Consider the following 144,179-nt stretch of genomic DNA (forward strand, 5'->3'; position numbering starts at 1 on the left):
GTGTAATTTCCACTCATTTTAACTTGATTACCTCTGCAAAGACCCTACTCCAAACACTGTCACATCCTGAGGTACTGGAAGTTAAGACTTCAACGTACAAATTTTGAGGGGACACATTTCATCCCATAATATACAGTAAGAGTTGCTATGGAGATCTATTTTCCTGAAAAGCCCAGGGTGAGAATTCTCAGGTCAGGTCGGAACTCTTCACCCCACCTGTAAGGTCGGATCTTAACAAACGGCGCCGCGAAACAGGAAAGTTTGAAGTGAGCTTTATTAGGGAGCGCTCCCGGGCGAGGTTCACTGGTCCGAGATAAAGGGGCCAGAGAAGTCGCACCCGGGTGAGGGTTGGGCAAGATTTTATAGGGGAAGAAGGGAAAGGGGTGTGGTGAATCTGGGAGGGCGCAGGGTATTCCTTATTTGGTGGTCGTTTCGGGTATCCTGGGGGACCGTTAGTCCCGCCCCTCGAAAGGCGGGAAGGCTGGGCTGGGTTCAAAGTCCCCAGGTCAGTTCCTGGAACTGGGTGGTCCGGAATGTCTCCAGGGCAGTTTATGGACCTGGGTGGTCCGGAGAATTTCTGTCTGATGCAATCTGTGAATCTGATTGTGTTCCCCTGCCTCGGGCCAGTTGGCCTTACACCACCCACACCCATCCCCCTCCCAAACTCTTTATTTTAAATGGATTTGGAAATAACCCTAAATCCCACTCTGGCTAAGCTGGAGTAATGGGGTTGTAACAGATTTGTTAAGTAAAAACGTAGAGAAAATCCCCTGACAGGGGTTGTAGGGAGCAGGAATCTGGAATGGACAAAAGAAACTCCTGTTTGGTCGTTTTGAACATTTATTAAGCCCTGACTGTGTGCAGGGCATGGGCTCTCTATTCTGCATGGTGCTGTGGGGCGTGCTGTATGAATAACCAATGGGTCCTAAGAGTGCATGTTGCTGAATGCAAGTTCATGTGCTGGATGCGGAGTGAGGCCAAATAAACCGAAACATCTGAGTCTGGAGCAGAGAAAGGTTTACTGCAGGGCCAGGCAAGGAGAACGGGTGGCTTGTGTCAAAAACCCTGAACTCCCTGATGGTACTGGGGGGAGAAGTTTTTATAGGCAAAATTTGGGGTGAGGGCTGCAGGGTGTGTGACTTTGCTCTGACTGGTTGGTGGGGGGGGAAGAGGGTGGTGTTTCAGGAATCCTGTGCTCAGCCTGGAAATTACCATCCTCCACCTGGGTGGAGGGCCTAGTTCCTGCCGAAGAGATCAGAGATATTGTTATGTATATTCCTTGAGGAGGCACCAGGACCCTGCCCCATCGATGCACTATTGTTTCTTGATTGTTCCTCCTTCGTTTCTGCATTCCTTCCCCTCTCTGATTAGCAACTGTTTGAATCTGCTCTTTGGAACTCTGGAAGGTGTAGGAGGGTGAATGAAGCCTATTTACTACTAACAGGAAATGGGGGACAAAGAAAGGATTTGTACCTTGAGGGCTTCACAGGGTTTCATGCACAGATGGTAAAAATGAATCTGGTTGGAGAAATTTGAGTGAGCTTTGAAGGGACAGAGGGTCAGGGTGAGAGGCAGTGATATAAACACCCTTGGAAACTTTGAAAGCACTGAATCTTTGGGGATTACAATGATAAACATAGGTCATGTAACTGCACAAAGAAACGGTGTGGGTAAGGATAAGAAAGAGCGGATCTGCTTGAAATCTTGGGGGACACTTGGGGCCCTGCAGGATTGTGAGCCACAGTGAGGCTTAGAAGCCACTTGCTAACCCTGAGCTACAACAGGGGAAGCTTGGAAGAGACAGATGCCTTTAAACCAAATCAAAGGGATTGTCTTGATGCTGGTTGATGGGAGGAGTCTTGGTGCAGAGATTCACGGGAGGTGCTTTGGGTTCTACAGACCTGGGTCAAGTTTACATTCACCATTTACTGGTCATGTTAAGTTGGGCAAAGTGCTTAAATTGTCTAGGCCTCAGTGTCCTCATCTGTAAAGTGGAGACATTCACACTGCTGCTAACGTTCTTTTAAGGATGAGTGGAAAATGGTCAGCGACACCAGCTGCACACAGGCTCAATAACCGTGCACTGACAAAAAAGGGATTATAGGTATTTACTGATTTTGGACTCGATTGATATCCTGTAGTTCCCCCGCCCTGTGGCAGAATAATCTGTGCTCTTTAAAACAGACGAATATGTGACCTTGTCAAACTGCTGTGGACACTGTGAAGCGGAGGAGGTGTCAGAAGAGAGAGAAGGAGAAGGTTTAGGATCTGGTAGGGGGTCCTTTACTCCAGGAACCCCGCCAGCACACTCCACCCACTGGGAAGAGAGGGAAGTAACAGCAGAGGAAATAACATTAAAGCCGGAAGAGGTAGGAAGTATGTGAAGAACGTCCTATTTGGCATCATCCTTCACTGACCTCTGAAGGTCTGACCTCTGGGGGGTGTCAAGGGTGCCACTTCTCCTGACCACTAGGGGGTGCTCTGACTTGGTCCTCTGGATCCAGAAGCACAGAAACAGATGTTTGGTTCCTTTGAGTTTGAATGATTAGGGCAGGAGGTGGCTGAGAACAGAGACAGTGGGAAGAAGAGGGTGGGTGAAGCCAGGTCTGGACCTGGAGCAGGTATGGGGTGCCAGGTCAACTTGGGCAAGATGAAGGCTACGGACGGAGTACAGAAGAATGGATCCTGGAGAGTCTGGAGCCAGCTTCGGGGACCCATAGGACAAGGCCTTGGATCCAGACCTGGGTCTCGACAAATGGTGATAGAACATCCTCATTCTTTTTCCCTTTTTTCTCAAAGCTGCACTTTTGCCCTAACTGGCCGCCGGAGCAGCAGGTGTAGTGGCCAAGCGAGGGGAGGAGCCCAATGGATGCCAGGAACCTGACAGCTGATGGAAAGGAAAGGCAGGGGAGGCAGCAGGAATGGCACGGGTGATAGAAGGTGGACGTGCTGTGGAGGGAGAGAGGATAGGACAGAAGATGGAGGTGACACACAAGGGTGTAAGAAAGGAGCTACGCTTTCCAATCCTCTCCTGGCTGATCAGCTGTGGCCACTCCAACCCATTAGTCAGTGAGAACAGTGTCTCATATTGATTGTACAAGGAAGAGAATTCAGTTTATAATGATTTCCTTCCGCCAAGCTTATAGCAAAGACACTAGCAACTTACTGGTGGGAGCGAGGGTCTCACTCAACCCCAAACCGTACAAATGTGATGAGAAAGCAGCAGATACCTGCTGCTGAGGAGGGTGTCCGGAGGACCGTGGCATCACACTGTAAGCTGACACTCAGCCAGGACGCACCAAAATGGCCACCTTGTTTATGGTCATCATCCAAATTGATTGGCAGATGCCTGTGCCTATAGCTGTGGACTGTCATCCCTGCTTGTGGCCACATAATTCTAACCAACAGTTTTGGAATGTGTATTGTACATATTAAAGATGAGGTTAAGAAAAAAGATGGCTTTGTTCAACCCATCGCCACTTTTAGAAAAGCAATCTGGGTATGGTTCTTATGAAATCCTTTGGAGTTTCCAGAATACTTCAGTTATTTTGTTCCAGATGAGGCTGCATTGTCCATAGATAGTACCTGGCTCTAAATAGGTAAGAGATTAGACACTGTTTCAAACATAGTAGCTCTCTCACTTAGAGAACACCTTACTGGAATAATTAGTCTGTTGAGATTGGTTTACGTAGGGCCCCCAAATAAAAACCAGTCTTGAAATGTGTACTATCTTTAGCAATTGCTAACAGTAAACTATCTTAGACTATATGTACTTGAAGACCGTTTTTTACACTTTTAAAAAGACTATGTGTACTTTAAGGTGGCAAAAAAATCACATAAGGGAAAAAGTAAATTTGCAAATTGAGAAAGAAAAATTCACTCTTTCTCCTGGTTGTTTCTACTCTACTTTCACATATAATACTTCACTTCTGACACTTCCGGTCACCAAATGTGTGGGTTTTTTCCCCAAGGTAAGTAATTCTCTGTGACACCATAAGGCAGCTGGGCGGCTTTATGATTTAACTCAGATCTGACACTGGAGAACTGGAGTTACCTGGAGATAACGTCAGATCCCAAAGGTGAGGGATTCAGTCCTAGAAGACTGCACACCCCCCAACTTCAGACGCCAATCAGAAGTCCAGATTGTCCCTTGTGCTTCTGACCAGTCAGCTCTAAATCAGAGATTCCCGCCGTAGGTTTGATTAATTTGCTAGAGCAGCTCACAGAACTCAGGGACACCGTTTACTTACTGTTTACCAGTTTATTATAAAAGGGTACAATAAAGGATACAGCTGAACATCCAGATGGAAGACGTGCATAGGGCGAGGTATGTGGGAAGGGGCGAGGAGCGTCCATGCCCTCTGCAGGCCACCCCTCTCCAGCACCCCAACGTGCTCACCAACTGGAAGCTCTCTGAACCCTGTACTTTTGGGATTTTTATGGAGGATTCATCACAGAGACATGATCGATCCGTAATTGCACTTCTAGCCTCTCTCCCCTCTTTGGGGGAATATGGAGTGGGGCTGAAAATTCCAAGCTTCTGATCTTGGTCTTTCTGGTGACCAGCTCCCATCCAGGAGCCCACCCAGGGTGACCTCATTAGAACAAAAGACATTTCTATCACCTTGATGTCAGGAACCAGCATCAAAGACCAAATATTAGAATAAAAGATGCTTCTGGTGTACTTATCACTGAGAAAATGACAAGGGTTTTAGGAGCTCTGGGCCAGGAACTGGGGGCGTGGACCAATATATATTTTTTCCTATTATTTCATACAAATCTATTTGGTTTAAACACCTATTAGGAAGGATGATCATGTGTTTGGTTAAATCTGCCTCTGGGTTATTCACAGCACATGAAAGCTGTCTAAATGCAGCTCCTACTTCAATGTTTTTAAACAGCTTTATTTAGGTATAATTTATGTACCATAAAATCCACTTGTTTTAAGTGTACAACTATCACCATAGTTCAGTTTCAAGATGCAATTTTAATATGTAAAACTCTAACATGTTAAACAGAAAACTCATGCTCATTATTGGGCTGGATTAAGATCTTTAGGGTCTTAAGCACCCGGCAGGGTTTGTGTGTTTCCCTATCCTCATTCTCCTCTGACTCTGCCTCTCTCCTGTATTTCCTCCTTCTCTCCCTCCCTCTTAGCATCTTAGGTGCTCAGGGAACAAGTTGAAATATAATCTCTGCCCTCGAAGATCAAGAACACAGTCACCAAAAGTGATAACAAAAGATTATCACATTGTTTTGTGGAAGTGACATCCCGATAGAAGGGCAGTCCTGGGAATCATGGGGTCACATTTATCTCAGCCCCACCCCGTGTTCTAGGAGATTTAAGGGTTCAGCTCGATAAACATTTATGGGATACCTATGCTTGATGCTGTGGGTACAAAGATGAATAAGAACTCATCCCTGCCTGGATTTAAGCAGCTTTCATTCAACCTCAAGTGACTATGCATCAATAAATGTTACTGGTCTGACTAACCTTGTAACCCAGTCCCAGTACCTTGACTCAGCCCAGGGGAGTGGAGTGGGGATATTAGAGCCCTCCCCCTCACACACATCCTGTCTGATGGCAGGAAGTCTCTCCCTCTTCAGCTCTCCCCTCAAAAGGCACCTTCTCAGGGGGCCCTCCCTGGCCACCAAACTAAAATTTCAGCTTCCATCCAATACAAAGTCTTCACAACACCCCTCCCTGCTTGATTTTCCCCTCTTTCCTTCCCTTTCCCTCCCCAGCACACAGTTTCTTTCTCTTATTTATTATCTTGTGTATTCCCGGCTTCCTCCATTAGGATGTAAAGTTCTGTGAGGGTAGGGATGTGGGTCTGTTTCCTTCTCTGTCCTAACTCTAGGGCCACGGTCCAGGTACAGAGTCCACACTCAAGGAATATTGGTTGAAGGAACTAAGGACTATCTGATCCTATCTTACTCCCCAGTGCCGGGGGCCCCATCCTGATAAGCCTGGTTCTTCAAGACCTGGGGTGCTGCCTTGATCTCGTATCCCTCCCTCCCACACATGGGCACAGTGCCTCAGTCTGGAGCGTGATGCCTTCCTGAAGCTTTGACCATGCTGCCTGCCAGCGTGCGCTTCTCAACACTGCCTGCTCCTAACTGCCTTGATCCTGGAAGTGTCTCACTGAAGAGTCCTTTTCGACATGTAGTTGCCTGTGCCTCTCCTGACTCAAACCGTGGCTGCCTGCCCCGGCGCTGGCCCACAGTTCATCTTAAGAGCTGCGTATCCCGGTCTGCCCCACTAAATTAACCTTCTCTGTGTGACAGCTTTACAAGACTGGACAGAAGGCAGAACACCCGTGATGTGGTTGTGAATTAAAATACCAGTCAGGGGGAATGAATGACTAAGGGTGTTAGAGTTTACCCAACACCATGCTGAATGCTTGAATCCTCCCAAAGAATTGTTTGGAAAGCAGCTGAAAAAGATTTTAAACATTTTGTAATAATTAGCGATCCCTGAAAGTAGCTTCCTCAACGTAGTCTTTAAAGTCACTCTTGTATAATAATATTTCTAGGCTAAACTTTTCTAGTAAAATCTTGGTGTGTTGTAACTCATCATCCTATTCAAAGCTCCTGGTCAACATCAGAGTTTTTAATACTCTTATTAGCTTCTCATTAAAACAACAACAACAACAAGGAAAATTTTTTTTGGTTCCTGAAGTTGAGCCTGAAAATAAGACTCCTGAAGTTTTCTACTCCAAGAATATATGTCTGCTTTTAAAGCAGACATATCGCTTTCCTTCCTGCCAGGTGTACAATAGAGGATATAACTTCAGGGAGCAAAAGGACATGGGTCAGCCAGGTGAACATTTTATTTGGGATCCTAGAAAAGCCTGATACCCATCAAGCTTTATGTTTCTTGGTGACTGATTTCTGTATGTGCTGAGTGACCGCACATTTGGAAACACTATTAACAGGTTTTTATCTGAGGGACAAGAAGGGTCCCTTGAGTACACTTTGAATTTTAGTAGGTCACATAGCGTGGTTCAGGGGCTTCCATCTCGTAATCTTGGCAGAAGCATTTACATGAGCTATTGGGAGAGGTTAGAATGGGAGTTCTTTTCTTGTGGACAAGACTGTAGGGACATAAAGACAGCTCCATTCTGGCAGCCCAGAAAGGCTGCCCGCTCTGCTGGATGACTAGGGACCACTCAGTTGAACCCTGGTGCTGGAGATCCAGGAAAGTTGGCAGGCTTCACTTGAGTCATAGAACAGACTTTTGGGTTTCCGTTCTGCAAAGAAATCCTTTAAAAAGGCAACAGAGAGCATGGACACCATCCTCTACCAGCGACCTCCCTCCTCCATTCTGCTATTCTGCAGTTAACACAAGAGCCACGCCTAGATTTTCTCGGAGGAACTAGACATTCTAAGCAAGTCCCTAAGGTAGGAGTTCGGTTTCAGGGTGGAGAATAGGGTGGGCCCCGAGGTCCCGGGGATTCGCACTGACATGTAACCCTCAGGACTGGCCCCTCCCTGTTCCTGCTCCCTGCACCCCATCCTAGGGAACCAGGTGGTGGAGTGTCATTCAGGCTTCTTTGGACGCATCCTCCCCTCCACCAAAGCAGGACCCCGCCCTGCCTGGACCACATGAACTCTTAGGGGCAGCCAGAAAGTACCAGCGGTGACGCGGACCCAGGGCAGTTTCTGGAAACGTGACGATCTCGACTCCCCCCTCGCTCGGTCCCCAGGTCCCAAGCTGCAGACTGGTCCCCGCCGGCCTCTGCCCCTACCTCAGACCCGCCCTCCTGCCGGCCGAGCTCGGCCTCCTTTCACACCTGATTCCAGCTCGGGTCCCACTCGCGCGCCGTGGAGGGGACAACGTCGAGGTCCCGGCCGAGGTCGGGCACTTGGAGGCAAGGCCGAGGGAGCGCGCGGGGGAGGGTGGGCGGCTCCTCAGCCCGTGAGTGGTTTGCGATTTGGGACTGACAGACTGAAGTCCTGGACCAGCGGGGAGGTGGGAGGGAAGGGGCGTGGGAGGTGGAGCCGCCGGGGAGGGGCGGTGCCGCAGGGAGCGGAGCCCGGCCTCTCGCCCCCACCCCTTTTGGTGCCCGAGTCTGGGCGGTGACACAAAAAGCTCCCGCTCCTAGCCGAGCGCCTGGCGGCGGTGTTCGACTGCGAGCGCGGAGGGCGGCCGGGCAGGTGGGGCGCCTCCTGAGGGTCCGAGCAGGGAGCTGGGGCTGCAGGCGCCGCCGCCGCCGCGCTCCCCGCGCCCGCCCCGCAGCCCTCGGCGCGCGTCTGGCCGAGCGGGTGACGGGCGCGCCGGGACCCCCGGGCGGCGATGCTGCTGCTGCCGCTGCCGCCGCCGCCGTCGCCGCTTCTGTAGGGAGCGCCGGAGCCCGCTGCGGAGAGAGGTCGGTGAGTTTCGGTTTCTCGGCTCTGTTCCACCTGGGTCGCAGGCGGCGAGAGGAGCGCGAAGGGATGTCTGCGCCCCCGCGGCGGCCGCGCCCGGAACTAGGGAAGCTGGAAAGGGGAGGTGCCGCCTGGCGGGTAGAGGGGGCACCTTTTGGACTGTGGAGAGCGGGGTGGCGGGGCCGCAGGGGTCGCGGGGAATGGGGCCCGGGGCGCGGCGAGGCAGCCCGGGAGCGCGCGGGAGGGGGCCCCTGGAGTTGCGTCTCTCCCGAACGCCGGCAGAGCTGCGCCCGCGGCTGGGTCTCGGGAGCGGCGCTATCGGCGGCTCCGCCGAGTCCTCGGATGCCCTCTGGAGCTCCTGTCCGAGGGAGCCGGTCTCGTGCCCGCGCCGCGCGCGCCCCCCCGGGATGGGCCCCTGGCAGGGCCTCTGTCGAGCGCTTCCGCCCCCCCGGAAGTTGTCTCTGCGGTCCCCGGGCCCCTCCGGGGAGGAGAGGGCTTAGTGGAGGGATAGATGTTGGGGGTCTTTTGTGCGCACCCACGCGTCCGGGGCGCTCGCTCCTGGGAGGGCAGCGGCAGCACAAAGCAGGCTGGACTCGTGGGACGCTGCTCCGGAGGCGGCGGTCCCCAATCCCGCCTAGGCTGGGGGCGGCGCCGCAAGGTTTTGGAGAGAGTAGAGAAATCGGCAAAACAGAGTGACCGGGACTTGATGAGGTGGCGGACAGGGGCGACGGAAAGAAGGATGCTCGCGAACGCAGCGCTGGTGTGTCTCTTTGGGCGCGTGACTGGGCGCCCCGCGTTCCCACATAACCGGGTTTACCTAGTATATTTTGCTTGTGTTCCACGGTGCTATGCTATGCCTTCTCGTTTTTCTTTCTTTCTGAGGGATTACCGTTGCCAGTGGAGGCTCTACAACCAGAGGATAACTTAGGGGCGTGGGAGACTGCAGAGGAGTCCGGGGAGGTCGTTGTTTGTCCCGCGGAGACGATTAGGAAGCGTTACGCCCCTCGGCGGCCCGCCAGCCCGCCACACCTCCGCCGCCTTCCTCCACCTCCCCCCAGTGCACCCACGCCACCACCGCTGCTCTGCCCGGGAGGTCGTTTGGGTTTCTCTGCTGCGCCTATCTAACCCTTACTGCATGTATTTCACTGCAGGCTGAACAAAGCTCAGGCTCAGTTGTGCTTCCTGCTTGTCAGCCTCTTGCCTCCCAAACGCGTACCATTTCCACTTGATGTCATCACGCAGAAGGGGGTGAAAGGGACTCGGTGACAGATTCAGGTAACCACCGCTAATCTGGGTAGCCTCCTGGGTGTCTCTGGGTCATTCAGGTCAACGGGCGTTTGCAGGGGGGCTATTTGGGTGGTTTCTGCCTCACACCATCCATTCCTATCTGTGCGGAGCAGAAGGGGCTGCTGAAACTCCTGATTCAAAGAAAGAAATTGCAAAAGACTTGAAACCTTCCTTTTGAAGAAGTCATTGAGGGCAGGCTGCATTTGGGGTTGTATAAATTCCACCTGGTTCCCTTTGAGGGGAATTTGATATAATCCACACATAGGCAGTTGTATCTGAATGTGGGGTTTGGATTTGTGTCTGCTTTCTTATCTGTAGTAATACATTTCGGCTTCAGTCTGTAGGTGGGATATCATTTGTTGAAAAGGTATTGGTCAAATGTCCTAATTGTTCACCTTCTTATGAAACACTGTCTCCCCCCCCCCCCCCGCTTTATTGTAATAGTGTTCGAAATATCAAGAAGGACGTGCAGAAGTAAGTTACTGGGAGGTGGGAGGGAGGACAGTTGGGGGAGCAGAAAATGGAGCTTCAGTTAAGCTTCCATTCATATAGCCATGAACCATTAGGCCCTCAGTCTGCATTTTATCTTTAGGTGTTGGTTCTTTTCCAAAAACTCTGGCCTATTATTCTTTTCATTCCAAGGATAGTTCTGTTTTGATGGCAACCTAACCAGGTCTGGGGTTATCTTGATAAAGCTCAGTGAAAGCCTACCCTTCAGATGGATCAGGACACCTGGTGTTGGTGTTGTCTCCTAGAGCGCAGAGTCATGGTGTCCTACACGAGAAGCAGGGAAGAAGGATGTGTATGGACATAGACTCAAGTTTTATTTTGCAGGAAGAAGGGACGGCTGAGGACCAGAGGCCAGTGTGCTGTCTCTTGCACTATAGCAACAGCATGGTATCCGGAGCAGATTCTACCTTCATTTTTTCCCCCAAATCCCTTAAAAAATAAAATTTTAAAACTTGAAAGATTTGTCATTCCCCTCTAGGGTAGTTTTGTTTGGAAACGTGACTTTTAACAAAACATCAGTGATGCTGGCATTTATTCTTCGACTCAGAGCATTCATGTATCACCAGGAAAAGTAGATGAGTTATCAACCTGTCCCAGCTGAAACAAAGACCAGTGCTTTGGAAAGATCAACCTTGTAGTGGGGCTAAGGTAGAGGTATTTTGACAAGTGGTTTTTATGTCAGCAGTAATGCAGGGTGTGTGCTGTGTTCCTGCAAGAGGGGAAGCTACGTGATGGGATAATAGGGAGTGTAATAATGCAATAGAAACAAAGGGTGTGTGTGTGTGTGTTTTAAATAGAAAAAATAAATACCTCACCCACAAAATTCCACATGGGAAAACAGCTGCCTGAACATGTAAATGCATGTCCAAGAACAAAGATAGCCGTAGCGCAGGGTTAGCTTTCAATGTGGTTTTCAATTGTGTCTAGTAATAAATCCTAATCAAGTGTTGTACTGATGTTTAATTTGTTCTTTTAGGTGGATGCTCCCCACTCCCAGATGTCGGCAGTAGTGTGTTTTAGTTTTAGGTTGGAGGAGCCCTAGAGGTGATGAGACCGACTTTTTCCGCCAGAGCTGAGTCCTTTCTACAGTGTTCATTTAATTCGTTTGGCAGATGTTTATGGAGCACCGGATAGGCACTGGGCTCTCTGATAGCTGCCAGGGGGCAGGCTGGGGCGGAGTGTGGAGACACAAAGGCGAACCGCCTTCCAGAGCTTCTGGGGGGATGGAGAAATGAAGACCTGACTAATTAGGTGCAGTGGGCGCTAGAGAGAGGGGAGCAAAGAGGGGGTACTGGACTTCTGAGGAGGCAGCCTATGATCATCCCGCCTCCACTTGAACGCCTCTTTCATTAGGGTGCTCACTGCTTCGCCAATGTCTGCACCTGTTGTCAGAAGGCGACCTTCTCTTCGTAGTCTTTAAACTCCGCAGCTGAATTCCACATGAATGGGTAGATTTCACCATTGTCGAGAGGTTATTCTGTTTTCATTCCTTATTCTCTCAGAGTTGTTTAGATCTGTCTATCCTGTTGGCACCCTCTACATTTCAAGGCATTATTCAGGCCCTGCTGCACTTGAATTTTGAAATAAATTCTTCTTTTCTGAATTAGAAAACAGATGGGAGGGGGACGTTTGCAGATCTCTCTCTTTTTTAAGCAATGATGTATCAGCAAGATAGGTTAGGTTATTCTGCCATAACAAATAACCTCCGGGTCTCAGTGGCCCGGTTTCTTTCTTTCCCACACTGTGTGTCCAACACAGTCAGCAAGTGGGCCCTGCTCATCGTAGTCATGCAACGACCCAAATTGGTGGGGGTGTGATCTTGACGTGTGATCAAGGTCACAAGATCACTGCAGATCAAGGTCACAAGATCACTGCAGCATGGGAGAGGAAGCTCCAGAGGATCTTGCTCCAAAATGACATGATCTGACCCTGAAGTGACTTATGTTGCTTCACCAGACTAGTCCTATGACCCCGTTTAACGACAATCTGATATTGTACTGAAAAAGGGAAAACCGGATATAGGTGAGTAGCACCAATGACCTTCCACAAGTGATGTGGCCTAGTGTGTTCCTATGGGGTCTAGCTTAGCACATTGTTATACGAGTATGGATTGAATGAACAAATGATACGTCGCTTAAAGAATCTGGTCGTACTCCAACCTGTTCTTTACTAGTATGTTCCTATTATATTTGCTAATATGACCTCACACCGGTCATCAAATAAAAAATGATAATTATTTTCTCTTTTTGCCTGTTTTGAGTAGTTCTTTGTTCTGACGTGATAGGCCAGGAATGTTTCCAAGGCTGGTTCTAGGAGGTTCTGTGCTTAGCATTATATAATAGAGAGGGGTTGCTTACACACTTCCTCTCCCTCGCTGTCTGCCTCTTGTCTAAGACTTCCTGAGTTTGTTTGAGCAGCCAAGGGTAGAAAAAGCAACGGTGGGCCTAGCGTCACCCAGGATGTGGCCTCCCTCGGCCAATACGGCAGATAAGACCTAGAGGGGGCAGGGGATGTGTGGGGTAGTCTGGATCTTCCTCTTATTGCTTTGATATTAGACAAAGGAATTTTGGACAAGATGTATTTTCTGGTCATAGGGCTAATAGAACACCTGAGAGTTCTGGGGCATTCAGACTTTCATCAGCAACCATGGTGGCTATGAGGGTGGTAAGTTTTAAAGCCTCCCTTTCTGCACCCTCCCTAAAAATAGTTGGGTTCTGTGGCATAGTCATTGTGAGGGGCTGTGGATTAAGCGGCTGGTGGCTTGTTGAGAGATTTTGCTCTGCAGAGTGCTGGTCACGCAAATAATCTTTGTTGTGATAAATGCGTGCATGAATTAGAACGTCTAGGATTTGATATATACCTTTAGCATAAGTATGGAATTGAACAAGAGTATGGCTTCTGGGTCAGTAATCACCTTGTTGAAGCCGTTTTTACAGACAGCTCTCCGTAGGCAGGTGATATGGTAAGCTGACTGCTAGCTCCTGAGTCAGTGACCAGAGGACCTCAGTGTTGGCCTAAGAGTCCAGAGGCTGCCTCCTAGTCCAGCTTTCCTTGCGTGACAAAGTATTGCACCCGTAGGAGTTCTGAGGTGGAGATGAGCAGCTGAGAAACCGGCAGAGAGATCAGATGCAGCTCATCCAAGACCTCCAGGTACTAATTCAGGGCCAGGCGCAGACTGAGAGAGGGAGAAAATGAAGCCCGGAGGGACTGGTCTTGAAATATCTTTGGGAAGCTCCAAAATACATGCCTAGATTTTGTTGGGCCTCTGAGTTCCTACCGTTTTACTTTCATAGTGAAGTTGGCCATCTAGGTAGAAGACCCCTGTGGAGGGAACGTGGTTCCTGGCACTGCCAGTCGCAATGACGTGGTTGCAATGTCGTGGAAGCCGGAAGCAAGGAACGTGTTGGTTTTCCTGATCCTTTCCTCAGGGCTTTGGGAGCTACACTGTATGTTCCAGGATAAAACAAGTACTTGTTTTATGGTTAAGGATTTTCTATTTCCAGTTGACTTTCTGTCATTGTGAGAGTTCAGGAGGGAGGCCTCAAGTCGTGTATATGTGATTTGCATTTCCTTTGGGTAGCTCTTGAGGCCTGGGATTTCCTGTCGGAGACCTGATGTGGCTGCGCAGGCCTTGGAGCACATTCCTTGTGGAGTTGTGTGTGTGTGTGTGTGTTGGGCGGGGAGGGGGCGGGTGGGTGTGGTACCTGTGAGCTGCTGGGAGTCAAGGGGCTGAGTAGGAAAGGATGCCTTATTCACCACTTGATTTATTAATTCCTGCATGGATGAAACTCATTGCAACATCCTGCATGGTAAAGATTATTATTGTACATCACATAGGCTTCCTGGGGGAGCAGACTTCCCCAGGGAAGGGATTGATCAAATGCAGATGTGCTGCTGGTGGAGAAGAAGTCGTGAGGAAATGGAGTCTCCCAACGCAGTATTCTGTGCTTGTGTTTTCTCTTTCTGCTCCCCCATCCCCATCTTACTCCTACCTGTCAAGGAAGTGTAACTTTTCTGCCTCACTTTCCATTAATAAGTCCAGATAATCACATGTAATGTGCTCCTCACTGAGGTTCTACAAGAACTGATGAGATTTTGGTAAAAGCTTTGAGAGATACTGTGGAAATAGATACTGTGGAAATAGGGGCCATTATTATTCACGTTGGTGTTCTGCTTATTAACAGATTAACTGATCATCTTTATTTTTTAAATTTTTTATTTCTTTTAACATCTTTATTGGAGTATAATTGCTTTACAATGGTGCGTTAGTTTCCGCTGTATAACAAAGTGAATCAGCTATATGTATACATATATCCCCATGTCCCCTCCCTCCCACCCTCCCTATCCCACCCCTCTAGGTGGTCACAAAGCACCGAGCTGATCTCCCTGTGCTATGCGGCTGCTTCCCACTAGCTATCTATTTTACATTTGGTAGTGTATATATGTCCATGCCACTCTCTCACTTCATCCCAGCTCACCCTTCCCCCTCCCCGTGTCCTCAAGTCCATCCTCTACGTCTGCGTCTTTATTCCTGTCCTGCCCCTAGGTTCTTCAGAACCATTTTTTTTTAAGATTCCATATATATGTGTTAGTATGCGGTATTTGTTTTTCTCTTTCTGACTTACTTCACTCTGTATGATAGACTCTAGGTCCATCCACCTCACTACAAATAACTCAGTTTCGTTCCTTTTCATGGCTGAATAATACTCCATTGTATATATGTGCCACGTCTTCTTTATCCGTTCATCTGTCGATGGACGCTTCGGTGGTTTCCGTGTCCTGGCTATTGTAAGTAGTGAACTGACCATCTTTAGTGACAGTTCCCACATCTTCCTTGATTTCCATCCCCACTGCCACATCTTAGCTGAGAACCTTATTTCTCTCATTCCTGGCTTTCCCAGCCCCAGCTTCCTGTCCAACTTTGACTTTTGCTCTGCATGACTTTAAAACACAACATTAGCTGGGATGGTTAGCCCACTAGTCCCCCAAAATGCTTTGCATGGCCCTATTTCTTAATCCTGGAATATTCTGTGGCCTACAGTCTCCTGTGCCTCATGATACCCCATCATTACAGGTGTGACTCAGCTCTTAACTCTCCTAAAAAACTTAACTCCATCATTTTAGCTCATAGCAATCCTCGACGCCTCCACAGTTCTCTGTCAAAATTACCTCTCTCATTTCACTCAACATTCATTCTACAAAGGGCACTTATCATAGATTGTCCTGTATTATCACCTAAGATTGAAGTGTCTTTTTCTTTCTGTTTAATTGCAAAGAATAGAAACCCACTAAAGCTGGTTCATGTAACAGGAGGTGTGTTGACAAGATGTCCCAGGGTGTCTTTTGTCATCAAACCACATATCACAAGTCATTGCTCAGCTGGGGGAGAGGGTAAGGCGTACAGTTCTTTCCAAGGGGCCTGCAGGCTGGTAGATGTAGAGATGAAAGCAGCAGGATCTCGGTTCTCTTGCAAGTTCTTTAAAGATGAAGACTGGATAAGGTTTGACCTTATTTTGTATTCCCTACCACGTTTGTACAAATTAAGGGCTCCGTACATACTCGATCATTGATAACACAGAAATGATTTTGACTTACTGTGGTAAGGGAATTATACATGCTTTGGGCCTGTAGAATTGAAGTTAAGAAGAGAGAAAATTATTTTTAAGAGCTTCCCCTACTTGCATTAATAATGAGTAAATGTTGAATCAGATTAGGGTTGCCAGGCTGCAGTGTGCATACCAGTGGTTGGGAGGTGAACATTCTCATAGAGGGTCATCATTCTAACAAAATGAATTGTCACTGGTGGCCTGTTTTTCAACTTGAATTGGGCTGATTCTTCCAAAACAATAACAAAGCAAACAAAAAACCCCTCTTGGGGACATACAGTAAGCAGCATCAGAACTCTACACTCCACTAAGCCAGCCAACAAACTCAGGGAGCAGACGGTGCTGTTTGGGTTTGACATGAGTGGGTGACAGTTTCCCACAAATGGCTACCACCCCTCCTTTCCTAATTAACTTCTGGCCATAAATGCCTTTGGGAGGGACATCTGGTTTACCTCACTTCTTTTGATCTTGGAATAATTCACAGGATAGAAAGTCTTCTTTAGCCCTCGGAATGCTCGATCATTATGGATAGTGTTATTATGAAAGAGGAAAGGTGTTCAGCTGCTTGGAGAAAATGGCCAGGAATATATTAACATTAAAATAATGTTCTCAGTTTGACGGGTAATGAATGGAGCTGAGAGATAGATGTCTCAAAAACAAAGTATTTGGTGTGATGTTCTTTTGCAGTTGTGTCGCTCTGTAGGTTTGCAGATTGCTTCCTTTCAGGTTAAATGAAACTGAAAGTGGTTGGAGAGCAGGAGGGTAGATCTCTACCATGCAGGTAGAGTGCCAGCCATCCTTAACTGGGGTAAGTACCTGTCCATGTATTCCTGCCCCATCACACTAACCCTTCAGAAGCTTCAGGTAGGAGTTCATCTATTCACCTATGGTGGTGGCTAAAATAGCCTTTGAAACACTGAGCATCAATAACTTAAACCTCATATTAGGTATGCAATTGTATTCATTACATTTATTCAAATATTGAGTGCCTTCTGTTTGCCAGGCACAATTCTGCCCAATTCTAACTAAAATCCCTGCCTTGCCTTAGCTTAATGTATGAGCTTAACTCAATTGATTTTGGCTTCTGCCTTTTTTTTTTTTCTTGCAAGGGCAACACTAAAAGTAGAGAAAATAAAAGAAATGTATCTGATACTCTCCTCTCTCAGTTCTTGATGCCTCACTATATATGCTCACCTTACTTGAACCTAATTCAATTGAATGGTTGAAAACATGGAACTTTTGAAGCAAGATGGGTTGGGTTCAAACATGAGCTCTGTCATAATGACCTTGAGTAAATAAGGTCTGACTGAGCCTTGGTTTCTTCCTCTGGAAAATGGAGGTCAATCAACCTCACTGAGTTATTGTGAGTGTGAGATCATTTATATAAGGTGCTTAGTGTGTTGTCCTACACATCACAAGCTCTGCGTAATGGCAACTATTATTAACGTCCATTTTATGTAGTATTTACCATCCACCAGTCTTATGCTGGATTCTGGAAATCTTGGGGTGAATAGTTATGGTCTAAACTGAAGGAGCTCTTAAACTAGCCAAGGAAATACCCACATCCAGATAACTCCAGCCTTCGGCATTTATGTGAAGATTTCTTCTGTATGTCGTGTCATTGGAGTCTTGTCATTGGAAAGTCTTTGTAGAGCTTAAATGGTGTGGCATTTTAAAAGGATAGGCCTTCTCAGGAGGAAGCTGGAGGAAGCTGTGAGGTTCTAGGACAGCCCACGGGCAACCCAGGCCTTCCTTAAAAGGCACCAGGCGCCTTTCTCCTAGGGCCTCATTTCCCTCAGGCAAGTGAAGTAATGTACCTCCCTTTGCTGAGGTCTGGTTTCTTGGGGGTAGGGTGACCCACTGACTCAGCTTGTCCAGGCCTAAGAGGGTACCTGAGTTGAGGGACTTGCCATTTTAAAACCAGAACAGTCCCAGGAAACCTGGGACCGGTTGGTCACCCTACTTAGGGGTCCTGTCCTTGTTCTATGATTGTTGTTCGCATCCTGAAGCAGGCTTTGTAGACATTTCACATCGTTAGAGACACAGCCATCGTAAGACAGGAGGCAGGAGAGAATGGGGCAGGATAAGACTGGAGAAGGCAGTGTGGCTGTCAATCTATATTTGAATCTGCTTTTTGGATGGAATCTTTATTAGTATTAGTATTATTTTAAAGAAGAGAGCTCTTTAATAAAGGCACAAAAACTAGACTGTACAATGCAAAATATAAAGTTAATGGAGTCTTTAAAAAGTTTCCCCTAGACAGTGGTATTTGCTATGCCTGGTAGGGCTGTTGAATGGAACTTGGTACATAGTAGACATTCAGTAAATATTTGTTGAAGGAAGGCTGGAATCAATTTAATCTTCAGAAACAGCTTTGAGAGCTGGGTTCCAGTTCAGGCTGGATTTGAGCCTGGGCCTTTGATACCTAATTTGAAAGTGTGTAAACCCAGATCTGCTCTTGTTGCGAGCAGATTCCTTGTTGTGCTGATATCCGAAGTGTATTTATGTAGGAGCTTAGGCCCTTCTCGACTTGTGTTTTTTTCTTCTCGGTGAAACCACACAACACCAGCAGATGGGTTGCCTTGTCTTTTGGTTGCAGCTAGGATGTTTCTGGAACGTGCCCGTGTTGTAAACGTGACGGTAGCGTGGGCTGTGATGGGGGCGCTTGTGTACACAGTGCTCAGTGCTTTCCTCCCGAAGGTGTGGGAGGGATTTCCTGCTGAGTCTGTTAATTCCAAGTGGGGGCTGGGAAGTGGACCAGGCCTGGCTCCATACTGCTGGGTGGAGATGTCCAGAGCCGGGCTCCCAGTTGCCAGCGTTCCCTCCTCCTGAACCTTCGTTATTAACACGGATGGCAACCTATAAGGCTCTTAGATAAGCCACAGATTTTTCTAGTCTTTAGCTGAGGCTTCAAATGGTAATCTTTTGTCTTCTGTTTCTTCCTGAGAAGTGTTAACTGTTTATCCAGGGATGGTAGGACCTGCAGCAAGTTGCCAGAAACAGTAATTAGTTTGCTGGTTGCCAGTTCTCTAAATCTCATGCACAGAGCACCTGAGGGCAACTGCCAGACATTTACATCACCCTTCGCATCAGATTCCCATGCCATCATTATGTACGCTGAGAAATCATATTCTTTTATGTTCCTGACAAGCCAGATTTCTTCATGGGTTCTTACTTCACCTAAGAAGAAGGTAAATAGCTTATCTACGGAAGGGGAATCTTTCGGGTAAACAGAATTGATTTACTAAATTGCCTTTATTTCTATACACAAAATACTAAATATTGGTTCAAAGAGAGTGTTTCTTTGCAGAGTCCATAGTTTACTTTTTTTTTTTCCAACAGTGGAGTCAGAGCTATCAAAAATTTATTGTTCATACGCCTTGAGTTTATATCAAAATAATAAATAAAGTTTCTGAGAATTGCATCTCAGGGCGGTCGTACTTCCCTACAAGGAGTTCATTGACGTACAAGGAAAAATGTCTTTACTAAGAAGTTAAAAAGAACACGACAGACTTCACTCCAGACTTATTATACCTTACTTGTTGAAATCTGTCCATGCAGATGCCGAACCCTCTCTTTAATGTGCTCCTTAAAATAACATTCTCTTGGGATCAAGTCCAGTCTGCAATGGAAATTGAAGGAGACACTGTCCAGACAATTTAGAATTCCTTGTAAATTAGGAGGGCAGCGATAATCAATTTTGAAGCCTAAGCGTGATTCAGCCTAGTTCTGGTTGGCTTGACTTTTGTTTTATTCCTTGTTCTTGACTTACTGCAAAAGGCATTGCCATGCAATTTTGTTTCCACTTTTCGTAAAGGTGGATGGGACTTGACTTAGCCTAAGACCCTAGATGTCTCCCCCTCACCATAGGAGGAAGCAGTTCGGAACAGGCTGACTCTTCTCCGTGTTCTGGAGGCTGCTTCCCTCGTTTTAACTTCTCCTTCGAGATTCCAACTTGTAAAGAAACAAATTTCTTCCTTTTATGAGGCTTTTTAGTGCTAGGTGATTAGTGTCGTTCGATATAATCTATAGTACTTAACAACTAGATACACTGTTTTCCCAAAGCTGATCACAGTGAAAATAAGAGTTAGAGAGAGAGAGAGGCATCAATTTGAGGGAGGAAGCGTGAGTGAAGAGAATGATGGGGGTAAATAATTGTGTCGGAGTATGGTATCTTAAAAATTTTAATTTTAGCTTCAAAATTAAGAACCACCGTTGTTTACATGGTGATGTTGGTTTGTAATTAATAGCATCTGGCCCAAGCAAACTGAAGTCGCTATTAGTAATATTCTACAAAACAACATGAAAGTTCATCAGATATTTCCCTTCCCAGCTGTGTCAGATTCCACAATGTATTTTATGACAACCAAAAGACAATTTTGGGGGGCAGAGGAGATGGCTATGGTACAAAGATATAGTGTTTATTATATGCTTCAGGTTCAGTGCTAAGAGCTTTAAGCACATTATCTGGGAGGCAGTAGATCCTGGAAACTTAGGTAACTTCTTCAAGGTCACACAGTGAATTTATGCCAGAGCCAGGATATGAACCCGGGCAGTCTGTGCTCTTAACCACGGCCTGGGAGCTACATTCACAACTGGAAGAAGATCGGAAGAAGCAAAAACTTCTTTTTTAACCCAACAGGTTCAGTGTGACATAATTTAGGAAGAGATCTGACTTCTGCACTGTCCTGTCTTTGGGGAACAAAGATGGATGCATTTGGGCAACCATCTGCCTGAATCAGTTTCATGTTGGCTCTGAGGTCGCATGGTTTGAAAGACTCTGTGACAGGTCCTGTTGGGAAATTTGCAGTGAGATTTCCAGCTATTACCCGGGCTTTGCCCTGTGCTAACAAATTTCTATGAAGCCTGGTGGTGTGAATTGTTTCTCAAAGGGCCACTTGACTGAAAGAGCCAGTGTGTGTGGCTGGGAGCTTAAGACTTTCATGAGCACACTGCTAAAAAATGTTTGACCCAAATAGCGTTTTTTACTACCCCTCCTCCCCTAGTTCCTATTTCTTCCCCTAAACAAAAAGGGAATAAATCATATCCTTTCATATTGTTATTCCTTTGTACAGTTTCCTTTTCCTGGAACCACCTTTTTCTTCTCCACCGCCCTGCAAAAAAACCCCCACAACATTTCGATGGAAAGCCATGAGTATATGCTTCCTTCGAGACGTCTTTCCTATTCCACTTTCCCTATGGCTTCTCCTCCAACTCTCTCAGCCGGAATTCATTGCCCTTCCATTTGTTCTTTTAAATCCCACTTACCCCCATGTCTGATAATCTACATATACTTGCCTCCCCTGCTCCACTGTGAAGTCTTTGACTTGTAAGACCTTGTCTTGTTTAGGAGCCTGGAGCTTGGATGAATGAATGGAGGAACGAACAAGCAAATGAACGAACAGACTATCGATACGTGGATTTGCTGGGATTGATTAGAGTGTATGGTAGTGGGAAATGGTGGTGGATCTGAGCATTGACGTATGTGCGATTGTGGAGACTGGCTAGATGCTTACCAAAGTCTCGGCAATATTGCCATTTGGGGCTGGTTAATTTTTTGTCGTGGGGAGACTGTCCTGTGCACTGGGGGACGTTTAGGAGCTTCCCTGGACTCTACCTACTACATGCCAGTTACCCAGCTATAACAATCAGAGATGTCTCCAGACATTGCCACCTGCCTCTTGAGAGTCAAAATTGCCCGCAGTTGACAACCACTGTATTGGACTACTTTCTGTATCTAGCTGGAGCCATGAGATTGGTTCTCACGAAAGGTTGTGTGTGGAAATGAGAGGCAGTTAAGAGTGGGGGTCCTTTTGCATATCTGCTCTCTTTCTGGTCTGCTGGCCAGCTGCAGGGGGGTGCTGGGGAGAACTATGAAGCCCTGGGGTATGATGGAGTCACGGGGTGGAAGGACCCCTGGTCCTGAATGACCTTGTGGAGCAGAGCCTTCCTTACCAGCTTGCATTGAGATGCAACGTGAAGAAATTAAACCACATGCGTTAGGCCAGTGAGATTTGGGGGTATGTATTTTGGCAGTCAGTCTACCTTCCCTAACCTTCCCTGACTGCTTGGAAAGAAGGGACTTTGCTGAAGCAGCCATGCCCAGTATTCCAGGCAGTGAGTAAAATCAGACATTCTAACCACGGCAAAAGAGAGAGTTTGTTTATTTGTCTGTTCTTGTGTAGGTAGCATCAGTCTTATTGCTATAACTCTTTTAATTTCTCAAATTTATCAGGAAATAAGAGGATGATAAATGTGAATTTGCTGTTCCACCACTTTAATACTGACCTGTGAATAACAGGGAGCTCTGAGCTATAAATGCTTTTAGTAAAAAGTTAATAAAACATCGAATGTCCCAGCGGTTCTCGTTTCACTGTGTATGAATATGAGTCTGCAATGCAAGTTCAGGTTGAGATATCTGTGGTAATTTATGTTTAATGCGTTTTCATATTTTGGGGGGAAAATGACAGATGTTGATACCCTACAGTCACAGCTGTTCCCCACACCATTAACAAATAAATCGCTGTATAGGATGTGATGGGCTTTGAACCAGACTCCTATATGCTTAGTCCAGCTGAATGATGTGGGTTAGTGTCCCTTAAAAAGCTGAACCCCAAAGCTTGCTTCTCAGACCAAATTCAATGCCTAGTGCAAGATTTCCTTTGCAGCAGTTAATTGGATTTGTGGTTGTGTCTACGCAGAGCCACTGTCCGCAACTCATAAGTCAAACGGTTTCATTTGGCACTCATCTGGATGACAACAGAGGGGTTGTTTGTGGGAGACAATGGCTGATTGTGGGTGAGCCCTTCGTTGGCTGAAAGCTTCATGTTTGAGTCAGTGGTCTCGGTGCCTGCCCCATTTGCACAGTGTTCAGTCCATTGTACAAAGAGCCACCCCCGGTGAATTTTACCTTACCTGTCAAAGACTCCCTGTCAGCAGGTAGAACAAATCTGGCCTCAGGATTTTAAGATGGTAAAGTCTCTCTTTCTAGAAAAAATCCTGCTGGCATCTTAACTACCAAATATCTGATCCTTCTGTGTTTTTTTTTTTCCCCCAGATAAAACATTTGCACAAGAATGAGAATAAGAGTAGCTAATACGGATGACACTAGTTATGTGCCAGGCTCTGAGTGTTTTGCATACAGATTGTGCGTCATTATCACAATAGTCTTAAGGGGAAGGTACTACTAATATCTCTATTTTGATTTCTCTATTTACAAGAACCTGAGGCACAGAGAGGCTAAATGATTTGCCCAAGATCACAAAATAAGTAATGCCAGAGCTGGGATTAGAACCCAGCCATGAATGGCTCCAGAGGTTATGATATAAGCCACTGCAGTATGCTGCCTCAGATTTTTCATTCTGTTAAGGAGGTTCACTTTGTCTGAGATATCCTGTATTTTTATGACTTCAACTAACATTTGTATATGATGATTAAAAAGAGTTCGTGATACTACTGCTTTATTTTTGCATGGGTTGAGCATAATTCCCTACTAAGCTGTCAGCTGATGGCCTTGTGTCTTCCATAACTCTTGACACAACGCTTCCTTGTAAGAAAGTGCTAATTTAGCACGTTGGTTTGATTATTTTTATATAGAAATGCTCCTTTAGGAGGTTACCTCTGTAGGAATAAGAACACATGGACACAAGGAACTCAAGTGCCAGGTGGTGTTGGATGAAGTGGCCTTGGAGTTCAGAGGGGGAAAGATGACTTCCTGCTAGAGGGTTTAGAATGGCTTCACGGAAGAAGTAGCATTTGCCAATGCCCTGGAAGGGTAGGTAGTCATCTGGACATCTGGAGTGGCATTTCTGCAGCAGCAAGGTGGTAAGGGAGGGTGGATCTTGTCTTCTGGACAACAAAAAATGCTTTCTGCCTGAAGCCTGGAGCATGTGAGCAGGACTTGTAGGAAAAGGATTAGAATGGTGGGTGGGAGGGGGACTTTGGCATTTATTCTGCAGGAAGCCACTGATGGTGTAGGGGCAGGAAAGGATGTGGATGTGAAGCTGTGCTTTCAGAAGCTTAACCTGGCAGCAGTCGGTATGGATCGGGGAGGAAAGGACAAAGGTGGGGAGGCCAGTTGGGGTCCAGAGAAGATGTGGAGAAGACTTGGACTCCAGGGGAGGCCACAGGAATGGAAAGGGTGAATGAAAGCAAGAAGCGTTTCTGAGACAAAGTTAGAATATTGGAGACAGATTGAATGAGAGGTGAGAAGTAAACAGGTTTTCACGTCTGAGCTGCTGGGTAAATAGTGGTAACAAATATAAAATTGTGGAGGAAGGACCAGATTTGGGAGAAATCAAGAGTTCACTTTGGAAATGCAGTTAGTAGCGAGGTCAGAGCTGTTCTTTCGAGAGTAATGCACATCCAGGTGGTCATTATGAGTCTGAGTTCTGAACCGTGTTACCCAGAGAGAACCTCTCGAGGGCTGGCTGTGAAAGGACATAGGTAAAAAGAATGGTAGGAACAAAGAAAAAAATTATCTGGAGCAGAGGAGACTTGCACGTATCGAACACTAAAAGTGGTATGTGACTTCACATTATCGTGTAGCTTGATTTCTATCTATTGCTCCTAAATTGGTTATGATTTCTTCTAGATTTGAAATGCTTTACGGACCATGCATGAGAAGTGCTCCCTATGGGACCCTGCCTGGAATATTGGGAACCTGGTTGGAAGACCCTCTCCTCATCTAAGCCGGTTCACTCACCAGCCCCTAGATGTGCTCGGCACCGGCCAGCCTGCTCCCTCTTCCTCTGCCCTTCTATTCAAATCATAACTCTTTCTTTAATTCCCTGCTCAGATCCCATCACTGAATCCCCAATAATCACAGCTGAAAGTGGCCTTTGCTGCCTCCTATGTCTCGCAGACCTTAATGTAGGTCCTGGGGACAGCCAGCTGCTGACCAAGGGCAGATCAGGACTGAGGGCTGAGCCCACCTATTCATCTTTGCATTGCAGGGACCCAGCTTATTACTTTTTTCACCAGTAAATGTTAGCGTGAACTGTTACATCTCTAACTAGTTTTTAATCTCCTTGAGGACTGCAGAGATCTAATGCTTTTTTGTATTTCCCACACTTTTTTGGATATGGTATCTTGGTGGTCCTGGTTGATTAAGGGCTGTAGCGTCAGAAAGTTTCCTTTCCTCGTTGGGGCCACTGCATCTTGACAGCTAAATCTTGTATCTGTAATCAGAAGTGTCATGTTAGTTACCACCTTTGACTGTGTTTATATTTGTCTACTATTCAAAAGACATATTGACTATCTTGATTGATTCTTTTCTTACTGTGGTGTTGAGTGGTGGCTGCAAGGAGATAGTGTCGGGGCACATTGCCATGTAGTTTTGCCTTTGGTTTTAAGGTAAGATGTTGGGTTAGGTTTTCAGGAACCAAAATATACTCAGAGTCCAAATGGGTAAAAACAGAAGTAGAAACCTGAAATTAGTTTTTAATGTTTCTAAAATTAACTTAATCAGACAAAATTCATTTAGTAATGTATGAAAAATGGTTGTGAGTAAACAGAATGAAACTATGCTTATTAAGATAGATTAGGAAAATACTTTGGGGAGTAAAGCAGCTTTAATTTTCCTTTCTTGATGTTTGTTTACCAATACAATCTCAGCTAGAATCTGCTGTCCTGGGCTCTGTCCTGTTGCATTTTCTCAGAAAACAAGTCCACTTCCTCTGGGTTATGGAGAAAGAGCTTTTCCTCCTTCAGAGAATTTTAGGTGGGCTGATGTTCATAACTAACTTTTGAGTAATGGGAGTTTAGTACGTTGGCAGAAGAAAAGCAAGTGGTGGTGTTAGCCGCAGTGCTGTAAGAGGTAAGGCCTGCCAGTTTTTAAGTATGGAGATTGCAAAATTTGGGGTAAAATTTTAAGTATTAAATATCTTTACATTGGTCTCACAATTTTATAAGTGAAAAAAAATTGCTGATATGTACTTGGCAGTCACTAAATCCAAAGCATCTTGTAAAACTCGACATAGTCACCCAATGTAATTCTTACAATAATTTAGAAGTAGGTTTTTGTCCCCATTTTTTGGATGACCAAACTGAGGCACGGAGAGGTCTAGCAGCTTGCTCTAGATTATGCCGTCAAGTGGCAGAACCAGGATGGAAACTCAGTAGTAGCATTGGTACATCAGTTCATTATAATACAGTGATCTTTCAAAACTTTGCAGTATTGGAAAGTACCGATAAAAAGTAATTGCTATCAGAAACAAAATATACTGACAATAAGCGTCTTCAATGAACATAATATTAAAAATGAAATGCTAAAAGTTTTAGAGTTTTAATTTCAGTCCCTCTGTGCTCTGGTCACAATAGAGTTGTAATTTATCTTATTGTGGCTATTTTGTTTCTATACCAGAAATTCATCCGGAGATTATAGTGCAAAGAGTAGCTGCTGAAATTATGTGGAAGTAGAGAATAGTGAGGTTATTTTGAGGGAAGTCCACTTTAGTAGAATAGCCAATGCTTTTCGAATGTAGGACAAGCCAGAGAGGAAGGGGGCCTAATTATGGATCCTGTTTTGGAGATCAGAAACCAGACTGCCCAGAGTTCATTCAGAGTTTTTAACCAGATAGTATCAAGGTCATTAGCAATATTTTTTGGCTCTGGTATTGTTTTTTAAATAAACATTGTTCATCTCTAGCCTGTTCCATGAACTCCCCATTCTGAATGTTGGGAGTAACCAACATCAGGTTTGCTGCCCTCCTGACCGCAGGATCCTTTTCTGGAACCTCTCTCATGACAAGTTTTACCTTTTGCCATGAACACTTCCCGGTGTCAGAAGCTTACCACCTCCCGAGTAAATTTGTTCCCATTTTATAGTTGGGAAAACCTGAGACTAAATGAGGTGAAATGATAGACCGAGGTCTCTGCAGTTCAGAGGTAGGCCTTGAATCAGCCCTGATAGAACATAACATCCTGTTCAACCCCAGTCGTGCTCCAGGAATCACTCGATGCGCACCCCAGCCGTCCAGCCTTTCCTTCTGATGGGGCGCCATCAGCATACCACAGGACCCGCTAATGCACTTTCACTCTGCTGGCCTGCAGTGTCCTTGGCTTTACCATTAGAGATTCATTCCTTGTGGTATGGAGAAGACAGCATGAACTGGTTACTCAATGGGCTGAGGGCTGTATTCCTTCTCTGCTACTTATGTATTAGCCTTGTGATCCTGAGCAAATCACTCCGTGTCCTCATTGAAGATGAGGCCAGCACTACCTGTCTCGAAGGGTCACTGCTGTGAAGGTTAATACTGATAACTGATGTGCACGGAGCCCTTGCAAGGGTGCCGGGTGCTGTTTTCAGTGTTATGTATATGTCACCTCACTAATTCTCAGAACGGTAGTCTGAGGTAGGAATCAGAGGCAGGCCCAGAGAAGTTAAATGATGTATCTGAGAGCTGGAGCTGGTACACAGACAATCAGTATAAATTCGTTCTTTTTGCTGTTCCTTTTGGGTTTTATATCCATGAGTCCTTTGCTAAAATGTGAGTGCCCTTGAGTAGGATAACCCATTCACCTCTGTAAGGGTATAGTAGCTAATCCTGTGAATCAGGTTTCGTTTAGCCCCTCTGAGAAGCAGGTGCAGGTCCGATGGAGGGAAGGTGAAAAAGACGACCACAAGCTGTAACGTGATCTGGGCAGGTAGGCTAAGACTTGAGGGTGGTGTGGTGGGAGGGACCCCGGGAGTGGTGGGAGGAGTAAGGTGAGCATCACAGTGAGGCGGGAGGCACCGATAAGGAAAGGCAGTGGGCGCTCAATTTAAACTGGACCTTTTTGCCTCAGATGGAGGTGGTCCCTCACTTTGGCTTCACTTTTTTCTCTTTCTCGGATCTGAAGAAGTGAGGTCTACAGACATGCTGGTAGGGAGATAGGACTTTGACCCTTTTTCTTTCTTGGTTAACCTTAAAAGAACTCTTCTTTCCATATCCTTAAAAGAAGGTAGAGAAAGAAGAGTGACGTCCTGAAGCAGAACCTTCAGGGAGTGGGGTTTGGGGTCTGCTTGGTCAAGACACAAATAAGGGGCGGGACTTTGGGGCGATGGAGCCAGCAGGGATGTGAAGTCTTTTCTCGGGGGACCACGCCAGCTGTGAAGAACCAGGGGTGAAGGGTCAGCTGGGGTTGGGGAGGGACCCTTTCTTCCTTGGGTAGAAGAAACCAGAGCAGATGAGAGCACTTAGTAGACACAAGCTTTGTGGGAGACAAGGAGATGCATGACATGAGGATTTTAAAAAATACCATTGCTTGTGCATATTTGCAATAATAAATCCCATCCTCGGACACTGTGATAAGTAAAGCTTGTTTGGAGGTCACAGGCCACATCATGGCTGCAGTGAAATTTGGCCACTGAAGGCTTCCTGCTGTGCTTTCTACACCTACCCACCCCCGAAGTCCAGCCTCCTTATAATCCTAAAAGCAGGGGATTAGCGTTAGATACAGGTCCAGTAAAGTAATATTTCTATATTTTCGATTATTTCTTTCCAAGAGAGGGGGAGGTTTGGGAGAAATGGAAGGATGTGGTAGGGCAACATATATGGCAATGCCTAACTTGAGTTGGTAGACTTGCCCATCTTTTCCCTCATGGGTTGAATTCAGAATGAATGAGCTCAGCGTGGAAATCTATATCAGAAAATACAAATGCTTATCGTAAATCCTAATTACACAGCTACTGTCGTGGCTTCCTGTCCAAAGGTACCTCTGCTTTCTTATTTTGTCTTTATATCATTGTTCCTTGTACTGTTAGCCGTTCAGATTTGAGGATAGACATTTCCCATTTCTATGGATTTCAGTAAATAGAATTTTGTGGTGATTGAAATGGTTAAGACTGGAGTTACTTTAGCTAGTCCTACTTACAAAGAAGTGGAGAACTTAGGATATTCCCAGAACACATGAGATTACCAAGATGTTAGAATGTTCTAAAACTCTTTTCTAAGAACCTCAAATGCTTATGAAAGATCTACATTCTTATGAACAATGAATGCTTCTTAGTTTTTGTACTTAATCATTAAAGTGGGAACCCTAAGGAACTCAAGAATAGGCAATTCTTTATCAATTTGCTTTTAAGTCACTTGTGAAGAATCCTGTGTGTCCTTGACCTTTTCACGAAGCTGCCTTTGCAATGCCTGGTCCTGACTTTCCCCCACACTTTTCTGTTCTGCATCTTTTCTCCACAGAACTACACAGCAAAATATTGATGTATGCTTCTCATTCATGTAGTGGACGACTTTGAAGTTGCTTCTAAAGCCCATACTTATCCTTGTGACCTGAGGCGGCCTTTCTGGATGCCCAGGGCAGTGAGTGCCCTGCAGAGTCAGCTAAGGGTGACTAGGCTGGACTTCCCTCCACCCTGTGGTCTCCAAGCTGACACTGAACAGGTGTGGCTGCTCTTGAGACATTGAATAAACTGGGAAGAAAAGAGAAACATTGGAAAATATGTAAAAAATGCTTTTCCTTGGGAGAAGCACCCCTGAACATGGCGCAGATAGGTGTCATCAGCTGATAGCAACACTTGAAGGCCTGTGCTGGCTGCAAGGGAAATGGAGAGGAAGGAAAGCCCAGCTTCATGCCTTACCACCAATGGGGGTTTGTGAAGGAGGCACGGGGCATCCAGATTGTCCCCCAGGGGCTCATTAAGTTCTAAGAAGGTGAGTAAAATTGGTTTAATGTGTTGTTTGTCTTAGCTAGCATATCAGTTGAAGTCGTATCTTTATGTGCATTTTGTGTGTTTTCACAGTACGGTGGGGTTCCTCAGAGACATTGCGTGCCCTGGACATTGGTAACCATTCTAAGGGATTTAGGAACGTTATTTTATATTTTAAGTGATTACCGCGAGTTACAGTTGTTATTTTTGCTTTTCATGCTGCATTGTCAATGGCGTCTGGGTATATTTGATGCCAAGTTCACGGTCAGGAATAGAGGCCTGAATGGTTCAGACTGGTGCTACAGGGAGTCCAGCCTGGTTTACATTGGTTCACCCTGTGGTAGGGTCCACAGAAGAGATGTAGGGAGTAGGTACCCTCCCTTCTTAAAATTAAAAACAACAGCAACAACAAAATCCCCTTCTTCCAAATATCTCTTTGCTCTCCCTCCTGCTGCCGGGAAAAAACAATAAAAACCAGTTGGAGTTGTGGGTTCAGTTTGTCATCTCTTCGCTTTTGTAACTCGTGTCACTCTCGAGTTCCCACTCTGAAGATTATCTCTTGCCGATTTAAAATCTGAAACAGGCTTGCTTCATAAACCCTTGAGCTAGCGAGCAGATAGCTAGGTGTGTTTGCCATCACGAGGTTGCCATGTTTGAATGCTTGGTGGAAAAAAATGCCCCGACAGGCAGAGCTTTTAAAAAGGGCACATAAACCCTTCCCATGTCCTCCTCCCTACTCTTAAGGGTCCTGAGTCAATCTGGGGCAAGCCCCTAAGTCTGCTGTTTGGTTTTGCTTTTGCTTTGAAGACATTTGTCATAGCACATTCATTAGTTCCAAAGCTTTGGGGACCGGCTCACCGCAGCCCTGCTGTGAGCACGCAGGGGCTGGTTGTGGAAGAGCCAGAGCCGTCGCCTTGGAGAAGGTCGCAGACTCGGGGGAGACACACGTGTGTCCCCAGTGTCAATAGGAAGTAGTGAATGGTTGACGAAGGGGATGAATGTGGCACTGCGGGGGCATAAAGGGGGGTTGTGGGAGCCCTCCCGGGAGGAGCGGCGGAGGGAACAGCACGTGCATAGTTTGGAAAAGCCAGAGTTGGGAGAAGATGGAGAAGAGGGTGTGGATCGGATGAGACTGGAAATGTAACCAAATCACCAAAGGATCTTTAGACCTTAGTGGGCATGTGGGCCCCACTCCCTTGGTCATAAGGAGTAAGTAGAATATTCGAAGTTGTGGGAGGCCTGCTCAGATGGTTCAAAGCATGGGAAATTGGGCAGAAAGTGTGGGTGTGAATCCTGGCTCTGCCGTGTTCTTGCTGTGTAACCTGGGCAAGTGTGTTGAGTGTCTTTGCTGCCGTCTCTTGCCCGGCAGTGTTGGGACCATGAGGGCACCTTCCCCGAATTGTCCCAAGGGTTAAGCCATCATCCTATTAAAGCCCTGACATGGGGTAGTGCTCCTGAGGGCTTCCAGGGACCTGATTGCCACTTAGGACCAGTACACAGGGCGGTGGGAGTGAGGGGGAGATTGGAGATGGGGATGGACCTGGTTTGCAGGGTTTTCGTGGTGGTCTGGACAGCGGTTCCCAGTGAGGTGTGCCCCGTGGGACCTTGGTCCTCTGAGCGCCTTTGGAAGTTGGGGCCACATGGTCGGGAATATGCCTGCTTCTCCACCCTGGTCTAAGGTGTGGACCCAGGCAGTGGTTGTAGGAACAGACCTGAGAGAAATTTTAGGAGGCAGCATAACCTGGGCTTGATGAAACTTTGGGAACATTATATTATCTTGTCTTTTGGACCACAGGGTTTACTCTAGTTCCCAATCATTCCAACAGGGAGATATGTAATTGAATCTCAGCTGGCTAGCCCTCCTTGCAAACTAAAAGAAAATCGCCATTTTTAGAGTTTTATGCAGGTTTCTTTTGGGGGGATGTGGACAGATATCACGGAGATATTTGCCTTTAATTTAAAATGAGTTGCCCTGGAAATCCATTGCACTGTACGTTGAGAAAACTATTTTCTGAGGCACAGAAGTATTAGTCCATTCTGAACCTCTCTGAGGCAATAGAGACAGTAAGTACTAAATGCCACAGTGAAATGGAGGCTGCTAGCAAGGGATTATCTAGGACTTGGGTTTAGACAATTTGCAAAAACAATTCAGCAAAGTCTATAAAGGCAACAGGGGAAAATAGTATTTCTTTTTTGTGCTGCCAACCAGGTTGTCACATGGATTAGTAATTTAGATAGGAACAGCCGTGAATCACTGCTTAGAGTTTCGCATTTAATTTTATCCTGGAAGCAATTTCCCTTTCAAATTCTCGAGCTGTAGTTATCATTAATGAATCAAACATGAAACTCAGAGAACTACTAATTCATTTTGAAATAAGTAGACATTTAAATCTCAAAAAAAAACCCTTAAATTTCTTTCCGTGGTGTTTAATATCTTCAAGCTGACAAAAACGTGGAACGGCATTTCACAGAGGGAATTTCCCAGAGTGGTGAGCGGCAGGTCCTGGGGTCTGTGTGCCTGACATCTTGGCTGCCGCTTTGCGGGTATGAAAGTCAAGACTTCTCAGTGACCAGTGAGTGACCGGGTGTTTTCCAGGGGGGGAAAGATGAAAATATATGGAAAAGGCAGCTGATGGCAGTCAGAGCTCACCACCCAAGCTCTCATCCCCGGTGTTTTGCGGCTTAACCCTTTCAGTCTTATCCTTTCTTGGGACGCCTGCCACCCCGCTCTGTCCCTGCCTTCCTTCCCCTTATCCAGTGTTGCTTTGGGAAAAGGTCCATTCAGTCATCAGAGGTTGTTGGATGTGAGTCTGTGGGGTTCCAGCCTCTCAAACACTGTCTGAGGTCCAGCTTGTGCGGGGTGATGGCTATGAAAGGTCCCTGTGGCTTCACACACAGGAGTGCGTGAAGATTTGGAAGCACCGAATGAGACAGAACACCAAAGCCCAGAATACTTACATTTTCAAGCCTGGAAAATGTGTTTGGGGTTTTCCCTCAAAGACACTTTAAATAACGGTCAGAGAGGGCTGCCCTGGTGGCGCAGTGGTTGAGAGTCCGCCTGCCGATGCAGGGGACACGGGTTCGTGCCCCGGTCCGGGAAGATCCCACATGCCGCAGAGCGGCTGGGCCCGTGAGCCATGACCGCTGAGCCTGCGCGTCCGGAGCCTGTGCTCTGCAACGGGAGAGGCCACAACAGTGAGAGGCCCGCGTACCCCCCCCCCCAAAAAAGGTCAGAGAATCAGTGGATTGTGTCCAAAGCAATATTACCTGAACAACTACTGAAAAAGGTAAAGGGACTGCTTTTCACGGCCAACAGATTTGATTTGTTTTGGACGTGGTAGGCTTCTAGAACTTCTGTTGAACTCATCTTTTTTTTTTTAAGACAAGATTTAAGGACTGTTTTTTACTCCCCACCTCCTACTTCCACTCCACCTTTTTTGAAAAGGCCTTTGGTCAGCTGAGGTTCTTTTCAGGATGGTCATCTCATCTGTGATCTCGTGTGAGCCTCAGTTTCCTTGTGTGTAAAATGGGGGTGATAATACTTTCCCTCCTTCCCTGTAGCAAAAATGGCTGTGAAGATGACATGAGATCATGGCTATGAAGACACCTATTAGTACCTTTCTGTAAGCACGTGAGGCAGAGAGGGACTCCGAGGCTCAGGATGCAGGAGGGAGTATTTTGTATGTAAACAGGGAGGAAAAAAGCTTCAATTGCTACTGTTCCCGCCCCCACCCCGTTCCTTCCCCTACTTAGGACCTGAATTAGATGGTCTAGTTTCTTAGGGGAAGGAAGGTTCCTTCTGGGGACTCCAGGCCTTGTCTATCTTCCTCCAGTTCAACCAGGCAGGCGGCCACGCTGTGAAAGATGTCCCTGATCGCAAATACGTACAGATCTTCTTGGCTTACGATGGGGTTATGTCCCAGTCAACCCATCGTAAGCTGAAAATGTCTTAAGTCAGAAATGCATTTAATACACCCAACCTACCGAACACCGTAGGTTCGCCTCGCCTACGTTAAACGAGCTCAGAACACTTCCATTAGCCCACAGCTGCGCAAAACCATTGAACACAAAGCCTATTGTATTGACTGTCTCATGTAACTTATTGATTACTGTACTGAAAGTGAAAAACAGAATGATCGTCTGGGTACAGAATGGTTGTGAGTGTGTGGTTGTTTACTCTAGGGATCACGTGCTGATGGGGAGCTGTGCTCACTGCCACTGCCCAGCATCACAAGAGAGGATCGTACTGAAAATTGCTAGCCCCCCAAAAGATCAAAATTCGAAATACAATTTCTACTGAATGCATATTACTTTCACACCACTGTAAAGTCGAAAAATTGTAAATCGAACCATCCTAAGCTGGGGACCGTCTGTATTTTCTCTTTCCTATTTGATGCTCTTCTCAATCAAGGGTTTTTGTGGTTCCTCAGTTGTTCATTTCCCCCTTGTGTTAATTTCCTAGGGCTCCTGTGACAGAGTCGCACAAACTGGGCGGCTTAAAACGAGAATCTCGTTCTCTCACATTTCTGGAGGCTGGAAGTCCACGTTGGAGGCGTCGGCAGGGCCACGCTCGATCTGAAACCTGTACGAGACGATCTTTCTTTGCCTCTTCCAGCTTCTGGTGTTGCCGGCAACCCGTGGCTCGTAGATGCATCATTAATCTCTGCCTCTGTCATCACACGGCCTTCTCTCCTCACGTGTCTCCTCTTCTTAAACACACCAGTCGTGTTGGACTAAGGGTCCCTCTAATCCAGTGTGAACTCACCTTAACTGATGAATATGCAGCAACCCTATTTCCCAGTAAGGCCACGTTCTGAGGTACCGGGCATTAGGACTTGAACACACCATTTTTGGAGACACAATTCAACCCGTAACATCCCTGTCTCCCCCCCCATCAGATAGTTTGATGCTCATTCACGCCACAGCTTCAAGCCCATTTTCAGAGAGCAGCATGTGCCCCCCTGGAGAGGGATGCAGCTTCTGCCTCCTTCCAGAACTGCTTGCTGTGACACTGTGTCTCTAATGACTATGTCATGGAGCCCCTGGGAACATGGTCTGTGAGAGTTACGCAGCACTTTGGAAGCAACTTAGAGTTTGGATTAGCACCAAAACAGCCCTCTCGTGCTCTGTTGCTGATTTCACTTAAGTCAACTAAGCCTGAAACCAAGAAGCTTAGATGGTACTGGTGGGAAGTACAAAAGTCCTTCCAGTTTCATTTGAAACAATTGATTTTATCAGAAGTACTGAAGTGGGAATTTGAGCAAGTGCATACTCTGTCCCATTCTGCGAGGTGGAATGAGTTCATGGTGGCTTCTGAATGGTGCGTGCAGGTGACTGGGATGCCAGGGAGCCCTAGCCCTCACCAGTAATACAGGGTTGTGGCCAAGGGGCATCAGATCGCCCCACGTGGGTTAAAAAGTGCCTCCTCCGCCCTCCTGCACCTGGTAATTGACATAACCTGGTGCCTGAGAAACATAGGGCTTCCCCAATTAGGACTCATACAGTAAGAAGGAAGCCAGGTCAGCCTGCATTTAGTCCTGGTTTTGCCCCAGTCTTGCCAACTGAATTTAAGCACATTTCTTATTAAAATGGGATCTCAGGTTTCTCACCTCTGTGTGAAAATAGTGAAATTTGCTGCATCATGATGTCTGCAAGGCAATTAATAGGTGGCTACGTGCAAGCCACTGGCAGATCTCAAGTAACTAGTGAAGGGTGATGATAAGGACGGCCTCTCTCGAGCTCTGTCTCCACGAATAAATAGATGTTAGGCTCGGACAGAGCCATTTAAGTAAGAGCAAAGTCTGAAATGCAGAGGGTTGATTGAGGAGCTGCCGGTCTTGTTCTTGGGGTCTGGCCAGGTCCGGGAGGAGAGCTGTAGACTTGTCTGGTGGGGGCCATGGGTGGAGTCCACTTCCAGATAAAACGGAGGAGCTGCAGGAGGGCTGGGGAAGGGAGGGGGTCCCCTCAGGTTGGTGGGTTGCAATAGGAGGTTGAAGGAGACAGAACTGAAGACTATTTCCAGAAGTGGCAGTATCTCAGGACAGGCTCCCAGTCCTGGGGTACATGGTTGTAGGGACAGCAGGTCCAGGTGGCTTGAGGGATGGAAGGGCGGCCAGGAGTCCAGGGAGCTTCAGACCCGGAGGGCTAAGGAATCAGGAAAGGACTCTAAGTGTAGGTAGAGGAGCCTGGGCAGGAAGTCATGGCCGAGCCAGCAGTCCAGGGACTTGGGTGGGGTCCCAGAGGGTTGTACCAAGATTACTCAGACATCTCCACTAAGGTTAGGGCTGGCCCTAGAAACTGGGGTGGATGGGTGGATGGAGGGGATTCCAGCTATGAGAAGAGAGGGTTGGGACAGACCATGTCTGGGACAGAGCATCCCCCTACCCAGCCCTGCTCTGGGTCTCAGCCCCGCTTCATTTATTTCAGTGGATTTAGTAACAGTGAGGATCCCAGAAATGAAGCTAAGCTCACACCCACCACCTCAGCACAGACTAGAGCTGTTTTTGCTGCTGCCGTGTTGTCTTAGTTATTCGGTCATTTATAATCACGGGGCAAATGCATTATTTTGGCAGACACTATTGAATGTAGATGTTTAAACGCTTCCATGACAAATTTACTTTAAATGACTATTGATTAACAGGGCTGAGGCTGAGAGGTGTTTTGCCGTATGGTATCATCCAAAAATAGAATGAACAAAGACCCACAGTCACATTTCTGATTGCTGGCTAGGGCCTGGAAGTGGACTGTGGGATTATTTGCTACGTTTGTGCCCTTGTGTGATCAGAATACGGCCATGAACCATAGGCCTGGTCATTTAAAAGAAGTAACAGTGGGTTAGGAGGTGAACTACGGTAACAACGTCAGACTGCGAGGGGCGTGTTCTTACCTGCAGCTGCTCGTAAAGAAAACTCCGTTTATGTGGCAGTTGGAAATTTGCTTCATTTTGCCAAGATTCAAACTAGAGTATTCTGAGGGCCTGAAAGTTCAAAAGCAAGGCCCAGGCAAAATATATGACAGTGTTTGATATAAAAATTATGTTGGTTTTGCCATGCAGATGAAATCACTGGGACACAGTGTGTGGTGTCCTGGAGGAGACTTTGAAATAAGAAATTTGGTGATTTGGGTTTTTATTGTGACTCAGCTTTGGGCTTACCATTTAATATCCTTAAGTCTCAGTTTTCTCATCAGCAAAATAGAAGAATTTCTACCCTCTCTTCCTCTTACAGTGTTGGGGGTTATCCAACGAGTAATGCACAAAACAGTGTTTGAAAACTGACTTAATTATACAACTGGTAAGTAGGAGTTACCAGCGTAAAGGTAAAAAGTCAGATTCTCTCTTTTATGCCTGTTTCCCTGCATCGATTTTAATTATATTCATTCCAGAGTTTTGGTTGAAAAATGCTGGTTTTTCCTTGTTTTACTGCTTAAATAATTTCAAATGCTATCCTGAGTAATAGCACTATATCTAGATGAGGGCTGTTCAGAGAGGGGGAATTGTGCTGCAGGATGTTCATAAAGAATGTTTAGGTGACACTATTGTGATAATTATGGCTGTTTAAAGATGAGTTTTATAGTGAGTCCTCAATTTTCCTGTCACTTTTTTTTTTCCTGGGCTTTCCCATTTAAGCATATTTGTTCCGTAGAGAGAGCTGTTGAGGGAACTAAATCCTGAGAGAGCTCAACAGCTCTTTGAATCTACTTTTCATTTTCTGTGGCTAATTTTGCGGGCCCTCAAGAGGACAGAGTTTGCCCCCCTTCCCCTGCTAGTAAGGGCAGGAGGGGGGAGGTGTAGCAAATCCCCAGACGCTCAGTTTCCGGCGGCAATGAATCCCTGGATCAGAGTGACCTTGAAAGCTATGTTCAGTGGCCAGAAGATCCCGAGCCATGATGTTTGTGTGGGATCTGAGTCCCAAGGGTAACACCCCACCTCACCCATCCCTTCTGAGCCGGTACTTGAGAGGCTGCTGAACAGGAGGCAGCATGAATGAAGAGGACCCTCCTGCAGATAAGTAAAGCACTGTCAGAGGGTTTTGCAATAAACTCTTGGGACCCCCAGGCTTTGTAGCTTTCCCAGGAGAGGAACCCGATGTTTATCTCACCATGTTGCTCACCAGCTTCCATGTGCTTTCCAGCTTTTAGTTGTTAGCAGTCTCAGACATCAGCTTCCTTATCTTCCTTTTACTCACCAGCTCAATCGGAATCTAATGTCAGATGAGTCAGTAAATTTTGTTAATGGGTCTTTGCAAGCTTTTAGAGTTGCAATTGGAGGAGCCCTTGGAAGTCATCATGACCAGCCCTCTCACCTTACAGATGAGAACCCTGAGACCCAGAGGAATTGAGTGACGGGTCCAGGTTATACAGCAAGTTAGTGGCGGAGTCAGGACAAGGACCCAGGGCTCTTCAACTATCTGGAAGCATTGCGTGGTCCTATAAAGTATGGAGTAAGGCGTCCTTAGCAGGTGTACCCTCTTTTAATTTAGCCAGGTTATCTGGAGGCTATGATATCGCCAAAATAATGTATCACGTGGATTAGAACATCCTAATTTTATTAACATGTTTATTGTTAACTCCTGGTAAACCAGAATTCCCTTATGATGCTACCCTTTTTGAAAAACTTAACAAAGTTTATTGGTTCATTTTTCCGAAATAGGAAAATAGTCATTTTCCAAACTGACTCTTAGATGTCTGGGAATCTTGCTGTCCTTAGAATCATTCCAAATATTGGTTGTAAGTGTGTAGGGTTATAGCTTCAGATCATGGATTTGGCATGAACACAAGCCACAAAATGTATTCCAGCACCGCCCCCCCCACCACCACATTAGCTTATTTAAAATATAATATTCCAGTTGCTTGAATTCTTCCGCATGACTTTACAAGCCCTATTCACTGTTACTTTATAGTTCTGGGGACTGAGACAATGACTTATCTTAGCCCAGGAAAACCATGTAACTTGCTGATACTATACCAGTTGCATTCTGATGTGGCACTGATTTTTTTTTTTTTCTTCACTACCATTTTCACTTCAGGTTGCACATAGACACAGGCAGGGTATAAGCTTGGCAATGCTACCTGCTTGGCTTGTTTATTTTCTCCCATTGTTAAAGTGCCTATGACTGAACACTGGGTTCTTTTCTTCTCCACGATGTTCAAGTGAGAGGAGGGGATGACACATCCCAGGCATCAAGGGAAGTGTGACCATCGTATTAGAATGTCCTTCGTGTAGGAAGCCTCGCCCACTCCTTTCTGATTACCCAGCTGCGACACACCACACACCAGGGGACCACAGACTAAGGCTCTAAATAGCACCCTGTCAGCCCTCTCTAGTTCCCTCACTTGAGAGCAAGAGAGGAAGGAACCATGGAAAATCACTGAGAGGACGGTTTCCTATATATTCTAAATAGATTGTTTCAAACATGGAGAATGGGGATGTCACCCATTATAAATTTTTCTTGAGACAGTTACTGGTATGTGTAGGTCTTAGCAAGTTAAGATTGTTTTGCTCTTTTAAAACTGAGAGCTGGGCTTCCCTGGTGGCGCAGTGGTTGAGAGTCCACCTGCCGATGCAGTGGACACGGGTTCGTGGCCCGGTCCAGGAAGATCCCACATGCCGCGGAGCGGCTGGACCCGTGAGCCATGGCCGCTGAGCCTGCGCGTCCGGATCCTGTGCTCCGCAACGGTAGAGGCCACAACAGTGAGAGGCCCGTGTACCGCAAAAAAAAAAAACCAAAAAAAAACCTGAGAGCTGTCATTTCCATAGCCCCTCGCCCATATACTTTCCTGTGACACTAATCCCTCAGGTAGTTGTGACATCATAGTCTGTAAAATGAATTGCTGCCTCAGTGCCTTGCTGCTTCTACTGGACCATAGGGAAGGGGGCTGACGTGAGACAGGGTTACCAGCAGGGGTAATAGAACCGGAAGTTTCCACTTGGCATCTGTTGGCTGAGGAACAGAGATAATGATTGGGGCAGAGTTGAAATACTTCTTGTTAATAGTATGGTGAGAGCCTGGAAAAGAAAGTAATATTGCAGGCATTGCCATATCTGGGGAGGCGACAGGAGCAGCCGAAAGGAGTGGGGCTTGGAGTTATGAGATCGGGTTTAAATTCAGCCCTGTCCCACACGTGGAACCTGGTTTAAGTCATGCAGCCTTGAGCCTCAGTTTCAATTGAAAAGTGACGGTGGTGGGCAGAGGGAATAGGCATAGTGGTGATGCTGGTCACGTTTGCCTTACTCTGTGACAGGCTGAGTATTGGTCCCCAAAGATGTCCTTGTTCTAATCCCTGGAACTGTTGAATGTTACCTTATGTGGCAAAAGGGACTCTGAAGAGGTGATTAAGGATCTGGAAATGGAAAGATTATCCTGGATTATCCGAGTGGGTCCAGTGTAATCACAAGGGTTCTTCCTTATAAGAGGGAGACAGAAGATACGAGGAAAAGGGGCCCTGAGCCTAGGAATGCAGGTGGTCTCTAGAAGCTGAAAAAGGCAAGGACACAGATTCTCCCCTGAGAGCCTCCAGAAGGAGCCAGCCATGCCCATAACCCTACTTCAGCCAAGGGAGACTGATTTTGGATTTCTGGCCTCAAGAACTATAAAAATAACTCATATTGTTTAAGCCACTAAACTTAGGATAATTTGTAACGCACAGCAGCAACAGGAAACGAATACACTTACGTTACGTACCTCATAGTTCTTGTAATGGTTACATGTGACTTCGTATTTCTATATTTGCAAATCTCAAAGTGCTACATAGACGTTAGTACTTTTTAAATGAATTTTTATATTCATCTGGATTTCCAGGTTAAGTTGGTTAAGGTAGGTCAGGAAGACCCAGAGAACAAGAATCAAGACTTCTCAGTTATGCAGTGAACAAACTGTGTCTGAAAAATTAAATCCGTGTTATCAGATAATTCTTAATTGTGAAATTGTTCGTGGTCATTAACACCCGTGAGTCACTTTTTAGGTGAGCTTCTGAGTATGCGCCTCACTTTCTGCACCTGTGCGTCTCAACCTTGAATGTTTATTAGAGTCACTGGGAAAGCTTTGAAAAGTCCAATGTCTAGGCCGCACCCCAGGACGATTAAATTGGAACCTCTGCAGGTAGAACCTGAACGTGGGTGATTTTTAAGGCTCCGCAGGTGATTGCAGCAGGCAGCCCAGGCTGAGATCCACTGCAGAGGTGCTGTGTTTGCTAAGCAAGATTTTAAATCGGTTCTCTTTGAAGCCTGATGTAGCTAGATGTTCTTTTGAGTTTGGTGGAAAATGCTGTGCCGGGGACTCGCTGTTGTATCTTTCAATGATATTAACATATCAGTTTATGAGCTGTGGTGTGTTTCCAGTAGGAAATACAAAAGTATTAGCCAACACTCCTGAGAGGTTCAGCAAACAGATTGGTGTGCACTGATGGCAAACACAATATCAGCAAGTACTTTTCTCCTCATCTCACCCAAGCGTTTTTAAAAGCAACGGTTGGGGGGAGAAAAGGAAGACGTTGAGGCTTTCTCCTCAAATGGTCGAGCCCTTGAAAACTGATAAATACTGTTTTACTTGGACTGTATGTCCTATGCCTCCCGTCTGAAGGAGGAAATAATCATTTTGAAATTTCTTCCTTTGGAGCCATGGAGTCAGAAGCTGTGAGAGAGTTGAAAGTTGCCATTGCTGTCTCCCTGTGTTCCTGGCTGCCGTGAGCTGTCGTGTGCTTCCAGGCGTCTCTGGGCCCCCTGTCACTGAGGGCACCCTGGCCTTGTCGGCTGGTGACATTATCTGCCTTATGTATGTCACAGGGAGGGTATTACAGATAAAATTATTTTTACAAATCACAAGGTGCTATACCTTGTTGCTATTGTATTTTGAGTGTGCAATCTGCCATGAATTTATAAAGATGATAGAAAGCCTGTAGCATAAGTTCATTCTATTCATGATAAGAACGGATGGGGTCCTTATTTTCTAGGGTCCTGAGTGACCAAGTAGAAGCAGTGGCTCTAGTACCTGTGAAAGTCATGTGATTTCTTACTGGTCATTTAACCAGTTGGGTTTAATTTTCTCATCTAAATGGAAACACTAATGCTTGACTGCTTAATGCTGCCCTAGGTGAATTTGGGTGTCCAGACAGTAGGGTGGTACTTCAGTGTACCTCTGTATTACATTGTCTCAGTTTAGATCTTGGCTCTGAAACTTACTGTCTGGGGGATACTCAGGAAGCGATTTAACCTCTCTGTACCTCAGTTTTGGCATCTGTAAAATGGGCAAATAAGATACCTGAGAAGGCTGCCGTGAGGATTGGCTAAGGCATGGAGAAAACCTGGCACCCATCCTGGGTGTGTCACCATGGTCTACATCCTTACCCTTGTATTTGGGGCAGCTCAGGAGCATGGGTTAGTGTTTTCTCCTCTTTTCCTTCCTCCTGTCCCTTCAATAAATATTTATTGGACACCTAATACTTTTAGGAACTATACCATGGATACAATGTTTATGCAAAGTAGACACTCTTGTCCAGAGCTTTAATGGTTTGAAAGTTTGATTTAAAATGTTGGTACAGGGCTTCCCTGGTGGCGCAGTGGTTGAGAGTCCGCCTGCCGATGCAGGGGACACGCGTTCGTGCCCCGGTCCGGGAGGATCCCACATGCTGCGGAGCGGCTGGGCCCGTGAGCCATGGCCGCTGGGCCTGCGCATCCGGAGCCTGTGCTCCACAACGGGAGAGGCCACAACAGGGAGAGGCCCGCGTACCACAAAAAAAAAAAAAAATGTTGGTACAAAATGGTGATAGGGTAGGATTGGGTGAGTAAAACCTGTTTGTTCTGATAGATCTGAAATGTAAGACTTCAGATGGTTTATCTGCACCAACCAGAGTAAGTTCCTAAGATGTTTCTTGTAATTACGGGAATCAGTTGATGGACCTAGGGACCAGGGCAGAGGAAGGTCGTTGGAATGATGCTCCAAGTGGTCCCCTGGGGAGAAGGCATGGTCCTCTGATCCGATTGGCCGTATGGTCAATCGTGTGTCAGAGCAAACATGGTGATTGGGCATTTCCGTTTGCCCGGTGCCGTGCCAGCTCTTGAGGGTCCATGGTCCCTGTCCAGATGGAGCTCCCTGAGCACCAGGAGATTTCACAGTTGAGGGGTGGGGTACTTACAGTGTAGATGCCAGGTAGGAGCTTTAGGAAGCTTTCACCAGATCCCTGAGCTCAAAGAAGCATTTGGGTATTTTATGGTTCATGAAATTGTTTATTTTTTAACTTAGTTTTTGGGTACCATTCAGAAACAGGTTTCTCTTACTGTCGTGAATTTATACCTTTTTCATAGAAAATTTTCCAAAATGAACTCCTTTTCCCAAGATTTCTCTTAGGATGAATTTCTTGTGCTCTAATCAAGTCTATGTAGCTCGACCCTGCTTTTCAGCCACTTAGGTTTCGTTAGTGATTAGAGCTATTAATCAAGTTTGGTGGTGATCATAACCATTTGTGTTATTTTCAGCTCTACTTTAACAGACAAAAAAAGAGAATTATTTTAAGGACATAGAAAAATTCTAGAGAGTGCTCAAAGAAATTCTGTGCTTTCACCAATCCCCCTTAGAATTGCCTATGAAAAGTGGTAATGAGAATGATAATGATGGTAATGTTTGCGATGATTGCGATTTGCTTTCGGGTGGTTATTCTATGCCAGACTATGTCGTGAGGGCTTTGCACGCATACTCTCATTTTATCACCCAGCAGTTGTATGAGGTCGTCCTTTCTTGGCTTTCACTTTTTACAGAGGAGGGGCACTGAGGCACAACAGGGTTGGATACATTGTCCAAGTTCAAATGTCCCATCAGTGAAAGGTCTACCATTTTATTTCCAAATGAGTCTGACTCAGACGTGCTTTCCACACTACTTTATTATCTCCTTGGGCAAAATCCAGTTAGGAGGTTGGGTGAGAAGAACCTCTGAAGGAGACAGGAAGGATATATTAGCTAATTCACCCTAATAGGTCCCTGACAGGTTTGGATGAGGAAGCATCCTATTTATCTTGGAGTTAGGGACACTGAGCTGCTGAGAAACTGCAGATTGCCTAAGGTCATAAAGTAAATCATTGATAGAACTTAATCCAGAAGCTGGGTCCTCTCCACCTCATTCGATGGAGAGTCAGTTTACACAATTGCATAACCTACAGCAATTCAGTTGCATGGATGACAGAGAGATCCATTATGTTTTGGATCATCTGAAATCAGAGGTTTAAGAATTTTCAATTTGGATTCAATTCTAAAACTTCTTTTCTTTTCCTATTTTAGAACACTGCACAGGCTTTGGAGTCTACTCAGAGGTCGCTTTGGGCAGCTACTTCTTAAACCCAGCAACGAATCCTTCCTTTGTGTGTGGCTGTTGGGAGGAGTGAGTGCTAATGGTACCTGGAACTTTGTGGGTATTTGCTATAATTGCTCAGTGATTGGTCACTTAGTCTGCATTTGAAATAACTTTGGGAGAGAGAGCAGGGCTCTCAAAACTGTAATCATGGGACTAGGGGAATTCTTCAGGGTCAACTTCACGGTCGCAGGAATGGAAACTCTGCTAGACCACATAGCAGTTGCATCCCAGTTTTTGTGTGTTGGGCACTAGAGACCACCAACTTTGGACAAGGGACTTAGTACTTAGGTTATGAGCTATTGACCCTCCCTGGGCAGGACTCCCCTCCAAAGACTTGGCTTCCAAGTCCTAGTAGATCAGCAGCTCACAGTGAGGGGAGGTAAGGAAAGCTCATGGCCACCTCCAGGCTCCCCTTGCAGGCTCTTCCCTGGACTGGACTCTAGGATCTCCATCGGCTAACAAGGGTGTGCTGGACATTCTCCATTCATCCCTCCAGATCATTCTCCCATCTTCCCAGACCTTCTTGGGCTCCATCACCCTGGCTTCCTTGCCCTCTGGCTTCAGGTTGGGTTGTGCCACTGGCAGGAGATGGAAGGACAAGAGAAGTCAAAACACATCCCTGTTCCCTCCTTCCCTGGGCCCCATTTCCTTACTTCTCTCTCAGCTCCTCCTGGTAGACTGCATGACTACTTTTACTGATTCTGGTGACAGCACCCTTCTTTTGCCCTTCAGCCCTGGAGGTGGTGGGGTCTTCCACTGTTGCGAATCCCTGGTAGTCTCGATAGGACTCTCAACCCTGCACGGCCCCGCAGACAGTCCCTTCCTTAACTCTCTTCAAATACTCCTTAGGAAAATGCAGCTGACATTTGAGCACAGGCTTGAAGGAGGCGAGGAGGAAAGACATCCATATCTGAGAGAAGAGATTCCAGGGAGAGGGAAGATCCGGCCTGGAGCAGAGGCAGCAGGGGTGGGCAGGGGGAGGGGGCCCTGGTATGCAATGGGGTCGGATGGTGCGGGGCTCTGTAGGCCATTGCAAGAACTTTGGGGTGTTTTTTTTGTTTTTTTTTGTTTTTTTTTTTGTGGTACGCGGGCCCCTCACTGCTGTGGCCTCTTCCGTGGCAGAGCACAGGCTCCGGACGCGCAGGCTCAGAGGCCATGGCTCACGGGCCCAGCCGCTCCGCGGCATGTGGGATCTTCCCAGACTGGGGCACGAACCCGTGTCCCCTGCATCGGCAGGCGGACTCTCAACCACTGCGCCACCAGGGAAGCCCAGAACTTTGGTTTTACTTCTTGTGACACAAGTGGCTCTTGTAGGGCTTACAGAAGGTGATTATCGTAGCCTGCTCTGACTTGTGTTGTCACTACATCACTCTGGGTGCAGTACCGAGAGTCGACGGTAGGGGCATAAGAAGGGGACAGGGAACCAGACCGAGATAGTGCCAGGGTGCCTGGCACTAAATTTTTTTAAAAGGTGAAGCTGATGGGGTAGATGGAATATGAGGTGTGACAGAGAGAGGTGACCCAGAGGCTGCTGAAGGTTTTGGCTTGAGCTGCTGGAAGGATGCAGTTGCCAGTAGCTGAGATGGGGAGGACTTTGGGGACGGCAGGTTTGGGGGTGGTTGGGGGAGGGGACCAAGAATTCCATTCTGGACCTGTTAACTGCGAGAAGTCTATGAGTGATCTCAGATGTGTGACTGTTGTCAATGTTTGAATGGTAGTTTTTACTTTCAAATTATATCACCCTTGGTGGCTGGCTTTCTCTGAGGTGAGTTTTAGGAAAAAGAAATATTTACAACCGTGGCTGTAGTGATTTTCAGAGGAAGCCTCAAGGCAGAATATGCAATGCCTATATTTTCCATTGATGCAAAACCGTCTTTGCATACTTAACAGATTCAGGACACTTGTGGGGATTTATTCTGAGCCAAGAGACTTTGGGCACTGTTTTGCCAGCCTGGCTATAACAACACCAAACCTTTTTAGAGCAGGGCTGCGTGTTATGGCATCAGGCAGTGAGGGTTTCAAGCCAGCCACAGAAGCAGACTCCTGCAGATTGAAAGCGCACATTTACCAAAGCCCCAATTTGCTGGTGTGTTAAAGCTTTGCTGCCTTTTAGGTATGTTTTTGCTTTTCAGTGTCATTCTGGTATCTTTTCCTTGTGCTTTTCTCTCCACGTCTTTATTTCCGAAAGTTCTGTTTTCTTGTTGGCAGTGTCACTGTTGCTCCCAAATTGAAGTTAGACTATGAGTTGGGAAAGAATACCAGTGTTTCTTGAGCACCTATTATATGCTGGCCATTGGATACCTTCCTAACCCATTTAATCCTCAAAACAGTATTTGGAGATAGGTCTGGCTATTCCTCCTTAACAGATGAGGAAGCTGAAATCAGTGAGGGTAAATGATGTGCAGAAGGCCTGAAGCTAATTGGTCACAAGAGTTGAGTTTCCAGTTCCAATTAGTGAATTTCCAAGGTCCCGGGGCTTCAACTCTGTCTGAGCAGAGTTCTCTCTTCTGGCAGTTTAGTGCTTCTGGACATCAGTTCATTCACTGTTTTGTCTGGCTTCCTACTGATGAAGAAGTGAGCAGTAGTAATATTTCTGTGCCTCATGCTTCTTTCATATATGTTTCTACAAGTTTACCGGGACGTATGGTGCATACCTGCTGTGTGCTCAGTGTTGGCGGGAGGTGGCAAGACCTCAGGGGGCTTCCACTCCAGCCAACGTTACATAAGGAATTACATGGGAGAAGTGTGGGGGGCAAAGGAAGGAGCCGTGCCCTGCGTGTGTGCATCTGTGTTTTGGGACCACCTTTCACCCCACCTCAAACGCTAAGCCTAAGAGTTGTCCAGCCAAGGAGATAGAAAAAAGGCTCTTTGCAGCAGAAACAGCAGCAACCAAGGCTTGAGGTCAGGCCGAGATTGGATTAGATGAGATTGCACACATGCAGTGGGTAGAGGGGTAGAAGGGGGCCTGCAATAGAGAGAAGTGGTCCACTCTTTGGGACTAACTGACTCTTGTACTTTTGTCTTTTTTTTTAACATCTTTATTGGAGTGTAATTGCTTTACAGTGTTGTGTTAGTTTCTGCTGTACAACAAAGTGAATCAGCTATATGCATACATATATTTCCATGTCTGTCCCTCTTGCGTCTCCCTCCCACCCTCCCTATCCCACCCCTCTAGGTGGTCACAAAGCACCGAGCTGATCTCCCTGTGCTATGCACCTGCTTCCCACTAGCTAGCTGTTTTACATTTGGTAGTGTATATATGTCCATGCCACTCTCTCACTTCGTTGCAGCTTACCCTTCCCCCTCCCTGTGTCCTCAAGTCCATTCTCTACATCTGTGTCTTTATTCCTGTCCTGCCCCTAGGTTCATGAGAACCTTTTAGTTTTTTAGATTTCATATATATGTGTTAGCATATGATACTTGTTTTTCTCTTTCTGACTTACTTCACTCTGTGTGACATACTCTAGGTCCATCCACCTCACTACAGATAACTCAATTTCATTTCTTTTTATGGCTGAGTAATATTCCACTGTATATATATATGTGCCACATCTTCTTTATCCATTCATCTGTTGATGGACACTTAGGTTGCTTCCGTGTCCTGGCTATTGTAAATAGTGCTGCAGTGAACATTGTGGTACATGACTCTTTTTGAATTATGGTTTTCTCAGGGTATATGCCCAGTAGTGGGATTGCCGGGTCGTATGGTACTTCTATTTTTAGTTTTTTAAGGAACCTCCATACTGTTCTCCATAGTGGCTGTATCAATTTACAGTCCCACTAGCAGTGCAAGAGGGTTCCCTTTTCTCCACACCCTCTCCAGCATTGTTTGTAGATTTTTTTGATGATAACCCTTCTAACTGGTGTGAGGTGATACCTCACTGTAGTTTTGATTTGCATTTCTCTAATGATTAGTGATGTGGAGCATCCTTTCGTGTGTTTGTTGGCAATCTGTATATCTTCTTTGGAGAAATGTCTATTTAGGTCTTCTGCCCATTTTTGGATTGGGTTGTTTGTTTTTTTCATATTGAGCTGCATGAGCTGCTTGTATGTTTTGGAGATTAATCCTTTGTCAGTTGCTTCATTTGCAATTATTTTCTCCCATTCTGAGGGTTGTCTTTTCGTCTTCCTTATGCTTTCCTTTGCTGTGCAAAAGCTTTTAAGTTTCATTAGGTCCCATTTGTTTATTTTTGTTTTTATTTCCATTTCTCTAGGAAGTGGGTCAAAAACGATCTTGCTATGATTTATGTCACAGAGTGTTCTGCCTATGTTTTCCTCTAAGAGTTTGATAGTGTCTGGCCTTACACTTAGGTCTTTAATCCATTTTGAGTTTATTTTTGTGTATGGTGTTAGGAAGTGTTCTAACTTCATTCTTTTACATGTACCTGTCCAGTTTTCCCAGCACTACTTATTGTCTTGTCTCCATTGTATACTCTTGCCTCCTTTATCAAAGATAAGGTGACCATATGTGCGTGGGTTTATCTCTGGGCTTTCTATCCTGTTCCATTGATCTATATTTCTGTTTTGTGCCAGTACCATACTGTCTTGATTACCGTAGCTTTGTAGTATAGTCAGAAGTCTGGGAGCCTGATTCCTCCAGCTCCATTTTTTCTCAGAATTGCTTTGGCTATTCAGGGTTTTTTGTGTTTCCATACAAATTGTGCAATTTTTTGTTCTAGTTCTGTGAAAAATGCCACTGGTAGTTTGATAGGGATTGCATTGAATCTGTAGATTGCTTTGGGTAGTATAGTGATTTTCACAATATTGCTTCTTCCAATCCAAGAACATAGTATATCTCTCTATCTGTTTGTATCATCTTTAATTTCTTTTATCAGTGTCTTAGAGTTTTCTGCATGTAGGTCTTTTGTCTCCTTAGGTAGTTCTATTCCTAAGTAGTTTACTCTTTTTGTTGCAGTGGTAAATGGGAGTGTTTCCTTAAATTCATTTTCAGATTTTTCATCATTAGCGTATAGGAATGCAAGAGATTTCTGTGCATTAACTTTGTATCTTGCTACTCTACCAAATTCATTGATTAGCTATAGTAGTTTTCTGGTAGTATCTTTAGGATTCTCTATGTATGCTATCATGTCATCTGCAAACAGTGACAGTCTTACTTCTTTTCTGATTTGGATTTCTTTTATTTCTTTTTCTTCTCTGATTGCTGTGCCTGAAACTTCCAAAACTATGTTGAATAATATTGGTGAGAGTTGGCAACCTTGTCTTGTTCCTGATCTTAGAGGAAATGGTTTCAGTTTTCCACCATTGAGAACGATGTTGGCTGTGGGTTTCTCATATATGGCCTTTATTATGTTGAGGTAGGTTTCCTCTCTGCCTACTTTCTGGAGAGTTTTTATCATAAATGGGTGTTGAATTTTGTCAAAAGGTTTTCCTGCATCTATTGAAATGATCATATGGTTTTCCTCCTTCAATTTGTTAATATGGTGAATCACATTGATTGATTTGTGTATATTGAAGAATCCTTGCACTCCTGGGATAAACCCCACTTGATCATGTTGTATGATCCTTTTAATGTGCTGTTGGATTCTGTTTGCTAGTATTTTGTTGAGAATTTTTACATCCATGTTCATCAGAGATATTGGCCTATAGTTTTCTTTTTTTGTGACATCTTTGTCTGGTTTTGGTATCAGGGTGATGGTGGCCTCGGAGAATGAGTTTGGGAGTGCTCCTCCCTCTAGTATATTTTGGAAGAGTTTGAGAAGGATAGGTGTTAGCTCTTCTCTAAATGTTAGAATTTGCCTGTGAAGCCATTTGGTCCTGGGCTTTTTTGTTGGAAGATTTTTAATCACAGTTTCAATTTCAGTGCTTGTGATTGGTGTGATTATGTTTTCTATTTCTTCCTGGTTCAGTTTTGGAAGGTTGTGCTTTTCTAAGCATTTGTCCATTTCTTCCAGGTTGTCCATTTTATTGGCATATAGTTGTTTGTAGTAATCTCTCATGATCCTTTGTATTCCTGCAGAGTCAGTTGTTACTTCTCCTTTGCATTCCTAAATCTGTTGATTTGAATCTTCTCCCTTTTTTTCTTGATGAGTCTGGCTAATGGTTTATCAATTTTGTTTATCTTCTCAAAGAACCAACTTTTAGTTTTATTGATCTTTGCTATTGTTTCCTTCATTTCTTTTGTATTTATTTCTGCTCTGATCTTTATGATTTCTTTCCTTCTGATAACTTTGGGGTTTTTTTTGTTTTTCTGTCTCTAATTGCTTTAGGTGTAAGGTTAGGTTGTTTATTTGAGATGTTTCTTGTTTCTTGAGGTAGGATTGTATTGCTGTAAACTTCCCTCTTAGGACTGCTTTTGCTGCATCCCATAGGTTTTGGGTTGTTGTGTTTTCATTGTCATTAGTTTCTAGGTATGTTTTGATTTCCTCTTTGATTTCTTCAGTGATCTCTTGGTTATTTAGTAGCGTATTTTTTAGCCTCCATGTGTTTGTATTTTTACATTTTTTTTCTGTAATTGATATCTAGTCTCATAGCATTGTGGTCGGAAAAGATACTCGATACAAGTTCAATTTTCTAAAATTTACCATGGCTTGATTTGTGACCCAAGATATGATCTATACTGGAGAATGTTCCATGAGCACTTGAGAAGAAAGTGTATTCTGTTGTTTTTGGATGGAATGTCCTATAAATATCAATTAAGTCCATCTTGTTTAATGTATCATTTAAAACTTGTGTTTCCGTATTTATTTTCATTTTGGATGATCTGTCCATTGGTGAAAGTGGGGTGTTAAAGTCCCCTACTATGATTGTGTTACTGTCGATTTCCCCTTTTATGGCTGTCAGCATTTGCCTTATGTATTGAGGTGCTCCTATGTTGGGTGCATAAATGTTTACAATTGTTATATCTTCTTGGCTTCATCCCTTGATCATTGTGTAATGTCCTTCTTTGTTTCTTGTAATACTCTTTATTTTAAAGTCTATTTTGTCTGATATGAGAATTGCTACTCCAGCTATCTTTTGATTTCTATTTACATGGAATATCTTTTTCCATTCCCTCACTTTCAGCCTGTATGTGTCCCTAGGTCTGAAGTGGGTCTCTTGTAGACAGCATATATACGGGTTTTGTTTTGTATCCATTCAGCCAGTCTATGTCTTTTCGTTAGAGCATTTAATCCATTTACATTTAAGGTAATTATCGATATGTCTGTTCCTATTACCATTTTCTTAATTGTTTTGGGTTTGTTTTACAGGTCTTTTCCTTCTCTATTGTTTCCTGCCTAGAGAAGTTCGTTTAGCATTTGTTGTAAAGCTGGTTTGGTGGTGCTGAATTCTCTTAACTTTTTGCTTGTCTGTAAAGGTTTTAATTTGTTGAAATCCTTGCTGGGTAGAGTAATCTTGGTTGTAGGTTTTTCCCCTTCATCACTTTAAATATGTCCTGCCACTCCCTTCTGGCATGCAGAGTTTCTGCTTAAAGATCAGCTGTTAACCTTCTGGGGATTCCCTTGTACGTTATTTGTTGTTTTTTCCTTGCTGCTTTTAATATTTTTTCTTTGTATTTAATTTTTGATAGTTTGATTAATATGTGTCTCAGCATGTTTCTCTTTGGGTTAATCCTATGTGGTACTCTCTGTGCTTCCTGGACTTGATTGACTATTTCCTTTCCCATGTTAGGGAAGTTTTTGACTATAACCTCTCAAATATTTTCTCAGACCCTTTCTTTTTCTTTTCTTCTTCTGGGACCCCTGTAATTCGAATGTTGGTGTGTTTAATATTACCCCAGTGGTCTTGGAGACTGTCCTCAATTCTTTTCATTCTTTTTTCTTTATTTTGCTCTCTGACAGTTATTTTCACCATTTTATATTCCAGCTCACTTATCCATTCTTCTGCCTCAGTTATTCTGCTATTGATTCCTTCTAGAGTATTTTTAATTTCATTTATTGTATTGTTTATCACTGTTTGTTTGCTCTTTAGTTCTTCTAGATCTTTGTTAAATGTTTCTTGTACTTTTCTCCATTCTGTTTCTGAGATTTTGGATCATCTTTGCTATCATTACTCTGTATTATTTTTCAGGTAGGTTGCCTATTTCTTCTTCGTTTATTTGGTGTTGTAGGTTTTTTACCTTGCTCCTTTGTCTGTAACTTTTTTTTTATCATTTCTTTCTTTTTTTTTGATGGGTGGGTCTGTATTCCTGTCTTACTGGTTGTTTGGCCTGAGGTGTTCAGCACTGGAATTTGCAGGCAGTTGGATAGAGCTGGGTCTTGGTGCTGAGATGAGGACCTCCGGGAGACCTCACTCTGATTAATATTCCCTGGGGTGTGAGGTGCTTGGGCCCGACCTCCGGCCTGGGAATCAATATCCCGCAAGCTGCGTAATGCCGCAAAAAGAGAAAGAAAGAGAGAGAGAGAGAGAGAGAGAGAAGGAAAGGAGGAAGGAAAGAAAGAAAGAAGGAAGGAAGCAGTACAATATCAAAGAATAAAAAACAAAATAAAATTAGAAAGATAAAAAATATATTAGGAAAAATAAAAGTATAATTGAAACAACTGGTCGCTGTGGGTTCCTCCCATCCCCTTAGGTTTGTTCCCCCCTGGTGCCTGGTAGGTGCCCTAGTTGTGTGGAGACGTGAATTCCGTGTCCTCCTAGTCCACCATCTTGACTCTACCCTCCTTTTGACTTTTTCATTTCATGATATTGTAGCCACTTTCCAAAATAATCTTTGAGGATTTTTTTTTAAAGGTTAGGAAGAAGCCAAGGACAAGACCCAGCATGGCTGGACTGAGACTCATGAAATTGTGTGTTGGCTAAATTTTTGAGCGGGCTTACAGTCAGGTCCACCACATGCAAATGATTATTAGGAGATGGTTTTAATTGGGAGGAGTGTCAGCCGAGCTACCTCTGTTATGGGAAGACAGTTTCTCGAAGAGTGGAGAGTGCTTTAGAGGATAGTCACCTAATCTGGGCAACGTCTGAAAGTACGAATGAATGTATCTACCAATGTGAGATGAGATGATAGAAAAACTCCCAAAATCGGTTGTAAGGGAAGAAACTTTTGTGACTGTAAACGTCCAATTTCAGCACCTAATTAGATGAAAGGTGGATGTTTTCTAGCACAAAAGCTTCTGCATGGCCCAGTCAGTTTGAGTGGCGGCCTGAATGGCATGCACTGTATGCCTAACTGATGTGGGGCTGGTGTGCGAACTTGGCAACAGATCTTGGCACTCTGAGCCATCGTCATTGTTTAACCGAGTTTTATCTTACCTCTCTAGCCTTTCCCTTCTTCTAGAGCACAGCCAAAGCTGTCACGTCTATAAATGAATAAGAAAATCGTCTTAACCCAGCTTCTCTCCTAGCATAAATATCCTATAGTGTTACCGACATTTTTCTACCCTCAGATCCACTTATGGTCCCTGGGAGGAACAGAGGGAATAAAATGAATGAAATAGGCACTTTCTTACTTGCCCTACATAAATTGTTTGTCACTAGGGTGAGTAGGTGAATAAATGCCTTTTTGCAAGGCCATTGTGAATATCTAAAGTTCATCAGAGCCTTTAAGGACTAGGATAAAATGCATTTTGCATGTTCCCTTGAGAAATCAAGTTTCACTGCATCTTATTGCCCTCGTTGGAGGTACAAGTTTTAAGCACATATGGCCTACAGACCCGTGCTTTCATTACTCTTCTTCTCTCATAACCCTCAGAGTTACTGGATAGATGTAAGATGAATAATTTGTTGGATCATTCGTGCTAGTACTTAGAAAAAGAAGCTTACCTTCTAGGTAAAACGTGCTATGCATGAATACACTACAGACCCGAATATACTTCTCACACACGAACAACGAAACAAGTTCACGGAACCCACCAGAGCGAGTGTGGCTTACTGCACCAGATCGAGGTGATGAATGCCCTTTGCCATGTGAAGGATGGCAGTAGGTTATCAGTTTTATGATTTCCAGTGTTCTGTTACTGATAACTAAATTCCGATTAGTTGGGATTTTATAAAAGAAGTTTGCTCATGAATTTGACTTTGACTCTCATACAAAATGATAACATTTGTGCTCTGTAGAGTTTCACTGTGCTTTTTAGACACCTAGAGCACCATATAGGGTTTTATACCATAGCTGCAATCCTGAAGAAAGTTGACATCCAGTTTGGTGAGGCTTGACTGAGAAACCAGTGGAAATGGCTAGAAATACACCGTGGACTTAAATCATTTCTAGCTGGAGCTGGTTTTTCTGTGAGTATCTGCATGAGTTGTAAAGAAAATAGTTTTCCCAATCACTCAGAAGTGGTTACCCACATTCCCCTGGTACAAGCCCACATGGGCCATTCTAACATCCTTCCCACAGAGCAGGTCGGCAGGCACGTGGCCAGGCCTGAGCTTTAAAATGCAGGAGGGAGGAAAACCGATCTATACCACATCCATTCTGGGCAGTCAGGTGGCTGTGGTTGATGGGTACTGCCAGGCCGAGTCAGGAAACGGAAAGTGACTGGGTGACGCTTGCTGACCCAGGAAGGCACTCGGTAGGCAAGCATTTGACCTTTTACCATGAAGGAAGGATAGGCCAGAGAAGAACCTCCTGTGGGTCCTAATTTTTGTGAAAATAAGTCTGTAGGGAAACAAAGCCCTTGTGACTCTTGGCCTGAGTCTGACAGCTGCTAGGCTTGTTAAAGAAGTGAAAGCGGCCTCCAGAAGAGACATAGGCGGCTCGGAACACGAAAGATTGGGTTCTGCTTTTGCGTCGTGTGTGTGATCAGCTGTCAATTAATAAAACTTTGCTGAGAGTCAGAAAACTAGGCTGCAAAAGCTCTTTCAGGAAATGTTTAGAACGTGGAATTATTCTGATCTTCATTGTGTTGGTTGAAAAATGGAACAATGGCTTGTTCATAACAAATCGTTCAGTAGGAAAAAATGCAGTAATGGGAATTGCTAGGTAAGTGAATAACAGAGTGAATATGACAAAATTTGTGGTAAAAATAAATGTGAGTCCTTAAAAATATCAGAAGTGAGCTGAGTTTTGTGATTTGCTATTATAGTTCTTGTGCTGACTTTGAAGTGATACCTTCCAGAGTAGTCCTTGGGCCAAATCCAGCCTGCCTCCTGTCTCTGTAAATAAAGTTTTATTAGAACACAGGCACATCCATCCACTTGCGTATTGTAAATGGCTGCTTCCTGTTCCGATGGCAGAGTTGAGTAGTGGTAACAGATACAGTAAGACCCACAATACCTAAAGTGTTTACCATCTCTTCCAGTACAGAAAAAGTGTGTTAAGTTCTATTCTAGAACTTTGCCACTCAAAGCAGCATTGGTGATTCATTGGTGATTTATTGGCACATTAAAGTTTGAGAAGAAATGGCCTAGGGCGTTCTTCATCTGGGGTTTTGGTGATCAAAGTCCATGAAGTTATAGGCACAATTCTGTTCGTGTGCTTATGTGTATTTTTCTGCATCTCTACCCTCTCAGAGAGGGAGGAGTCTGCACCCATTATCACTTTCTCAGAATCTGCTTTTCTGTTTTTCTCAGAATTGCTGAGAATCATTAGGCTAGAAAAGGATGGCCTTGACTCAGAATTCATGGATTCATGTTTGAAGTGATGGTTACGAAGATCTCACTACTTTACACCAATAAAAGTCAGACCCAGCTCGTGCTCATTTATTTATTTATGCTTAAATAAAGAATATAAGGGGGCTTCCCTGGTGGCGCAGTGGTTGAGAGTCCGCCTGCCGATGCAGGGGACACGGGTTCATGCCCCGGTCCGGGAAGATCCCACATGCCATGGAGCGGCTGGGCCCGTGAGCCGTGGCCGCCGAGCCTGCGCGTCCGGAGCCTGTGCTCTGCAACGGGAGAGGCCACAACAGTGAGAGGCCCGCGTACCACAAAAAACAAACAAACAAACAAACAAAAATAGAATATAAGATTTGCAGCATAGCCTAGCTATAGGATATGACATTTTGTAAATATTATTAATGGATAAGGGACTATTTCATGGATATTGGTTCTTTGTGCCTTAATAGCTATTGTCATATCCCATTGTGGTTATGGAGATATTTATTACGTGCCTCTCCCACCTTGGAAAAATGAAAGCCCAAAGGTCCAAAATTATAGGACTTTGTAATGACTTTTTATGGGTACCCACTAGAAATCACTGCTAGTTAGCCCGACAATGTTATTGAATATCCATCATGTATAGAACCCTGTAGGAGTTTCTAAAAGGCAGAAGACAGAATCTAAAATGGACTGAGGCTGACTTCTGATCGCCTTTCCTATGAATGGCTGTTTCATGTATTCTGTGGGTATTCTTTACCCTGTATCAGGCTCCTACAGTAGGTATTAGGACCAGACGATTTATATGTCATGTCAAGTTTACCTAGATGGACACGTGCTTCTGGGGATGGAAGTTGTGCAGATCAGTAGAGGGAGGAATAACAATGGTGCTTTTAGAAAACTGTGGTGTCAGAGGTAGAGAAAGAAAAGCTTAGAAATGCAGGACTGTCTGACCTTGGGACAGATATTTTGACCTTGGGACAAACATAATCATCCTCACAAACCCAAAAAGGTACGGATCACTTTGCTTCACAATCTGGAACTATTTTTTAATCCATTAGAGATAAATGCAGGCTAAGATGGACTACAATTAGGGATTTAAATACTTTTTGGTGCTGATTTTCAGTGGGGGTGTTCTACACTGGAACAAACAGGTCCCTGGGGTTCTGGGAGCTGGAATGGAGTTGTGCTCAGGGTAAGCCTGGCTCTTGGGCTGCCTGGGACCCAGGGACTTTGCAAGTTCACCTATGAAGCCAAGAAGTTAGAGGCAAACGGTATATGGCGAGGAGAGAGACCAAGGATGACTCCTCAGATGGAACTAGGAGCTTCCAGACCAGAGGGCGAGGCTTTGGAAGAGGAGGGAGAGGAGGGAGAGCTGTGAGAGACAGGACCCCACTTCGTAGGCTTAGCTCCTTGGGGTTGTGGCTTACGAAGAAAATACAGACCAGTTCAAGTTGTAGGATTCTAGGAGATTTTACTGAAGTTGAGGCTTTTCTACTTCATAGGAGCAAAACTCTGGACATTCCAGGGGAGCTCAGAGGTTACATATATTTCCTAGCTGTGTCCACTTACAGGGCCTGGGAGTAGCGATATCCAATGGCCATGAGCACATCTGTAAGCCAGATCTTGGTTTCTAAATACCATTCTGCAACTAAAAGGAATGGGCTCCTTGGAGAAATCTGATTCTGGGCCTGGGGAAGGGGAACTATAAGATGAGCCTAGAACACCTTTTTGTGCCACAAAGTAAGGAAGTTCTCAAAGGATGGTGGGGGCATGTCAAAAGGGCATAGCAGCCAGGTTGATGAAGCTCCCAACAGCCAAACCTGGGTTGTTTTCAGCATCAAAATAAATATAGCGGTAATGGATCATAATTCATTAAGTAATATAAAATCAATGAACCCATACTAATATGAATAAAATAAATAAGGAAAAGAGGACGTTCTGTCTTCAGTAGAATGTCCACTAATAAATGTAGAATAAAAGGTAGAATTAAATATCATCACTGGCAATCATCATGTAATGGTTAATTCAGGCAAGAAATGTTAAAGTGTGCCAAAATTAGTGGGTGAAAGCTCGATAAGGAGATTTACATAGCCTCAGGCTGTCTCCACAAAATATTCGGTTGGCCAAAAAGTTCGTTCGGCTTTTTGTTCGCCGTTACAGAAAAACCCGAACGAACTTTTTGGCCAACCCAGTATTTGTTAAATACAAAAGAGAGAGGGATTAAAGAGTAACTTTACCTTGGAGAAACCTGAGAGACACAAGGGATCAAGTTACTGTAACACAATCACTTGCTAAGATAGAAGGAGGAAATTACAACATTGTTTCTGTAATATCTCCCCTCTCCCCTGCCAAAAAAAAAAAAAAAAGGAAACGAATCTCTTCGTGAGAAAACATCAGACAAACTCAAATTTAGGAATATTTTACAAAATAATTTATGGTAATCTTCAAACTGTCAAGTTATAAAAGTCAGGGAAGACTGAGGAACGGTTCCAGATTGAGGAAGAATGAAGAAACATGACAAGTAAATACAGCATGTGACTCTGGGTTCTATCCCTTTGCATTATTAGGATATTTGGTGAAATTTGAATGAAGTCTGCGGTAGTGTACCAGTGTTGAGTTCCTGATTTTAATGGTCGTACTGCAGTTAAATAGGAAATACTTTGAGTATACAGGAGTAATGGAACCTCAGGTCTGCAACTTACTTTCAGGTGGTTTGGGGAGGGGGGAAGTTATTTGTTTTTTGCAACAATGTGAGGTCCTATGGGTAATCATGTTTATTGAAGTTGTGTAAGATGGTGCAAAGTTCAGCTCGGATTGCAGACGAGGAGGTTGAAGGTGGATTGGGACATTGTGTTGTCTTTATCAGAAAAGCAGGTTCCAGTAGGGACAAGGACGAAGGAGCAAACGGGAAATTGTCAGTTTAGGATAAAGAAGCATCAGCCTATAAAAGGCTATGTAACGCCAAGGGTTCCCCAGGAGGGGAGTAAATGGGAGGCAAGGAGTTGAGTCCTGAGAAAAGGGTGGGTCTAAGACTTTGATAGATCTGGATGTGGAGGTGAAAGCAGGGACCTCGAGAGGGGCTTTGAACAGCAGACGTGCATCAGTCTGTGTGCTGTCCTTTGCTGGACCCTCCAGTGCCATCCTGGTAAATGGTGGTTCTTCCATCTCTTCCTCGCCATGAATGTCAGTGCCATCTGGGGATGCTCCGTGGCTATCCATAGATGCTTTGGGGCCAAGTTGGGCAGGAGAGGTGGTTTGCTGGGGACTTCAGAAGGGTTACAGCAGTTTATTCTAGAAAGAGAGGTTGTTTTAAGCTCACATTGAGTTACGTTTCACTTAATCTCAGTTCTCTGAGATTCATTTCTGTTAACGCTAATGAAAACCTGGCTGGCTCCAAGTACAGGCTGATGGGAGGATTTAAGTATTACTCCTCTGCCTTTGGTGACAGGGCTGATCTCCAGAGTCCTTTCTGTGATGATGCTCTGGTCCCTTGAACATGCCAAATAAGTGAAAAGCCAAAAGAGTCTGAAGTTGTCTGTATAGGATTGTTTGTATTTCATGGTAACTTAATTCACAGAAGATACGAATGCCTAGCATGTGCTTAAATGCTGCGCTTTACAAAGATAAAGAACACGTATTTCCTGCTCTAGAGGAACCAGAGTCTTGGGGTGAGAATTGTGAGTGAACAAGTAGTTTTAATGCATCGTGGGAAGGAGCTTAATAGGGGCTGATAAAGGGCTGAGGAACTGGGGAGGAGGGAACCGTCAACTTTGTAAGGGTTGTGGAGAGACACCTTCAAGTCAGGAGGAACAGTGTGTGTGTTTCTTCAAAGAAAGGCACAGAAGTGAGAAACCAGGAATGGGAGGGTGTCCTGGAGCCTGGGGAGGGGGTGGGGGTGGGAGATGGGGCCTGTGTGATTAATGGGGGCCAGATCGAAGGACCTTGTGTGCCACCTCTGAGCAGTCCTGGAGAGAAGAGTGCATCTGGGCAATGTGAGCCAGGAACTGTGCCTGGCAGAAGAGAAAATTAACCAAGAAAAGCACCAAGTCAGTGTATGAGTTTGCTCAGGCTGCCATAATCAGAAGCACCGATTGGGTGGTTTGACCAACAGAAGTTGATTTTCTCACGATTCTGGAGGCTAAGTTGAAGATCAAGGCGTCCACAGGGTTGGCCTCTTTGGAGGATTCTCTCCTTGGCTTGTAGCTGGCCGTCTTTCTCCTGTGTCTTCACCTGGTCTTCAAAATATCTGTCTGTGCCCCAATTTTCCCTTCTTCTGAGGACATAGTCACATTAGATTCAGGCCACCCTAATGGTCTCATTTCACCTGAATCACCTCTTTAAAGGCCCTATCTCCAAATACAGTCACAGTCTGAGGTACTGAGGGTTAGGACTTGGACGTTGGAATCTTGGGGGGTGGGGTAGGGAGGTGGGGAGACACCGTTCAGCCCATAACAGTCAAGCGGTTTTATTTTTGTAGGTCCTCATGCAAGTTTTTAAAGGGCAATTGACAGCTTTTCTAGAAGTGTGAGAGACTTGCTTTAACTGTAGTGAGGCTTTCTCTCACCTATAATATTAGAAATAGAAGGACTAACTAAACAGGTGGAATGGAGATGAGTTTTAACGTTTCATCACGTTTGCAGCATCATGACCCTTCACCTTGGAATACTTCCAGCATGTATCTCCGGAGAACAAGGACATTCTCCTGCAAAGTCACATCATCACACTTAAGAAATTCACCATTAAGTCAGTAATGTCATCTAATATACGGTCCATGCTCAAAAATGTCCTTTATGACGGTAGAGTTTTTCCCCACCTCAATCCTGGATCACAACAAAGATCATGCATCGGGCTTCCCTGGTGGCGCAGTGGTTTAGAGTCCGCCTGCCGATGCAGGGGACACGGGTTCGTGCCCCGGTCCGGGAGGATCCCACATGCCGCGGAGTGGCTGGGCCCGTGAGCCGTGGCCGCTGAGCCTGCGTGTCTGGAGCCTGTGCTCTGCAACAGGAGAGGCCACAACAGTGAGAGGCCCGCGTACCACAAAAAAAAAAAAAGGATCATGCATCGGATTTAGCTACCATGTCTCCTTAGCCTCTTATAATCTGGAGCAGCCTCCTTGCCTTTGTTTGCCTTTCCACTCAATTGACAGTTTTGAGGAGCCCGTACCAGCCCTACATGTCTTGTTCCCTCATGGTGAAGTTCAAGATGAACATTTTGGCACAGCGATGTTTAGCAGTATTTCACTGCGTCACTGCAGGAGGACGATGACACATCAGTCTGTTCCATAATGGGTGTGCTAAATTAGACTTCTGGTTAAGGTGGTATCTGCCTGGTCTGCACATTGTAAGGATGACTTTCCTCTACCGTTTAGTAAGCAATCTGTGAGCCGATACTTTGAGGCACGTAAATATCCTGCCTTTCAATAAGCTTTCATCCAATGATTTTAGTGTCTATTGATGATCTTTGCCTAAATCATTCCTACACTGGAGATGGCAAAACAGTGTTTTTTAAGTTTAATCGATCGTTTTTTTCATCTATAAACCAGCATTCGTCAATTTAAAAAGTACTTCCCCTCCCCAATTCCTCTCTTAATTTCCCCTTTCTCTTCCTGTATGATTTTCCCTTTGAGTATCACTGTGGGGTCACAGATCCTTTTTATAATTCAAAGTCTTATAACAATACTACCTTTGGGGCTTCCCTGGTGGTGCAGTGGTTGAGAGTCCGCCTGCCGATGCAGGGGACACGGGTTCGTGCCTCGGTCTGGGAAGATCCCACATGCCGCGGAGCGGCTGGGCCCGGCTGGGCCCGTGAGCCATGGCCACTGAGCCTGCGCGTCCGGAGCCTGTGCTCCGCAACGGGAGAGGCCACAACAGTGAGAGGCCCGCGTATCGCAAAAAAAAAAAAAAATACTACCTTTGTCTTAGTCATCTTGGGCTGCCATAACAAAATACCATAGACTGGGTGGTGTAAACAAGAAACAATTATTTCTCACAGTTCTGGAGGCAGGGAAGTTCAAGGTCAAGGGTTGGGCAGGTTTCGTTACTGGTGAGAGATCTCTTCCTGGTTTGCTGGTGTCTGCTTTCTCACTGTGTCCTCACTTGGTGGAGAAAGGGCTCTGGCCTCTTCCTCTTAAAAGGGACTGATCCCATCATAAGGGCTCCACCATTATGACCTCATCTAAACCTAATTACCTCCCAAAGGCCACCCTTCAAACACCATCATATTGGGGGTTAGAGCTTCAATCTCAGGGAGACACAAACATTCAGACGATCATTCTTTTCCGTGTTCAAATGTTGCCAAGTTTGGTCAGTGCAGTTTGAGCACCTTCAAGCTGACTTCTGTGGCCTCTGACATGTCCCCATCATTCTCACCTGATGGCACTATAGGACGATCCAGGCTCACTTTGTATTTTCCCTGCCCCGACCTGGAATCAGCCACTTCCCAAGGATTTCAGATTCTTTTTAGTGAGAAATAGTATTTAGAAACCAAGATCTAGGAATGAAGAATGCTCATTGTTACCGGACTATCATTGTTTCTAAACGTTTTCAGTGGACAAAACTTAGAAATACATATCTATTATTTTAAATCATGATTGTATTTTGATGGTTGCAATTTAAATTCAGCACAACTAATTCCCTCTTACCTTCCCTGATTTCAGTATTTTTTTACCTCCCTTTTCCCACAGTGGGAAAATCCTGTTTCCTAACAACATCAATATAATTGCTTCTTCTAGCATGTAGTATATATTACAAAATAGTTTCAGAATTACTATGGCACTGCCATGAATACCAACCATAAACCAACTAAGTAAAGTTCAAGATTGCTTGTCAGGGACTTCCCTGGTGCAGTGGGTAAGACTTCACGCTCCCAGTGCAGGGGGCCCGGGTTCGATCCTTGGTTGGGGAACTAGATCCTGCATGCCACAGTGAAGATCCCAAGTGCCACAACTAAGACCCCGGGGCAGCCAAAATAAATAAATAGTAAATAAATATTTTTTAAAAAGATTGCTTGGCAGATACCATTATTATTAAAAAATGTATCCCACTAAGTGTGTACAGTCTTTATGCCCAGTAGTTATATGAATGCAGTTGTATTGTCCATCTGAGTTCAGTTCACTTGTTTCTGTTTATATTTAATTTTAGGGTTGATTTTTTTTTTCCTACTTCTCTGATTTAATTATTTTGGGGGATATGTAAAATGTTCACAGGACTCAAAAGTCACAACTGTATAAAAGATATACTGAGAGAGGCCGCACCTGCACATCCTTCCTCTCCGTTGCCACCCCTCCACTTACTGATGACCGTTTACATTAATTGGTTTATTCTTTTGAATTTATTTTTGTAGAAATAAGCAAATATATATTCTTACTCCCCTTCTTAATCTTTCACCTTGCTTTCTTTTCACCTGACAGTATAACCTGGCTGTCATTCTAAAACAGTTCATAGCTGTCTTTCTCATTCTTTTGTATGACCACATGCTACTCATTGGGGGAATAGAAATCAATTTGTTTCCATGAATGGGAATTCAGATGATTTGTTTTCCAGCATATTGCTATTGCAAATAATGGTGAGATGAATGAATTACCTGTGAACATGTTATTTTGTATTTATGGAGGTGTATTTTCAGAGTGAATACTTAGAAGTGGAAACACTGGGTAGAAGGTAAAATCATAAGTAGCTTTATTAGATAATGACGCATCCCCCTCCTACTGATTTGTTCTCTCAAGAGCAGTGTTCGAGAGTGCCTGTTTGGGGGTAGATTATTAGAGCCCTTTTTAGTTAGAATAAGGAATTATCAGTGGCTCTCAACCCTCAGTTGACATCACAATCACCCAGGGAGCTTTTTGCAGATATTTACCTTGGAACCAAACCCCCCAGGCACTGATTTGCTCAGCCTCCAGTGGACTTTATGAGGCATAGATTCAAATTATTTCGTTGAAGTACTAGTTTAACATCTAAGTTTAGTTACCAACATAGTAACTCTTTCCTTTAATGAACTTACTGTTCTGGGAAGAGGTAAATGAAAGCATACTGTTAAATGCATGAATCTAATCATGCTCATGATTTCTGAATTGGCTACGAATACTGGTGACCATATATCCTTAATTTTTCAAAAATGGCCTGGTTTCTATCAGTTTTCATTCATTCTGCAAGCATTTATTGAGCACTTACTGAATGCCAGCCATTGCTTAGGTACTAAGGAAAGGAGACCGCAGGGAAAGAGGAGGCCACTGAACCCCTTGGTTGGCCAAATATGGGGTGTGTGTAGGTTTTTGCCCTTAAGGAACTCACTTTCCAATGGGGGAGACACAAGTAAATAGACTATGATCATTATAGAAAGGGGTCCTTAGAGAACATACTAGTGGCATCTAACCCAGCTAGAGGGATGAGGGGAGCCTTCTTGGAGTTGGTGATGGACATTTGGACGGAATTTTTCCATACTAAAAATGGGAGGGACAGCATCCCAAGCTAAGAGAATGATGTGCGTGCAAAGGCTTAGCGGTGAGAGAGGCACATTGCTTTTAGAGAAGTGTAAGTGCCTCAAAGTGGCTAGAGTGTGGGCTTCGAGCCAGGGCATGACAAAAAAAAGATTGGATAAGTAACCACAGGCCACATCATCTGCTCCAGTGCCTGGTGCATAGTGGGTGTTAAATAAACCATTGGTTGGTTGATCTCACAAATGATGACTTGCTGATTTGTGGAATAGAGCAGTTTTGCTAACTACTAATAGAGTTTTGCTAACTACTAACACTAACTACTAACACTAATAGAGTGTTTTGCTAACTACATTCAAGATAAAAGGAGTTGGTGTTCCCAGTGTATTTGATATTTTATCTTGTGGATAAAGCTGATTTTTTTTTTTTTAATGCAAAAGGCAATCAGATTATGAAAGAAGCCATATAATTGGGAAGGGTCACCTGGATGATGTATTGCCCCATTCTGGTTTGATGGACAGAAAGAAAAATCTCTTCAAATTGTTTTCACAATGTCCCTGTCTCTTTATCTGCTTATTATAATCCAGCTTCAGGGATAGATGGCATTTTAAAAATGCATAGTCCTTTTGGCCCTGAGAGCCCTCGGAATGTTTCCCATCAGCTAAAGCAAAACAAACGGACTAGACTAAGAGACAGCACTTGTGTTCAGTGATGTTAGCTGTAGAATGACTTCCTCAGGAAATTGTGTTGTGTGTGAGTCTGGTTCTGTGGTTTCATTGATATTCCAAATTAGACTGGGAAACCGAGGAATTGCGACAATTCAAGCAATCATTTGAAGGACAGGAGTTCTGGTGGAAGCTGGAATTGAATTTGCAGCTGTACCAGTGGCTCACTGTAAATCACCTTAGATTTGAATTTCTTTAAGGCTTTGCTACTTCTTCCCTCCTTTAATGTAAGTTAAATTCGACCTTGTTTCATTTTAAGTTACTCAATATCTTGAGAGCATTAGAGAATTATTTTCCGAAATAGACCGGCTATCTCAACAAACCAATGTAATCTGATTCCTGTGACCTACATTGGCTAATGGCTGATGAGACATCCATTTTCATTTAAATCTGTATTTGTTGTTTTATTTCTACTATTATTATGTCTCTGTGAAAAGTGTCATAATACACATAAAGCAAGGAAACAGCTATTTTCTCTGTTGGTAAGAGTCATTGAGTTTAGTAGAACCATAGAACCAGGAACAAGGAAGCTCTCTGTCATAGTATAACTGGCATAGAGATTTGAAATATGCTTACCATTTCTTCTGCTAAAATATCTTGAATTAAGCAGATATAGATTAACCGTGTTATTAAAGGTACTCATAAGAACAGACTGACAAAAGCTCAGTAATGTGAGATATAGAAAACTACCATTTGGTGATTGAAAACACATGCTTGCTAACAGGCATGACCTAATACAGGTGGGCCATATAGAGGTGGCTTCTAAAATCCCCTCAGTTTTATTTGCTGGCCTGACTCTATTTTAATTTGTTTTCTATCAATACTTAAAAAAATGAATGCTTGTTAAATCAGACTGTTTTAAACTCAAGATAGAGTTTGGGTAATTTAGAAAATATTAACTCCTGTTTTTAGATACATTTTATGACTATTCTAAGAAAGATGTTATTGAGAATTTTTTTCACAAATGAAATGAAAGCTGAAACTCAGTAAGTTATTAGTAGATTAAATAGACTTAAGTTAACAGGATAGTACATGGCTATTTGGGAAAGGCCTTACTGAATTGGGATAGCAATTTTCACCAAATAAGACTTATCAATTACTTTATTTAACTGAACTGCTAGCTTTGGAAAATAAGTATTCTGTACTATAAAGATACATATTTTTATGTTTTAAGTAGTTTTAGTTAGGTAATATGTCTATACATGTGTACTTAAAAAAAATTAAATATTCACATATTGTGAATAACAATACCAACTTATTCAAATCCAAAGTACTTGAGGATGACTTTATTCCAACCAAAAAGGATATTGCGAAAGGCGTTGGTAGAGATTATTCTTAAGTGTTGGTCATTACTGATTAATTCAGATATTCTGACTATCAATTGTTTAAAAATATGACTTAAATATTTTACTTCGGAATTCCCTGGTGGCGCAGTGGTTAAGAATCCGCATGCCAGTGCAGGGGACACGGGTTCGAGCCCTGGTCCGGGAAGATCCCACATGCCGCAGAGCAGCTAAGTCCGTGGGCCACAACTACTGAGCGCGTGAGCCACAACTACTGAAGCCCGCGCACCTAGAGCCCATGCTCCGCAACAAGAGAAGCCACCACAATGAGAAGCCTGCGCACCGCAACAAAGAGTAGCCCCCGCTCGCCGCAACTAGAGAAAGCCTGGGCACAGCAACAAAGACCCAACGCAGCCAAAAATAAATAAAAATAAAAATAAATAAATGTATTAAAAAACTAAATATTTTACTTCCCCTAAAATTGAATGTATTTGATGTGATGGAGATAAAATTGCAATAATTCTATAACAAAACCAGTTTAAGATGTAAGAATTGTCCGTCTCTGTTATTTTAAAAAAAAAATGAATTGGATCTTATGTGGCCTATATATAAAAATATACTAACAGATCATGACACATATATATCCCCACACGCACATGCTATATTTAGAATATGTATTAACATTCTGAAAAGGTTACATAATTTAAAAAATGGTTTTGGAAGTAAATTGTTCCTTATTTGATGATGGGACCTTTAAGCTTTCATATTAAACAAGAAAGCTTTTTTTTTTTTTAACAGAAGTCATTTACATGTAATGTTTTTAAATAAAATGAATCTTTTTTTTTTCTGACATAGAGCTTGTATTTTTACAGTGTTTTTTGCTTTGAGGGTACTTGGTGAGAGTAGGGGGAACATTGTATCCTAAATTGCTTAATTTTTTTCCTTGCAGCCAGCTTACATGCTTCGTGCACCGTCTTGGATATAAGGATTTGGATAATCCATAATAACCTCACATTTCAATTTGGGGCTCCTTGGAAAGTTGAATTATTTTAGTTGAGATAAAAAGAGAGTAAGTGTACACTTTTAATAAAGGAGTGCCTGCCATGAACCATCTAAAGATGTGTCTGTTTATACAGAGGAAGAAGGTGCTCGATGAATAAGTAACCAAGGGAGAGGTGGTGAATCTAGCATCTCCCTGCGTTGATTCTATCACAGCCCGGTGTTGATTGAGAAAGGAATTTACGAGGCAAGAAATGGCTGGGGGCCCAGAGACAGTCCTTATTTGACAATGTGATGATCTAATAATAATCACTCTGGCCCCGCACAACCCCTTACAAGTATTTTACTGTAGCTTTTCAGAGGTGCTAAGAATGGGAGGTTTAAACTGCTAAGGTTTAACCTCTAGAAACTTAAACATTTGTGATTGCGATTTGTGATTAATCCTTACTGATTAATTCAGACTTAAACATTTGTGATTCATAGTTCTCTTCCCCACCTTCATTTTTTTCTAGAGGGCCTATTAATGAAAATACCTATTTTTTTGTTGTCTAATAATTGGCTAGGTGAAATATAACTTCATATAAATAAAAGTATGCAGTAAAGCTAGTTTCCCAATAGTTGTCTGAGTTTCACATGGAAGTCAGGACTTCCGTAGTTAGAAAATTTCAAGACGCAGAGAGTATTGGGTCATCTCTGTAACCTCCAGACCCCTCGCTGCTTTTCATCAGAGCCCCTCTCCTCAAAAATGCTACCTCCACTAGTGGTCTGAATTGGAGACTGGGGGTCTTTCCCTCATTCCTCCCTTGGTCTCCCCTCTCTACTTCCATCCTATCTCCAAGTCCTCTTCATTTTCTCTTCCCTTTTCCTCCATCCTCATGGCCTTCATTCCAGCCTTGCCCACCCTTCCCTTTCAGCTGAACCCCTGCCAATTCATCCCCACTCTGCTGCCAGGGGAGCTGTTAAAAATAATGCACAGTGGAATATTACTCAGCCATAAAAAGGGATAAATTCTGATACCTGCTTTAACATGGACAGACCTTGGTACACATGCATAGTGAAATAGGCCAGACCCAAAAGGACAAGTGTTATATGATTCCACTTACACGAGGTACCTAGATAGGTAGTTCCTTGGGACAAAATGCAGAATAGAGGCCACCAGGGGCTCGGGGGAGGGGATGGTGGGGAGTTACTGTTTAATGGCTATAGAGTTTCTGTTTGGGATGATGAACAAGTTCTGGAAATAGACAGTGGTGATGGTTCCACTACATTATGTATGTACTTAATGCCACTGAATTATATTCTTTAAAATGGTTCAAAATAAGAATGATAATGCAGTTGTGATTGGGATGCCTCTCTCCTGTGAAGTCTTCATGAGCCCTATCACCTCCCAGATAAAATCCAGGCTCTGTGTAACGGAAGGGAGGGGCCACTGTTCCATTCCTTGGAATCTCATCTCTTCCTACAAAATAAGAACTCCCACTTCTGCCTTCTCCAGGGGGCCTCGGCCTTCCTCTAAACCCCTTGCTGAGAGTGGGAAGGAGGAGAAGATGGGGCCCTGCTTGGCCTGTGTTCCCCCCACCCCACCCTTCCCCCTTCCTCCGCCTCTCCCCCACTCTCCCATCTCTCAGACCTGTTCACCCTCCTTGGGGTCTTGTGTTGCTCGCTGCACCTGCTGCCACCTAGTGACCTGGCCTTTTCCAGCCTGCGGGGACAGCTCTCTGATCATTAGGACCAGAAGGGGAAGGAGGAAGAAGTGCCTTTGGGCTTCGGGGCCTGGCTCTTTCCTCCAGTCTTGCTTTCGAGCCATGTGGCGGAGCTCATGTTTTAACCCCCGCCTGCTTCGTCATCTGCTTCTCCATTGAGCTCAGAGCCTGGGGGGAGGACTGTGCTTAATCGGTTGACTAGTTAGCACTGCTGCAACCCCACCACCCTGCCTGGGACCCAGCCTTCTCCTTCCTGCCTCCTGAGATGGCGATCGTACCTGGAAGAGGCATGCCAGGCACTGTTCTAAGTGCGCTCCGTGTGTTAATGTATTTCAGTCCAAACAACCTATGAGGTAGGTGCTGTTATTATCACCTTTTACAGAGATACTGGAGTCACTTGCTGGCAGCTCCAGGCTCTGGTCCCTCTTCCTAACCACCCCTCATTCTGTCACATCTAGAACTCTGTGCTTTTGCATATGCTGTGTCCTTACCTTGGAGTTAAAATGCCGTCTTTTTCTGAAAAAAATCTTTCCTGGCTTCCCCAGACAGATAGAGGTGCTCCTTTTTCCATTTCTACCGGATCCCCTGCCCACCCCCTGCATTAAGCCCAAATCACACTTGTGCTGTAGTTATGTGAGCATGGTTGTCTTTGCAGTGATGGGCCTCATCTTTTTCTCTTTCAATCCTTCAAACCTAGAACAGTGCCTCTTAATATATATTTGAATGAATGCATTTGTAGTAGTATTTGCTACTCGAGGGTTTTCTCTGTGAAGTTGAATAAACACCTTATATACAAAAGTCATGGTCCTGGGACATCTGAAAGGAGCGTTGGAGTATTGCTATTTTCCCCTAAGTCAAAGCCCACGGGTAGGGTTTTTTTTTTTTTATTATTTTTTGCTGTACGCGGGCCTCTCACTGTTGTGGCCTCTCCCGTTGCGGAGCACAGGCTCTGGACGCACAGGCTCAGTGGCCATGGCTCACGGGCCCAGCTGCTCCGCGGCATGTGGGATCCTCCTGGACCGGGGCACGAACCCACGTCCCCTGCATCGGCAGGCAGACTCTCAACTACTGCGCCACCAGGGAAGGGAAGCCCCCACGGGTAGGGTTTTAAGTACACAAACGAATTCAAAGAGAGCAGAGCAGTGGCTGGGAGGGACGGGGGTCTGGGGTGGAGGTAGGAAGGATGGGCTGGATGAGGCGCAAAAGGGAACTTTGGTGGTGGAAATAGGTTGATTGGCACAGCGGTTACACAGCTGCACACATTTGTCAAAACTCATTGAACTGTACCCTTAAAATATGTGTATTTTATTATTGAAAAACCTTACCTCAAAGTTGACTTAAAAATATAAGAAAGCAAGAGGAAAAATCTTTTGGATTTATTGTTTGGTTAGGAAAGATGAGTTAATGATTGATGGCCTTTGGTTGCAGCACTGTTCAATATCTAATTTGGGAGGTTGTAGGTTTTTTCTTTTCTTCATACCTTGCCTAAATGGAAAATCAACCCTCATTGAGTTACTGCAGCCAGAAGAAAAAGCAGAAGTAATGAGCAGATTGACAGCTGACTCCCCATGGGGCTTAATTTTAGTACCAATGCCTTTAGGAATTCTTTGCAGCTTCAGTTTGAGGCTTAACTCGTGCAATGAATCATCGATATTGAGGGTAGGGAGGGAGGTTGAAGCGATGAACACTCTCTGCTCAAAGAAAATAATCTCATGAATGCCTTTTGAATAGGCTTATTTGAAGCGATAGCTATAAAACCCACCAGGTTTTTAATGTGCCATCCTTTTTTCAAATGTTTAATATAGAATATTCTCCAGGTAACCTGAAGAACTCTTAAGAAATAAGGAAATCCAAAAGGGGATATATGTATACATATAGCTGATTCACTTTGCTGTACAGCAGGAACTAACACAACATTGTAAAGGAACTATACTCCAATAAAAATTAATAAAAAAAGAAATATATATATATAAATGTCTTTTTATGTGTGAAAGTAGGTGAGTCTTAACAATTAGGTGGTTTTAAAAAAATTGAGCCAAGACTTTCCTGCCCTTCCAGCCTTAAGATGCCTCAAATTAACGAAGCTCTCATTGTAAATCGTCCACGTTCTTTGGCACTTTGAAGGAATGCTCCACATGTTTGGGAAATGTACCCAATGTCCCTTCTTGGCAAAGGTGAACCATCAGAAGATGCTCCTGTATAGGGCTGAGATTCACCTGGCCGAATCTAAATTTGTTGAGCTACTGAATGACTATGCAGATGAACACAAGAATTGTATCCAAAATTCAGACCCTCAGGAGGCATTATCATGCTGTCTTTGTGACATTCCATCAGATGAAGGCTTGTCTTCAATCTGGTGCTGTCACAATGACTTCTAGAATCATTGCTTATTTGGTTGGAGCAGTGGATCCGTATGTTTAAGTGTGAAGAAAGTTTGGAACCCTATCTGTGTGTTCTCACTAATGGTACTTGCTGCTGGTGAGACAAGCAAATGTTTGTCATTGTTAATGTTCTTTGCTCAACTCTCTTTCCTCCTGTTGACTGGGAATAGTCATTCAAAACGACAATGCATCTGTAAGACATTATATTCCCTTAATGTCTTCCCAAATAACTATGAAAATATTTTGCATTCTGTAGCTTGACAGAAAACTCAGTTAAGATAACTCATGTTAGAGCAATAAGATGATTTGAGGATGGGTATCTCTGGAGTAATATACTGAATTTCTGGGATTAAGGACAGAGATGATGAGAAATGATGTAGATCTGAGGTCAGTAAATGATGTCCTATTGGCCAGATCCCATCTGTGGCCTGTTTCTGTAAAGACAGTTTTATTGGAACATAGCCTCTGCTGCTCCTTGACATATGACCTGACTGCTTTCACACTTTGGTGGCAGAGTTGAGTATTTGCGGAAGAGCCTGCATGACCCAAAAAGCCTAAAAGATTTATCATCTGCCCCTTTACAGAGGAAGGCTGTGGGTCCCTGAAGTAGATGAAATATAATAGGAAAACATTAAAAAACAAATTGCCTTAAGGTTTCAGTGGTTGGAATTTGTGGTTGGGTAAGAAATAGGAGTGGGGATGCACATGTGCGGTTCATATTATGAAAATGCAAATATTTACATAGGAAGTTTGTCAGGGGCCTTCAGAGGTTCTCTGTCTCCTGCACATGAAGAGCAGGGGCAAAGGGGACCCTCCACAGAGAGAGACCTCTGCTCCCTAGGGCACTTGCCTACTCGGACAGCCCCTCAGTCCTTAACTCACAATCTTGGCCCTCAAACATCCTCCCCAGTGATGATTTAATGTGCTTCCCTGGCATTGGGCTGTCTTTAGATATCACAAGGTATCGCTGCCTTGCGATACCATCTTCAACTCCTGCATCTCTTGAGACTTGTGAGCTCAGAGCCACCTTGCTGTCTGGGATGATGCTGACATGGGTCAGGTGGAATGCTTAATCAATAAAGGAAATTTCAGTGTCCTTCCCTCTGACTCTCCTTGCTCTCCAGTGTCTCTGAAGTGGGCCAGCTTAGACTCCTTGGGTTCCAATATCCTTTCTGGCTCTAACAGGCAATTATAGTTTTTTGCTTAGTGGTTCTGTCTAAGCCCTATGCATGAATCGATTGAATTCATATGATCACTTGAAGAAGAGTCTCCCTGTCAGTGCTTTGTCTACACTTCCCCTCGCCTTTGCTTCTCTTTCCACAGACCAGCTTGCAAAGTCAGGGTCCTTGAGGGCAGAGACTCTTGTTGCCATGGTGACCCCAGTGCCTTGAGTAATGCTTGGCACTTGGTGGATTCCCAGTAGATATTTGTCTACCTCCTACTATATATTTTATCTTAGTAGATGTCCAGCCGTTGGGAAGACTTAGGATTTTTGTTTGTTTTCCATTCCTTTACTTTACTTATGTGCCTGGCTTGTCAGTTCCTTCAGCTCTACTCAGAATTCTAGGAGTTGGGGTAATTGATCTTTTCCCCTTTGCGGTGCCCGTCTGTCTGATGGCATCTTTTATCATCTCCTCTCTCCAGGGAGTCTGGGGATCCCCTGACAGTCCTTTATATCTCTTCTCTACCTTTGTGACCATCTGCAACTTTTCTCTTTGCCGTCATTGGGTGATCAGAGCAAGTGAAGGTGAAGCTGTGTGTCTGATTGATTCCAGCATTAACCTTGGCCTCTCTATGAGCCAGACAGTTATGCAGGCTTCGGCTCAAGGGACAGTTGGAACCACCTTCACGTAGTAGCAAGTTTGGATAATGGGAGTATCTTGCTTGAGCTGAGAGGGTTATTGATTAAACATAAATACTTATTCCTTTGATAGTTGCTGCAAATCGAGGTTGTGGGCTGTTTCTTTTAGGGTGTTAGCTCTCTTTAGACTCATTCATTAAACCTAAGGCCTAAAAAAAAAAACAAAAAAAAAAACTAAGGCCTAAAGGAAGAAACTTCTAATATGTAAGATGCTTCCCATTTATTTTAGATGCCCACTGTCTCACGTAAACCTGCATGAGATCATGGACAGTTAATATGTATAAATGATCTGTCAGATGTAATGACTATAGAACAAACAGCCTGACAGCTCTGTCATGTTGTTGAAAACCCAGGAGTGTGGTTAGCAGTTACTTAGGTCATAGAACTATTGTTACTAGAAGGGACTCTAGGGGATCATCTAGTCCAGTGTTCTTGGAGGTGAGGACACTGCAACTCATGGAGAGGTGATTTGCCTAAGGTAACCCAACTACTTATAGGCAGAATTAGAGCTAAAATCCTTACCTCCTGGTTCCTAATAGTAATGATTATCTGATAGATATTAAAACGAGCAAACCAACAAAAACCAGTGGTTTTTATCAGTCATGGCAATAATGAAATTTGGCTTTAATTCCTAAAAATGTCTTGGTTCCAATATACTTTGATTTTAAATATTCATCACCAAGCTGTGATTAGGTCAAATGCATTCATCTTTTCCCTACCTTGACTTAATTGAAATGCTCCTATGTAAGTACATCTCTGGAAACTGTGGTTCGGTTTCAGCTGCTTGGTTAGTTGCATTTTTGCAGCGAAAATATTGGCACGTGCAGAGGTATGGCCCCTACTCTGTGGGCAGGTCCATCGGGCTCGTGGTTGTCCCATTGGGCAGTGCTGGCAAGGCTAGCCCTTTGTGTGGCAAGTCCCCAGGCTGACCATGGTGTTCTGGTCTGCTCCTCTTTGCCCATTTAACCAATGACCTCTCTCTCTACCCTGCCTGCGTCTGCTACTGGGGCCAGTCGGCCTCCAACACCGTCACCGTCCTTTGCCCCGTCCCCCTTGGTCACCCAAGACTTTTAAGTAACCATTCTCACTTTCCAGAATTTTTGCATCTTCAAATACACAAACCATGATGCTCATAGGAGAAAACAGGGCAACTATTAAAGCTTGGCCCATAGAATTCTCACTTGAGATTTGTCAGAGTCCTGGAATCCACTGCCTTCTCCATGAAAACAGAGTGTAGTTATACCAATTGGACTTTACACGTAGTAGGCAACTGTGTCCTGAAAGGGTTGCTCTCTGCTACCAGAGGACCAAAAGTCAGCCACACATCTTGTCATTGCCAGCCATTCCTATTCTTGCCATTAATCGGAGAGTTTGTCAAGATCCAATATAATTAAATGGTCTTGCCAGCTGAAATGCCACATTAAATGGAATTGTAATTAATTTCTTCAATCTCAATTCAAATATTTACATTTTCTTGAAAAATTAAGTAAATGACCTGCGTCAGAAAGACATGCTATTTTAAGAGAATAAGAAGAGCAGTATAGTGACTAGTTTAGTCTTTGACTTAGAGATTTTTCTCAACACAACCATTGAATTTAAGATCCTTGTGTAGACCATGAAATGGAGTAATTCAAGGTCAGCCACATGTAATTAATATCAACTCATGTCACAAGTGGGGAGAGGCTTCATAGTTGATGTCACAGACGTGGTTCTAAATCAGAACGTATGAAGAGTCTATACTATAAACAGAGTAAAACTACCTGCATTATAGTCGGCGGGTTTCATATTCGAGAATTTCATATCCAAGGATACAGAGGGCCAGCTGTCCTAGGCCATTTTTTTTTTTTTTTTTTTTTTTTTTTTTTTTTTGCGGTACGCGGGCCTCCCACTGCTGTGGCCTCTCCCGTTGCGGAGCACAGGCTCCAGACGCGCAGGCTCAGCGGCCATGGCTTATGGGCCCAGCCACTCCGCGGCATGTGGGATCTTCCCCGACCGGGGCACGAACCCGTGTCCCCTATATCGGCAGGTGGACTCTCAACCACTGCGCCACCAGGGAAGCCCCTCCTAGGCCATCTTAAATAAGGGGCTTGAGCGTCCTTCGATTTTGGTATTCGAGAGGGGAACCTGGAACCAATCCCCCGCAGATACCAAGGGACGACTGGATATATTTCATCAGCTTTTCTGTCCTCATGTGCCCAGACTTCTAAAAGCAACTGGAACTATAAAAATTCAGCGTTGGAGACCTTTGCTTTTTTACCACCCACTAAATTCATGGGAGCACTTTATCACACCCACAGCTTTAATAAAAGTGCTTAAAAGTATACAGTTTTTAAAAAGGAAGAAATTTTATTTTATGAAAATATATCGATGTTGTAAAGCAACAAATGTCCATTGCCCCTAAACAACAATTACAATATACACACCCCTCTCTGGTTTTGGCATTTTCCCTCCAAGTCACACCTTCCTCCATTTATACAAATCTTAGTTTTTTAAACTATTTTAAAACCAGGATATGCATTAGTATTGAGTTCAGTGATGATTCAAGGCCTTTAATTTGTATATTGTACAACTGACATTATTTATGAAACTACTGTTTTTTTATTTTAAAGTAATTTTTAATTAAGGTAATATATATTGTCTTTCTTTTTTTTGGGGGGGCGTGCTGTGAAGCACGCGGGGATCTTAGTTCCCCTACAAGGGATTGAACCCGTGCCCCCTGCAGTGGAAGCTTGGAGCCCTAACCTCTGAACCACCAGGGAATTCCTGAAACTACTGTTTTTTGAAGATACGTTTGAACATAAATTCTAGATCATAAGCCACAGTTAGTTTGAGAATGTCCTCCCTTAGCTGCTATTCCTCTTTTTGTAGTCTGTTTCTTTTTTCTTAATTTTTACTTTAGGTTCTTTCAAACTAAACTGTTAAAAATCGTTCCAATATATTTCAGTTTACACCTGTTCTTATGCGTTCTACCAAAATACTCTTTTCTTTTGAATTTGAGTACTTACTTTGAGCATCATGTCTTGCTCCTGTAAGGAAACTAACTCCAAAGACAGGTCTCTAAAGCAGTTGCCAGTGTGTGCTTGTGTATCCTGTGTATGACTAGGAACTCCGAGTTTCTTTTTTAGCTTACGTGGACCTTGTTTCTTCTGTAGTTGACTCATATCTTTTGAGTTCATGATGAAAGGGAGAAAGAAGATTCATCATTACCTTTGGTCCAGAGCCTCATAAATTTTCTTCTTTTTTTCTTTTTTTTTTGCGGTACGCAGGCCTCTCACTGTTGCGGCCTCTCCAGTTGCGGAGCACAGGCTCCGGACGCGCAGTCTCAGCGGCCATGGCTCACGGGCCCAGCCGCTCCGCGGCATGTGGGATCTTCCCGGACCGGGGCACGAACCCGCGTCCCCTGCATCGGCAGGCGGACTCTCAACCACTGCGCCACCAGGGAAGCCCAAATTTTCTTCTCATTACCTAAATAGTCATCATCATTACTAATTATGCTACAGGAAATAAACTGGAATTCAGTATGGGCAGAATCAGTGTATAAATCAGAGAGCTGCCCTGCTGTCAAAATGACTTGAGTGGCTGAGCACAGAAGATAGGAACTGTTTTTCCCTTCTGCCTTTGTGTTCAGCCTGTGTTGTAAGTCCTACACTTACTTGGATAGAGTTGAAAATTGAGTTGTATAATCTAATTTTAAGGGAACTCAACACCAATTAAGTGAACATTACTTGGAACATAAATTCATGAATAAAATTGCATGTTGGTTTTGTTGAAAAATGATGGTGTGGCAGGTCTCTGGGCAGTGCCAAGAGGAGTGCTCGCCTTTCTCCGCCCAAGCTGTTGCACAGGGCTGTACTTTGAGAGCCAGGAAGTGCCTCTGGGTAGACCACACCCGGCACGGCACTGTGTGGAGTCCAAGTCAGAAGGAAGGAGGGATTAGCACCAGGGCTCCCTGAGCCCTTCACTACCTGGCAGTGCCTGAACACACTTGACCTTCAGCCACAAACTCCATCACCCCTCGTTAGCCAGTGAGGAAGCAGGCTCTAGAAGCTTTGGACTTGTTCCAGTGGCACCGCTGGTGGTGACAAAACAGAGATTTGACCCAAGATTCTTTGAAGCCAAAGCCCCTATTCTTCCCACTCTGCTGAGCTGTTTTCCACAACTTTCTATGGAAGCAAGGTAACTAATGTGGAAGTAGAGAAGGGTAAGAAAGGAACTGGTGGTCACTGTTTCTATATTGGTGTCACAAAGTATTTTTTTGTTCCCAGCTCTCTTTACATAGAAGGTGGTTGCCCTGAGTGCCATTGTTAAGGACAGCTTTCTCCAAATTCATAAAATGGCAGGAATCTGTGCTTTTTTTTTTGTACCCCTCCCCAATGTTTTTTTAATTGACGTATAGTTGATTTACAATGTTGTGTTAGTTTCAGGTGTACATCAAAGTGATTCAGATATATATACATATATATATATTTTTTCTTTTGCAGATTCTTTTCCATTATACTTTATTACAAGGTTTTGAGTCTAGTTCCCTGTGCTATATAGTAGTTCCTTGTTTATTTTAGTAGTAGTACTATATAGTAGTTTGTGTCTGCTAATCCCAAACTCCTAATTTATCCCTCCCCATCTCTTTCCCCTTTGATAACCATAAGTTTGTTTTCTATGTCTGTGAGTCTGTTTCGGTTTTGTAAATAAGTTCATTTGTATCATTTTTTTAGATTCCACATGTAAGTGATATCATATTTTATTTGTCTTAATCTGTATGAGTTACTTCACTTAGTATGATAATCTCTAGGTCCATCCATGTTGCTGCAAATAGCATTATTTCATTCTTTTTTATGGCTGAGTAATATCCCACTGTATATATATACCACATCTTTTTTTTTTTAAATTTTATTTATTTATTTATTTTTGGCTGTGTTGGGTTTTCATTGCTGCATGCGGGCTTTCTCCAGTTGCTGCGAGCCGGGGCTACTCTTCGTGGTGGTGTGCGGGCTTCTCAATGCGGTGGCTTCTCTTGTTGCGGAGCACAGGTTCTAGGTGCGCGGGCTTCAGTAGTTGTGGCTCGTGGGCTCTAGAGCGCAGGCTCAGTAGTCGTGGTGCACGGGCTCAGTTGCTCTGTGGCATGTGGGATCTTCCTGGACCAGGGCTCGAACCTGTGTCCCCTGCATTGGCAGGCGGATTCTTAACCACTGGGCCACCAGGGAAGTCCCATATACCACGTCTTCTTTATCCATTCTCCTGTCAACGGGCATTTAGGTTGCTTTCATGTCTTGGCTATTGTATACCCCTCCCCAATTTTGTCATTTCTGCCACTGTAGTTTGTTATGATCAATCTCTGCCCCCCACCCTCCATTTAACATTCACATCTTCCTATGATTTATAATATTATGGCCTGCTGTCTGTCAGTGGGCTTTAACAGTGAGGATAGATAAGAGCATTGGTCAAGATTCACCAGCAAACCCTGTGTTCGGTTTTTATTTTCTAAGAAAAAATAAATTCAGTACCTTGGGTATAAAATTAGAAGAATTCCACCCTCATTGCTGACACTTTGGGGATTTCTGTTTCCGTTCCACATTCCCCACCTCAGTGTCCGTACACTTTTTCCTTTCTGAGCTTCAAACACTACCTTCTGCTGGGACCTGTGGCTAGCAGACACCGTATTGAACAGCACAGACCAGACCATCTGGCTGTGAGCGCCCTAACTTGCTTGCTCTGCCCCTCTTTTCTCAAATTTCTCTACTCTGAAAAGAAAAAGAACTGTTGCTTGATGCTCTTCCCTCTAAGCTATGATCCTATCGCCTGACATCACTCCGCATCACAGGGAACTCCAGCATCCCGTCAGTCTCCATCATACCCCTGGTCCCCTGCTGAAGTCACACCTCCAAAATGCTAGTGACCTCCTGGTCGCCCCACCTCAAGGTCTGTTCTCAGTGCCCACCGCTCATAGCCCTTTGCTGCCTGGAACTCTTTCATCTGGGGTATGTGCTGGGAGGGGTTCCTGGGTTTCTGCTTATGTCTGCCCCTATTCTTCCTTTTAGCCAGGCTTAAGGATAAGTGCTCCCTAAGGGTCTCTCTCTGCTCTGCCTGCTCTGCAATATCAGATCCATATATTCATCTTTCTTTTGACTCTTTTTTTTTTTTTTTTTTTTTGCGGTACGTGGGCCTCTCATTGTTGCGGCCTCTCCCGTTGTGGAGCACAGGCTCCGGACGCGCAGGCTCAGCGGCCATGGCTCACGGGCCCAGCCGCTCTGCGGCATGTGGGATCTTCCCGGACCGGGTCACGAACCTGTGTCCCCTGCATAGACAGGCGGACTCTCAACCACTGCGCCACTAGGGAAGCCCCTCTTTTGACTCTTTAACATCTTCCTGGATAACTGATTTCTTTTATCTTCCTAACCCCTCAAATGGAATACGGCCCGAACAGAACTCATCATCTTTTTCTTTGCCATCCCTATTTCTCTTAATAATACCAGCCTCCCCTCAAGACTTGACCTTGGACTTCTTCCCCCTTACAGCCTCATTGTCACATGTGGCCAGATCCCACTTGACCGCTGTAGGACCTGTCAGCACTTTTCAGCTCTTCATTCTCATCACCACTATTGACTTCAGCTACTCATTATCTCTCGTCTACTATTATAATAGCTTCCCAGCAGGTCTTTCCAGTCTATCCTGAATATAGCTACCTAATGAATCATTCTCATATTTTTAACCTCTCTGATGTTTTCCCATTGCTCACTAGAAAGCCCCACATCCTTGGCACTCGAGGCTGTCCACGGTCTGTGGTCTGTGGTCTGTGGCCCGTGCCTGGGTCTGATCACCTCTCCCCTTCCTGTGGGCCCTGCTCTCCCTGGCTGGGCCTGTGGGAGGGTGCTTGCCAGTTCTGTGAGAATTCTGTTTCTTTAAAAGGCATCTGTATCAAAGACCTAAACTTACAAGCTAAAACTGTAAAACTCTTAGAGATGGCATCTATAAGTTACTCTTGCATTAGAAAAAATCTTCTAGCCAGTGTCACAGCTAGAGTATAAAAATAATTCTGTATTTGCTCACCCCTTTTACTTTGCTTGTGCTGATTTCTGAACTTGAAAATAACCTGTCCCTGATTTTACATGTCTGAATCCTCTCCCTAATCCAGATTCTTCACTGAGCCGTCCTTTATTCCTCCAGCTCCCGTAAGGCATGCATCACTGTATTTCTGTTATAACTATTTACTCGCATAACTATTTAAGTACCTCCAGTCTGGGAGTTTCTTATGAGTGGTGACAAGGTCTTTGTTACAAGGGAAAAAAATAAATATCATAATGCTTGACACATGGTAAATATTCAATGAGAATTTGAATGAATAAATGAATAGAAGAGAAAATATATTCACTAGTTCATTCTTGCCTAACTTTAAATTGCTTAAGAGTAGTATCTGGGTCTGATTCATCTTACTATCCTACCATGGCTAGCTTTGTGCATAACAGATACTCAGTAGATATTTCTTTTTTATTTTTATTTCCTTTTTCAGCTTTATTGAGGTATAATTGGCATATTAAATTGTAAGACATTTAAAGTTGACATCGCAGTAATCTGAAATATGTCTACATTGTGAAAGCGTTTCCAACTTCTCACATATTTATCTTTTTTTTTTTTTTTTTTTGGTGAGAACATTTAAGTTCTACGGTTAGCAAATTTCAATTATTCCATAACTATTTCTTGAATTAATGGATAGATGAGTAGTTGATTATATTAATAATATGAGCTTTCTGAATGCTATGTTACTATATTTTTACTTTCAGTAACTTAAGTGCTCTTACTACAGCTAAAATATTTTAAAATGTTTCTCTTTTGATTGTCAACATTAATTTTTATCAGTGATTATTTTTGACTTTAAACTTTTTCTGCATGTTTAATTTTTATTTTTACAAATCGTAATCATTGGGGAGGGGGTGTATTCTTAATTTCACACAGGAAATTGGAAAGAAAAAGAAGGTTCACTTTTTAAGAAAAATGTGAACGAGGTTTTCTGTGTTATTAGCTCCTGCTTCTGGGTGTAGGTGGGGTTCTAGGACTGACAATTATTTCTACAATAGTGGTTGAATAGTTCTTTCCAGAGTCATCATGGCTCCACCCAGAGACACATAATTTGGATGCTTTCAATAGGAAGCAGAGTTGGGCAGCCTTTATTAGAACACTTGGCGGGGAAGGGGGGGGAATGGGGCGGGGGGAGGTCCTTAAACTCCAATTAAGTTGAACTAAGTTATTCTGCCTCCTGTCAATATCAGAAGGCTAACATTCCTCCTTCTTCTCCTTCTCCTTCTCCTTTTTTTTTTTTTTGGTGAGGCTGCCTTACCAGTCTTCTCTGACCATAATGCTCGATTATGATCAGTGAATTAACAGTATTTGCTTTTGGTCATGTTAATTGATGCAAGCCCAAATAATAATGAAATTAAAAGAACTGACTGAAATGTAGTAGTGATCCTGTGTATTTTTGTGACCCCTACTGCATAAAGGTTCACTGTTGTTGTTATTTGGGGGTTATTTTGTTTTTGTCTCTTTTTAAAACCAACAGACGAGAATTACCTTGGTTCAGGTGATTTGGTGGAAAAGATAACAGATTTGGTGGCATCATTTTAATTACCTGTGAGAGAGGAACGGTCCTAACCCATATCAAGTGAGCGAGCTAGTTACATGAAATACCTGGATTTGTAAAGTTGCCCGTATCTGGCAATGAATAGTTACAGGAAGATAAGTAGAGTCAGAAAAAGAAGGTCAGAGGATCTAAGGAAAGAAATTTACTTTTAGGAAATGCTACAAACTTATTGGAAACGAGAGAATTTCTGCAGTGTATTTAGAAGAACAGTCCAGAAGAACAATAAAGCAGAAAGAGCAGACTCCCTCTGTATACCCCATAGACATGTTTATTTCTTCAGAAATAAGCAAGATATTCGCGGAGACAACTCATTACTGTCCACTGGACATTACGGGAATCCTACAGCCTCACAAGTGGGAAACTTTACCCTTTTGACCTGGTGTCAAGACTTTTGAGCAGTCGTATAAATCCATCTCAACTTGTTTGAAGTAATTAAGTTGGTTGGCATTTTTTGTCTCCTTCAGAAATGAACACGCCCGAGTATGCTAGATGCCTGTGAACTCCCCGATCCCCCGGCGGCTTTGGAGAGACTGCAAGAAAGAAGGTGGCGGAGTGGTGGACTCTGAGAACAAGCTCCTCCCCCTCGGCCTTGGCCTTCCTGCCCACAGTCCACCATGGAGACGCTCTCCCAAGAGTCTTTGCTGGAATGTCAGATCTGCTTCAATTACTACAGCCCCCGGCGAAGGCCCAAGTTGCTGGACTGCAAACACACGTGCTGCTCGGTGTGCCTTCAGCAGATGAGGACGAGCCAGAAGGACGTGAGGTGCCCCTGGTGCCGGGGCATCACCAAGCTGCCCCCGGGCTTCTCCGTGTCCCAGCTCCCGGACGACCCCGAGGTCCTTGCCGTCATCGCCATCCCGCACGCCTCCGAGCACACCCCAGTCTTCATCAAACTTCCGAGCAATGGGTGCTACATGCTGCCCCTGCCCATCTCCAAGGAGCGAGCGCTGCTGCCCGGAGACATGGGCTGCCGTCTGCTGCCCGGGAGCCAGCAGAAGTCTGTCACCGTGGTGACCATCCCGGCAGAGCAGCAGCCTCTGCAGGGCGGGGCTCCGCCCGAGGCGGTGGAGGAGGAGCCAGACAGGCGGGGCGTGGTGAAAAGCTCCACCTGGTCTGGGGTGTGCACTGTGATCTTGGTGGCCTGCGTCCTGGTCTTCCTTCTCGGCATCGTGCTCCACAACATGTCCTGCATTTCTAAGCGCTTCACTGTGATATCCTGTGGCTGAAGAGGGCTGCGGGGAAGTCTCTTGTGGGTGCCAACTAGCGGTTGAGCAGGTGTTGGTGATGGATCGCGGTGAGGAGATGGGGGGCCACGCTGATCATTGGGTGCCGAGTGCTGGCCTCTGGGCCGCCACTTGATTAACCCAAGACAGACACGAAGGGCAGAATGTGAGGTGTCAGCAAGATACCAGGCAGAGCGCTCTGATTATTGGTGGCAACAGCTTCCAAGACGATCGCATGCATCCTCATAATCATGTATTAAATGGACTGTAATTTATGATTTCTCAAAATCATGTTGCCAGGTAGACCTATTCTACTTAGATGTTAAACTGTGGAAGTGCATACAATGTGATCTTCTCTAAATGTGGTAGATTAATACAAGTAGAATTAAATCTGAAAATCCATGTAAAAATTCAGTGATGACATGCAGTGCTGGTTTCTTTCCTTTTTTAAAAAATGAAACCCAGTCTTCATTTAGTTGCTAAGGCCTTTTATACTTTTTGAATGGCACCCAAATTAAAATAAGTTAAGTGGACAGTTGTTTTTTCAGGAAGATATTTGAACAAGTGTTTCCAGTGTGTTGTGTTTTGTCACGTACCTCCATTTTTCTTCCCTTGTAATTAGAGCTCGCTATGTGTTTATTAAACTGAAAGCCCAACAGGGGAGCAATAAACTGAGTCATAATGAGAAATGCCTAATCCCACAGGAAACCTACATGCCAATTTTTCTCAAGCCATCTCACAAAATAAGAATTTTAAATGTAAATATTGTGTATTTGTGTGTGTGTGGGGGGGTGGGTGTGGGTGTCATTTGATTTACCTCAGGTTTTGAATCTTTTCAGAAGAATCCCGGGAGTAAGACTTTGTGGGCATGAATGAGTCCGGGGTCTGAAATGATGGCCACCTCAAGGGCACCGGTACCCACCCAGCGAGGTGTCACAGACACGTCACTTCCAAACTTGCTCCTCTTCTATGTATTCAAGTCCTGTATTCTGTAAGGCACTAAGGGAGAGTAACAGAAGATTCTGTCTTTGCTCCCAGTTTTGATGTATTGTAACAGCCATGAGTGATGGTAAACAATAACAAACTTGGACTGGCATTTTAAGACAGTCCATGATTATTTTTTGAAAGAGATTGTTCCATGAGAGTTAAATCATTTTGAATTCCAGTTTCCTCTTGTTGGTATAAGTGAGACTATCTCTTGTATTTCAAAATGTGTTTTCATTGAGAAGAATGGCAAGGTGAACTAGCAACTCACATTCCCAGTTTAAGTGGACCAATTCTTCATAAATTCTCAGATGTTCTTAAATGTGTAATGGCCTACAGATGCTCATGAAGAAAGATCTGCTGGTCTTAAATGATAAATTTCTATCCCTGAATGTGTGCGTTCAGACATAGCTGTGAGCTTTACAGTTCTCTTCTAGCTTCTCTTACGGAATTCATGAAGCAAGTGGTATGTGCCAAGGTCCCCACTCATAAATATGTCTGTTTATGTTCCATTGAATCCCTGAAAATAGGGGACAGAAAAATAAGCAGTAACTGGCTCCAAAAAGTAAGGCTAGAAAAAGCCCTTAAGACTGAGATAATTTAATTTACTTATATGCTAACTGTTACCTTCAAGCAGCACAAAATATGCACATTAAAGTGATGGAATTAATGAGATAAAATGACAATATAATGAACAGAATCCCAAGCTAACCCTGTTCATTGACATGAGGATTTGATATAAAAATATGAACATGGGTTTTTCAAATCTTTCCAATTTGTCATTAGACCTTTAGGAAATGTATTTGAAAGCTCAAACTAGAAATTAGGTTAAAATGCCATTTCATTGTGTAAGCTATTGGGCATTATACAACAAATAATCTAGGATTTATTTGGTATTAATAATTTAGGTATCACATTAGCTGAATGCTATCCTCTATTATGTAACCTAATATACTGTTGGGTTAGTTTCAATTTCTCAAACTCTCCCAGGCTGCCTTGATGCATGTCTGACCTAATTTCTATTCCTCCTGGGAAAAAAACCCCACAGAAATGTTACATTAAGAATTCTACATTTCAAATGGACTTTACCCTTGCAATATTAAGTCATGCCATTTTCAAATTAATTTTGTGAATGATGTCTATGTATGTTTATGTCCGGTATGAAATGACCAGCCCTGGAGTGTAGTGTGTGATAGAATTCTACATGGTCTGTAGGTTATATATAGACACTAACATATGTGATGATACAGTGCCCTGTGTTTCTTAGTGCAAAGCTGTAGATTACAAATGTCCATGTACCTTTTACTTAAAAACAACCCTGTGCTAGAGCTGCAATTAAGCAGTGCAGAATTAATCGGCTCTATGATAGATTCTTGACGTTACAATTTAAGGTACAATAACAACCCAAATCAGAATTTTTCGTGTGAGTCTTACTGATGTAAGAACAATTGTTTATGTGGATTCTGCCTGCAGTTATTTATTTGTGTACCTGCTTATCAGGGTGTGCAATCCTGTGCGTGCACGCGTGTGTGCGTGCACATGTCTACATGATGTCTCAGCCTGCCAGATAGGATTTTTATAGGCTTAATGATGTTTAATGTTATTTGGCATCCCATTGCTCTGGCCTCTTTGGCATTTGCCCACGACACTAACAACTCATCTACCCCATGTGACTCAAGTCCAGTGACACAGTCAGCCAGAATTCACAGTTGCACGTCAATGAAAAAACTCACAAATGAAAGCACAGAAAGCTGAAAGCAACCTCTGGTGGCTTCATTTTGTAGATGAGTCTGCTGGGGTCCCCAGAGGTGCGAGCCCGTTTGTCATTCTGCAGCAAAAGGGGACCAGAACTTTGTACTGCCGTTTCCTCTTGCTGCTTCCTAGACCTGTCAATCTCTCTGTTGGTCTATGATCCTTTTCAGGGAGGATCAATACCCTTTACTAACTCAACTATTAAGTTTTTTGTCTTTGTAGATTTATATATTCACTTTAGTTAGCATCTACCTCTCCGGGAAATGAAAGGAGTGTTGATTTAGGGATGAGTATAGACAGTTAAAGAGAACCATGTGATTTGAATTTTTTTAATTGCAAAACATTGGTTCCCCCCTCCCACTTGAGCTATAAAGGACAGTGAGTGTTGTGTAAATAGTAAACTATAAGAAGCATGAATTTTCATCTTTATTAATGATCTTGACATAAGCAAGAGAATGCTGAATATGCTAAGTAGAGCCAAGTACGCTATCAAAAAGCATTGTCTTTGGAACATTTTTGTATAATGACCTGGGGCATAAGTTGTGAAAAGGAAAATGGGTTCTCATTTCCAGTCATACTTTATGATCAGAAAGCTATAAGGCATTTCCTTTAGGAATATAATTCAGTTTAATCTTGCACATGACTTGAGTGGGTCCCTTGAAGGTTAAAACCATGTGCTGGTGCAACCTTGGGATCTTCTAGATTGACGCTGTTCTATAGAACTTTCTGTGATGATGGAAATGTTATATAACTTATGCTGTCCAATACAGTAGCCACATTGGGTGTTGGGCAACTGAAATGGGATTAGTCTGAGTGAGGAACTGGATTTTGTATTTTATTTAATTTAAAGTTATTTAAATAGATGCCACTCACATGTGGCTGGTGGCCATTATATTGGACAGTGCACTTCTGGAGGGTTGTGCAATGGAATCTAGCATCAAAATATTAATGGAGTAAGCAGAGTAAGGCGAAGAAGACAGTTTTTGGTTTAGTAACATGCAGTTGGCTTAAAAAATATATGATCTCAAGTATGACAGTAAAAATGCATCAATTGCTCTTCAGGGTTATTACTTAGATACTCTGGGCCAAGGAATAATCAGTGAAGCTTAAAGAGTGCTCGATAAAGCCCCCTTTTCTGGGATCATTAGCTGCATGTGAATCTATTGTCCAAAAATAGTAGTTAGACAGTAGCTCTAAAACGTTTGACTTGCATGACCTGTACTGTGAAATTGTGTTTAGGGTCTTGTGACCAAAAAGTAAATGTTACAGAAAAAAAAAAAAAGCCTAATGAAATCCCTCTTTCAGGGTCTTACCCAAACGCCATCATTACATTAGTAAGGTATGAAATAAAAGAGCAAGCATGTTTTGCAGTGTTCACGGGGAGTGTTTTTGTTTGCCCTTGAAGTCTGCCAGCTCGTCATCATATTTGAGATGGGCATAGGTGGGCATCATTTTTCAGATGCCAGACAAAAACATAGGTACAATTTTTAGAGTGAGATTTGACATTGTTTTCGTCCTGTTTGGTTTTTTTAGTTATCACTGAAAGAATCGAAGATTTGAAGCCTTGCACAAAGACACCTTGTTTTACATTAAAAAAAAATTGCCCATGGAATTTAAAGCCTTGAAGGTTATTAAAGTTACTAAAATTGCTTTTAAGTGAATAAAGGGAAGTAGAAAATTCAAATTGAGATATATTTTCATAGAAAGATCAGACTCTTCCTGATAGTACAGTATTTATTCCAGTCTAGATTTGGTTTTATAGAGTTCTCATAGTTTTATTTGAAAAGCTATGCTGTGTCTAAATTGGTTAGTCTGCTTTTCATTGTCCAAAAATACTGTAAACCAAATGCATTTGCTTCAATTTAACAGAATTGGGTTGATTTTTTTTTTTTTTTATAGAGAACTCATCAATGGGCAGGACTCTTTAGTTCATCCTTGAAAATGATTAAAAATTTTTTTGCCCAATGATAGTTTTTCTTTAGACTTATGAGGAAATTAGAGGTCCAAAGGTTATTGGGATGAGAGGAGTGATATGCCAATGGTTTGAATTACTATCTTCTCTAAGAAAAATGATGCTGCCAACTGGTCAGCATTTTCACACAAGTGTCATCAGTCAGTCAATCTGTCATCCTTGACCTAGAAGGAGAAGCTGTTCCTTACCATTTCCACCATTCTCAGTAAAACATTGCCCACAAAGTAATCCTTACTGAAAGAGAAACTCCAAAGAATGAGTGAAGATAATTCAGCAACTGTTTTGAAAGTGGTAGTCTATTTCAAAAGTGATGACAAGTTGCTGAAGTTTGTTAAACATGAAAGTCTTCTAAAAAAATAAGTGGAAATTCAAGCCATTGATTTTCCTGACACAATTGATTCACTGTATATAGATATAAATATATATGTAGACACACGATTTAGCTATAACTGAAGCTACAAAGATCAAGTAAAATGTTTTCCAATGTGGGTTATATAATGGTGAATTTAGATGTTAATTTCTCAACAAGTGTTATAGGCTGCACCCGTTTTGTCAAACCCAGCTATCTTTGGGAGTGTCTATATAACTAAGCTCTTGAGACTTTTCAAATATATGAAGAGGTGGGTTCTACCATATACATTTTGTTGGAAAGCCATTGATCATTAAAGAATATTAGTGGGTGGGGCATTTAATCTCTGTCTTCCAAATGACTTACGTTTGGGCTCTGCTCAAGTTGGCGAGGGCAGAGCACCACTATTGAACTCTTGCAATATGGCTCTGAGTTTTCTGCACAAGTTTCCTTGCACAGTCGGGCCAATTATTTTTTTTCAGGGTTCACTGCCTGGGGTACCCCACTATGTACAATCTCACTTATGATGTAGTGGTGCTTGAAAACACTCATCTCATTACCTGGACTTTATTCTTGTAGTCTCTGGTTTTTGATACTATTCATATTAGGATCTTTTTAGAGACACTCAGTAATATTTGGGGCAAAGAACTGAGGGGTCTTTTGAAGTCTGCAACAGCATGGATTTTCTTTGTTTTAATGGGGGATGTTCTCTTATGGCTGCCCCATTCTTCTAGAACACTGCTCTAAATTCATCTCCATGGGATGTAGGGCTAGTAGCCCGTGTGAAAGTCTTCTGTGGTCTCCCTGGGGTACGTTAATTGGATTATTCTAACAACAGTTTTCCAAAGGGAAGCTCAGTTTTTAATTTGACATTTGCTTTTTGAGAATCCAGAGGTAGACGGTTGGATGTGATGGTTGTGAAGGAGCATGGGCTGTAAGAAGGAGGAAATAGATGAGGCAGATGCCCCTCAAAGGGGAACAAGTTGAGATATTTAGGTCATCCCTGTTTAAAAAGTGGGAGGACACAATTGTTGGTGTCTTACCCTGTGCTTCAGAAAATTCCTGGTTGGATTTTCCTGGCTGAGAGAAAACCCAGCTCTTAGGTAGACACTGTATGGTAGAGGTGGAGATGTGGCATTTGGTATATAGCAACAGATAGGAAGATATCCCCAGAGAGTGAGAAAACACTTGCATAAAGGGAGGGAAATCTGTAATGAGATGATAACTCCTGAACAAAGTAGACAGAAGATGAAGGTCAATCGTGGCAGAAACCAGCTGAAGAAAGAAACCCAGGACAACTGGGACTAACTTAGCCAAGCACGATTTGTCGTTCCAGTATGGCCCGCGAAATTCAATTCAGGATGTTTAAACTGAAGACAAACTGGGAATATGATCAGCTGATGAGAGGGTCCAAGGAGGCCCTACTGGGCGTCAGCACACAAGACAATTTCAGAACCTGCTCTGCAGTTGGTTGCTGAGTCATTGCAGACAAACTCTAAATGACATCCTCCCAACCATGGAATGCAGTGCCCGTGCCTGTGGATGTATTCTGACCTGAGTAGGTTAAGACTATTGGGAAGACTCATTCAGAATATTTCAGTTCCTATCCAGGTTGTGGTCATTTACTATATTGTTTATTCCACCACGTGTTCCTGTTTCGCTCCCTTGGCAGATGCAGGTGGGGAGGCTGGTTTCAGCTTGGGGTGGTTACAAACTCCCAACATACGCCCTGCAGCTGCTGCACAGGGTCCCTGCCATTCGGATGGCTCCACTGGTGGGTTCCCTGGCCCTCCTGATAACTAGTACTCCGGTCAAATGGCTAGATTAATGCTGCTCAGAGGCTGTTAACTTAAGTCCTTGACATGTTTCATTTACAATTATGTGGATTATTTATTTTAGAATCTTTTCTTTTAAAGGGCCAAATAGCCCTACAGATAAATGAGCTGCTGGACTGTGTAGAAAATAGCGTCCAAATGTTGCCAAATATCGACTTCGTTAGGGGGATATCAAGCTGCTGTTTATAAATCGGAATGTCTTAAAAAGCATCCTTGCTTGCTCTTTCTGTTGTAGGTGGTGTTTTGGAAGTCTTGAGTTTTTCCAATGAACCCGATTTTAATATATGGTATTTTTGTATGCCAATCTGGTGTCTTGTCCTTTGTATATGTGGTAATGTTGATTTTATGACTACTGTTAAAACACATTTGCTATGATTAAAATTCATAAAACGATTTCAAATAGACTTGTGTTGGTTTTTCCCCCCCCCCCACCTCATGAAGAGAAAAAAATTGGCTGGGATTTTCATCATCAGAGACTCTAAGAATTTTAATAGACTTGGGTCATAAAGCTGCTTCTGAGCCAAGGGTTTAAGTGGAGTCGACCTTCAAGTGGCTCCTCTGAGAAGCCAAAGAACGCATTTGTAATGGGTAAGTCCAAGTGTGCTTTTGCAATTTGGGTTTTTGTGGCTTCTGGTGGCCCCAACTTTAACCTTTACCATTTAGAAATGATGCTGTGTGGACCATCTCTAAGTACCTTAGAGGAAATTAGAGGTCCAAAGGTTATTGGGATGAGAGGAGTGATATGCCAATGGTTTGAATTACTATCTTCTCTTAGAAAAATGATGCTGCCAACTAGTCAGCATTTTCACACAAGTGTCATCAGTTTCTCAGGTCCCTGTGTAGTGATTAGTACCATGACCCCGGCCTCTTGGCTCTGCGTCTGGAAAAGAATCTTTTAACAAATGTTTTTATCAGCGGAACAGAGGGCGTTGGGGCAGCCTTTTTGGATAAAAGCATTCTGCCTTTCAATAACTTGGGATCACATCAGCGAATTGTATTTCAGTGGAACAGGTGCCCTAATCCTAATTAAGGGGTTAGCAATGATTGGATATGCATGAACACTAGTATTAGTGTGCTGGGGCTCTCACTGGGAAGTTATAAAAATGATCCCTATAGTTTTAAACATGAGAGGTTACTGTGCTTCAATACTCATTTCTTGTACCAAAAAAGCAGGCCTTTTTTAGGGAGTCCAGATTTTTGAAAGTGTGACATTTATTTAGTATATTTTAGGATTTCTGGTGTGGATTTCCCTGATCTCAAATAGAGGGTGTGTGTGTGTGTGTGTGTGTGTGTGTGTGTGTGTGTGTGCATGCTGGGGGGCCAGGGAGGGATTCCTCACTGTTAGAGCAGAGCTTTTCTGTCAGCTAGAGGAAGAGTTGACTGGAAGAAGGCATTTAAGGCATTTAAAAGGTCTTAGCTCCTCCAGGAGCTTAGCCGGGACTGGATCCCATGTATAGTCTGATCTCGAGGCTTCTCTGTAGACTTAATGGGGGCCAGGGCGAAGGAGAAGGAAATCACGGGAGAGCCCTACACGCCAGTCTTGCCTGGGGATAACCCACGTTGGCAACCTCTTCAGATGACACTGGATGGCACAGGTGGTCTGCTTGTGGTGCAGGGCTGGAAGGAGAGGATGAGCCTGGGTCAGCTCCAAGCTCTTTGCCGTTCTGACCCCTCCCTGCGAAGGGGGCGCTGAGTGTGAGTAGTTGAAAGTCCCATGGGGATGGTGCAGGATGCACACATAGTGAGTGGAGCCAGGCCCGGTGTCCACTGCACCCCACCCTCACCCTCAATTCTTACATACTACCCCTCCAAATACCAGCCAGATTTCCTGAGATGAAAGCCTGTCTATCTGCCAGTGTGTTGTCTTTCTTAATGCTTGTTTCCAGTGATAATTCTGGGAAGAGAAACCCATGTCCAGTGTCCACCATGTAGCTAGTACCAGGCTGGGGTAAATGGTGGCCCGGGAGGGGGTGGGGGGAAGGAACTGATCCAAGAATTAGACTGAGTCTCTGCTTTTCTTTATATAAGTTTGAAAACTTTTGCACAATTTTACTTGACCCAGAAAGTGATACAGCTGTGATTGGGTTCGGTCTCTCTCATTCCCCAAACCTACTGCTCCCTGCATTTCCATCTCTCTTCACACTATTAGACTTGATAAATGATTGTTTTTATTTTTTAAAATTTATTTATTTATTTATTTATTTATTTATTTTTGGCCGTGTTGGGTCTTTGTTGCTGCGCACGGGCTTTCTCTAGCTGTGGCGAGCGGGGGCTACACTTCGTTGCAGTGCACAGGCTTCTCATTGCGGTGGCTTCTCTTGTTGTGGAGCACGGGCTCTAGGCATGCGGGCTCAGTAGTTGTGGCTCGGGGCTGTACAGCACAGGTTCGGTAGTTGCGGCGCACGGGCTTAGTTGCTCCGTGGCATGTGGGATCTTCCCGGACCAGGGCTCGAACCCGTGTCCCCTGCATTGGCGGGCGGATTCTTAACCACTGTGCCACCAGGGAAGTCCCAATGTTTGTTTGTTTGTTTGTTTGTTTTGCGGTACGCGGGCCTCTCACTGTTGCGGCCTCTCCCGTTGCGGAGCACAGGCTCCGGACGCACAGGCTCAGCGGCCATGGCTCACGGGCCTAGCCGCTCCGCGGCATGTGGGATCTTCCCGGACCGGGGCACGAACCCGTGTCCCCTGCATCGGCAGGCGGACTCTCAACCACTGCGCCACCAGGGAAGCCCCCCAATGTTTGTTTTTATTATCATTATTATTCACAGGAGTAAATGGATGTATAGATGTACGTGTGTGCACGCATGCCTGTGTGTGTGTACACGCATGCCTGTGTGTGTGTACACACATATATATGAATATTTCGTAGACTCTTGGTATAGTTTTTTTTTAAGGTTGAAAGAGTGAAGATCTTTCGAGAAAGATCAGAGTAGAGAAAAGTACTCAGATTTGGCTACAAAGAAAGGCTAGTCTGGGTAGAATCATGAGAGAAATTAGGGAGAAGGAAGCTCCCCTGCATCCATCGTTCCTCTGCTCAGAGTTCCCACTGGCTGATCGCCACGCACTGGGGCTGCTGAGACGAACAAGATGGAAACGGGCCCTGCCCTCGTGAGCCTCACAGCCTTGTAGCAAAGACAGGCATTAATAAATAACGTTCATGTCCAGTGCAAATGTACATGCTGTAACAGGGAAGCAGGTGGGCTGACCTGGTAGGTTCATGGTAGGGGATGTAGTCAGAAAAGCCTTTCTGGAGGAATTGTCTTCTAAGATAAGATCTGAAGGATAAATTGGGGTCAGTGAGGACCATTTGTGGAAACACTTTCAAGAAGGGACAAAGGAGGTATGAGGGTTTTTATGGAGACAGAGTTGGCTTTTCCTGTTAGGCCCCCTGCCATTCATGCATTGCCTTGTGTCGTGTTACACTGTGATTGATGATATTTCAGTATGACTCCCCAGTCCCCGAGAACGTCCACAAAGGAACATTTGACAAAAGCACAGCTATGGGGTCCATTTCACTGGTAGATATTTTCATCTGTCATCACCGTGTGGAACGGGCTCCACAGTGGACATTTCACCTCCTTGTGCCCACATAACACGCAGTTATTTTCTTCTGCCTTCGCCATGTGCAGAAGAAGAGGACACGGAATCTTATGTCCCAATACTTATTCGTTTCAGAATCAAACAGATTCAGAGCCCGATATTGCTGACAACCTGTCTAAAGTAAGTGTTGAGAAAAGCATTTCCCAAGTTATATTTTGAGAGATTAGTAGGTGTTATATGAAAAATGTTTTATGATTTGAATAAGCTGGGAAAATACTGGGTTAAGCAGGGGTTGGTTTTTTGTTGGTTTTTTGTTTTTGTTTTTGTTTTGCGGTACGCGGGTCTCTCACTGTTGTGGCTTCTCCCGTTGCGGAGCACAGGCTCTGGACGCGCAGGCCCAGCGGCCATGGCTTACGGGCCCAGCCGCTCCGCGGCATGTGGGATCTTCCCGGACTGGGGCACGAACCCGCGTCCCCTGCATCGGCAGGCGGACTCTCAACCACTGTGCCCCCAGGGAAGCCCCAGCAGGGTTTTTTTTAACTGTAGAAATTTTCAGAGACTTTAACATGTGTATTAGTTCTCTAGGGAAACAGAACCAGTAGAGTGTGTGTGTGTGTGTGTGTGAGTGTGTGTGTATTCTCTCTCTATATATAGACCCTTGAACAACACAGGGGTTAGGGGCACTGACTCCCCACTCGGTTAAAAATCTGCCTATAACTTTACAGTTGGCCCTCCATATCTGCAGTTTTCCCATCTGTGGGTTTAACCAGCCCTGGATCACCGGATCACGTAGTACCGTAGTACACATTTATTGAAAAAAATCTGTGTATAAGTCGAAACACTTGCAGTTCAAACATATAAGTGTGTATGCATCTACATGAGATCTCTCTCTCTCTGTATACATATACACACACATAGAGTGTATACATACATATATCTGTGCATATAGATTATATATACAGATATATCATACATAGTATATACACATATCTGCAAGTATGTATGTACCATCTAGAGAGAGATTTATTTTAAGGAATTGTAGAGGCTATGGCAAGTCCCTAATCTTCAGAGCAGGCTGCAGACCCAGGGAAGAGTTGATGGCAGCAGCTTGAGTCCAAAGGCTGCCTTCTGGCAGAGTTCCCTCTTCCTCAGGGGTGGTCAGTCTTTTTTCTCTTAAGATCATCAACTGATTGAATGGGCCCACCCACGTTACAGAGAACAGTCTGCTTTACTCAAAGTTTACTGATTTAAATGTTAATGTCATATAAAAAATACTTTCGCAGCAGCATCCAGACCAATGTTTGATCAAATACTTGGCTGTTGTGACCTACCCTAGTTGGCACATAAAATTAACTATCATAATATGCTCAAGAGCCTTGCAAATCTGTCAGAGGGGAACATAATGCACATCACTTTTCCCCAACTTATCTGAGTAAAAAACTCATTGTTTTCAGGATACCTATGAACATCTGGTAGAACACAGTTTGGGGAATATTGACGTTGAAAATGATTCACAATTAGGACTCACCCCACATCATCCAAATCTGGCCTCCAAAATGCATTAAGTGCTTATTATTATGTAATAAAATTAAACCATTAGCTCACGTTTGTTTTTTTATTTTAAATCAATGTCACGCAAATGTAAAAATAACCCAGTACCTGTATTAGAGTTACCTTGATGGTATATTGTGAGCAGTTCGCATGCTAAAATTCCATGTACTGCCCACATTACCAATGAAATGTTCTCACATTAGCAAATCATGGGGGGTGGGAGGGGAGTATGTATACATCTGCTGTAGTAATAAGGGTATGGATGATTCATACTTGAACACAATGCATAGAGACCAGAGAGGTTTGGGAAAATTATAGCCTAAAAATTCATAAATATTCATTACTACATACTGTGGGGTTAAAAACAACCCACAACAAACTAAATTGATAATGATGAGCAAAACCAACAATAATTTGCTATTAAGAAGCAAGAAGAGCAGCAATTAAAGAACATGACCGTTCAAGGCAGTGCTGATAATGAATATGGATCCTTCCCCCAAACTGTAGGAATTCAGCTATTTGCATATGCACATGTGCAGTAGGAGCCTTGCAATGTTAATAAAACACTGAATTAGCAAAATACTAAATTGGAGGCAGATATAAACTCTCTCAGCTCTCAAAGGCACTAATTTTAGTTTAAAAATACTGAACTTAGCAAAACATATGTAGTCAGTTATTAATGAGTTGATCTCATTCAGGCAGGTAAGAAAAAGTTTTGGGATTAGAGAGTATGCCCACAGTGGGCAGAGGGCCATACCCTGAGAACTACTGCATAGAGAATTAGGCAAACAAAAGAATTTACAAGCATATACAAAACACATAAATTAAAAAGAAAACCTTTTTCCATTTCACAGAACATCATTTTAATAGAAATATAAATTTCGTGGAATGAAATCAATAGTTGTAATAGAGCAGTCCCTGATGATCTGCAAGGAATACATTCCAAGACCCCCAGTGGATGCCTGAAACCATGAATAATACTGAACCCTGTATATACCATGTGTTTTCCTGTACATACATATGATAAAGTTGCGTTTATAAATTAGGCACAGTAAGAGGTTAACAGCAGCAACTAATAATAAAAAGGAACAATTACAATATACTGTAATAAAAGTTATGTGAATGTGGTCTTTCCCTCTCTCTCTCAAAATATCTTATTGTACAAAGTTAATGCCTTTTCCATCTTAACTAAGAATTTATCAAGCACTGTGGCCGTAACTTTTGCAGTTTGAGGTACGACAACAGAACTAGCATGAATTTCTTTTTCCTTCTTCACAATTTCACGGACAGAAGATTTATTCTTACTGTAAATCTTAGCAACCTCAGCATATGCTTTTCTCTTTCCTTATGAAATTGCAAATTTAAAGGAAGCACTTTATGGCTTGTCTTTGACATATCTGAATTGCCAGCATCACTACTCTTGGCCTTTGGAGCCATTATTAACTAACATAAGGGTTACCTGAACACAAGTAATATGATACCATGACAGTTGATCCCATAATGGAGATGGCTCCTAAGTGACCAACGGGTGAGATACAAAGGGATGATGATTCAGGTCCTGGTACCACTGACAGAGGAGACCCTGTAGAGCCTGCCTGGGATCTATCCCTGGTTGGCTGGGATCTCTCTGTGCTTTGCACTCGCCATTGCATCCAGTGCCTAGTGGAGTGATCGATGGTCTGTAAGGATTCGCTGAATGAATGAGTGTCTGTGTCATCCTGTCTGCTGAGGTAACTCAGTAACACTAGGCTCTGGTGCACTGACACTTTTGGGATATGCGGTGTGGTTGGAGCTCTCTTCTTTGCAGATCTCATCACTTCCTGGACTTAGATTCTTGCTATTGCTGTGGGGAATAGTTTGCTTCCTCCATCCTGTCCATCAAACCCACTCTAACGAGTTGTTCCTGTTCAGCTGTCTTCCTGCAATAAAGTCATTTCCTCTTCCTCAAAATGTTCCTGCTCAAGGCTGACTGGCTTGGCAACTTCGCTTGTTAATCAGAATTCACTAATGTGAAGTCTGCACCAACCCTCTCACTTTGACCACTTATAGATCTTGTACATTCCTCATAGTCCATTTGCTTGAATACATGAACACGCTCTATTTTGTTGTATTGAATTGCAGTACATGGTGTGTGCTTAAGAAGGAGGGGACAAGACCTGGATTAGGGTGATGCAAGTGAGACCTCCAGGGCAGACTGTTTAAGGAGACACTCTTGAGAGCCTCCCTCTTCTCACCCTTGTCCCAGCTCTGGGAGGAGGAAGGGAGGGTGTGTGTGTGTGTGTGTGAGTCTTGACTGTGACTGGATTGAGTGTAAGGTCCAAATACATCTCACTTGTTTCCCCCACAGCTGCCAAGGTAGTCTTCCAAACAAAGTACGTGCTCAGTTAATACTGCATATGCCGACGTAGAAAATAATGCAAATTACAAGGTCATACTTTATCTTCCCAGTTGAAAGATCTAAAAAAGAAAAATGCAATTTAGGCCAACTTGAATATATAAACTTTTATAAGCATAGATGTCAAATGTTTACCTTAAATGTAATTTACCTTAATTGTACAATACATTCGAAATCCTAGGTGATTTTTCTCTTTTGCCTCTTAAAAGAACAGTTCTATCAGGTGACCTCCGTAAGAATCTAAAACCAGCAGTCTCCTCATCTGATAATAATAGTCCATGATTTATAGGGTTGTTGTGAGGATTAAAACAGTTAATGAAAATATTGGACATAGAACAGTGCCTGGTATATTGTGGGGTCTCAACAAAGGATGGTTAGGGGCTTCCCTGGTGGCGCAGTGGTTAAGAATCCGCCTGCCAATGCAGGGGACACGGGTTCGAGCTCTGGTCTGTGAAGATCCCACATTCCACGGAGCAACTAAGCCTGTGTGCTACAACTACTGAGCCTGCACTCTAGAGCCCACGAGCCACAACTACTGAGCCTGCATGCCACAGCTACTGAAGCCCGCATGCCTAGAGCCCATGCTCGGCAAGAAAGAGAAGCCACCGCAATGAGAAGCCCGCGCACCTCAACGAAGAGTAACCCCCGCTCGCTGCAACTAGAGAAAGCCCGCGTGCAGCAACGAAGACCCAACGCAGCCAAAAATAAATAAATAAATAACAAATAAATTAATTTAAAAAGAAAGAAGGGTCTTCTCATTCCAAGTGCAAATATTCAACCTAGATTAAAAAAAACCACAAAACAAAGGATGGTTATATACGTGTGTGTGTTTCTAGCTCATGTGTCTAACCCAAGTAGAAACTTTTTATTCAAAATATATTAGGAAAGACAATAAGGATGTGAAAATTTGGGCTACTTCCTCCTTTCTGAGGGGTAACTTTTTCAGGTGTAACAACCTTATTTTCTCTTTGGGCACATACAGTGATTGTCAATGACTGTCACTGTTCCTTTTTTTGCGGTACGTGGGCTTCTCACTGCTGTGGCCTCTCCCGTTGCGGAGCACAGGCTCCGGACGCGCAGGCTCAGCGGCCATGGCTCACAGGCCCAGCCGCTCCGCGGCATGTGGGATCTTCCCGGACCGGGGTACGAACCCGCGTCCCCTGCATCGGCAGGCGGACTCTCAACCACTGCGCCACCAGGGAAGCCCCACTGTCACTTTTAAAAAGACCCGCATTCAAATCTCAGTGGAGGGCTCTAGAAATATAAGGTGAGTTGAAGCTATGGAAAAAGGCAGTTGGGAGACAAAGCCTCAAAAATAATAATAACTCTCTGTACAAATATGACTCCCTTTATTTCTTGAAATTTTTCATGCCTTTTGAGTGAGGTTTTTCTGCTCTTCTTACTTTTTCTGAAACAAAAAGCCTGTCTCTCATTTCATTACAGTCTCCGCTTTGCTCTTCAAGACTGAGTGACTTTAGGTGTGTCTAATTCAACTGGATTTATTTGAGAAGCTCAAGCACTAATTTATTTATTCCATTTATTTTTACAGCATGCCCATTACCCAGGGATTCTGAGCACGTATAAATGATCTGCTTGGGATTGGCAAACAAAAACTGGTGATGGATGGAGAGTGAGCAAACAGTCTAAAAGCATTCGTCACAAGGACCCTTCCCTTCCAGAAATGCTTGGTTAAGCAGGTTAGTCTTGCAGTTTTCTTGGATCCTGACATTTTAGGTTCACACTGCTTGCCTTTTTATTTGACATACACAACAAGAGAAGTTCCTGGGTGAAGGTGGAGCAGTCAGAGAGGGGCCCTGTGCAGGGCAAAGTTGGGGACCCGGAAGTGAAGGGCGCTCCCAACCCTTCTACAAAGGCCTGGGCTCTGTCCCTGGAGGTCTATTTATTTTATGATTCACAAATGGAAAGGCTCTGGGGTGGATGAACCTGTATGCCTTTGAAGGGTCTCTAGTAGTTTCAATTCTGCGTTCAAGGAGGGAAAAAAGAAAGATGCTGGTCCCCACTACGGGGCACCAGGAAGGAACAAACCAGAGAGAACCCAGATTCAAGCTCTACTGAAGGTTCCCATTCAGGAGAAAACCACTGACATCAAAACCATCAAAGAGGAACCAAGATGCTGTCCCTGTTCCTCCTTTTCAGTCCCTCCTTGGCTAAGGAGACCGTTAGGACAGCATGCTGTCCCTGTCACTTGCTGTCAGCCTTTGAGCAGGTCATGTCATCTCTCTGGACCTCCATTTTCTTATCTGTAAAATGAAGAAGTTGACCTGCGGTACAGGTTTTCAAAAATGTTCCCTGGGACCCTTGGGAGCCACCAGGGGAGGACCAAGGATGGCCACAGTAACCAGCAGGCGTCTGTTTTGTCAGGTAAAAGGAGTTCTGCTGGAGAAATAAACTTGGAAATCACTCTGCTGGGTGATTTCTAAGGTGCTTTCCAGTCCTTGGCTACTTTTTTTCCAGCCAGGCTTTTCCCACTAATTCAGTTGACTCTGATTTGGGTCTGAACTCAAAGTTTTGGCAGTCTTTCCCATGGGGGTTCAGGATATAAATCGCCAAAATAACCTTGTTTAAGGCTGTTTCCTCTGCCAGCTGACTGTGGGGCGGGGGGCGCCTGGAGGCTATTTGTCATTTTCACAAAGTTTGATGGGATAAAGCCGGTGGTTTTAGAAAAGCAGCATCAGAGCAACGTGCCTTCGAATGGGGCTCTCAGCCCAAAGTGCTCTCTAAATGGAAAATATTATTACAGCAGGACTAATCCCTTTTTACAGCAATAAAACACAGACCCACTCATATAAATACACTGGTGCAATCAGCCAGATTTGACTCCGAATGGAAAATATTTTTCGACAGGTAGGTCTGGGAGCCACAAATAAATGACGACCTGAGCAACAGGTGGAAGATGTGACTCTGTCTTTTTGAAGGGACTCATGTTTGGGATGCAGGTGAATGGAGACACCAGACACAATCAGTGTGTACAAATGGGCTGAACAACAGCTCACCTCCCAGCTCTGCAGATGGTAGAGGAGACTGAAAGCAAATTAAGCCTAAATGGGTCACCAAATGCTTTTTGGTTTTCCTTAGTGATCAAGACAGATCTTCATGGCCTGATCAGTCTTTTCATCTAACGCAGAGATATTACAGATGTTTACCCCTACCACAGGGAGGAGGTGACGGCATCTTGTCAGGCACACCATAAATTTTCTTTATTAACTGTGCCAGAGGTGTGTGTGGGTAAGTAGATTCCCTGCTTATTTAAAAAGCAAACCAGAAAGAGCTCTGCATTCCTTCCCGTTTGCTGGGCCATTTGTGTCTAGATCAATGACTTAGAGAATTCTACAGACTGCTAAAGCTTTCATCTTCTTTGAAGTTTTCCATTCCCCTGAAGGATAGCCCGTTGCCAAGTGGACTTTCATTTCCTGGGGATGCACAAATAATAAAATTGTTTTGGACTATGATGTCATGGGATGGGGCTGGAGGGTACACCTGGGCCAGAGTGAGAAGATTCGGGTCTACCCTGGGGCTTTGCAGCTTGCTATCTGTGTAGCCTTGGGAAAAATGAGTTCACTTCTTTGAACCTCAGTTTCTTCATCTGTCAGATGGGGATGATAAAATATTTACTACCTCACATACTTACCCTGAGGATCAAACAAGATAATGAAGTTTGTGAAAATGATTAAGCTTAAAAACAGGTCACTATTCATAAATAGTATTAATGAAATACTTCGGTTACTAATGAATGCTCAATAAACACCTGTTAAGTGAGTGACTATAAAGACCAGAAAGAATGATAAAAGAAGCACCACGTTTGTTTATTTTTCTTCTACATCCTTGCCACCAATGCCCCAGTTTAGATGCTTTTCAGGAGATTCCAATCGATATTAGCCAAGGCTAAAGTCCCTGCCTTCTGCTCTATCTCTGTCACTAACTTTGTGTCCTCTTCACTAAAGCTAGTGTGTTCTCTGCGCACGCCCCTCTCCTGAATAAGCCCTGCACTGGCTCCATCTTATCATTAAGACCAGGGTCTCGGTACCCCAGCATCACACACAGGGCTCCTCATTCCTCTCCCTCCCCACTTCTCTAGTCTATTTTTAAGGTCCAGCAGTGTTAAAGGATTTTCAATGTTCCCTGAATGCAATTGTCCACACATTGTCTCTCCCTCCCAGCCATTCTCGTCTGACTAGGAAACTCCCACTCAGTTTTTCAGTGTAGATGTTATAGATGCAAGGAAGGTTTCCTGACCGTATGAGAGAGGGTTCATCAGTTCCTCCTCTGTGGTACCAGTATCTTACGTACTTCTCTTCTTGTGCTCATCACTCTTGTAGAACTCACTGGCTTACACACCTCTCTTTCCTAGGGATTGTGATCAGCCTGTATAAGGGGTCTGTAGAGAGGGTTCTTACTTGTATCTATTGTCTCACCTGGACTCCTTGTACAGTGCTTGGCTAGTGAAACAGTTGATGCTCTCAGGGGCTAATAAGAAGGATGTCAGGGTTACTGCCCCCATTCAATGGATTGGCTTCCTCCTTTTTTTCCCTTCCTCCCTCTGTTCATTTTCCCCTCCTTTTCTTCATTCCTTCCAAGTATTACTTTTGACTTTCTTACTGAGAGTTGTCACTGTGGTCTTGTTGTGTACTGTATCCTCTGCTCCCAACCTTCCGTCTATCTCAGAGGGAGATGTGCCTGGGCTCTTCCTCTGCTTCTAGTAGCCCTGGTTCACCTGTCAGTCCCTGGTTAGTAAATAGTATTTACTAGCAAGGACTTATTTAAAGAAATTATTTAGATTATTTTAAAATTATTTAGAATATACATATGATGTATATACATAACCAGTCCTAGTTATGTTTCAAGAAAATTAAATTACTAAAAGTTTTCTGAATAAATGGGTGCTGTGTTTATGTATACTCATGTTACATGTAACATTAGATATTAGTGTATGTACGAATTATTACTATCCTGGTTTTTCAGATGAGGATTCTAAGGAACAGGAAGGTCAAATAACATTCCTGGAGCCCCATGAGTAGTTAATGGTAGTGCCAGGGTTCAAATCCAGGCAGTCTGAAAGCCATAGATTTGGATAAATCAGGATCCTTTCACTTTAAGAGAATTAAAACATTGAATGTTTTATCCTTGGTGGTTTTTGTGCTAAAGCATTATCCTTTTTGTAAATATTTACCACTAAAATGTGAAAAGGGGTGAAGGAAGCATGAGGAAAGGAACAAAGTAAAAAGTAGATGGGATATTTGCTACAGCACAGATGGATCTGAAACCCTTTTGCTTAGTGTAATAGGCCAGACACAGAAGAACGGATATTGTCTGATTCCACTCACATGAGGGGCCCAGAGCAGTCAAGTTCATAGAGACAGGAAGTTGAATAGAGATTACCAGGGAGTAGGGGGAGGGAGGAATGGGAAGTTGAATAGAGATTACCAGGGAGTAGGGGGAGGGAGGAATGGGAGTTACTGTTTAATGGGTACTTGGTTTCTGTTTGGGATGATGAGAAGGTTCTGGAAATGGATGCTGGTGATGGTTGCACCACACTGCGAATGTGCTAAATGCCACTGAACGGTGCACCTTAAAATGGTTAAAGTGGTAAATAGTGTGTATATTTTACCACAATAAAAAAATAAAATAAGAAGTAAATGGGGGGCTACCCTGGTGGCGCAGTGGTTAAGAATCTGCCTGCCAATGCCTGGGACACGGGTTCGAGCCCTGGTCCGGGAAGATCCCACATGCTGCGGAGCAACTAAGCCCGTGCACCACAACTACTGAGCCTGCGCTCTAGAGCCTGCACGCCACAACTACTGAGCCCGCGAGCCACAGCTACTGAAGCCTGTGCACCTAGAGCCCAGGCTCTGCAACAAGAGAAGCCACCGCAATGAGAAGCCTGTGCACCGCAATGCAGAGTAACCCCTGCTCGCCACAACTAGAGGAAGTCCGCACTCAGCAATGAAGACCCAACACAGCCAAAAATAAATAAATAAAATTAATTTTAAAAAAAGTAAATGGGGAGGAATGCCATAACAGTTTTATAATCCTGGGCAAAAGCTTCCTCTGGAGGCAGCTGAAGAGGCACTAAGCGTGATTGAGGGCACTGCCATTTGCTCTCAGCAAACAGAGTTTAATTAATCACAGCCAACCCCTCTTCCACGGCTCTGACCGGTGGGTGTGGTGGCTCAGGACGATTACTGTTGACAGAGCAAAATCATGGCGGGGCGGGGAATGCGTATCTTAAATGTCCTCTTCAAAATTAAGGAATTATGCAAAGTCAGCGCACTACATCTAGTATCAATTTAATCAGGGCTAAATATATTCTGCAGAGAGTAAAATGAGTCACTTGAAATGCAGAGGCTCGGGGGACAGGAGAAGAAAGAACTTTCCCAAGCTGCCCGCCTCGCTGACTGGGTCAGAGCGCACAGCAGTCATCCAGGTCAGCCAGAAACTGTTCTTATCGTGTGGCATGTGGGATCATAATTCCCCGACCAGGGATTGAACCCATGCCCCCTGCAGTGGAATCGCCGAGTCCTGTGCACCGGACCGCCAGGGAAGTCCTCAGAAACCGTTTTATTTGACCTGCAACCCCGTTTATCTTAGTTGTCAATATTTTAAAAATCTGGTATTTCTTACAAATATCTGGATTTCTACCTTTTCTTGAATAATCTGAAGGTCCAGTAACCCGGGCCCCGCACTCCCACGCAGCAGGTGGACATGTGGAATTAATATTTCTCTCCTGTGCTAGTGTCACTCAGCTCACATTCTCTGCTTGGCCCTGTGGACATCTGAGTCTTAGTTTTCCTTTCTCTCTCCTCCTCGATAAAATTTTGCGCAGTCTCTCCTTCGGCAGCTTTTCATTTCTGTGCCCCTTACTGTGTCCACACTACTCTTGGATTATCATGTGTTACCTTTTATAATGTAATACTGACATGACAGAAAGTTCCAGACTTTCTGAAACAGAAAATTATTTTGCACAATTCTCTCTTTATTTCTGCTTCAGAAGACACAGTCGCTTGGACCCCAACTAGACTGTAAGACCCTCAAGTACATAGACTACACCTTAAAACATTTGATTTTTCTAACACCAAGGATGGATTGGATTGGTGTCAATTATGAATCAATAGGTTTGGGAATGTCTTTAAGGATGACTCATGAGTTCAGCTGGTTAAAGTATCATGCTCTTGTAGCAAAGGACATGGACTTCATCGTTTGGCAGGTCAACCCCTTTGCCATAACCTGTGGTCATGGATCATGTCTCATCTTCTGGCCAATTATCTGTTCTTGCGCAAAGGGCAGAAAGTATCATGGACTCGTGCAAATCCATCCCTCAGTCCTGGTGAAGAAGTCTAGGTGCTGGGATTCAGCAATAATCAAAACACACAGAAGAGGCTCTTGAAAGTGCATTTTTGTGGGGAAGATAGACAATAAAATTAACAAATCACAAAAACAATAGGTATATACTATAACTTCAGGTGATAATTAGTGTCATGGGGAAATTAAGGCCCACTGAAAAGATAGTGTGGCTGGCGTGTGGGGTAGGGTGCCTAGGGAAGGCCCCAAGAACCAAGATTTTGAATAAAAATGTTTTGAGTTCTAGTACATGGCAGATGCTGTGGGAAGTGGGACAGGGTGGGATTATGATATCGATTGTACTCCCCCCAAATTTTACAATGGAGGAAAGAGATGGAGAATATATGGACTATAAACAAGGTTAAATGTGATTTTTATAAAATAGGAGTTAATGTTTGCTATCAGCCACGTGCCAGGCTTTGTGCTAAGCACTTTCTATGATTTAACTTATTCAACTTTCACAATCACGGGCTACCTCAGTTTTCAAAAAGACAAACATAGGTGGTGTGACTCAGAGAAGGTAAGCGATTTGTCCGAGGTAACACAGCTAGGAAGCAGCAGAGCTGGGGCTCAAACCCAGTTCTCTGCCTCCAAGGTTATGCTCTTAACCACTGTGCCCTGTTGACTTCTCTAAATGTTATAATATCACAACAGAGTTGTAACTAAAAGGTGAGCCTACTACTTAGGAGAAGGGAAATCAAGGAAAGCTTCTTGGAGGGAGTGGCATTTGACCAAGGCCTAGATGACTTACAGTCAACCTTTGAAAAACATGGGGGTGAATCTGCATATAATTTATAGTCAGCCTTGCATATCTGAGGTTCCTCCACATCCGTGGATTCAACCAGCTGTGAACTGTGTAGTGTTGTAGCATTTACTTGAAAAAAAATCCAGATATAAGTGGACCCATGCAGTTGAAACCCATGTTATTCAAGGGTCAACTGCACTAGGATTCAAGGAGAGGCATTTGAGGAAGTTCTAGTATAAACAGGTGTGGAGTCAAAGAGGCATAGGCCACGTCTGGGGAGGACAAGACATTTGTATTTGGCTAGAATTGCTGAATAGAAACAAACTTGGAAAGAGAATTTGAGGTCAGATCACAGAAGTTCTTAAATGCCAGGCAAAAGAGTTTGAATTTGTTGAAAAAAGCAATAGTAGCTATTGAAACTTTTGAGCAAAGTAGAAAGAGGAAAGGCTGTGTCTTAAACAAAATAAACCAGCCAGCTATGTGAAGATTAGATGAGATTGGGACAGTCTGGTCAGGAAGATGGGTTAGGAGCCTTGACAATGGCAGTGTCAGTGGAATGGAAAAGCATGAAAGGAGCTGTCATTTTAGGAGCAGAATGGATAGCATTTGCAATGAATATGGGAGGGACGGGGAGGGGATCGGGAGGGAAGGATAAAAGATAACTCAACCTGGTGAAAAGTCTAGATAATTCTTTATTTTCTTAAAATTTATACTTTGTTTCTTCTTTTAACACTTATCTTTGATCGCCAGACAGGAGTCAAAACAGGAATTTTACTGCAGACTCTTTTTGTGAAATTCAGCAAATGCCAGTGGAACAAAGCTACTTAAATTATGAGCTGCAAAGCTTCAAATCTCTTCGCCCAATGAAAATCTCATTAGCCTGCCATTTGAAAAGTAGTGCATTTAAATCTGACTTTGTTTGGCTTGTACGGTTTGATCCCTTTAAAGTGATAGTTTTTTAGGAGTGAGGCAGGAAACCTGAAATTTCAATTAGATAAGCCAGAGTCTACCTGTTGGAGGAGAGAAGTATTACCTTCTTGTTGCTAGGTGATGGGTCTCTAAAGCAATAGCTCAGTCTTAAAGGATCAGAGCTCTTTTTAAATTCCTTTTCTTTTGAAAATAAACATCAATTTAAAACTAACCCCAGGACTTCCCTGGTGGCACAGTGGTTAAGAATCCGCCTGCCAGTGCAGGGGACACGGGTTCGAGCCCTGGTCCAGGAAGATCCCACATGCCATGGAGTAACTAAGCCCGTGCGCCACAACGACTGAGCTTGTGCTCTAGAGCCCACAAGCCACAACTACTGAGCCCGCGTGCCACAACTACTGAAGCCCGCGCACCTAGAGCCCGTGCTCTGCAACGAGAAGCCACCGCAATGAGAAGCCTGTGCACCACGACGAAGAGTAGCCCCCACTCGCCGCAACCAGAGAAAGCCCGCACACAGCAACAAAGACCCAACGTAGCCAAAAATAAATAAATACATAAATAAATTTATTAAAAACAACAACAACAGCAAAAGATAAACACAGAAAACTAACCTCAAAGGCCCTGCTCTGGTTCTGTAAGGAATAAAACAACCTGTCATAAATCCACCAAACCTTGTGCTCACCCCTTCCTCAAACTAGAGAGCCCTGACTTACATGAATGACCAGCCTTTACTGTATCCATAGGATATGGGCAAGGACAGTGACGACCAAGGTTAATGCTAGGAGTCATTCTCCCTGCTTTGTATGCTTCTTTGCATCACAATTCTATGGTGTATGTACTATTTTTCTTCCTTTTGATGGGTGATGTGATAGTTAATTTTATGTGTCAACTTGGCTAAGCCATAGTGCCCGGTTGTTTGGTCAAACGCTAGTCTAGCTATTGCTCTTTTTTAGACATTTACTTTTTTAGACATTTAAACCAGTAGACTGTGAGTAAAGTGGGGTTTTCTCCATAATTTGAGTGAGCCTCATCCAATCAATTGAAAGCCTTAAGAGCAGAAACTGAGGTCACCCTCGAAGAAGAAATTATACTCAAGAGTGCAACATAGAAAGCTTGCTTGAGTTTCCAGCCTGCTGCCCTGGGGAGCTCTGACTCAAGACTGCAACATTGACTCATCAGAATCCTGCCTGCCAGCCTGTCCTACAGATTTCAGACTTGCCAGCTCCCACAGTGGTGTGAGCCAATTCCTCAAAATCTCTCTCTCTTTCTCTAAAATATCTGTATCTATACCTATATTCATATCTAATACAGCTGGAGAAACTGAGGCTTACATGGACTAACTTGTTCAAGGTTACACAGGTGATAAGTAGTAATTGGTAGAAGCAGGACTCCAGGGAAGTCTGCCCTTCTAATGAGTAGGCTATTCTCCTCCTGCCCAAGGACAGAGAGTTACTTATGAAAATTATATTCAAACTCAATAGCAAAGCCCAGATGAAACAAAATTTTAAATGACTTTTCCAAATTAAGAGATATAGATGCTAAAAGAGATTCTTTGGTTTTCCACCTTGTTACACTTGCTCTCATCTCTGAGGGAAGAGCTCTAATCTGAGTTGGCCCGGGAGGTATATTGTTCTCTTTTTCCTGAACCTCTTTTTTGACCTGGCCCCATGAGTCCCAGGCCTGCAATCCCCTACAACTGGTTCTAACAATGATTCACTCATACTTTTGGCTTAAGGAAGAGGAAGATAGTGTGGGTTTGAGTCCTGGGAGAGAGAGATTCACAACAGTATCACAAACATCTTTCTCTTCTCTTAAAGATGCAGGGGTTTGGTCCCCATGGAGATTAGGGTTATATATGAAATTTATGAGGCCACTTTAAGATAGGAAAGCATAGCCCCCAGAGGTAGAATGTACGTAGGACACCCTAGAGGATGAAAGAAGTGTGCATCTCCAGGTCCCAGAACTGCATGATGGGTAGTGATGCAGCAAGATGCCATCTTCCCTGGACTGCATTCACTGGGAACAGTCAGATCTGAGTGTATGTGGAGCTCAGGACCAATGAGGAACTTCTCTTATAAAAGAGCAATTTCTGGGGGATTCTCACCTAAAAACCTGTACCCCAGTAATGGGATATTGGGGTAGTTGTTTGCACAAATAATTTCCTTCTCTTCCCTTGAGTCATTCCCTCTCGCACTGACTCTGGGCTTGGACATGTGAGTTGTTTTGATCAATGGGACACAATCACAGACTCGAAAAGTTGTTTAACACTGGCACTTGTTCCCTATGTTTTGTGGAACCCTGAGACCTTCATGTGAAGATGTCCATGCTAGCCTATTGGAGGATGAGAAGCCACATGGAGAAGAGATGCACCATCCCAGCTGCAGGGCCCTAGACAAACCAGATTGCCAACCACCAGTCTTGTGAGTGAGGTCCTCTCCCCAGCTGACCCCAGCACATGTGAATGTCCAACAAAGATCAGCTGAGCCAACCAAGAAGAAACTTCCAGCTGGCTCACAGAATTGTGAGCTAAATAAAATGGTGGTTGTTTCAAGCTACTTCATTTCAGGGAAGTTTGTTATGCAGCATAAGCTAACTGGTAGATACTAGTCCCCTTCAATAAATAAAGATACTATTTCCTCCTAACAAGATTCAAAAACATGTCTATCAGCTTAAATAGACCCAATACATGCATGAGCTGTTAACCTTATGGAAGGAACTTGAATTTATTTCTTTTCTATACTTTATATGATTTGTGATTTATACTTCAGCAATCCAATTATTACAACATACCAATATCAAAGCATAGTAGCTTTTTCTAAAGTCAAAATTCAACAAGCATATTTCATAATTTAGAGTTTCCTTTGTATCTTGATGTTAGTGTGATTAAAGGCCATAGTGATGTCAATATTAATAATGTTTAGAATTTACATATTTCACATTTCCAAAAGTATCCAACAGCTGGATAATTAGACATTTTCAACAATACTTTTGCAAGTGGAAGAGTATATATTCTAATATGCCATCAGCAATTCTATTCCTGTTTGGTTCATTATTTATCCACAGCACCTAGAACCTGGAACTTAGTAGGTGCTCAATAAATTTTTTTTTAATGAATGGATGAATGAATGAATATGGACCCAAAAGACTTGATTAAGTGCATAGCTGCCTTTTGGATAGTGTAAAACATTTTTTCATATTTTTTATTCTCTATCAAATAGATTGTTGCCTTCACTCTACTTAATTATCTTTCCAGTAAGACTACTAATGTTAAAATATTTAAATAACTTCTTTTTAGAAGTAATATGTTAATTTTCCTTCAGTTCTTCAAATCATCAACCATTTTCAAAGAGTTCTAGATTGTCCACTGTGTTATCTCTATTGTATTATCTCTTTATATTTCTTTTAATCTAACAAGGAAGAGAGTCCTCCAAGACCTGTAATAACTGATAAGGCCATTTGTTATGCAATCTGAAAGCATAAACCACAGTGGTGAGTGGAGTCATTTTCATCTGCGTGAATGCCAAGCACATTCTCAAGCTTGGGCTGTTACATTAAGGAAAGGTATTGAGAAAACCCAGAAGTGTTTGGGTTGTGGTTTAATCAGAAATTAGTTTTTAAAAGGCTGTTGAATTCCAGCTGTGTAGGCAATGATAGCACTACAACTGAATCCTTAGCCCTGCCCGCACATCTGCATCACTCCAGGCATTGAAAAACATTCTATATGGTTTATGGGTATGGGTATATGGGGACTCTGGACTCTGCTCAGTTTTTCTGTAAACCTAAAATTACTCTTAAAAAAATAAAGTCTAGGGCTTCCCTGGTGGCGCAGTGGTTGAGAGTCCGCCTGCCGATGCAGGGGACACGGGTTCGTGCCCCGGTCCGGGAAGATCCCACATGCCGTGGAGCGGCTGGGCCCGTGAGCCATGGTGGCCGCTGAGCCTGCGCGTCCGGAGCCTGTGCTCTGCAACAGGAGAGGCCACAACAGTGAGAGGCCTGCGTATCGCAAAATAAATAAATAAATAAAATAAAGTCTATTGATTGAAAGAAAGAAAGAAACAACACACACACACACACACAAATACTGATGTACTTATGTGTGGTCCCCAGACCAAATGATTCAGAATTTCTGAGGCTGGGGCCTGGGTACCTGGAGTTTTTAAAAGTTCCCTAGAGGTTTCTAACATGCGACCAGTTTTGTAAGGAATTGCCTTAAAAGTACTGCAGTTTTCTGGCTAATGCAAAGAGTCCCTTGATCGCAAATGGGTAAAGAAACTTGATTTTGCTTTAAAATGTCTATGAGATGTTGAGTGGAAATGCTGTAGAGAGATGTTACAGGTCCAGAATTGAGCTCATGTCTGGAAATGGGGAAGCACTATTAAGTGATGCATTTATCACTGTTGTGCTTACATGCCAATCGTCTAAGGAAAGCACGGTTGAAATCAGCGATCTCCTTTTTTTATAATATTAGAGTCTCAGCTGCCTGTTGGTACAAGATAATGGGCTTGAATTTAGCAACTATGAGCACAATGGGTTCAAGGAGACAGTCCCCCTCCCCTGACATGTGTACAGTGAGATAGTGGTGGCTGAGGATCCTAATTACGTTAATAACCAAGCATCCTTCACAATAAACTGCAGGCAGGATCCTAATTAACGAGCTCAGTTCATTGGAAGCAGAGTCCACCTTCTGCAAGAGGGACACGTATCAATCAAGCCGAGCGAAACGCAGGGCCTGTAGAATGTGTTCTGTTAATACCGTTTAACGTCTTTTATCAGGGGCTTTCAGAGCACTTTATAAACATTAACTCTCCCTGCACTCTTGGGAAAGTTACTGATAACACGCGGGTTATCGAGCCAGCAAGCGGCGGGGCGGGGCTGGGGATGGAAGTGGGGTGGTGGGTGAAGAGAGGCTGGGGGGAGGCCAGGGGGTTGGCGGGGGAAGAGAAAGTGTAGAAATTGGTGTTTCTGGTCCAAGTTCTGACTTGCATCGGGAACCTAAAGCAAATCTCAGATTTCAGTGTCTCCACTGAAAAAGATGATGCCTCTTCTTCCCGGTTTCAAAGGACTGTTCCAGGTGGGTGCTCTGTCTTTTTTAGGGGCTCTGCTTGCTCCTTTGAGCCTTGAACCGTGGTTTCCCCCCAGGCAATACAGTATAGAGTATAAAGAGGCAGCTAGACCTGAGTTCAATTTCTAGCTGTGTGACCTCAGGCTAATTACTCAGCTTCCCTGGGCTGGAGTGTCCCCACGCTCCCAAATGAGGTTTATAGTACAACACATCACAAAGGACTGTGATCAAGATTAACATGATAGAGGATTAAGATCCTCATTAGGATTCTGCCTGCACTTGCACACACTCTGTGAACTCTTCAGACATTGTCAAGGACACAGTTCTCAATAAATGCAGCAATTCTGTCAGGGTTTCCCTGATGCACTGGTGTAAGAATAGAGCAGGGAGACTGGTCAGGAGGCCATTCTGGAATCCAGCCAAGGGGGCATGATGGCCTAGTTCACAGAAGTGGGTGGACCTGAGAGCTATTTAACATACTGTGTATTGGTTCTGCTGCCATTTACACCTGTGGTGGAGGTCTTGGAGGCCTCCCTTTTGGCGCCTGTGTCTGTCCCATCCAGGGATTCCCCAGCGTTTTCATTTCCTAAGCCTGCTGCTGCAAAGTACCACAAACTGGGGGTTTAAAACAACAGAACTTTATTCTCTCACAGCTCTGGAGGTTAGAAGTCTGAAATCAAGACTCCCTCTGAGGTTTTAGGGAAGAATCTGTTTCCTGTTTCCCTTCTAGCTTCTGATGGCTGACAGCAATCCCTGGCGTTCCCTGTAGACACATCACTCCAATCTTTGCGTCCGTCTTCACATGGCCTTCTTCCCTGTGACTCTCTGTGTCCAAATTTCTCTCTTCTTATCAGGACACCAGTCCTTGGATTAGGACCTAATGCAATGGCCTCATCTTAATTTGATGACATCTTTGAAGACCTATTTCCAAATCAGGTTACGTTCACAGGCATGGATCCTAGAAACACATCTTTTGGGGGGAAACAATTCAATCTCCAACACCCTTTAAGAGGTTTCAGTCACAGCACAGATTACTCAGTAGTCGACAGTGTTGTTTCACTTTCATGAGTTCTATTGCCATCACCCCCTAGATGCCTTCTTCGCTCCAAGCAGTGTAGGAAGGAGGGTCTTAACAGGTAGGATGATGCAACTTCCCACAGGAAGTGAGTGAGCCAAGTGTTTGAACTTCGAAGGAGCTCTGAAAATCTCCAGCAGGCTTCAGAGGAGGAGCCAAGGACTCCTCAACCAGCCCTTCCTGGCAAACGTCAGCTGACTGCCTCCTTCCTACATGTCAGGATCTTGGGGCTTTAGAACTGATGCCTTATAATCTAGCAAGAGATTGTTGTTCCCAGGGCTTCTAAAAGTAACTTATCATGCTTGCCGATACTGAATACACACTTTTTACAACAAATACAATTCAAATGCTTCAAAAGCAGACTGTAGAGAGCATCCTCGGCACAGGGATTACTACATCCTTGTGAAATACCTATTACCAATGATTGTCAATTCATTTGAAGATTCAAATCCTTTCTCCAAATACACAGATCAGACCACCATTAAAAGATGTCTTTCTGGCACACTATTAAACTTATCAATGACCTCCCAGATGGGCAGAGCATTATAAAGTTTCTTCTCAGGGGCACTAGTCTACCTGGGGATTTTCTAATTTCCCTGGATAGGTGAAATGGACCTGATTATAACTGTTGAGAAATGGACATGAGAGAGCGAGAGAAGTGAAAGATGATGTGAACTTTCTGGTTGGGTTATTTAATGGTAATTCTGCCATTTCAACCAATGGCATATTGGAGGAGGAATTTGTATGTGTGTGGTGGAGAGGGGCCAAAATGAGTTCAAATTTAAAAACATTGAGTTTGAAATGTATATGGGACATCCAAGTGGAGAGGTCCAGACGGCCAGGAATTATGGGTGTAAAGTTCTGGAGTGAAATCTCTACTGCAGACGTGGACTTAGGCATCATCAGCATATGATGAGAAAGGCCAGCATGGATGCAATCACTCAGAAAGTGTACAAAGTGAGAATAAAAAAGTACCCAGGATGGAACTGGGGTTCGGGGGTCCGGCTCTTATGCATACAGGAAGAATGGCTACAAAGGAGCTTGAAGAGGCGGGAGGGGAGTGAGACCTTGAGGTAGTAGATGAGTCTGGTGTGACACAAAAGGGATGGAAACAATTTAAAGGAAGAGGAGGAGATTGGTAGGATAAATGGCTGCTCAGTGGTCCAGCCAGGTAAGAACTAAAAAGCATGCATTGCATTTTAGGAGAAGGGATGATTGTTGACTGAGTGGAGAGGATGCAAGTCTGAAGATAGTGGTTGGGGAATGAAAAAATAGCTTCTACAAAGTGCACAAATAATACACTTATTTGAATAATATTGAATAATACTGGTTGGAAAGTGGTGAGAGACAGAGAGACAGAGAGAGAGAAGGAAAAAAAAAAAAGCCCTTGAAAGTCCCAGAGAGAAAGAGACAGGATGATGAATGGAGTTAAAGTCCTGAGAAGACTGGAGATGTTAGGATTCAGAGCCTTGGACTAAGGTCACATCATCTTTTTTTTCCCCCTTTAAAAATAATTGTAGTGACGGGCTTCCCTGGAGGCGCAGTGGTTGAGAGTCTGCCTGCCGGTACAGGGGACACGGGGTCGTGGTCCGGCCCGGGAAGATCCCACATGCTGTGGAGCGGCTGGGCCCATGAGCCATGGCTGCTGGGCCTGCGCGTCCGGAGCCTGTGCTCCACAATGCGAGAGGCCACAACAGTGAGAGGCCCACGTACCACAAAAAAGAAAAATAAAAAATAAATAAAGTAAAATAATAATAATAATTGTAGTGAAATACACTTAATATAAAAATTACCATTTTAACAATTTTTAAATATACAGCTCAGTGGCAGTAAGTACATTCACATTGTTGTGCAACCGTCACCATCCATGTCCAGAACTCTTTTCATCTTGCAAAACTGAAACTCTTCTTATTAAACCATAACACCCTCCTTCCCCCTCCCTCTAGCTCCTGCAACCACACCATTCTACTTTCTCCCATTAAAAATATTACCAATAATTGTATTCCCTAGGAGACAGATAGCCTGCTATAAAATAACAAATTCAGTGCTCTTTATTAGTGGGATGAGACAATTTTATATCACACTAGTTAATAATATGCACTCTTTCTTTAAATGCTTTATTTCCAACCAATCCCCTCTCCTCCACCAAATTATCACAAAATCTTGGTTATCCCATGGAAAATTGTCAAGATCCTGCTGCTATTGACACTGCCTCTCAAATTATAGCACACAGGCCACTTGTTCTAATGCCATTACTCATAAACTTGATGTTACAAATTATATGTAGACCGTAATTCATTTCTAGGAATTGTTGTGGTAAAGTAATTATCATAAAGCAAGTTATCTTTTCCCTCGGGAACCATGTTATAATTGGGGGTTCCATCTCTGATCCAGAATGCAATATCAAATAAATAATGGATATGCAAAATATGTGCCATAAAATCAAATATACAAAACTATTAACCTCTTCAATTAATTAAAATAGTAATGCCTATGAATTGGTCATAAATGCCCGGTGCACATTATACAACAGGCTCTCAATGGGCTATAAAGTAAGCAAATAGCACATAAAAATTATGAGTGGCCAAATCAGAGATGTGAGCTAAATTAGAAGCTGAAATTCACTCTAAAGCATAAATTAACAATATTTCTATGTGTCTTATTAGGTTATGGCAAGAAGTTTCTCTGGGGGATGTTTGTATTCCAAAGCCCTTATAGCTTCAGAGAGCAAGTCTTGGGTTGTATGAATATTCGCAGTGGGGTGTGGAGGAAAGAGATTGGGACTGGGGTTCAGGTCACTTGAATCAAACCAAGTTGCTTCCTATGAGCAAGGCAATGTACAAGGTGCAGATTTAGTCCCAGCTGAGGTATTGGGACCTCAACTTCCTTAGCTATTGAATGAGATGTTGAAGCAACAACCTCCAACTCTAAACCTCCATGATTCCATAACCTAAAGGGGCTTTATGAGGATGATCTAGTCAGCCAGGCTTCTTGAAAAGCTGTCTAAAGATGTTTAGACTAGTGGGGCTGGGAAGCAGGGGAAAAAAAGGTGTTTAGATTAGTATCTTTTATATTTTCGTAGATAGATTCATCTCTCACAAAGCAATGAAATTCGAAGTCATTCCATCTACATTAGGATGTCTGAAAATATCTTAATAGTTCCTCTGTGTGGGGATGGATGGGGGGCGAGGCTGAGGAGTAGGGGGGATGTCTTATTAAAAGTTTACTCAAGATGACAAGAAAGCACAATTGAACTCTCTTTCACCTTTTGCATCTCGATTTAGAGCTACACATGCAGCTGCTTGAGATCAAACCATATAAAGGTCACGAGAAAACAATAAGATTGCTATGGACTAAATGTTTATGTCCCCCAAAGTCCATCCATTGAAGCCCTAATCCCCAATGTGATGGTATTAGGAGGTGGGGCCTTTGGGAGATTATTAGGTCATGAGGATGGAGCCCTCATGAATGGGATTAGTGTTCTTATTGAAGAGACATAGGAGAGGTTATCTTTCTCTGCTTTCTGCCATGTGAGGGAGGACACAGCAAGAAGTAGCCGTCTGCAAACCAGGAAGCAGGCCCTCACCAGACACAGAATCTGCTGTTGCCTTGATCTTGGACTTCCCAGCCTTCCGAATCGTGAGAAATAAATTTCTGTTGTTTAAGCTACCAAGCCTATGGTATTCTGCTATAGCAGCCTGAAGTTACTAAGGCAAAGTCTTACAAATTATTTTATGAGATACATGGGTGAACATTGTCAAATTAATTCCACTTCTTTGGAAACCTGTAAAAATTAAAGGAACTTTTCCATTTCTGGCGGTGTGCTGGACTTGGTACCATAATGACTCTGCCTCTGAAACTATTAAAAAAATATTTTCAAATGCATCAATGAGCTAGCAAGAAGAAGGAATACTCAAAATCTAAGTAGAAGCTTTAACCTATAGAAGTAGGTGGAGCACTGATTCAACATTTCCTGTTGAGTGAACTTGAACTTGGTTTTCAAAGCCTTGTGGGGACATTTGACAAAAGCTGGGTCCCACCCATTGGGTGTTTGATTAGAGGTCCATACATAAAGCTGAGACTCAAAGGGCTATGTCCTGAGGGTAATGGTGAATTGGAAATAAATTTACACCTCGATTAAAGGTGTACCCAGCTGACACTGCAAACAGACAGACGACAAATCTGCCTGCTGTCCTGAAAGGCTGCTCTCCACAGATAAGGCTGTTTATCAATGCAGGCGTCCCCCTTACTTTCAGACCAGGCCAATTAACATGACTCATTTAGGAGAAAACCTCTTCTTAGAATTTAATCTTTCAATAGGGAGCTGGAATAAAAACAATTTAGCAGAGGTGATTTAGGGCATAAGCATCCGGCAAGAAGCAGAGATTTCTGATGTGGTGTGTTTACTGTAAATTTTGCAAACGATTTTCCGTTTGGGCAGGGCTTACTCTGTATGGAATGTTGTCAGTAGTTTGCATTTTCCACTTTCCTCTCCCTCTGTGGCCCATTTTACTTCCAATAACCGCCTCTTCTAAACTTGCTTTCAGCGGAGGAGGGGAGGTGTGACATTTCCCAAAATCGTGACCTTAACACACTTAGGTTTTGAAATGAGACTTGTGAAATATTCAGTGTCAAATAAATCTTCCAAGGAGCTAGTCGCCTACATTATCTGGGTGGTAAAAACCTCAGGTGCTATGGTTCCCGGGCCCTCATTTCTACTGTCTCCTAAAATTTCCTTCAAAATAAAACAGCCACTTCATTCCCTAGATCCGAGGTGGCAGTTTGGTGGCATCCTTAGTGTTTCAGTCTGTGAGTCTCATTCTCCAAGATCTGCTGACTTCCCAGAAGCCATTTAAAACTCGGTTCCCTCACTATCATTCCCCGCCGTCTCCCCTGTCCGCCCCCCGCCCCCGCCAACAAAAAGCATTGCTTCACTTTATTCATTGCTTCACAACATATAATTGGACTTCCTGGATGAGAAGTTGCACCTCAGATGTTTAGCCATAGTTTTCACAGTCAATAAATGAATAAATGAAGAGCTCCCTGCCAGCTGTGGTTTCTGAGAATAAGAATCATTTTGCCTCAGTCAGCTGACTCTTTTCACACTCTTCCCTTTAAGGCTGAGGTCAACTTGGTGGGTGGATACAGTTTCCTTTTTTTCCTATTAGAATTTGCACATTAATATTTATAGTTAATCAAGCAAAAATAATTTCATCATAGCAGCAATTACCATACTCAGAGAAATTAGAGAGTTAGAACCCAATGGAGCTGTGAGGGTTTCTCAGGCCCAGCTCATTTTTTTTATTGTGATAAAATATACATAAAATTTACCATTTCAACCATTTTAAGTGTAAATTCTGTGACATTATGTATATTTACAATGTTTTGCAGCCATCACCAGTAACTAGTTCTAGAACCTTTTCATCATACCATATATTAACTCTGTATCCATTAAGCAATAACTCTCCATTTCCAGGCCCTCTCAGTCCCTGGTAACTACCATTCTACTTTCTGTCTCTACGATCTTGACTATTCCAGGTACACCATATTAAGTGTAATCATAGGAAATTTAATCCTTCTGTGCCTAACTTATTTTACTTAGCATGTTTTCAAGGTTTATCCATCTTGTAGCATGCATCAGAACTTCATTCCTTTTTATGGATAAATAATATTCCATGGTGCATATCCACCACATTTTGTTTATCTGTTGAGGGGCACATTATTTACAAGAGCCAAAAGATCCATTTTTTGGCTCTCGTAAATGCTGTTATGAATGTTGGTGCACAGATATCTGAGTCCCTGCTTTCCATTCTTTTAGGTATATACTTAGGATTAGAATTGCTGAATCATATGGTGATTCTATGTTTAAACTTTTGAGGAACCAGCCTCTTATTTTTAAAGGTAAGGAAGCTAAGGATCGAAAAGGACCAATTGTTTTTCAAGATCATATTTACTAGGAATGTTTGATTACTATACATTTTAAAAATATACTTTTTCCTATCTTAAAAAGTTTCTTATGGCCTCCTAGAGGGCAGGAAGCTTAACTCATGTTTGGATTTCCAGTGATTAGCAGTGCCTGGTGCATGATCAACTTTCGGAAAATATATTAGGTTTTACACATCAACGTTTTGAAATGGGACTCTTTCAAAGACTCAGAGCAAAATGAGATAAGTACCCTCATGCTCCTAAGTGGGGTGCTAGACCACTTCACGCTGGACTTGCACATGAGGTTCTTACAAGCCTATCTTGTGACCTTAAGCATAGAAAAGGATTGAGGTTGAAGATGTCGAGAGAATTTCCTTGATGTGGTTGTTGACATGCTTTGGCATTTTTCCCTTCACCAACGTGGCACTACTGGGAGAAGACTGAGTTGCTGGTGGCAAGGCAGGGGTACACTGTAGACTAAGTATAGGTCACAGAGAAATGGCATCCTGCCAGGTGCACTTTTGGACGCAGAAGCTGATCGGAATGTCGTAAGAAGACAGCTGGAGGAGAGACTTCACATTTTCAGTCAAGAGAGCTGCAAATGGATGTTTCTACTAGGTGCCCCATGAGAGGGTCAACAAAGGAATTGCCCACGGAACACGTTAGTAGACCTTGACAGTAGCCGCCAAGTAAGCTCTTTCCAGCCTCCCCCCCCACGCCCCCCCACGCCCCCCCCATGCCCCTTCAGCACCACGGCCCCCCAGCATCTGGCCCCTGAATCCCACCTTCAAGCTACAATCCTGAAGGATTCAGCAATCTAGGCTGCCCACCTAGGGGAGAAGAAGGGAAAGGCAGAGAAACCAGTAAGTAGTCAACCCTGCCACCCCTTCCCCCTGCAGACTCCCAGGCAGAAACGAAGCTCATCTGCAGAAGCGGGAACTTTTAATGAAGTTTGTAGTTTTATTTGTTAAACTGAAGAGAGGGTTTTAGTTACTGAATGGAGGCTGTCCTTAGTTCTAAAAGTGGCTGGAGAACTTTTTCTTATCAAAGGGTGCCTGACAAAGACATGGGATCTAGCCAAGAGTTCATCCAAGAGAATGCGGGCAGAAAAAGCTCAAACAGACAGTGAGGAAGAAGAATAGAGCTGTTTTCTGCTTCCATCTTCTTGAGTTTCTCCTTCTCAAAGCTAAATTTAAAGTGTGTTAAAATAGATTTTTGTTTTGAGAAAATTATCCATCATAATCTTATCCAGGCTAACAAAAATGTTAAATTTATTTGCTTCTGATTATAACTTAATTGATTGGATGTGGTAACACTGCATATTTTATTGAAGTAAGAATACTTTTGACTCTCGAATTCAGCACATATTTTAGTAATAGTACTTCATGTGCCTTGTGGGAAATTATTTCTCCTCCATCTAATATAGTTTGGTAAGACTGTTACTAAAGTTGTCCAGTTTTCCCCTAGCCAAGGGATGGGATAGTGGCCCAAGCCACCCTGGGATTTAAATTTTGATCAGAATCAAAAAAAGACATTGTTCACAGAGGTAGCACTGTGATAATACTGTAAATAGTGATCTAAACTCTCTGACCCACCATCCCCACCAGACCCAAATTTCTAGACTTGGTTCTCTAGTATCTGAGCCACCAGATATCCTGCCAATACATGGCCAGAGTCATAATTTCTATTACTTATAACCAAAGGAACCTAATTTGTACTTATTAGAGGTTCGTATACATTTACTTATGTCAGTGATTAATACATACAAAAAACAAAATAAGTTTTCATTTAATATTTGCAGTTTGCCTTTCAAAATGGAACATGAATGGGGGTGAGTACTATAGATGGTAAGTGGGATTGGGGCAGGCACTGGAGAAACAGTGATTAATAAGACAGATATGTCCCTGGTCACATGAGCCTTGTAGTGTATTGGAGCATGCACGGTCATAAATAGCCCTTGTTTCGTTGCATGTTAATTGACTACGATGGGGAAAGAAACACGCTGTAAGAACACATAGGAAGGAAGGGAGGGATTTCTGGAGCTGAGGGGACCTGTAAGATAAGAAGTAGGAGTCATTTAGCAAGTGAAAAGGGAGTGATGACAGGAGTTAGGATGGGCAGGACATAGTTTTCCAGGTAGAGAGAAAGAAGTTCAAAGTCTGGTAGACCACAAAGTGCCTGGTACCTTCAAAGACCTGAAGGAAGATCTCTATGGCTTGGTTGTGGAAACTCAAAGCCAAGAGACTGACTGTTGACATTGACTGAGAGGATGGTAGATGGAAAATGCCTTAACCTCAGAGAATGAGTCTCTCTTTTGTGCAGGGGAATTTAGAATCCCAGGCTAGCTGGAGAGAATAAGGAAATATTCCTTTGTGAGGTGGGTTGGAGGGAACACTTCAAAGAGCTGTAGTCATTGCCTTTTTAACCTACGCTTAAAAATTGTTCTGCCAGGCAGCGTACAACCAGAAGCAGAAACTGCAATTATCACTGAATAATAGATCCAGCCATTTTGTTTTAATTCAATAAGTTTGGTTAAGAGCAGGATAGTAATCTAGGTTTGAGGAGATGACGATGCATGCACTCAGTTCTACAGAAAGAAAATGGCAGATCTGGGATCCCATGATACCATCTGGTGATTCCACTCACTGACTTGCCCAATGGGGGAGAAAAGAACGCATAAAAGTAACGAACAAATGACATCATGATTCCCAAATTTCTTGCTTCCATAGATCCCTTCAGAAACCCAAGAGCTGAAAAACTCACGGTGGGAACCACTGAAGAATGTGTGTCTTATAAATATTGATTTATTTGGGGGATGCCATGTAGAGTTAGTAAAATGGAACATCTTAATGTTTTGAGACAAACTGACCAGTTTCCACAAATACTTACTGAACACTGCTACGTGACCAGCACTGGGTCTGACACTCTGGGGGATCTGAAGATAAGTAAGACATTTACCATGCCCTTCAGAAGCTTATGTCATAGAAGGGCAGTTGAGACCATTGTAGATCTCATTACTTCTTTTGGACAAATTACTTACTGTATAATGGTCTACACTGTCTGTAAGTAAGAATACATATTGTCAGCCTATATTATAATGAATGGAATACGCTAAATTTTGATGATATGGCATAAACCTGATATACCATTATAACAGGAATTCAAGAGGAAGAAAAACAAATGTTTATGGGTCAGGGGCTCGATGAGCCTCATTTCATTCAATTCTCCCTGCAGCCTTGCAAAGTATACATTAATGGCCCCATTTTACAGAGATAGACGCTGAGGCAAAATTAAGGAACTTGCCTATAGTCACAACACCAGTAACAACTGGGCTGGATTAGGAACCTTTGTCTCTGGTTTCCAGGGTCCATGCATTTCCCACTGTACCACGCTGGTCTTCCTGCTTCTGACAGAAGGATTCTCCCATGATCTCATCCGATCCTTGCTGTACTTCCCCACTGCTTCTAACAGACCATTGAGATTATTTAAATAAGTGATGAGCATATAGATTAGAGAAGCTTCTCATGAATATTTCTATGAGACTGGCCAGATTTTGATCTGAATTATTGCAGGCTGAGATGGGGCTGTTGTGTGCTCATGAGTCTTTGATGAATCACCACTCTGTGACCCTAAAAAGTCATAGCTGACAATGAGAAAGGAAAAAACGAATACTCACTGAGTGGCTCTGTATGGGTATTTAGATGATATATACTCTACCGCATGATCCTTATTTTTTAACACTTCTGGGCCACCCTTCTTCCCACTCATCCCAAGTGTGTAACAGAATCTGACAGCTGTCAGCCCTGTAGCAGTAGGAAGTTGCTAGAATACAGCACATAGTCAATAGTTTTTTTTTTTTTCTTTTTGATTGAGTGCCTGAATGCCACAATAAGATAGTGACTGCAATGGATACTTAACCTTTACAAAATCCCCAGGTAGTTTTTATTATCCCAATTGTCAGGTGAGGAAATGACATTCAAGCAGATGTAGAAACTTCTCCACATTGTCACAGTTAGCAAATGGCAGATCTGGGATTCCATGCCACCCTGCAGGGATTCACTCACTGCTCTGCCTAAGAGGAGGGAAAAGAAACATCGAGGTCTAGAAGGCCCGGGGGAATTGGTTATCAATGGGCAAGTCCTGAAAAGGATGCTTGCTGTGGACTGAACGTGTCTCCCCCAAATTTATATGCTGAAATCCTAACCCCCAATGTGATGGATTTTAGGGGTTGAGGCCTTCAGGAGGTGATTAGGTCATGAGGGTGAAATCCTCATGAATGGCATTAGTGCCCTAATGAAAGAGACCCCGGAGGGCTTTCTCGATTTCTGTCATGTGAGGACACAATGAGAAATGGCTGTGTATGAACCAGGAAGTGTGCCCTCACCAGACGCCCAATGTGCTGGCTCTTTGATCTTGGATTTCCCAGCTTCCAGGACTGTGACAAATAAATATTTAAGCCACCCAGGCTGAACGTACTAACACAATGTTGGAGTTAGTGATAAATGTTAGTTTAATGTAAATATATTTTTCTGTAATTTATTGCCCCATCCTGAGCAGAACGCTGAGCTCCTTTTCCAGAGGGGCTGGTCACCTTTGACATGATTATGTGTCCCCACTGTTGCTTCCCTAGGCCCCTCCTAGAGTCCTCTCTTCAGAGGACTTTCAGAAGGCCCTTTGCATCCTCAGAAGAGGTGCTCCCATGGAGATTTCCAGGGTCTTCCTTACCGTGACCCTTCTGGCAGTTACTTAAATGTTCCTTTCATTCTCCCTGCATCTGCTATATGTTAGGTCCTCAAGAAACTCAAGGTCAAGGGGAATGACAGGCATCTAGACGATTCACTGTAATGTGCCTCACAAAGGTAGAGGCAGTCACAGATTTAGTACACTATTAAGAACCACTGAACATTGGTAGAATCTCTCGTGATTATAGGACACAACCCTGAACTGTTATTTTTAGCATCCTCAATTGCATCCTGGGTGGTCAGGAAAAATCTTTTTCTGAAATTCTCCTATCACAGTTTATTTCCTGCTTTCTCTTTCCAACAATGAATCATCTTGATATGGCATCTCGTGTTCCTGAATAGCCTCTGGTGGCAATAGGACTGAATTATCCTTTCCTGGTGCTGTGAGGGGCCTCCGGGTACTGTCATTTTTGGTGTTTTAGAATAATGTCACATGTAAATAGGCTTTGCCTAATTTTTATTTATTTATTTTTTTTGCGGTACGTGGGCCTCTCACTGCTGTGGCCTCTCCCGCCGCGGAGCACAGGCTCCGGACTCGCAGGCCCAGCGGCCATGGCTCACGGGCCCAGCGGCTCCGCGGAACGAACCCGCGTCTCCGGCATGGGCAGGCGGACTCGCAACCACTGCGCCACCAGGGAAGCCCCTTGCCTAATATTTAAATGTAATCCCCAGTGCATCAAGCAATATAAAAAGTATCTTTGGATTCCTGGACATTTTTTTCACTGATAGATTTGGGAAATTCATCTGGCATGTAATGTATTTGTGCCAGATAATGAAACTGAGCGTGGGGTGTGGTGGGAGGAAATCAGCCACAAGCACATCTTTCTCTTTCCTCTTTAGTGTTCTAAGCTGTGGGGTCTTGCTTTCATTAGAAGCACAGCGCTTCTAATGAACGGCTGTTAAGAGAATTCAGTGACTATTGGTCAAGTGATCTCTATGCCTTATTCTATCTAAATATTGACGCTGTGTTTTAGAAAAGCCAGAATCTGCAACTGTATTTGCTGAGCAAATTTCACAGCTAGGCTATGCACACCAGGAATCAGTAGAGAACATCAATTTATTTTCTCCTTTCCAGAGAGGGAAGAAGAAACAAGAATACGGTCTGTTAGCAGAAGTGCGGTTGGGTTACATATCTGCAACAGGTTTTTGCCATTCTTTATTGCTGATTTCTGGAAACAGCCAATCTCTGAGTACCAGAAAGCCCAAGGCCCAGGGCAGCTGATCAGGGAAGCAGGTTTTGCCTCAGTTTCTATGGCTGTCATACAGCTGCTGTAGATGGCAGGCTTTTTTTCGTGTACTCTTCTTTATCAGAAGGATTCATGATTTTTTTTTTTTTGGTCCGTTTAAAAAAATTTTTTTTAAATTTTTAAATAATCTTAGACTCCTAAGAATTTGAAAAAGTAGTACAGAGAGTTCCTGCATACCTTTTACCCAGCCTCCCAGAATTCATGATTAATGATATGATTGCTGGAAAGTTCTTAAAGCTTCTCAGGAGAAGGATCACATTTAAACGAATTACAACAAATGGTCCAGATCCTTCCGATGTCTGTGTAGCTTCTCCCTGATATTGGCTCTTTTAAGAGCTATATAAACTCTTACGTAGTGTGAAGGTACTGTCAAGATATTTCAATAAATAATGGAATGCATTCATTTATTCAGTCGTCAGTGAATATTTCTTGAACACCCATTATATGCCAGACACTGTGTTGGCCATAGGGGTTATTAAGAGCTCTAAAGTGTTTCCTGGGATCAAAGTTGTCCTTGTGTTTGAGTGTTCTGACATGAAATGTTGCATTTATCCTTAAAACAATGTGGGAAAGTAAATATCATTACTAGCTCTATTTTACTGATGAGGAAACTGAGGCTCAGGGAGTCCAAATGCTGTGCCCAAGGACCTCTACATAAATCCTAGCCCCTTCAAACTTCGTTCTACTTCCAATACGTCATGTTGTATTCTCACTCTGTATGAACTTTAATTACTAGATTTTAATCAAACGAGACCAACCAAAGTCAATATAAAGACTAGACCTTTGGCACTGGAGGATTTAACTTTCTTGGCTTTGACTATTTGCTAGACTATTCTTGGGCACCGTTAGCAAATAACATGGAAGAGCCATGATTTAGGGATTTAAATTGCTGACACATGATCTGAACCTCCTCCCTAGGACGCCAGGGTATGGGGCCAGTTTCTCATGTTCAGAGTGTCTTACCAAGCATCTGCATCTCAATGTGGCTCTGTATTTTTATGTTTTCATTTATGTATTTTATAAGGAAAATGCTACAGTGGCCTGCCCATTATCAATAGTATTTATGAATATCGGAACTCAAGAAAAAATCTCTGGTGTTGTCCATCACAAATGTCAATATAATAAAATGTATTAACATGGAAATGTAAATAGCACAGCAATGAACATTGGGGTGCATGTGTCTTTTTGAATTATGGTTTTCTCTGGGTATATGCCCAGTAGAGGAATTGTTGCGTTGTATGGTAATTTTATTTTTAGTTTTTTAAGGAACCTCCATACGGTTCTCTATAGTGGCTGTATCAATTTACATTCCAACCAACAGTGCAAGAGGGCTCCCTTTTCTCCACACCCTCTTCAGCATTTGTTGTTTGTAGATTTTCTGATGATGCCCATTCTAACTGGTGTGAGGTGATACCTCATTGTAGTTTTGATTGGCATTTCTGTAATAATTAGTGATGTTGAGCAGCTTTTCATGTGCTTCTTGGCCATCTGTATATCTTCTTTGGAGAAGTGTCTATTTAGGTCTTCTGCCCATTTTTTGATTGGGTTATTTGTTTTTTTTAATATTGAGCTGCATGAGCTGTTTATATATTTTGGAGATTAATCCTTTGTCCGTTGATTTGTTTGCAAATATTTTCTCCCATTCTGAGGGTTGTCTTTTCATCTTGTTTGTAGTTTCCTTTGCTTTGCAAAAGCTTTTAAGTTTCATTAGGTCCCATTTGTTTATTTTTGCTTTTATTTGCATTACTCGGTTGTGGAAGCAACCTAAATGCCCATCGATAGACGAATGGATAAAGAAGATGTGGTACATATATGCAATGGAATATTACTCAGCCATAAAAAGGAATGAAATTGGGTCATTTGTAGAGACGTGGATGAATCTAGAGACTGTCATACAGAGTGAAGTAAGTCAGAAAAAGAAAAACAAATATCATATATTAACGCATATATGTGGAACCTAGAAAAATGGTACAGATGAACTGGTTTGCAGGGCAGAAATAGAGACACAGATATAGAGAACAAACGTATGGACACCAAGGGGGGAAAGCAGCGGGGGGTGGGGGGGTGGGGGGATGAATTGGGAGATTGGGATTGACATGTATACACTGATGTATATAAAATGGATGACTAATAAGAACCTGCTGTATAAAAAATATTAGAAAATTTAAAAATTAAAACAAAATAAACACGGAAATGAACAACTTCCATTTGGGGATTTGGAGTTGGAATTTGATCTCCCAGTGGTTCATGTCTTCTCAGCCATTTGACTCACCAGATCCTGTTTTACTGCCCTCTTCCCTCTCTTTAGGAATGGAGCACAGGGCTCTGGCTTGGGTTGCTTTTTATGGAAACTTGAGCAGTTGCGCTCTTTGTGCAAAACCTTCAAAGAGATTCCTCTGGACTCTGCAGGCTTCCACAGCTCCCAGTGGTTACTTCTTCCTTACTCAGAATGGTTAGCTGGAGTAGTGTCCATTCAATTCTGGAACCTGGAAGTCCAAGATCAAGATGCTAGCATGGTTGGGTTCTGGTGACAGGGTTCTGGTGACAACCCTCTTCCTGGTTCATAGCTGGCAACTTCTCCCTGTGTCCAGGGGCTAGAAATCTCCCTGGAGCCTCTTTTATAAGGGCACTAATTCCATTCCTGAGGGCTCTGCCCTCTCTTCATGACCTCCCAAAGGCCTACTCCCTAACTCCATTATCTTTGGGTGTTAGGTGTCAACATATGAATTTTGGAGGACACAAATATTCAGACCATAACAGGTGGATACCTCAGGAAATAGACAGTTTTATGCAGCCTTGCAGATTTGCAACAATTTTCTGTACTTATCTGTCTACCATGAAATTAGTAGAATGAGCAGGTCTTTCTCAGCTAGATCTGCTACATTCGCATCTACTGTGTGCTCTGTACTGCTGATAGGAGTCCAATGAGAGTACAATCTCTGACCCTAGAGTCTTCATTAAACATTTTATTTCCATAAAATGCCCCATTTGGGAGAATTTTGACGGGAATGAAATGCTCTAAATAATGGATTTCAAAATCCTCTTTTCATTTGGAATAGTTATTAGTAAAATGAAACCCTCTGTATCAGTTAAAGGCTATTTTAGAAGAGTGGAAAGAAAGGAAAATGAGATTTACAGCAACCCAACCCTAGAATCACAAAGCAGAGTACACAATAGTGGATGTGGAGCAGAGAAGCAACAGCTTAAACACCAACACAATCGGGCTTCCTTGGTGGCGCAGTGGTTGAGAATCTGTCTGTCAAGGCAGGGGACATGGGTTCGAGCCCTGGTCCGGGAAGATCCCACATGCCATGGAGCAACTAAGCCTGTGCGCCACAGCTACTGAGCCTGCACTCCAGAGCCCGCGAGCCACAAGTACTGAGCCCACGTGCCACAACTACTGAAGCCCGCGTGCCTAGAGCCCATGCTCTGCAACAAGAGAAGCTACTGCAAAGAGAAGCCCGCGCACCGCAACAAAGAGTGGCTCCTGGTCACCACAATTAGAGAAAGTCTGTGCGCAGCAACGAAAACCCAACGCAGCCAAAAATAAACAAACATAAATAAATGTATTACAGAAAAAGAACAAAACAAAAACCCAACACAGTCACTATTTCAATGAGTGGAACCCATGGTCCTTGTGATAAAAAGGCACCATATGCTGTGCCACAAGGAGTTGTTTTGAAAAAAAAAAAACTCATTTTTTACCATTAGTCACCTATGACTTTAAACAAGTCGATTCTGTGGAAATATCCTTACTGACCACATGCAAGTTTTCTTATAACCATGGAGTTTTATTTAACCAAATGCAAACATGTGACCCTTCTTAGTTGCAAATAAAGGTGGCACTTTGATTTATTTATCTTAAACCTGTTCTGCTGTTCATTCCTACTACATATAAGAATTTGGAAATGTGCTTCAGAGGTCAAGAGCAAATCTGTGTCATATCCTGGAAACAAATTGTGGGCTGACTAACTTCTGTTCAGCTCCTTCTTTATCCAAGAGAAGAAAGAGCAGAGCTGATCTAGCCAAGATGAAATTAAGGAGAAACAAACCAAAACACACCTTAGTTTTGTAAGGCACCGGTTTCATCCTCAGCTCATTACAGAGTTTCAATGCTGGGCCTGAGCGCTATCAAATACTCTATAAGAGCAAAGAAAAATGCTGCTCCTGCTAGTGTGAATGTCTAAATTCTAATCAAAGCTTTGCTGTAATCCTGCAGAAATGCATAGTGAGACTTCCCAGCTGTCAATCGTTGTGATTGTGACAGCTGTAGTAAGATTCTGGCTTAATGTGTACTTCTCAATAACTTGGGCCCCGGGGCAGGTGTTGTCCTCTGGAAAAGACAACTTTCAGACCGTCAACCAATTTCTTCCCATCTGGAAAGGAGGAGGGGGCCCTCCTGGGTCCAGCATGAGTAGGGCCACATAGGAATTGCGGCAGATAAAGTATTGAATGTTTTTCTTCTCTACCTTTACTCATTGTTCAAAGGGATGACAATTCCCCACTGCAACTGGTCTTAAAGAGGGACAATTCAGTACAAGATTGTCTAATCAGGAAAGGCAAAGTGTTTGAACTAGGGAGTTTTCCTCTAATTCCAACAGAAAGATCTCCAGTAATAGAAATTAGTTAAGTGTCTGTTCTCAGTAACAGAACATATTTACTGCCACCTCTTTTGAGATAATGAAATGCCATTTACATTACCCTCTCTCCCTGGTAAATCTGAGCAGAAAGCAAACTCTCTAAGTTTCCTATCATTCTGCAGAGCCGGAAAGCATATCTAGTAATCACTTCTAATCTCACTAGGGAAGAACAGCAGGTAGGAAGCTATTTGGGATTTATAGTGCTACTTACTTCTCTAGGCAAAACCAGAGTTATTAAAAAGCAAGAAGAAAGACTTCTTGAGCTCTCTGGGGTATGTAAGGGAATAGACTTTAAAATCCTGATTTCTATTACTCTAGACAAAAGAAGACACCTTAGGGCTTCCCTGGTGGCACAGTGGTTGAGAGTCCGCCTGCCGATGCAGGGGACACGAGTTCGTGCCCCGGTCCCGGAGGATCCCACATGCTGCAGAGCGGCTGGGCCCATGAGCCATGGCCGCTGAGCCTGCGCGTCCGGAGCCTGTGCTCCGCAACGGGAGAGGCCACAACAGTGAGAGGCCCATGTACCGCAAAAAAAAAAAAAAAAAAAAGACACCTTAGCCCATTGCTGGAAGACTGAACTTCAGTCTTTTTCTGCCTGCTTATCTCTGCAGAGCTCAGACAGGTGTGGTGCGGTCTCTCCCTGACTCAGTTTCCCCATCTCTGAAGTGGAGCTAGCAATGTCCGCCAGGTTCTAGCAGTGCGTACAGGAGACTCAGGAATAAGAGGCGCCACATTGGGGCTCTAAAGCTCTGGAACGATGACCAAGACTCATTCTGATGGCAGACAAATCAAACTTGACATTTTGGCAAGATTTTCATACCAGAATTGGTCAAGGTTACGTCCTTTGTCTGTTTCCACACCATTGATCTCCCTCTGTTCTCACGGAACACTTCATTTGGGGTATCAGAGGTTGGTGGTAAAAGGGAGAAAAGAAAGAACACTGAATCAGTGATAGCTGAGATTTTCTAGGCAAACTTGGCCATGACCCAACAAGGAAGCCAAAGAGAAACCTCACTGCTTTATACCCGTTAGAGAAGAGGCCAGTCTGAGGCAGTGGAAAGATTCAAGTGTGAGGCTATTTGCAAACCATTCTAAATGGAGAAAGATCTCTGTTCCTTGGTCTCCCATCCTCCCCCCATCCCCACAACTCATAGAAAGAAGAGCCCTCCTCTTGGTCTTGAAGTTTCCTCTTCCTCTTGCTATGGACTCCTTTCCCTCCCTGACAAATATGCATGGCTGTCCCTTACCATAAAAGCACAATCACTTCATAAAACCTTCTACCCTTTCAAGATAACTGTGCTGCTGTCCTTTCCCTCACACAGCACAGAAGGGAAGGCATGGCAGGAAAAGCACAGGCTGGAGTCAGGTTTAAGTCTTGCCTTTCTCTTTCTATGTGTGTATTTGAGAAGGTGATTTACCCTCACTCCCCTCGGCTAAAACAGCAACGCGAGACAGTGATAATAATGCCGGCAAGAGTTATGAGGCTGAGGTGAGATCTCGCGTTTAGGTGCCCACCAAAATAGCTGGGACACGGAGGTGACCCAGGTTTCCTCCTCTCACGGCCAGATGTGTGGAAACGTGGTTGGAACCCACCGACTCCCCTCCCTCACGCCCACCTTGCTGCTCAGGCTCTGGAGGGACTTCCGTTTCTGTTGACCTTCTGCCCACGTAACAAGGACGAACACCGCCTCTGCCTAGGAATCTTGCTTGCGCCGGTTTCCGTGACGCAGCAGTCTTGTGCAGTTTACATAGCAGCTCACAGAATTCCTTCTCCAATTTAGAGTCAAAACAGATGACCAGTGCGCTGCTTCCAGTGCAGGAATCTGTGCTTCCTCAGAGCCCCTGCAGCCTCGGGTTTGATCCCTAGAACTCTGAAAACCCTTATTTGGGGGTGGGAGTGTCACTCCGAGCTGTTTGTATTTGAATGCTTGGGGGACACGCCGTATTAATACAAGCAAGCCCTGGCCCCATCCTCACAGCCCCGAGGAGCCACAGATCTGGTGGAGTGGCTCTGGCTACTTTGGGGTGAGTGGGAAACATGAGCTCGGCAGAGGGTGTATCTAACGTCCCCTGCTCACCCTTGTTGTCTTGCTTGGAGCCTGTTACCCCCGTTGGGTCCCGCACCTTCATCACCCACAGGAGAAAGCGAGGCCCGGGGATGCGGCAGTCACACCAGGGCAGCTCAGCCCAACCTGGTGCAAACACGGGCCTCCTGTCTCAGCCTGGATCCTGTGGACTGTTTGTCTGTAGACAAGATGCCAAACCCTGCATGTCCTGTATAAACAAAGGTGTTGGTGGGGAGAAAAGTGGAAAATAGAGTGGTTAGGCCAACTGGCAGCTAAACAATGGATGGAAAGAAAGACCGGAAACCTGGTGTGTAGGTGAGACAAGAGAAAGGACGAGAAATAAATCAAGGGAGCAGGGAGACAGGCTGCTCAGGCCAGGAGCCTGTGGGAAGGCGTGGATGTGCGAGCTGGTAGGTGGCCGCCGGGCCAGGAGGGAGCTGAGGGAATTTGGGTGCACACGGGGACCACTTATTCTGTTGTTACACCAGGAATTGAGGGTCAGACCTGGAATATTGGACAAAAAAAATCTTTACCAGCTCTAAGACCCCCAGCACACTGACAGGGAGGGAGGGCAGGCAGGCATGTGGGTATCAGCCCATCCCCCTCCAGACCCTCGATCTCCAATCAGAGAAGGAAGCAGCAGAGGAAATAACAGAGGAGGAAGTTGGTGATCATTTCATAATATATAAAAATATTGAGTCACTATGTTGTACACCTGAAACTAATATAATATTGGCTGTCAATTATAACTCAATTAAAAAAAAAAAAGAAAACAGATTCAGAGACCTTTAGTCCCAGAAAAGATTACCTGATTTAATTCCTTCCTTTACTAGTGAAAGCTGCAGCCCAGGGAGGTTAAATAACCTCGAAGCAGGTCACCGGGTCTGTGCACAGAAATCACTCTGGATCCCTTTCTTAATTATCCAGGTGTTGGTTACACTACAAATACCCTATTTCCAAACAAGGTCACATTTGCAGATACCAAAGGTTAGGACTTAAACGTTTCTTTTACACAAAAAGCAGATTCTTCCTTCCCACACGGGGAAGAAGGTCACGTGAGATGGAAGCAGAGACTGAAGTGATGCGTCTACAAGCCACGAAATGCCATGGTTGATGAGTAGCCCCCAGAAGCTGGAAAAGCAGCAGAAAATAGACCCTCCCTCAGGGCCCTCCAGAAGGAACCAGCCCTGCTGCCCCCTTGATTTCAGACGTCTGGCCTCCAGAACTGTGACACGATGAATTTCTGTTGCTGAAGCCACCCAGTTTGTGACACTTTGTTGTGGCAGCCCTAGGAAACCACTCCACCAGCCTAAGGAAACCACACACGTGTGAAGTGCAGAACTTCCTTAGACATACAGCCGAGCACACGGCAACATTGGATGGCTTTGCATAGAGTCTGGATCCAGCTTCTACAAGCTCTAGGTTAACCCTAAAGCCTGAGCAAGTGTGCAGGAGGTGATGGGGGACATGGGGAATGGGGGACGGGGCAGAGAAAGCCAGGACCAGGTGTTGCAATTGTCCCCCTTTATAGGTTCTGCACCTGCGTTAAGGGGCTTCTTGACCCGTGCTCCTCCTGATTCTTGGGGGATGGGCTGCATGGGGGGCAACGCTCCTAATCATGTTATAGGGGCTTCTGCCCCGTGACCCTACCTGATCTCCTAGCCTGATAAACTGCAGGGGATCAAGTTGATGTCCACGGATCTCCTTCCCCTTCTTCCCTCCATCTCTGAGGCAGCGCTGTCACTCTCAGATCCCACCCAGCCCCTGCCTAGCTCCTTGCTAACCCCCGACCTTCTCCCCCCACCCCAAGTCTAGCCCCATGGACCCATCTGAAGGGAGTTCAGCAGGGACCCTCTTGTAAAGGCGATCCCATCACTTCACCCGTGGAACCCACAGTGCACATTCCTTTGAGGCTTCCATTCTGTCCTTGACACCGACAAGGCCCCTTCGTTAAGGAGGTTAGAATGGGAGGGTAGAGGGTGATGTTCTTTGATGCCATAATAAGAAAATATGAAACCAAATAACTAGCTCAAGGAAGGAATTCCCGGGACTTCAAGAGGAAGGCCCTAAGCCCCTAAGGGACTAGCAACTCCCCATGGGGAAGGGGTGGGATTACCTGAGCCCCAAACAGAGGTGATTTCTTGTCTCTATCAGTCTTCCCCAATCTCGGGCCCCATCCCTTCATTTCCCACCACTGTTAGCAGGTCATTCTATTACTGTTATTCTGGTGCCCGTTGGAATGGAGGCATTTAGAGCAGTGGTTCTCCAAGTCCAGTGGCCTTTTTACTCAGATTCCTGAGACCTATTCTCAGGGGTCCTCTTCTGGAGGTCCGGGACTTTGCATGTTTGAAGCAGCGCTCCAGGTGTTTTCGCTTGGGTGGTCCTCAGACCTTAGGCATCATTAGGCATCGTTGTCCTGTGGGCAATCTGGAGCCTTCCAGCGTGGAGGATCGTGGGGACAGTGGCAGCTGGTGGAAGGGACTAGCTTTTTTTTTTTTAACATCTTTATCGGAGTATAATTGCTTTACAATGGTGTGTTAGTTTCTGCTTTATAACAAAGTGAATCAGCTATACATATACATATACCCCCATATCCCCTCCCTCGCGTCTCCCTCCCACGCTGCCTCTCCCGCCCCTCTAGGTGGTCATAGAGCACCGAGCTGATCTTGGAAGGGACTCTCTTGATAGCTCAGTGGTCCTGTCCTTCTCTTCAGTGGGAACCTCATCTGACAAAGCTGGGCGTTGCCCCCAGAGCCTGTGGGCCCCTCGAAGACCTCCCAGAGATATGCAGGCAGAGGCACCAGGGACTGTGGCTGTAAAACCCTGTAACTGGGACAGAGGTGCTGTAACCATGACAGGATGTGACCTGGCAGAAAGTTCTCTGCAGGAGAGAGAGGGAAAGAGGCAGGAAGAGGGAACTGGCAGAAGAGGTGTGGGGTTGCACCCTTGCTGGCCTGTCAGCGATGCCATCCACAGCTCACTGGCCTCTGTTAGGTATGAGCAGCTGCCTTCCCATCTGCTTTCTATGCAGAAAGCTCACACCTACTTCAAAGGGAGAAGAAAGCCCATTTGGGCTACTAAAATAAAAATGCCGTAGACAGCGGCTTAAACCTTTATTTCTCACAGTTTCGGAGGCTGGGACACCAGCCAAAGTGCAGATTTGGTGTCCGGTGAGGGCACGCTTCCTGGTTCGTAGATGGCAGTCTTCTCACTGTGTCCTCACACGTTGGAAGGGGCAAGGGAGCTCTGTGTGGCCTCTTTTATAAGATCACTAATTCCATTTATAAGCAATAAGGCCCCACTCTTATGACCTACTCACCTCCAAAAGGCCCCATCTCCTCATACCAACACACTGGGGTTAAGTTTCAACATATGAATTTGGAAAGGACACAAACATTCATGAACGAGGATGGAATGAAAAGCTCCAATTCTTGCCTACCTTCTCCAGGATCTGCCTCTGGTCACGCAAACCCACTTCCCTGCTCAAGAAGGAAAGAGGGGACATCATTCCATGTCTCAAGGGTAGTGGAATGGGGATGCACTAGAATTGCCCTGGACACACTTCAGCCAGTCCCTCTGTGCGTCTAGCCACCCATCACCTCTTCACACCACAGCCGGACTCCCAGTGAGTGTGGAGGCTGGAGAGCGAGGCTTCGTTTCTGGAACAAGTCTCAACAGGATGGCACCGGATGCTGCTAAGGACCCTCTACGCTTCACGTGGGCACTGTCCCCTTGACAAGGGAGGATGAGAAAACATCCATGTTTATTCAACTATGTGACCTCAGGAGTGTATCCTGTATTCTTTTAAAAGAGGAAATCCAATATAATGTAAAGCAGAAGCCAAATTCAAGTTACTTTTTTTTTTTTTTTTTTTGCGGTACATGGGCCTCTCACTGCCGCGGCCTCTCCTGTTGCGGAGCACAGGCTCCGGACGCGCAGGCCCAGCGGCCATGGCTCACAGGCCCAGCTGCTCCGCGGCATGTGGGATCTTCCCGGACAAGGGCATGAACCTGCGTCCCCCGCATCAGCAGGCGGACCCCCAACCACTGCACCACCAGGGAGGCCCTCAAGTTACTTTTGACAGTTGCTTCAACTCTGGCCCTCAAGTTACTTTTGACAGTTGCTTCAACTCTGGCCATTTCCACTAAAACCGGAGCCATTGCCCAGCTGTGTTTAGAACTGTTAAAAGGTAAACGGAGGCATATTAAAACGTTTAAGAGTTTTTTGTTTGTTTTTGGGGGGGTTTTTTAGTAAAATTGATTCAAATTGGGCAGGACCAAACTGGAAGTTGTTAGGAGTGTTCCACCAACAGGAGCTGGGGAGAGGCTTATGCAGAGAAGGCCTGGAAGCGAAGCAAGGAAGTTGTTGATCGGCTACAGCTCAAAACCTAGTGGGCTGTTTGTGGTCAATAAGCTGGTCGTCCTTACGTTTCAATTTCTTAACCTTGAGGCATTTACAGGCTTAGGTTTGGGTTTGCTTACATAGACTGCCATGGCATTAAGGCCACTTCAGTCCAATGGCTTCCCTTGTTTAATTAATGTCACAGAACCTTGCAAAAAGAATTGTATGCTGAGTTGAAAAGATCCACTTTGTTTTAATTAGATATATGTCTCACATGTCACGTGGTGCTGACAGCAGTCACTCTAGGTTTTCTTGGCCGTGACAAGAGAAAGTGAATAAGGCAGAAGCTGCCTTTTCTCATTCCATTTGGCCTGTTGAGTGAACTTTGCATTTCTTTATGGCGGAATGGCTTAGTCAGTTACGCAGAGGGGCAAAGCAGTGCAGTTATGAAGAGCATGGACCCTGCAGCCAGCCTGGCTCTGAATCCTGGCTCTGCTGCTCACTGGTCTTATGATTTTGGCAGCTGGTGGACCCTCCCCATGCCTCAGTTTCCTCATCTATAACGGCTACTAACGGTACTTGTCTCATAGGGTTTTTGTGAAGGTAAATGAGTTAATAATATAAAGCACTTAAAATGGTGCAGCACATCGTAGGCACTTTGGGTGAGTTAGGTTTATTTCAGTTCATGTTTTTCAAGTATTTGCCGTCTTTTCCTGCTTTTAAAGCAGCTCTCGGCAAGTCACAGGAGAAGCCATCATTGTCAGAGTAACAAACTTCTGCAGCGCCCACTTTCTCTCTCGCAAAACACCGCTTAAGGAAACTCTTTTCGTGAAAGTCTGCAAAATCTTCTTCCTCCAAAGTACTTCCAGCTCTACTAAAACCTTTCTGAGGATGCAGGGACTGATAATTGCTTTTACAGTCAGTTTGGTAAAGGTGCCTCTTTTAAATTTTTCCAAAAAGCAACTGGAACTCTGTATGTGCAGTCCTCACTCATGGGTGTCCTTGAACTTGTGCCTGGGTTTGGGGTACTGTGCTGAGGACCCAGTGACATCCTGCTCATTGAGTGCCAGCCCAGCACGTTCTGGACGCTCCATAAAGACTTGCTCCCATTCTCTGCTCTTCCAACCTGGTTACCATCCTGAACTATTACTACAGCGGTGGCAAGGCTCCCCCCGGCCCCGCCCCACGGTGATGATGCCCACATAAGGACAATTGTTTTACACGTGCCATCTAATGAGCAAGGAGAAAGGAAACACACATGATAGGATTTCACAAGTAAAGGTGGCCCCTAGATCACCAAGCAAAGATGTGTTGAATTGGTAGCACCTTGCCCTCGAGCAATGTATTTTCTCTCTGCCAATTTCTCTTTGATTGGGGAAGTTGCTGTACTGGGTGGCAGGGGTCGCACTTCATAATGGTGCCTGATACCCTGGCTCATACCATGAGGGTCCTTTTGTACCCCAGGGTCACAGCAGGTGGGATCAGCTTATTATTACTTTTGCCTATAGTCACGTGTCTACTCCAGAACCAACCCTGGCTGCATCTGGAAAGCACACAGACAAAGCTCATCAAAGAAAATGAAAAACAAGTCCACGCTGGTTTCTAAGAACTCCAGGGCCTACTGGAAGGAGACGCTTCCTCTTTACACTGCGAGGACCCTAACTGTCAAGAAAAACGATGGGTTTTCAGGGAACTGTCACCTAAAAACAATACTGCTCATGTGTGCCAAGCTATGCCATCCTCTGTAGCAGCTTTTCTGTACTGGCTAATTGCCAATGCGCAAAACCAATTATTTGTAGACACCTGCCCCTGAAGATCTAGCTTCTCCAAAGCTTTTATTCCAAACCTGTCCTTTCTGCCCCTTGCTTTCACACAGAAATTTATTCTCTTCTTCCCCTACTGGGAAAACAGTTGCCCCTTTAAACATAGAACTTTGCCACGGGCTGAGAACCATCCACTAAGAGAGCACGACAATCAGAGAAATCTATATAAACACTGCGGTTCCCCATCGCAAGACAATGACCAGATTTCCTACATCCTAACCCTCCATATATCCGGGCACTGGGGCTGAGCATTCTGAATGCTCACCCGTTTCCTCCCATTACAAGCTCCAACTTATTACCTGCCTCTTCTTGTTCTCATTCTCTAGGGAATGCCTTTGTGTTAGGCCTCCCATAGGACAGTCACAGTGGCCCCAGAAATTCAAGCCAAGGCCTCCAGAGGGGCCAGATAGCTCTCTCTCTCTGGTGCCAAAACTGTGGCAATTCTCTGAATGTAAGACTTCCACATGGGAGCTAGAAAATAATTACCAAGTAAAGAAAATTTTCTTCTATTCAGAAAAAAATGACTGGTATTGTTGGGGTCTGTGCCTTTGCACTGGTTGTTATGTGGCTCTAAATAAAAACCATGAGATAATGCCCAGAAGGCCAAAGAAGTGTTCTGACTTCTAGGGGGAGCCCAGCATATTCTTCAGTGAGGACACATATGGGTGGACACGCTTTCTTGGGTAGAAGCTATGAGGCCATGAAGTTCGCATATTTCCTGCAGCTGGTCTAAGCTTCCTAGAAGGTTTTGCTGTTCTGTTTGGAAATTCTGCTAAGCTCTGCTGCAGATGAAGAGGTGTGAAATGTCTGAAAGACACCCAAAATGTCTATTCGGACACGTTGACTATTTGTGCGAGTGTGTTTGAGTTTGTAGGTTAAAATATTTTATACAGGAAGAGATATAGGTACTTTGAGGAAATTGTTTCTGACTAGGCTCTGTGTTAATGGTTCCCAGCTGCCAAGAGAATGGTTGTATTCAGTTTCAGCCTGAACAAGAACTTCCTCAGGAAACTGAAAGGTCTGCTTCCCAAGCTTGTATAGACACAGGGCACCTTCTGACTGAGGAAAAGGTAGTAAGTGTACCTTAGCACCTACTGGAGACATTTCAGCATCAATAACTATGTCCCACTGTGGCTGGGGGACAACCAAGCAGCTGCTCTAAAGGGTGGAAGTAGAAAAATCCAGAGTCATGTGACTGTATAAAAACCTGAAGAATTAGATTTCTCTTACCAGGGGAATCACCTCCAAGCATAGAGCATTCTGTGAGGGAGGGAGGCCCAGGAGAAATGTGGCCAGTGGGAAACCCCTGATATTTGATGGGATGGCCAAAAGGCTTGGAAAACGGGGTGACTCACGTTCGGTTTTATGGATACAGGCAATTTTGAGACAGTGCTACTTCAAGGCGGGTCTCTGCACTGTATTAAACCTTTAGCGAAGTCAGCTTCAATACAAAGCTACTGGATGAGTGTATTTGGAAGAAAATCACAGAAAAGAGCTGTGTCCCAGGTCTTGGGGCAAGAGGATTAGCTGTGTGAGCGGACAGAGAGAGACGGTGGAAACACAGAGCCCAAAAAGCCTTAAGGAGTCGCTGGAACTTGCCTGAGAACTTGCCAGAATCTTGATCTTCCCACAGAATTTAAGACCAAGGCATTAAGCCAATTTTATTTCAATCCCAAATGACACAGGGCCCTCAGCAGCTGCAGGAATCAAAGCAGAAAACACACGTGAATCACAGGACACAGATCATGACACTTAGTAGGTCCTCAACGATTGGAAACCAAGATTCATGTGGTGTTACTGAATACTATGTAAAAAATTGCCAAGCTTGTTTATTTTGATAAGGAATTCTATTTTTTATAAAACAAAACTCCCGCTCCCTCTTGGTTAATTGGGATCTTAGATGTTTGCTTGTTGGATCAGGACATCGTCATAACCTTGGTAGGGGCACCACCAGGGACCAGCTTGTCTGGATGTCAGGACACCTCCCGAGGAGACCGTCATCCTACTTGTGCTGGACTTGTCAAAGGCCGAGGTAATGTCGCAAAGGCGTTGGCCAACTGCAGGCCAAATCTGGCCCATGGCCCTGATAAGATTTAAAGGATTAAAAAACAGAACCCTCCCAAACCAAGGAATATGGGACAGAGATCGTTTGAGACCAACAAAGCCCTAAGATGTTGACTACTTGACCTTTTTCAGGAAGTTTGTGGCACAGGGGGTTAAGGTCATGGTGGCCGTCAGACCCCACCAGCCCGGAGGAGGGAGCAGGTCCCCAGGGGATGGTGTCACAAGCACTTTGAGCAGCTCCAAATCCAGCGATGCGGCTTGTGCTCCAAATCTGCCAGAGTCTGGTCCAAGCAAAGGGCTCGGGGTCAAGCCCTCCTCCCACGGCCCCACAGAGAGGGTCCAGGGAGGATGGGGAACCTGGGTCTCAGGGCTGAGGCTGGGAGATGTGGGCGCAGCAGGTACAGAGCCCCCTCTGTCCCCAGAACCCCGGGAGGGCGGCTCTGGCAGGGGCCATCGGCTCCGCCAGGGGAGGAGCAGGGGTGGGGCCCATGGGGATGGTCAAGTCTGGAAGGGAGGCGGGAGATGGGACGCAGGCCTGGGATGGGAGGGGATGTGGAGGGGAGCCCCATGTGAGAGCTGAGGCCTCGGCCAGCCCAGCAAGCTGATTCCCCACATGGGCTGGGCAGAGAGGCCACTTCCTGCAGAAACCTAAGCTCTGCCTTGGCAGGATCCTACAACGGGCCACACACGCTCTACGTAAGTGGCCTGCTCCTGCCCCGCCTGCCGTCTGAGCTCTTAGTTTCCAGCCTCTCCTCACTTTGCCCGGCCACCCTGCTGGGGAGAGAGAGGATACCCAGCCTCCAGGCTTCCCCGGGCCCACCTTTGTCCACACACCACCTGGGGGATGTTTCCAGTCTCCACATTCAGCACACCTGGGATCTGGAGTAAGAAAGACAATGTAATCTGACAACTAGACTTCACGTCAGAATGCTCTGTTTTCAATACTTTTTGTTTGGTTGATTGTTTTGGTTTTTGGCGCTGCAGGCATTCCTGCAGAGTGGAGTTTGAATAAAGGGGCAAAAAGCCCACTGCCTTGCCCAAGGCTGAGGTCTTAGGCCAAAGCACACAGCAGTCTGGGTGCTAGTGCTGGAATCGGCAGGTGCTGCCTGGCTGGGGCCACCTTAGAAAGTCAGAGGATGTGCCCTGGACAAGCTCTTGGTGGCCAGACAAGTGACTGTCCTGGGCCCCATGGGGGTGGGAACCTAGCAGTGATGACGGGGGCTGAGGGGCTGGGTGCTCAGGTGGGCCTGAGCATGGGCTCAAGATGCTGGAACCACGCAAGTGTAGAGCCTGCCTCTGGGGATGCCCACGTCCCGAGCTGCTGTGACTGGTGGTTGGTATTTCCTTGGCATTTTTCAGGGACCAGAGAGGTCAAATTAGGAGACAGTTGTTTTAAGCTCTCTGACAAAAGGGACCTTGTTTGCTTTATTCCCTGCTGAATCCTCCTGCTTGTAACAGTGCATGCCTCATGGAAGACACACAAATATTCCTTGATGTTGGGCATGTTAGAAGCTCTATTTTTAAAGGGAAACCGGCTCATTTTGTAGAGAAGGCATGAATCACTACCCAGGCAGGATTTGGTGCAGCAAAAGCTATTGCAGAAATTCTTTCCCTCTAAACCCAGTCACTGACTTCTCTGAGCTCCTACTGTGTGTTTAACTCTGTGGTAGAAACAGAGAAACGGGATTGACTCAGGTGCTTACAATCTAGATGAGAAAAATCATCTGGCTGACTTATCTCGTCAACTTGATTGTGCCACGTTGTCTAGAGCTTCAGTTTCAAGCCCAGTCAACCGCTTGCACGTGTTTCCTGAAGAGAGAATAAGGTCATGTCTTAGGAGACAGAAAATCCTGGGTTCCAATCCCAGCTCCGCCACATCCCAGCTGTATGACCTTAGGCAAGTGACTTAAATATGCTGAGCCTCAGTTTTTCTTCTGTACAATGGAGATAATAATAGTATCCATCTCTGAGTGTTAGTATGAGGAGTAAATGAAACAATGGAGGTGATGTATCTAGAAGAGTGCCAAGAACAGAGCAGGAGTTTAGCTATTATTATTGGAATTGTTTTTTTTTTAGCTTATCTGCCTAGAAGGCACAGCCTAACCCTCCACTCTTTAAGGCTCAGCCATTATGACACTCCTCTGGAAGGAAGCTTCCTTGGACATTTTCCCCCACGTGAGTGCCTCCTTTGCGCTTCCATTGTAACCTGTGCACACCTCTGTCTTTGGATTCACTGCCTTGTATTATTTTTGTCAGTTCCAGTGTCTGCCTCTTGGCCAGACTGAGAGCTCCCTGAAGTCAGGGCACTGTTTTACTTAACCCCTCCCATCCTGGCTTGCATGGCTTTTGGTGGTGTTAGGGGTTCAAGTGTTTGCTAGATAAATGAACAGAAAAGTAATATTGCATCATTTAAGAGATAAAGGATTGTTACAGATAATCAGGGCTTACTTGAGGTAAGAGGAAGAGGAGAAAGACACTAATACTTGTGGGCTATGTTCAAAGGAAAAGGAAGGACAATTTGACAAAGAGAAGTGAAAGTCCCTGTGTGGCATTGGTATATTATCTATGATAATATAATAGATGATATAATATCTAGATATTATCTATCTGAAAGAACTCTGTTCAAACAGTGCGATGATAGTGTGTATTTGAGTTTATTTAATTGCTACCCTAGGCATAGTTATTTAACATCTGAAGTTTCCTAGTACTCTTGGATTATTTAAGAGTAGTTCTAACATATTCCAGAGCTTGACGCTAACGCTTCAGTTATATGTATTTCCAGTGGACATCAGAAGGTGTATTAATTAGCATACTGGGCATTAGATTTTATTTTTTTGTTGTTGGAATGAGTCGTATTTGTTGGATTGGTAGACAAGTTGTACAGGCATCCTTGTCTTCGCAGGAGCAGAGTATAAGCAGCTCGTGTCCTTTGGAATGGCCTCTGGACATTAGAATTCCACTAGATTCTGTGTCTATCTGCTTAAAGAGAATTCTGTCATCTGACCAATTAACTGAATCTCGCTGCTAGCTTCTTGTCACATCCGCTTTTTCGAGCGAAAGGATGGAGAGCTGGGACTTCACAGAGCTTACAAACCAGGCGGTCTGGTGTTTGTTCCTGCTGGCTGATAAGTGCCTCTATGTGTCAGAATTCGGCTCTAGACTTGCTTTTATTGTGACAGGCCACCTGGTACAGAGGCAGAGGGAGAGGAGATTATGACCCTCATTTCCTCCAGCCACTGAATGCTGACAGAGGCTAAAACCCTAATACTGTAACAGTGAACAACCATTGGTTCAGGTCAACTTGAACGAGTAGGTTAGGAAGGCAGTGGTAGCAATGAAAATGGAAAAGCAAAAATGTATGGGAGGGACCCAAAGAGAGCAGAATCAGCAGGACTTGGTGACTCATCACATAGGGTGGCAACTGAGAGGTTATGTCAAATACAAGATCATATGTACATGGAGATATAAAATGTGCATTTCATATAGCTCATTTTGATTCCTACAGTAGCCCCATGGGGTGGACTAGGCAGTTACTAGAAACTGAGGCATGAGCTACAGAAAAGTGTCATTGACTTGTCCAAAGTCACATGGCCCAAAATTCATGGTGTTGGGATCTGGATTCAGGTTGTCAGACCCCAAGTCAATTTCTCTTTTCATTATGCGTCATCAACTCAAAGGTTTTGAGGCTGGATGACTGAGAGAAATGGGAGGTTAGGGGAGAGAGTAAAGGGGTTGATGTAAAAGGAAAGAGGAACCAGGAGGAGGAAGCTGACTGTGAAAGATGGTGGGGTAGCTGCCCTCAGATGAGACGGACTGGCCCCTCACAGGGGGGGCCTTTCACCCATGTGATCGGTGCTGCTACAGTCTGAATGTTTGTGTCCCTCCAAATTCATATGTTGAAATCCTAAACTCCAAAGGTGATGACATTAGGAGGTGGGGCCTTGGGGAGGTAGTTAGGTCATGAGGGTGGAACCTCCATGAATGGGATTAGTGCCCTTATAAAAGAGACCCCAGAGAGTTATTTCTCCCCTTCTACATGTGGGATACAAGAAGCCTGTGACCTAGAAGAGGGCCCTCACCCAACCATGCTGGTACACTGATCTCAGACTTGCAGCCTCTAGAGCTGTGAGAAGCACATTCCTGCTGCTTACAAGCCACCTAGTCTGTGAGATTCTGTTACGGCAGCACCAACAGACTAAGACAGGTGCTCACACTGCTCTGCACATGAGCGAGGTATGGCTTCTCTGTCTCAGAATGAGCCCCTCCCCTGAATCTGTGTAGGACCATTCTGTGTGGAATTCCAAGGTGTCCCCATAGCTTACTCTCCAGGTCGCAGACTTCCTTGGAGGCTCCCTTCTATTTTCAGCCTTCTGTTTTACCCCCAAACCTACACTCCCACATTCAGAAACAAAATATATCTTCTGCCCTATAACTTGGCTTGGGTAAAAGGGTTTTCCATGCATCAGGGCAAAGTAGAGGGAAACCAAAGCCGTAGAACATATTTTTGTTGGCCTTGACAGTTGGTGACTCTTACACTGTGAAACAACAGGTCCTTTGTGATCATTTGGAACTGCCATGTTGAGCAGAGTCTCCTGTCTCAGCATCTTCCTGCTGTTTTAAGAAATAAGTCAATAAATAAGATGAATATCACATTCTTTATTGTTGATATGCACACCAACATTGAACAAAAGCGAACACAAAACCACCCTATTTTGGCTTTTTATTTGTTGTCACTTTAATTTAGACCATCAGCCCTCCTGAGGAGACTTGTAAAAATACAGATTCCTGGGCCCAGCCCCTGCTGGTTCTGGTTTTGCAGATATAAAAGAGAGACTGTCTTTCCCTCCAGAGAGTCAGCTGTGTTTATGTTTAAGGAACCTTTGCTCCTTTGTTCTAGGACAGGCTACAGGCTTGAGTGAAGATAGAACTTTCCATGTGCTCTTTGCCAGCGTCCTGTTTGGTTGCAGCCACTCATTGGATTAGTAATAAATTGCCTTGAGGCCCAGGCCAGCTCTGTTCTCCACGAGTGCTCTCCCAACTTTTCCATTTGGCTTCAGCCTTCTGTTTCTAAATTGGCCTTGGCAGATTTAGAAGGTGCCTTGGAGACATTTCTGTGCCCAATGAACAACTTAACTTGGTGCAGGGCTCTGGCCAAGAGGGCTGATGGGCGAGAGCATGGTCTGGGCTTCTGAAAGTAGCGCCTGACAGAGAAACTGACCAGGGAAAGAGACTGTGGAAAAGACATTTCTAAGGTTATCTGAGACATGCAGGCAGAATCTGATTTTGAGGCATAAAAACA

General features: G+C 44.1%; 1 protein-coding gene across 13 annotated transcripts; it reads left to right on the forward strand.

Annotated features, from left to right (window-relative positions):
- The first annotated feature begins 8,001 nt into the window (after nucleotides 1-8,001).
- RNF152 (ring finger protein 152) lies at nucleotides 8,002-89,781 on the forward strand. Of its 13 annotated transcripts, none has more exons than XM_049698018.1 (6): nucleotides 8,052-8,376; nucleotides 9,522-9,645; nucleotides 24,367-27,419; nucleotides 28,949-29,419; nucleotides 43,683-43,795; nucleotides 81,731-89,781. In XM_049698018.1, the coding sequence occupies exon 6, from the start codon at nucleotides 81,881-81,883 to the stop codon at nucleotides 82,490-82,492; it is 612 nt and encodes a 203-aa protein (XP_049553975.1). In that variant the 5' UTR covers nucleotides 8,052-8,376; nucleotides 9,522-9,645; nucleotides 24,367-27,419; nucleotides 28,949-29,419; nucleotides 43,683-43,795; nucleotides 81,731-81,880; the 3' UTR covers nucleotides 82,493-89,781. The 13 variants fall into 13 exon arrangements, 8 of the variants coding, with proteins under 8 accessions (XP_049553975.1, XP_049553977.1, XP_049553978.1 ...); XM_049698020.1 differs by having other exon boundaries at nucleotides 8,052-8,372; XR_007471702.1 differs by lacking the exons at nucleotides 24,367-27,419; nucleotides 28,949-29,419; nucleotides 43,683-43,795; nucleotides 81,731-89,781 and adding exons at nucleotides 10,102-10,131; nucleotides 10,492-14,239; nucleotides 14,273-24,360 and having other exon boundaries at nucleotides 8,002-8,376.
- The last annotated feature ends 54,398 nt before the right edge of the window (nucleotides 89,782-144,179 follow it).

The sequence above is a fragment of the Orcinus orca genome, chromosome 15 (assembly GCF_937001465.1).
Source record: "Orcinus orca chromosome 15, mOrcOrc1.1, whole genome shotgun sequence".
In the NCBI taxonomy this organism is placed as follows: domain Eukaryota; kingdom Metazoa; phylum Chordata; class Mammalia; order Artiodactyla; family Delphinidae; genus Orcinus; species Orcinus orca.

Excerpts from the sequence above, each read along its gene's own strand:
- RNF152 (XM_049698018.1), top strand. The coding sequence starts at position 81,881 with ATGGAGACGCTCTCCCAAGAGTCTTTGCTGGAATGTCAGATCTGCTTC.